Below are 121,056 nucleotides of genomic sequence, written 5' to 3'. Positions count from 1 at the left end.
GACTGCAGCGTAGTGTAAACGTAACTTTCATATGCATTAGGAAACTGAAAAATTCGTGTGACTCATTTTTTTGTACCGCCGGCTTTATTGCGGGGGTCTGGACCCTAACCTGCAGTATCTCTGCGGTTTGCCGGGATAGCGCCGGGAGAGGGTGCCGTCCGCCCGCCGTGCAGAGCGCCGGCAGGTGGCGCCCAGCGGCGAGCTCGTTCCAGCTTGGTTTGGGCCAGGTGGACTGGAAGGGGCGGAGGTAATCAGAAGCGGCCAGTGGCGGCTGCCTGCGTCCCTCCGCGCAGCGCTCGCGACACGCGTGCCAGGAGTGGGAGCGAGCGGCGGGGCCAGCTGCGTTCTGAGCCCGGGTACAGCTGCCATCTGCTCTGGGAAGCACCGGGGTGTCCCGGCCGCCCTCAGCTCGAAGTCAACCGCCATGGAGGCGCAGGCACAAGGTGAGTGGTCGCCGATCGCCCCGAGAGTCAGGTCTTGGGGTGCGCATACAGGTTCTTTTCCTGCACCACCTAACTTCGCTCTCGGACAGAACAGATTGGTGCCATGCCACGCGTCCAGAACTCCACTCCCACCCGCGCCTTCGGTATGATGCCTGCGCCCCAAACTCAAGATTTGCTGTGGGTCTGGGGATCGGTAAAGTAACAGGAGATCCGTAAGTGGAGAGGCCCCTCCGCAGGAAATGCGCCCGTGGAAAGCTCTACCCTCTTCTCAGTCAGTCGTCCCCGACCTCCCCAGCCTCGTGGGTGCCCGGAGGACCTGTTGTGCCGGGTCCGGAATGCGCGTTTCGATCCCTTTCCCTTGAGGGCTTGGGGAGGGAATGCGACTCTTTTCGCCCAGGGCCGTGGACTCGCGGCTTGTTGGCTCAAGTCAGGGCTTGAGGGGATAGCCCGCCGAGGGGGTGGCTCCGCAGCCAGCCTACGCGTGCGGCTTCCCTTGCGGTTACCCGCTTTCCGAGGCCAGGGTGAGTCTTACCGGCCCCCTGACCTCCCGCAGAGCCACACGTGAGTCCCGGTTTCCAGCGATCCGGGAGCGACCTCTCCCCGCCGTGGCGCACGGGGCCCCGGCAGCCAGGCTCCCGGCTCCCGAGGCTGCCCGCCGGAGGAGCCTGCGGTGGCTTCACGAAGGGCGGCCTCCTATCTTGGGGGTCACCCTTGGAACAGGGTTGGGGAATTCCGATGGAATCGTTCAAGAATGGGGGTAAACGGACCGTGGACGGGGCAGAGGTGGGCGGATGTGGAGCGAGAGGCAGGTGGGAAGGAAACGGACTCAGTGATCTACCTTGGGAGCGACGCGCAGAAGGGACGGGTTGCGGAGTTCAGCCTTTACGGCAATCATTGCCACCATTCTTTTACATCGTGGGAAACTCTGTGGTGGCTCTTAATATAAATAAAATCTGGTTTTAAAAAAAAAGAAGAAAAAGAAGAGGTTCATGACCCGATGCGCTCGCCCTCTAGGGGCAGAACACTCTGAATGAGAGTGGGTTGGCGAGTGCCTGGGCCGGGAGTCGCCCAACAGGTTTGCTGCCAGGATTACAATTGTCTGAACAGCAGGAACCTTACTCGTTTGTTCCATCCGCCTAGGTCCTGCCCATAAAGCTGCCGCTTCCCATATTTTTCCTCTATTATATAGATAGGAAAGGATAATTCAACCAAGGGTGCCGGTAGTTGGTCAAATTGTAAAGCAGAGATCAGATTGGAGGCCTTCACACCGGAGCTGAAGCTGATGATAGCAGCACCGGAGCTTTCCAACCTGACTTGCCAATTAGAATGATTTAGAGAGTCTTCAATACTGACCCTGGCCAACCCCATCCCAGTCAAAATGGAATCTTTGGAGCCTGAACATGGGTATATTTGAAAGCTTCTGAGGTGATTCTGTTAGTGAGGTTGAAGAAGAACTATTGCAGATAGGAAACATTTGGAGAACTTCTGAAGACATCCTAAAGTACAGACTGGTAACCGCCGGGGTCACTGGTTTACTTTACTGGTTTGGTTTACTTAAAAGATTTACTTAACAAATATTTCAGTGCTTTCCTTTGCCAAGCACTGTGCTAAGAAGAGCAAAGGCAGACTTGGTATCTGCTTCATGAATTTTACAGTAGAGGAAGAGATAAATATTAATTTGATGGCTACTTGAAAAATAACATGTAAAACCACTGCCATGTGAATGCTAAGAAAGGGCCTCAGAGTGCAGCGAGAGCCTGAAAAGCTATAACCCTAGTATGCAGTAACCAGGAGAGCAGATTGTTTATCGTGTCCTTGTGTCCGTTCTTTGTCTATGCATGTATTGATGGACTCATTTCCTGTGCACAGCAGTTCCATGAGGTAGTTCATGTTCTCATTCCCATTCTACAGAGAGGAAACAAGCATGGGAGGTACTAGGTCTGTGCAAAAGTAATTTCGATTTTTGCCATGACTTTTTAATAAATTCCTTGTTTACAGCTAGATAGGTAAGGAGTAGCAAAGTTGATGGGGTGAGGGACCCATTCTTACTCAAAGCCTGTGACTTTTGGAGGAAAGTTAAAACTTCAACCCCCACCTGACTCCAGCCACCCTGTGGTGCGCCTCTTTTCCCCTCATAACTAGATGAAAACTTTGGGAGTAAAGAGGACTAATAAAAAGGCAAATGGATATGAGAAAAGTGAACAGATTTTAGAAATACTTAAGAGGCCAGGTGCAGTGGCTTATGCCTGCAATCCCAGCATTTTAGGAGGCCAAGGTGGGAGGATCACTTAGAGCTAGGGAGTTCAAGACCAGCCTGGACTACATAGTGAGACCTCATGTCTACAAAAAAATAAACAAAATTAGTCGAGTGTGGTGGCATACACCTGTAGGCCTAGCTAGTTGGAAGGCTGGAGTGGGTGGATTGCTTGAGATCAGAAGTTTGAGACTACAGTGAGCCAAGATCCCACCACTGCATTTTAGTTTGGACAAGAGTGAGAACCTGCCAAAAAAAAAAAAAAAAAAAAGCCAGCTTCAGTGGCTCACGCCAGTAATTCCAGCACTTTTGGAAGCTAAGACAGATATATTTTTTTAGCCTAGGAGTAAAAGCCTAGCCTGGGCAACATGGTGAAACCCTGTCTCCACAAAAAATACAAAAATTAGCTGGATATAGTGGTGCCTCCCTGGAGTCCCACATATTTGGGAGATTGAGGAGTGAGGATCACCTGAGTCCAGCAGGTTGAGGCAGCAGTGAGCTGTGATTACAACACTGCACTCCAGCTTGGGCAAGAGGGCAAGACCCTATCTCAAAAACAGACAAAAAGATAACAAAAAATAAATGGTAAAATCTTAAGAAAAGTGAAAACTGGATTGAATATGAACGGGGCAATGTCAAAGATGACCCCAGCTTCCTGCTTGTACAATCGAATGGAGGCTACTTACTCTTAAATCCTTACTTGCCTAGCATTTTAAGTTTCTCATTTTCAGATGTTTTGTTATTTAGAAAGCAGACATATTGAGTTCTTTAAGAAAAAACTTTTCACAAACTGCTTATCGCATGTATTAAAGAGAAATCTTTTTTCCACTTGTACATTTTTCTGGCTAAATGAATGATTTACCTCTTAGAATCTAGCTAAGACAATCCTGTGATTTTCCAAGTGTAAGTTTCCACCTTCAGCATAGTTTATTTTATAATTATCTAGGGTGAAGATGGCTTATCTTTCTGCCTGCTAATCAAGAGACAAATAAGGATAAGTGAGGTTAAACAGGCAGGTGCTGATGAATTGTGCTTCATATTGTCCAAGAAGCCACCAGGGTGCTATGGACATTATTCACTCATATAGCTCAGTAGGTGCAGCAACTTACTGCACTAGAAACTCTCCCATAGGTGACATTATCCAAATATGTTCTTTGGCTTTGTAAAAGAATAGATTACTTCCAGCAAAACAAGAGGACTTTCAGGGAAGGTGGTAAGGCTTATGAGGGGAGCGGTTCACTGAAGAGTGGCTGGAGAACAATGTTGAGTGAGATGTCCACAGGAGAATGGCATTCCTATTTGCTTTCCACTGGTACCAGATAATATTGCTTTAAGATAATTGACATGTTAGAGAGGGAATTGTGTTAGAAATGTAGCATTTTCCTGAAACATATGGTAGTCCTTTGAAATGAAAACTTCCTGATCCTTTTAAACTATGCTTCAATATTTTATCATTCTAAATGGAAATAACTTTGTTGTTTTTGCCTCTCCCAATGTGTTCAATGTTACAAGGAACACTGTCTCCTTTTGACATTTGCATATATTCAAATTAATTACTCTGTTAGCTTCTCATGGCCACTGTAAAAATTACCACAAACTTGGTGGCTTAAAACAATAAAATTGTACTGTCTCATAGTTGGGAGGTTAGAATTCCGAAGTCGCTATCACTAGGCTGAAATCAAGGTGTTGGTGGGGCTGCTCTCCCTCTGGAGATGATAAGAAAGGCGCTGTCTTTGCCTCTTTCAGTTTCTGGTGGCTGCCGACATTCTTCGGCTAGATCACTCTCATCTCTCTGCCTCCGTGGTTACATTGCATTCTCTTCTATTTGCATCAAACCGCCCTCTGCCTCTCTTATAAGGACACTTGTGATTTCATTTAGAACCTACCTGGATAATCCAGGATAATCTCTCTCTCTCTCTCAAGACCTTTAACTTAATCACATCTGCAAAGACTTTTTCCACACAAGGTAACATTTCCAGGTTCCAGAGATTAGGATATATTTAGGAGCCATTATTCAGTTTACTGTAATAACTATTTTTTATATCCAGACATCCACTCAAGAAGATTCTTAGATGTTCATGAATGAAAGAAAGCAATAAATATCAGATTAATCCTACTGAGTGCAAAGTCCATGAAATGAACATTATACTTTGTATGATTTTATCTTGTTTCAGGAAGTACATAAGGCAGTTTATATGGATACATGAAATGCAACAAGATAATGTAAATTAAAACCAGATGAAAGAAAATAAATGAGGATAAGAAGAGACAAGGACGCAAGGGCTGAAGCTTTAGAAAAATGAAATAATCACATCGCTTTTATTGATATTGCTTGGAAAACAAATTCTTGCTTTGTAAAGGAAGTATGGCATTTTGTTATAAAATGATAAAATAACCTTGCTTCCCTCTGTCAAGTGGCAGCAGGTCCAGCCTCTCATACAGGCATACCTTGGAGATAGTGTGGGCAATTTCCAGATCACCCCAAGGAAGTGAATATTGGAATAAAGCAAGTCACACAAGTTTTTTGGTTTTCTAGTGCACATAAAATTTATGTTTATACTATACCATAGTTTATTAAATGTGCAATAGCATGATGTCTAAGAAAAGGTGCATGCCTTTATGTAAAAGACCTTTTTGTTAAAGATTGCTGACGATCATTGGTGCCTTCACCAAGCGATAATCTTTTTGCCGGTGGAGGGTCTTGCCTGGATGTCGATGACTGCTGACTGATCAGTATGGTGGTTGCTGAAGGCTGAGGTGGCAGTGGTAACTTCTTAAAGTAAGTCAACAAGAAAGTTTGCCACATAGATTGACTATTCCTTTCAGGAAGATTTATCTATTGCATGTGATGCTATTTGATAGCATTTTATCTGTGGTAGAACTTCTTTCAACATTGGAGTCAGTCCTCTCAAGCTCTGCCACTCCTTTATCAACTACGTTTATGTAATTCTATATCCTTTGTTGTCATTTCAACAATGCTGTGAACATCTTCACCAGGAGTAGATTCCATCTCAAGAAACCACTCTTTGCTCATCCATAAGAAGCAACACCACATTCAATCAAGTTTTAGAAGGAGATTAAAATGTCATAAATTTCGTTACATCTTCAGGCTCCACTTCTGGTTCTCTTGCTCTTTCTACCACATTTGCACTTCATTTCCTCCAATGATGTCTTGAACTCCTCAAATTCATTCAGAAGGGTTGGAGTCCACATCTTCCAAACTCTTGTTAATGTTGATATTTTTGATCACTTCCCATGAATTATGAATGTTCTTAATGGCATCTAGAATGGTGAATCATTTCCAGAATGTTTTCAATTTACTTTGCTTAGTTCCAACAGAAAAATCACTATCTATGGTAGCTCTATTCTTATGAGATGTATTTCTTAAATAATAAGATTGAAAGTCAAAATTATTCCCTGATCTGCAAGCTGAAGAGCGGACGCTGTATTGGCAGGTGTGAAAGCAATGTTAATCTCTTTGCACATCTCCATCAGAACTCTTGGGTAACCAGGTATGATATTGTTTAGCTGTTTCCCCACCCATATCTCATCTTGAATTGTAGCTCCCATAATTCCCACATGTCATGGGAGGGAGCTGTCGGGAGGGTGCAGGTCTTTCCCATGCTCTTCTCATAATAGTAAGTAAGTGTCATGAGAGCTGATGGTTTTATAAAGGGGAGTTCCCTGAACATGTCCTTTTGCCTGCTGCTTTGTGACAAGTGCCTTGTACCATGGTTGTGAGGCCCACCAGCCATGTGGAACTGTGAGTCCATTAAACCTCTTTTTCTTTACAAATTTTCTAGTCTCAGGTATGTCTTTATTAGCAGCATGAGAATGGACTAATACAAGTGCATTATCAACCAGAAGTAATATTTATAAAGAAATATTTTTTTCTGAGTAGTAGGACTTAATAGTGGACTTATAATATTCAATAAACCATGCTGTAAACAGTTATCCAGGCTTTGTTATTCCATTTATAGAGCATGTTTTCTAAATCTACAGATTTAGAATAATTATTTTATTTATTTGTATCTGCATTTTCATAGATGAAGGGTCTTGCTCTGTTGCCTAAGCTGAAGTGCAGTGGAATCATCATAGCTCACTGAAGCCTTGAACTCCTGGGCTCAAGTGATCCTCCTGCCTTGGCCTCACAAAGTGTTAGGATTATAGTCATGAGCCATTGTGTCTGGCTATGGTTAGAATAATTCTTAAGGGCCTTAAAATCTTGGGAATAGTAAGTGAGCATGCAACTTAAAGTCACCAGCTACATTAGCCCCTAACAAGAGAGTCAGCCTGTCCTTTGAAGCTTTGAAGCCAAGCATCAACTCCTCCTCTATAGCTATGAGAGTCCTAGCTGGAATCTTCTTCCAGTGTAGGCTGTTTCATCTATATTGAAAATGTGTTGTTTAGTGTAGCCATCAATGATCTTAGTCAGATCTTCTGGAGAGCTTGCTGCAGCTTTGGCATCAGCCTATGTTGCTTCACCTTGCACTTCTGTGTACAGAGATGACATTTTTTTTTTTTTTTTTTTTTTTTTAGATGGAGTCTCATTCTGTCACCCAGGCTGGAGTGCACTGGCATGATCTCGGCTCACTCCAACTTTTATCTCCTGGGTTCAAGCAAATTCTCCTTCCTCAGCTCCTTGAGTAGCTGGGATTACAAGTGCCTGACACCATGCCTGGCTAATGTTTGTATTTTTAGTAGAGGTGGGGTTTCAACATGTTGTCCAGACTGGTCTTGAACTTCTGACCTCAGGTGATCCACTTGCCTCAGCCTCCCAAAGTGCTGGGATTACAGGCGTGAGCCACCATGCCTGGCCTGAGAAGACTTCTTTCCTTAAATCTCATGAACACATCTCTGCCAGCTTCCAACTTTCCTTGCACAGCTTTCTCATTTCTCTCAGCCTTCATAAATTGAAGAGAGTTTGGGCCTTCTCTGGATTAGATTTTCACTTTAAGGTATATTGTGGCTGGTTTAATCTATCCAGAGCACTCAAACTTTCTCCCTATCAGCAACAGGCTATTTCACTTTCTTATCATTTTGTGCTCAATGGAATAGCATGTTACATTTCTTTTAAGAACTTTTTCTTCACATTCACAACTTCAATCAAAGTTGATCGGTCTTGGCTTTCAATGTGCCTTCCTCACTAAGTTTAATAATTTCTTGCTTTTGACTTAAGGTGAGAGACAGTGTCTCTACATTTCACTTGAATACTTAGAGACTATTATAGGGTTATTTCACTTGAATACTTAGAGACTATTATAGAGACTGTTAGCTGGATAACAGTGTTGTGAAATATTGTCTCAGAGAGTGGAAAGGTTCAGGGACAGGGAGAGAGATGGGAAAATGGCTGGCCAGTGGAACAGTCAGAACACATGCAAGATTTATTAATTAAAATCACCATCTTATATGGGCGTGGTTCATGGGTCCCCAAAACAATCACGATGTTGACATCGAAGATCACTGATCACAGATCACCATAACAGATATAATAACAATGCAAATGTTTGAAATATTGTGAGAGTTACTAAAATGTGACACAGAAACATAATGTAAGCACATGGTGTTGGAAAAATGGCACCAATGGACTTGTACGACCTGGGGGTGCCACAAACCTTCAATCTGTAAAAATAACAATGTCTGCGAAGTACAATAAAATGAAGTGCAGTGAGCTATGTCTCTAAGTATTAAATTATCCAAGGAAAAACTTATTTGCATTTTACGTTTCATAGTTAAAATTTTATATTGCAGTTCAGGCATCGTAATAATGGTCCTCAAACTATGGAAGCAAGCTGTTATATATTTTGATTTATGAGTATTATTATGATCCTTAAGAGTAGTATTATGAAGACTACTTATATTATCTTCCAAGCTACCTCCTATAGTTTTGTTTCCTCTTTAAGTAAAAGTTTTGAAATAGGTGATGTATATTTTAGATGAAGTCAGTTATTTGCAATAAATCATATACTATTGTTTTATTTTTAATTATTTAAAAATATAATTATACAAATGACAGCTATTATAGTATATTGGAACATACTTTGAATTGCCTTCTTGAGTATACACCTTATTAGTTAGCCTGGGTAGGCAGAATCTGATAATTTCTTTAAAACCTTAGAAGCAAAGGAGTCTATTTTGTGGCATATAATAAGATCTGCTTCTTAGTAAATAATAAATACTTCAGCAGATACTGATTCATTAAATATTTTAACAAATACTTATTGATTACTGTAGTAATAGCAAATATTTGACAAGCACAAGAAAAGGGCATAGTGATTAAGATCCCAGGATGAAGGTAAACTGCCAGGATTTTAACTCTACCATGTTACTTACCATTAACATGACCATGAACAAGTTAGTGATTTCTCTCCATCTTGGTTTCTACATATGTTAAGTGAAGATAGTAATTGCTCTAATATCATAGCATTGTCTTGGGGATTTAACATGTTAATACATGCAAAGTTCTTAAAGCAGGGCCCAGCACATGGCAAGTAGTATATAAACGTTTGCTGTTGCTTTCATTAGCCTATGTTGAAATCTTTGCATCCATTATTTTATTGAAACTTTATAATAACTTCATGAGGTAGATACCTTTACTTTCAACTCGTTTTATAAACAGCGAAACTAAGAGTCAGAAAAATTTAGTGAAGAAGTCAGGATTCAGCTCCAAGTTTAATTGAGTCCGGAGAATGAGCATAAGTACTATACTGTGCTGTGCCTTAATGTGTGCTGTGCCACATGTGCAAAGGGGAGGCTAAGATGAACATGACATGGGGTCGTCCTTTCAGGAGGTTAGGAAAAAAGAGTTGAGAGTCATGCCTATGGGTTAACACCTAGAACTGATGAGAGGACATACTTCCATCCTAATGGAATTTTCTGAGTGGTAAAGTGCTAAGTAGAGCTAATTCACATTGAGGGCGATAATAACAACAATATTTTAGTGTTTTTACAAATGTCAAATACCTTACTATGACTTCTTGAAACCATGTTATTTAGCCAAGTTCAGTGGCTCCTGGCTCATTGGTAGTCCAAGGCAAGAGGATCACTTGAGCCCAGGAGTTCAAGACCAGCCTGGACAACAGAGCAAAACCCTGCCTCTACAAAAAAATTGAAAAATAAACTGGGCATGGTGATGCATGCCCGTATACCCAGCTACTTGGGAGCCTGAGGTGGGAGGATTGTTTGAGTCCAGGAGTTTGAGGTTGCAATGAACTATGATTTCACCATTGCACTCTAGCCTGGGCTAGACAGAGACCCTGCCTTTACAAACAAAACCTAAAACAAAAGAGATCGAAAACAAAAATTCCGAACATGTTATTTAATAAGCACAACAGGTGAGGCATAGTGGCTCATGCCTGTAATCCCAGCACTTTGGGAGGCCGAGGCAGGTGGATTGCCTGAAGTCAGGGGTTTGAGACTAGCCTGACAAACACGGTGAAACCCCGTCTCTACTAAAAATACAAAAATTAGCTGGTGGGCGCCTGTAATTCCAGCTACTCAGGAGGCTAAAGCAGGAGAATCGCTTGAACCCATGAGGTGAAGGTTGCAGTAAGCCGAGATTGTGCCACTGCATTCTAGCCTAGGTGACAGAGCGAGCTCTGTCTCAAAATAATAATAATAATAATAATTATTATTATTATTATTATTATTATTATTCCAACAAACTCACAAGGAAAGTAACGTTTTGGTTTTACAGATGAGGAAACTGACAGGCTAGTTACACAATTTTCTCCAACTCATACAACTTTGAGATGTTGGAGTTGGTATTTGAAATCAGAAAGTTTGACTTCATACCTTGAGATTTCAATTACCATTTTACAGGTACTTTGTATGCATAAGCAGTTGTGTACAAAGTTTTAAATAATAATTTTGCTTTATTTTCTCTATGATCAAAGAGGTTTTAAAGAGGCAGAATTTAATTGTATAGTTCATTGTATATGTGAGCAAGGTCTAAGTCTGGGAATATGAATGTGTCCTGAGATCTTTAAAAATAAGCCCTGTGAGATGTCAAGTTGGGGGTGGAGGATGTTCATTTATCAACAGTTTGCTATTTTTGTACTGTTTTCAAGATGAAGAATTCTAAGAATTCTATAAAAATCATGATATGTGATTTTTAAACCAATGCAGAATTTTATCATCATCTCAAACAAAAGTCAGTTCAAATATGGGATGGTTCAAATATGTTATTCCACTTGATGTTCATCCATATTCAGTCATCTCAGGATTTTAAAATAAATAAATGCATAGGATCTGCATGCTTCTTTCCAGAAAGTAGAATCTGTATTCTCCAGATGGTGGCTGAAAGGGCTAATTTCAATAAGTACCCAAAAAAAGAAAGTGCTTTATTGCCTCGTGAACATTATAATTATTTGTTTATATGAATATGTTTTATTAATTTAACTATCTCCCAAACATATTAGCACAATACCTACTTTAAGAAAACACCTGATAAAACTATGGCGAAAAATGAGCAGTCAGTGGATTTGTCCTTAAGCTACTCTAGCCATTTCTGTGTTGAATTTTCACAGTCTGACATGGCAAGTGTAGAAAAGAGGGCACCTGCTTCTGTCATCAGTCAGGCGGCATGCTCTCCATGCAGGCAGAGGTTCACCATTACTGCTGTTGCAGAATGTCCCCAACAACACCATAAAGCCAGTCCCTTCTTCAGTTTACCGAGTTAAGCTGATCATGGTGGTGAGTGCTTGTAGTCCCAGCTAGTCAGGGTGCCAAGGCAGTGAGATCACTTGAGCCCCAGAGTTCAAACCCAGGCTAAGCAAGAACCCAATCTCTTAAAAAAAAAAAGAAAAAATATATAACTATTTATATATTTTAACTGCATATGTATGGTTTTATACATATATAAAAAAAACTAAAAGAAAAAAGTAAAAGAAAAAATTTGCTGAGTTACTATGCAGTTAAGAACACATAAAAGATGACCTCGAAATGTGGATATTTGCATCTGTCATCCTACTTTTCATTGAGTATTTTAGCAATAAAGTGTAATGATTTAACATAAATGCATTAAATTGAGAAGCATTGTTAATGTACCAGGGAAGGCAGGGGAACATTTTAATGAATTTGAAGTGGCTAAAGGGAAGCTTTGGGTCCTCAAGGAAAGATGAATTTTAAGTAGTTTCTCACAGAGTGAATCGTTTATAAGTGATGCATTTTGATGCAGAGGAAGTGAAATTCCCAGAATAAAACCACAAATCTCCAAGAATATCCTTAGTCACCAACATATTGCTTCTTTCTGAAAAGGCAAAATTCTAGCACTTTGCTTAGCCAGACCATGTACCACACACTAAAAATGCATGTATATGTTACACCTCATCTCCAAACTTACCTACAATTATTTGTATCTTATACAGATTACAGTTTCCCTGGCATATATCTAAAATATAGAAATCTCTTTAACTCCTTGGAAATACATTTCTCTTATAATCAGACATTTCTCCTGTCCATTAATAGCAAGAGTGTCTTATCAAGGATCAAGGAAGCAGAACTGATTCAAGATTAAAAAGATCTGTAAAAGTCACATGACATGTAATTCTTAGAACCAGTATAGAATTTTATCACCAGCTGCTATGAAAAGTCAGTTCAAATATGGAATGGTTCAAATATGTTATTCTACTTGGTGCTCGTCCATACCCAGTCATCTCAGGATTTTAAAATAAATAAGTCACAGGATCTGCGTGCTTGTTTCCAGAAAGTAGGATTTGTATCCTTTAGATGTTGGCTGAAAGGACTAATTTCAATGAGTACCCAAAAAAAGAAAGCTTTTTATTGCCTCATGAGTATTATAATTACTTGTTTACATGGATATGTTTTATTCATTTAACCATCTCCCAAGCATATTCACGGAAGCAGAACTGATTCATTCAAAAGAAAAAGCCAATTTGGGATGGGGGTTGTGGGAGGAGATCTCTTCAGATCTCTCAGTTTTAAAGTCTCTGATAGCTGGATATTTGTAGTTTTTCACTGATTTTTCTCGCTTAGGCATGAATGAGAAAAGAGCTAATAGCTCATTGTCTATAAATATTTTCCAACATTTTGCTTTCCAAAATGGACTCATTTCTACATAAAGACATCATGGAAAGATGGTTTTTCTTACTGAAGAGTTAGGTCAGTCCTGGAAAGAAGTATAGACTTTGGCTCCTGTTATTCCTCTTTCGCTATCCCAGAGCTCCAACAGGAAGTTACAAGATATCTGCGCTATCTGTGAAGTTTATTTGAAATGATTGGAAGGCTCTCATCAGCATTGGAGGAGAGGAAAAACTTTTTTCTACCCTCTTAGGTTAAGTGCGTAGGAGCCTGTGAATTAAACTCATGGCAGACAGATTAACAGGAGAAAAAGGTTACGAAGTTATTTATTTAAAATTTTACTTGCATGAGGGTGTCATGGAAATAAATGAATACCCCAAGGAGTGATGAGATTTGAGTTTCCATATCATTTTACTATAGGAAAGGGAGGTGGAGAAAAGGCAATATTGAGAGAACAAATGACTTATTTTTTTTTAAAGCTAAATGGGCCCTTAGGCGAATAGATGGGAGATATGACAGTTTGTGACAATGTCTAGAAGAGAAGAAAGAGTTGCTCCCGGTGGGAGGAATTTGTGACAGCTGAGTTCTTTTGGGAACCTCTGCTCTTAGTCAGATAAAGGATTTCGGGAACTCAAATGTTTTCAGATCAAAATAATTCATGGGCTGGGTATGGTGGCTCATGCGTATAATTTCAGCACTTTTGGAGGCCAAGGAAGGAGGATTGCTTGAACCCAGGAGTTTAAGACCAGCCTGGGCAACAAAGCAAGACCTCGTCTCTACTAATACTAATAATTAAAAAAAATTAGCCAGGCACAGTTCTGCAGGCCTGTAGTCCCACTACTTAAGAGGCTGGGGTGGGAGGGTCACTTGAGTTTAGGAGGTGTTCTCTAAGCTATACTCTAGCCTGGGTGACAGAGCAAGACTCTGTCTTGAAAACAAGCAAACACCTCTTGTGGCATATTTTGGGGTGGAAAATGCTGACCCTTTTAGCACTCATCATTTGCTCATATTTTACCCAACATATAAAGGGCATTACTGAAAAGGAAAATCCCTGTTTACTATTGGCCTACTGTGTATCTGGTGTGGCTCCATTCATTTATGAGATGTTTCACCAGTTTCTCATAGCCCATTCTCAGCAATAGTAGTCATCAAAGAAGGAAGTATGTTCTGAGATTAGGACTTGTAATTTTCACTGTCGCCCCTCCTCTCAGATGGTGTCCTACACCTGCCTCTGTAGAACTGGCTTCTGTCCTTCTCAGATTTGTATTTGTTCTTTTTATCCTTCTCCAAAACTGAGGGAAAATAAATGTTTTGGTTTAATGTAATAGGACCTGTTGTGTATGCTGCAGACATAATGGCCCCATATAATAGCTTTGAATTTGGATTCCATTAGATTTGGAAAAAGAGAAAGTCAGCACTTGCTTGCACATGGTGGCTTTCTTGCTCCCTCTTTCTCTCTCCCCTCCCCTTCCTCTCTCTACCCCAGCTTTCTGTGCCCTTTCTCTCTCTCTCTTTCAAAGTATCAAGTCCAGTGGCCCATTCTCAGTGCTCATCTTCATTTACCTATTAGCATATCTGGGCAGGGTTGCCACTATCTGCTCCTCGAAGCACTTTGCTCACTTGGTTTCCAGGATACTGAACAGTCCGCCCCCTTTTTCTCAGTCTCCTTTGCTAGCTGCTGGCTTGCCCCAGGGATCCGTCCTTGGCCTGCTGCTTCTTTCTATTTACACTAGCTCCGCTGGCCATCTCATGACTCATGGTTTTGAATTGGATCCATGTGCTAACAACTCCAAAATTTATTTTTCCAGCCTGAGACCTGGCTTCTCAACTTCAGACTGCCCACATGGTATAGCTGCATGACTGTCTAGTAGACATCTTGACCTCAACATGTCTAACATTGATCTCCTGAGCTCCCTCCTCCAAAATATCCCTAGTCCTCCTAAATTCATCCACATTTCCATTCACAACAACTCCATTTCAAATGCAGAAGCCCAAAACCTATCCTCCAAGGTTTAGCTTTGTTTTTCCCCCATCATACCCCATTTCCAGACTGTCATGCTAGCTCTACTTTCAAAATGTATCCAGAATGGGAAAGCTTCCTGCACTTCTGCTGGTATTTCCTTGGTCCCAGCCTTCCTCATCTCCCACGTGCATTACTGCAGGAGTTTCCTAGCAGGTCTGTCTGCCTTGGCCCTGGACTGCCTTCACTCCATTCTCTAAAGAGTCACCAGAGTGACTCTCTCAATCATGGTGTATCACAACACTCCTTCCTTTGAAATTCTCTGGTAGCTCCTCAGTTCACTCAGAACAAAGGGCAAAGACCTTACAGTGGCCTTTGCTTATTCCCCTTTTATTTCCTGGACCTCATTTCCTAATGTTCTCTCCCTTAATTCCCTTCACTGCCTTGTAGGAGCCTTTGAGTTTATTAATCCCTCCACTTCAAAGCTGTTCCTCAGATATCTTCTGGGCCAGCTTGCACACCTTCTTTATTTTTTTTGTTTTTTTTTACCCAAATGTTGCTGGTCACTACTACCCTTAGATCTGGCAACTGGACCTGGATCTGTTGGGAGACAGTTCTCCCTGCTTTGTCCAGTTTCTGCACAACACATCTTCTGAGCAAAGGCATGAACAGCTGGTTTTCCTTGGACTCTCTTTTCCAGGATCTTTGCATGTCACTCACAGCAATAGCAGTAGCCACAGTAACATCACTGTGCCAGTTCTCTGAGCCTCCGTTCCAAAAGGATATGACGAGAGCCAGGTATTGCCTATTTACACAGTCAGGTGTGTTACAGGGGAGTAACACTGAGATTAGGAAACCCCAAGTTGTATAGGGGCTATCATGCAGCCTCGAAAGATAGAAACTTTCTCTCTTAGGGGAAGATTTATTTACTGTCCAGGATAATAAAGATGATAAAGACCAGATATTGGGCAGATTTGCTAGCAGCTCTCATATAAATAGGAGTTTTGTAATCTAGGTGTTACTCTCCAGTAACATGCCAGACTGCATTAACAGGTAATAATCGGCCCTTGTCACACCATCCTTTTGGAATTAGAGCTCAGAGAACTGGTACAAGGGTGTTTTTCTGGGTACTGCTATTGCTGTCAGTAGTAAGTTGTCTTTTGTCTATGACCCAGAAGTCTTGTGTCTTCTGCCAACGTCCGTTAAACTGGCAGGTTAATGTATTGGCTTGCAAGTAGGACACAATTCTGACCCTCCACATTCCTGACACCTGTTCAAGAGCCTTTGGTTTTAGAGAGCCCCACTTTAGCCCTCTTCTGGCTGAACTGTTGCTTAGAGTGAGCAGCTCATAGGCTCACCTAGAACCTATGTCTCCTCTTCTAGACCATGCTCTGGGTACCTGAGTCTCCAGAATCCCCTATCCAAATAGCCCTGAGTGTGTTATGAAGTGTTCATGAGACTTTCATGGGAAGACTATGCTGCCAGAATGCATATTCCTTACCCCAAGAGATGACCAAGGTCTGGCTGATTTTGAGGGCGGCAGTGAGAGTAGCTTGAACATACAGGCTAGGAAACCAGTTCTTGGGTGTGATTCCTTGACCAGCATCATTAGCTTCACCTGGGAACTTGTTAGAAATGCAGATTATTAACGCCCCACTCATTTCTGTTTCTACCAAAGGAGAATCTTTGAGAATGAGCCATCTGTGTTTCAACATACACTCTAGGAGATTCTGATGCCCACTCATGTCTGATGATACGATGTACACTTAACAGACTAGGTTGTCCATATCCATGTGTATAAGGTACCTATCGGTGCTTGTGGCAGACAGACCCTAAGGTGACCCCCAGTGATTTCCAGCTTCTGTTATTGCTATTCTTGGATAATCTCCATTGCTAGAGTGTGGGCAAGATAGTAACTTGCTTCCATCCAATAGAATATGACTAACTGATGGGATGTAACTCCCATCATTACATTACATTAATAAGACTCCATTTTGCCAGACTGGAGCCAAGGCCCGTAAGTAGATAAACAGTGGATTTGGGTAAACCCACGTGGCCAGGAACTGTTGGCAGCTTCTAGAAACTGGGTGTCTTTTAGGATCTAAGGAAGGCAACAAAAACCTGGTTCCTTAGTTCTGTGCGGCCAGAAAATGAGTTCTGCCAACAGTCTGCATGAGCCTGAAACTGTTCTCCTCTGGTCCCCTCTAGATGAGAATGCAGCATGGCTCACACTTTGATTTCAGCTTTGTGAGACCCTGGACAGAGGACCCAGCTATGCTGTGCCTGGATTTCTGATTCACAGAAACTCTGCGATAATAAATATGTGTTATTTTAAGCAGCTAACTCTATGGTCATTCGTCATGCTGCATTAAAGAGCTGACACAGGGCACGGCTCTGTGCGGGAAGAGAGGATGGGATGTATATCTTTCTTTGTGCTCTCGCCTTGGGTTCCACAAATGTTGGTGATGGTCATGTCCTGGACCCTCTATATAAAATGGTATCCTTCTGCCTTGCCACATATACAGAGACACTTATTATTTCCTTTCCCTGCTCTTTTTCCTCTTTCCCTTTTCTTTTTTCTTCCTTCCTTCTCCCTTCCTTCTTTCCTTTCTTCCCTTTCCTTTCCTTTCTTTTACTTCCTTTCTTTACGTCCCTCCCTCCTTCCCTCCTTCCTTTCTTCCTTCCTTTTACTTTCTTTAATAGATAGTCTTTCTCTGTCATCCAGACTCCACACCTGGCTTGCTTTATTTTTTTTATGCACACACGCACACACACATACACACACACACACACACACACACACATATGTACAATTTATTTTGTCTGTTGTCTCTTCCCAGTCCTTCTGCAAAGCCAAGATATTTTGCAGTTGGTCACTGCTTACTCTCCAGCACCTAGAACAGGACTTGACACACAGTAAAGGTTCAATCAGAATTTATTGAATAAATAAAGTAAGCTATAATGTTTTTGAAAGTCTACTGGCTCCTGGTAAATGTTCCACTGAAATCAACAGGTTCTTCCTACTAATTTTCCTCACTATTAGGTAATTGCATGAATGATAAAAATAAATAAGAAGGAAATAATTTGAACAAGGAATAAGCAAATGAAAAAAATTTACTTCATTCCCTGCCCTTCCCCCTTTAAAAAATAATAAATCAACTCTGAGTTTGTTATTTTTACAAGACCAGAGTTTATCTACCAATATTGCAATTGAGTGTAACCCTTAATCTCTATTAGCATGTCTCTCCTCACTCCCTGGTGGTGGGGCTGCTGCGTCTTCCTGTGTGTGTGTGATCACATGCCACAGAAGGAATCCAAGAGGAAGAAAAGTCCAACTTCCTATTAATCTCTGCCCTATTTTTCTTTCTCTCTTCTCTTAATTATGAAGGTGTTCCTGGCTCAGTCATTTAAGCCAGAGAACTTTCCACTTTGAGTCAGGCACATGATCCAAGGAATGGTTTATAGAGAAGCTTGGTTGTCCTCCCTAGTGTAAATCTAAATTTTTCTCTGGGTAGTTGTTTTCTGTTTTTCTCTGCCATTTTTCTCTTGATCAAACCCCTTTGGAGATACAGCCTGATGCAGAGCATGCTCCGGCCCCAGAGCTAGGAGGTGCAGCTTCTGATCTTGGTTTCACCACCACTCTGCCACTCCCTTCTCAGAGCCTCTGTTTGCTCACCTTTTTCTTACCCGAGAGGGTTCGATTAGTTGCCCTTTGAGATCCTGCCCAGTTCATTCTTAAGAAGCCTGTTTAAACTCCTTCAATAGGTGGTGCTTATATATATATATATATATATGTGAGTACGTACATGCATACAAATATATCTATTAAGCTGTTCCTTAAACTGTTTGCTTTTTTTTTCCTGTGAGGAAAGTCTGCAGTCAAGTTAGATAGTTTCATTTTTTAAAGTCCTAAAATGCTATTCTAGATGCTAATACTTCTCCTGTAAAGAATGACTCTGCATACTCACATAAGCAGTTTCTCTCCAGTCTGAGACGACTGTGGTCATAGGAAAGGAAGTCGGGGGAAGAACACAGAAGAAAGTAAAGGGCCTGCCATATAAAGGGACCCTAGTCTAGTGACAAAGAGCCTACATGTTGTCACAAAGATTTGGATTCATTTCCCAGTGCAGTCCCTTATTAGCGATGTGACCTTTAACTTCCCAAAGTCTCAGTTTGCTCATCTACAAAATGGTGGAAATAGGGGGTCCCCAGTGGATCTTGTGATGATTGAATGACATGATGCAGTTGAATTGCTTATGACCGTGCTTGGGTACTATTGTGGCAATGAATGAGAAAAGGAAGATTCATTTATCAATTTCTCGTGAAATATGCATTTAACACCCCCTGTGCTGGGCGCCAAAGTAGGAACTAGTTGAACAGCCATGAAAGAACCAAAGTCCTCCTTTCCTTCGTGAGCTTCTTACCGCCCTGTTTTTGTTATAGCAGTTAGGTGTCAAGCAACTATTTTTAATGCAGTCTTATATCAAACAATTTGTTGGATTTTCATGTGCTACCTACAACAAAGTTAAAAATAGCTTTCTGGCGCTAAGGAAAGATGAGTAGGTTGAAGATAGAAATAAATATGTAAGTTGATGGAATTTGTCTATTTGGCCTGCATGCAAATCTGAAGCGTAAATTATACCTACTAAAAGAGACTGAAATTTTGCTAACGGGACAATAAATGTTTTAAGTGGAGGCTGCTTTTGGTCCTTCTTTATTTACTAGGATGAAAGCTTAAAGATTTGCATAGCAGACACACAAAGGAATATTCATTGTTTGTATACATTTTGAGGCAGAACAGGTTGAACGTTTTGCTTACACTTCCATTGCTTCTCTCCCAATCACTTGGTGGAGCACTGGGGGAAATGCCAACAGCACTTATCTCTTCAGTTAGCAGATCCTATTTCCGGTCTTGTGTGGCTTGGATGTTGACAATAACAAGACAGGCTTGCAGAAAGGAGCGCAAAGCGCAAAGAGAAGGGTGCATGTCCTCGATGGCAGGACTTTGACAATCCCGGTTGGTGTCTGTTACTTAACACCATGCTTGAGACCTCTAAGTGTTCTGATTTCAGCCCTTTCTATTTAAGGTGTTTCAAAAAATACATAAGGCTCAAAATGAAAGGTTTTAATATGTTTGTATATATTGACATATATACATGTATGTGTGTGTGTATCCTATCATCATCTATCACCTTTACTCTGCCTTATTTTTCTTCACGAATGATGGCATTTTATATTATGCATAATTATTTACTTTTTTTCCTGCTAGCATTTAAGCTCCTTGAGGACAGTGGCTTTGATTGTTTTCTTTATTACCATATCCTCATATCTAAAAAGACTGTTCATGGAAAGCGCTCTATAAATACATGTGGGGGAAACAATGAATGAATGAATGAATAGCATTGAGTGCATGTAGCATTATATCCAACGAGGCAGGGGAGCAGCATGGACATTTCAACTTTTATAAGAAATGTATAGTGTAAAAAGTTCTATTATAAATTCTTACAAAAGCTCCTAAAATTAAAGAAATGCTAGGGTGATCAAATTTTCAGTACTGTACCACTGGTATTAAATGTTCCCAACACTTAAATCCTGAAGACAATTTTAAGCTTAAGTGTCCAAGTGTGTCAACATAAAGATAGAATCTAGGGTAGAACCAAAGTATTCTTCTTAAGAAAGAGTGAGGAGGAGAGAGGAAGGGGAAAATATGGGAATTGGGGACGTAAGTGTTCACAAAGAATGACCTCCAGATGGAGAAAAATAAATAAGAGAGAACAATATGTCTGGAGGCTAGGGAAAGAAATGCAGGACAAGATATGCTTCTAACATTTTCCCAAGAAATGCTATAAACCAACTCTTAGCTTCCCCTGTGATATAATTAGTACATTTTGCATTGCTCGTTCAAAAATTTTTGTGGGATTAGAGTTTTGTTATGGGAGAGTTTAAAAGGAAAGAGGTCACTGGACAGCTGATATGTATTTTATAAAGAAATAGGCATTTATTTTCTCCCTGTCTCCACTAAACAATATTGAGGAAATTCTTACAGACTATCAGTATGAGCTATGTAGCTAAGCCATATGTTCTGAGTGTCCCTGTTCTTCTGCTGTCTTGATTCAGAGGTTCCAACATAGTAAAGAGGTTGGAAAGGGAGAACATAGCTGAACCCCATGGGGATGGTCTGCCCAGGGCAGCTGATTTTCAGGGCGATCTCAGACCTTGGATTGACAACACCTGTTCAAGTTATTTTAACCTGGCAAATCAAAGTCTCATTTATAAAAGTAAAAATGACAATAATTTGATGGCATTTTCTTTTATACTGAACATGTGGCCTGCTCTACTTAGCTAGTTTATAGAGATTTATGAGAAAATATGTTCATATTCTTGTTGCTTAAAAAATTATTCTGCATGTTGCATGCAAGTAGTTACTGAACTAAACTTGTAAAATGCTGATTTCCTTCCCTGGATGTTCCATCTCCCCAAGTCCCGACTTAAAGCCTGCTAAGGTTTGAAATATTGATGAGTACAAGTCCATTCATCTCCAAATTTCAGTGGCCTTTCAATGGAGAGTATTTTTAGCTTTGTTGAGAATTTAGGGTAGAGGAAATCACTTTCAGAAATAGCAGATTATTCTTTTAGTTTTATAGAACTTGAGATGGAATCTGTAAAATGAATATTTGAGTCATTGTTGGCCTTATACTAATACAGTAGTATAAGGTTATTTTTATGTAAGCAACCAAGACAGGCTGTAGTTTAAGAGCATATCCTTTTTGCAAAAATCTATTGTATCATTAAACTATCTCTGGCTGCCTGGTGCATTGGCTCACGCCTATAATCCCAGCAACTATGGGAAGCCAAGGTAGGTAGATCACTTGAGTCCAGAAGTTCAGGACCAATCTGGGTAATGTGGTGAAACCCCATTTCTACAAAAAAAAAATAAAAATAAAAATTAGCTGGGTGCAATGGTGTGTGCCTGAAGTCCTAGCTGCCTGGAAGGCTGAGGTGGAAAGATCACCTGAGCCCAGGAGAACAAGGCTACAGTGAACTGTGATCATGCCACTGCACTCCAGCCTGATTCTGTCTCAAAAATAAATAAATAAATACGTGTAAAAATGAAAAAAACAATCTGTCAACTTAATGAATACAGTAACAGCTGCTACTAGTACTGTGCTTTTTGAGTGATGAGATACATTCCCAGTACATTGGTGAAGTTCACTCCTGATCAGACTTGATGTCTAGCTCACCATCAGCCATTTTCTCAAATTTCCCATTTTCCAAACTCATTTTCTACATTCTCCAGTTTAGAGCATTTGCTCAGCTGGTTTTGTCCACCTGCACTGCTGTTACCCTCATTTCAGCTTGTCAGTTCTCATCCATATTGTTGACAGTGAACTCCTGATTTTTCCCCGGAAGTCATCCTTCTTTTTTCTCAACTCTCACAGCATTATGACCTTTGTAATGATTAAGTGCAGCTCAATGACACAGGGCCACGTCCCACTCAGCCTCCCAGTTCCAGGGAACTGCTCAAAGACTGGACTTCCTCAAGTGTGAATAGGAATTGTTAAGAATCCCTATGCGCCCAAAGCACTGTCTAAACTAAGAACCTCTATATGAATGTTAGTTTTCCTTACTATTAATGGTAGAATGCTTATTTTAAAAATCCCTTAAGCATCTCACAAGCAGAGTCCCTTTCCCTTTGTATTTAGGCTTTAGAATAATGTGAGAGGTACCACTCTTTTATTTTTACAATCCTGATCATTTTATGAATCATTATGAATCTCCTTAAAAAGCAGCATCATAATTTAGACTTGGAAAGGACTTAAATGTTCTAATACAGTCTCCACATTTTGTAGATGAAAGCACTTTCAGGATCAGAGGTTTGGCCTGAGCTAGTATCTTATAAACGGGAAAGCCAGAAAAAGGACTGCGGTTTTCTAACTACAGCCCTGTGATCCTTTCGCTGTATTATCAGCCCTTCACCTTCTGCAGCACATTGCAGTTACTCATTCATATGTCTTATTGAACAGACTTTTTGAAGGCTTATTTTTAACTTAAAAGTTAGCATTTTATTAATTAAAGTTTCAGGTTCAGACAACTTTCACTTTTAAATGGAGCTTGCCAGTCTTATACTATTTATAAAATTAACAACTGTTAACCAGTACTTTTAAAGCGACTTTGATAAATACGGTATTTCAATAGTAAGATATTAACTGATACACAAATTCAATTAATATACTCAATTTCATATTTAAGTGCTTCATCTTATAAACTTGAAACTAAATATGTAAGAAGTAAATCTAAAAATTATCTTTAAATGTTCCAATATTACTTACAAATTTAGTAAGATTTCCACTTAAAAATCCAAAATTTGTCATTAACCTAATTAAACATTTAAAAGTATAATTATAATTCTGATAGTCTCTCAATAGACCATATTCTTTCAAGCATAATATGAAATACCAAACATTCAAATGTCTTATCACAAAAGCACTAGTTCTATGATTTTGGTTTCTTTATTTTTTCATTCAATAATTATCTCAAATATATGTGTGTGCCAGGCAATACTCTAGACTAGAAAAACATTAGCAAACAAAAATGAAAACTCTGTCCTTGTGAGGCTCAAATTCTAGAGAAGTGGAAAATAGTAAGCAACATAAATGAGTAAAAGATATAATGTATTAGATTTTGTAAATGTTAAAGAAAAAAATCAATGAAGGCAGGATATGAAATGTGAGAGATGGGTGGAATGGTGGTTGCAGATGATGCTACCTTTTTCAAGGATTAATACTTTGTACAGAGACCTTATTAATTAATTGAGGCTACTTTCCAACAGAGAGAGGTTACCTTCTGAGTACCCCTGAGGTTGTACAAGGACTGGAGATTTGGCTTGTTACATTGACTGGATTCCCACTGCTGACCCTGGTGAATACTCTGAACTTGTTTGTCCACAACTCCCTGACTCCCAACGGGAAACCTCAGCCCTCACATCACTTGATTGGATTTTGTATGTCTTTGGCTCTTAAAATATATAAACATACTTCCCACCCAAGTGTAACTACCTTTGACATAGCCCTGAAGTCCTTCAGATTCTTCAGACCACTCAGTCTTAAGAGACGGATCTGTCTGAATTCTGGGCATCCCTCATGGTTTTGTCCTGAAATTTGGACACAATTTTCCCAGTCACTTTCCTGATCAGTTTTAGCTCTCTAAGAGGATAGAGAACTTCAAGGAGACAAATACTATGTCTTAGCTCTGTTTTGTTTCTAATTTATTATTGTGTCCTGCAAAACACAATGGGTTACCCAAGTAGTCCCTCACTACATGTTGTTTAAAGCAGAATAGTGCAGCTCAATGACACAGGGCCATGTCCCACTCAGCCTCCCAGTTCCAGGGAACTGCTTAAAGACTGGACTCCCTCAAGTGTGAATAGGAATTAAGAATCCCCATGCGCCCAAAGAACTGTCTAAACTAAGAAACTCTATATGAATGTTAGTTTTCCTTACTATTAATGGTAGAATGCTTATTTTAAAAATCCCTGAGGCATTTCATAAGCAGATAGTCCCTTTCCCTTTGTATTTAGGCTTTAGAATAATGTGAGAGGTACAATAAAATGTAAAATTTTATCATTTTTATGATAAAATTTTATGATCATTTTTTCATGCCTATGTATATTCAGGCATAAGTTTGTTTTCACAGGATAGCTCCAAATTTTCCAGATAAACTTTCACTTCTTTCTTTTCACTCAATAGAACTTACTTCTTTTTCTATTCATTCAGTTATCCCACTCTAAATACTAGTGTTCTCTTTATAGATGGAAACGTGAAGAAGGCAGATCTTACTTCAAGGGAGGTTTTTTTTTTTTTTTTTTTTTTTTTTTTTTTTTTTTTTTTTTTTTCTGCTCTCATGCACTATACCATTATTTGAGCATTCTAAGGAAAATTTAGAAGTGGTTTTTAAGAGGGCTGTGGTGCTCTGGGGAACAGCATCTTAAGGGCAATCTTGTTAGGGAGGGTGTTTGAAAGCCACTTCAACAAGAATGGTTGCTTTCTACCTGTAATCTAAGCGCACTTGTTTCCGTCACTGGACGGAACTCTGATACTGTTCTGACAATGCCTTTTCATAACCCTAACCTGTGGCTCTGGTTACGGCCGTTCCTCAGTTCTTGCTTTATCATGTGGGCAACTGCTGTGCTCAGAGACTTTGGGAGTACTCACATGTTTCACTTTCCCTCTGTCATTTTAAATAACTGCTGCACAAGCCCTTGTTTATTTCTGTGTAATTATTACTTTATCATATATGATGTTATATGCCAGTTTGATTCTTTTTTGGGGAGAAGGTAAAGGGGAGGGAAGATAGGAAAATAAAGGCAGGCTTGTACTATTACGTTTTTACAAATTTATTTGAAAGTGAGTCTTTCCCAGAATTACCTACCACCTCTTATGGTCAATTGAACAGAGTTAGTGCCAAGGACAGTTTATAACATTTTTAAAATGATCAAAAATTCACCCTAACTTTGAAGGTCCTGAAATTACTGACACTGACCCATATAAGAATTTGCAAATTAAATGTGGTACATAGTTTTAAAATATATATTTACCATATATATATATACATAACACTCATACACATATAGCTATATCTATTTATCTATCTAGATTATCTATCTATATCTATCTATCTATATTTCATATTTAAGTACTTAAGTACTTAAATATGAAATATAGATAGATAGATAGATAGCTATAGATAGATAATAGTACTATCTTAAGTATCTATAGATACTTAAGTACTTAAGTATCTATAGATAGATAGATAGATAGATAATCTAGATAGATAGATATAGCTATATGTGTATGAGTGTTATGTATATATAGATATATACATACATATCTAGATAGATAGATAGATAGATAGATAGATAGAAAGCTATTCAGCCGTTCCTGATAGAGGATGTAAAGGAGAGTATTAGTTACCCCATTCTGGAGAATTCAGCTTACAGTGGAAAACATGAAGGAGAACGTTTAACATCTGCGTAAAACACTCATTTCCTGGTCCTTCTAATGATGCATTCAGGTATGAAGAAATGTTTTCTATTTACTTGCTCAGAGTTCTTTTAAATAAAGGAAGAGAATCATAGCAGCTTCCGACTTTGGAGCCCACAGAGTTGCAGCCAAATGACTTGCTATTACCCTAGCTCTTTATATTTGCTGAATGCTTTTCAGTACATCTAATTGTGAGTATTCACAGCCCTTTCTGGTGGTGTGAAGAAGGGTAGTGTTGCTCTCATGCGGATTACAAAGCTAAAACCGGAAGAAGGGGAAAAAAATGATGGCTTAAGGTATTCTTAGAAGTTGAGTTCAAGCCTATAGTTTGTTTTTCTCTTTAAGATCTGGAAACGTGAAGAATCTGGTGGCAGTGAACCCAGTAATAAATATGACGTGAATATTATAATTTTTTTATTTACTTATACACTATAGTAATTAATTCGCAGTAATGAAGTAGTAAACCTGATAATATCTGATCTAAATGATCAGCATAAGGAACTGTGTCAAGATCAAAATTCAGGATGACTAAGAGGTAGAACGCAAGATACTCATTCAGAAGGATGTAAGAATAACCAAGAGAACTGAACGACCTCTCTAAGAGCACCAAGAAACATTTACGCCAGGATACACAAAGAACTGAGGCAGCTGGGGAGTTCAGCGGTGGTGTCAAGAGATGCTTGCTATTTTATATTGGGATGTATATGCTGTCCATCTTCTAGAGAGCACAGAGAGAGCAGAAACAAACCTGAGACTTAATTAGCATCATGGGATTGAAATAGCAAACTATGAACAGATAAAAAATGCGTGTTATATGAGTATTGAGGAAAGACCTAAATCGAAATGTGTTATTCTATGATAATATTTGTTTACTCACAGACATTTGTTGAACATCTTCCTTGTGCTACGCCATGCATAGATTCTGGGGATACATAGTGTTTGTCTGATGAACTATGAATGGATGCTAAACTGTGTCAGCACAGATAACTATGAATATCTAGGACTTACCAGTTTACGCTGGCATGGTACAAACCATAGATCTTTGGACACATTCTTTCTTTTCCCAGATTATCAAAGACCAAGATTTTCCAGGATAATGGGGAGCAAGTCAGTATTAGATTCTGCACTGACTCCAGGAAGTAAGGTGTCTCGGGGATATTAGGACAATTTTAGGGCAATGGAGTTTGATTTAGAAAGTTGGCTTTGCACAGACATTTCCCAGGTGACTCTTGTCTAGATCACCGCTTCGTGTCAGTTCTTATGGACAAGACTTCCCCTTGGATACCTCTGGCATTAGGGAGGCACTAATGTACTTCTCTGCAGCTGTACTTTCTAGAGACCAGGTAAGGATAATGACCAAGAGTCACTTGAAAGGCAGGTAGATATAGATGATGAGTAACTGCCTGGGGCCTTTTACAAGCTAATATTTATAAATGTATATTACTTGGCTGGGCATCAGACAAACCAGTTTAAACCTATTCTGTGCTTTCTCTGGGGCAGATGTGCAAACATTAGAAGCATGTGGAGCCCAGGGAAAGTATGCAAACACTGATCAAGTGCACAGGCTGTGTGACTTTGGCGCTTTTCATGATGTATAAGCACAGCTGCCTTTTTCAGGAGTTGTGAGCTGGAGTCGTGAGCAAAGTGTTGTAGGAGTTGCATTTTTCAGGAGAGTGAGGTGCCGATGAGTGTTACCCTCTCTGATAGTCAGGAGAGGATCATTGAGGGGGTGGTTTTTGAGAGCTGGTTTAAGGTAGAAAGGGAGGGAATCTACCATCTGGAAGTGTGATGATGTTCCAGGCATTGGGTACAGCTTCTTAAAGTAGGCTTTGCTTCTGGAGTAAATGAAAAAAGGGGACATTTAATTTACTTGACTGAGAAAAGCTGAGAGAGCAGGGCTGTTGAGAGCCCTTGGTTGGCTGTCAGATATCACTCTCTCTCTCTCTCTCTACAACTTCCTGGCCTCCCAGCTCTGAAACACTTCAGTAAATATTGCCACACAGGATTGATTCAATTCAATCTTTTTCAAAATACAACTGTGTGGTAGGTGATGGCATCATCATTTCACAGACGAGTAAACAGAAGCCCAGAGAACTTAAGCAGCTTGTGTGGCAAGGATTTAAAACTTGCTGTGTGTTTACATACCGCATATGAATTCGCACACATATAGATGGTGGGGATTACGAATGCAAGGAAAGTTATTTTTTGAGTCCTTCATGCCAGTCACAATATTATAGACTGGAAGGACAGCCAAAAGACAAATTCCCCTTTTTTGAGGAATTTTCAACATAACCAGTCTTGATACCATAAATAGGAATGCAAAGAATAAAAGCAACATTAAAAATGCATGAAGAACACTGAAGCACCCAAAAGATTTCAGGGGTGGCCAGCCTGGGACAGGGCTATTCAGGATAACTTTTTGAGGGTGAGCTTGGAGCCAGGTTTTGTAGTTAGAAATGAAGGCCGTGCATGGTGGCTCACACGTGTAATCCCAGCTCTTTGGGAGGCCAAGGCAGGTGTTCAAGACCAGCCTGACCAACGTGGCAAAACCTTGTCTCTGTTTAAAATACAAAAAATTAACTGGGATAGTGGTGCATGCCTGTTATTCCTGTTATGTGGGAGGCTGAGGCAGGAGAATCGCTTGAACCCAGGAGGAGGAGGTTGCAGGGAGCTGAGATTGTGCCACTTCACTCCAGCCTGAGCGACAGAGTAAGACTCCATCTCAAAAAAAAAAAAAAAAATTAAAAAAACTGTAGGCTGTATGTATTCAGAAGAAGCATAGGTAGATGAAGAATGCCCAATCAGTGAAGGGCCTTGAGTAGAAGCACAATTTAGTTGATATTTCTCTTTAGGACTCCCCAAGATCTTAAGGGAAGTATTTTTAATGAAAATGATAAACAAAGCATCACTGGATTACATGAGATTAGAATTTGAAAACATAAAATCTGTGAAGGTGATTAACATAGAACAATAGAAAGAGATTGACTTTCAGCAGCCTTTTTTTTTTTTTTTTTTTTTTTTTTGCAAAGTGTAATTCCTGGCAACGTGGTTGACACTGAAATGTTGGATAAACATAAATGGAATAAATGGATTATGATAGTAACTGGGAATGTAAAAGATATGAGGTAAATATAGATTTTTCATACAGAAGAGACATATTGAAAGAAAAACTTTGTCCAAAATTAAAAATATTAAATTATTATTATCTCAGTAAAATCTGGAGATTCTATGGGGATAGGGAGAGGATCTATCATTCAGGGTCCAGTTGCAGAGGACAGAATCCACCCTTCTGTTTTAAACAAGAAGGAATTTGTTATGGAGCCATGGTGAGTGAGCCTCAGAATCATTGTACAGCTGAAGTAGTGGACTCTAAACTAAGCTTTCATGAACAACTCTCGAACTCAAAGCTGCTCCCAAAACTGGGACCCCACATTGCTGCTGCCATAGCAACTTACTAAGAAGCTGTTAGGATCAGGAAGGCACTGCCATCAGGACCTGCCTCGGCACCAAGCAGTGGCTCCTCTCATCGGCTCCATGACTGCTCCTGTCTGCACTAGCAAATGGATGTTTTTTTTTGACACCACATAGTTAGGGGCAGAAAATGGGGAACTCAGCCACAGAAAACTGATGCCTCCAAGACTGAACTTGACTACAGAAACAGCAGAAGTGGCTGCTCTCTCACAAATCTCTTAGGAAGGCATTTCACTAACTAAACCAGAGTTACCTTTCAGCCTCTGGCTCTGAAGAGGCCAGCTTCCAGCACTTTGCAGCAAAGGCAGTTATGTCCACACAGAGAGGGAGAGGCAATGTAGCAGCAAGTATCTGGAAGGAAGAAATAGTTGGTATTTGTTTGCATATGATAACAAACATTTGGTTTCGTTTGATTCCTAGTATTAGGAATTTTGTTTTTAGAAGATTTTAATATAGTTTTTTGTGACGGGGAGGTAACAACTTACAGAATCAAAAACAATGATAGAACTTTTACATTAACAAGAGAAAAAAGGTAATAAGCTGAAACTCTAGCAAGCCAGCAAACAGTAGAAGAGGAGAAACCAACAATGTAAACGAAATTGTAAACAGAAAATAAGAAAAAAGAAGGAAAAAAATCAAGTCCATTTATTGCTACATTAAAATGTAAAAGGACTAAATACCCATATGTAAAGAAAGATCAGGATTATATTGGATAAAAATAAAAACACACAAATCGCTTACAAAAACTATACTTTAAGCACTATTTAGGGAAGTGAAAAGGTGAACAGAAATATATAACACAAAGAGCAAACAAAATAAAAACACTAAGAGCACTTTGTACTGGAAAGAAAGCATAAAATAGTAGAAAGAGGAACAATTTGTGAAGTCATAAACTTGCATGTCCAAATAACATAGCAACTATAAATGCATTTTTAAAACTGTCGCAATGCAGGAAGAATTGATTAATACTTTGGTTTTGTAGTGGTATATTTTAATGAGTAGATAGTAGGTAACAGGTTAGGGCAGAGAGACTTTGATGATCCAATTTAGCAACTGACTTACTAGGTATATATCATAGAATTTCATATCCTTTCTCTAGTTTCCTAGTGCCATGAAACACTTAGAAAAATTAGTCAAGTACTTGGCCCAGAAAAATAGCTTGAAAAACTCAAAAGAGCTTTTATAGACCACATTCTTTCAGTATTGCCCAATAAAACTAGAAATAAGTACTGAAATACAACCAAAAATTTTAACAACTTGGAAATTAAGAAACACACTTGGGACAAAGATAAAATCAGGGTTAAATTCTGAACTATCTGTAAAACAATGAAAAGGAGAACACTTCAAAATCTATGCAACACAGAGACACTGCCAATAATAGAGGTTAATGCATAAGAAACTAGAAAAAAAATACACCAAAAGAAAAGAGAATTTAAAAAGATGAAAGCAGAGATTAGTGAAATGGAAAATAGCAACAACTAAAATAGAGAATGGAGAAATAATTTCAAAAGTTAATTTGGGGTAAGATACAAATCCCCTCTGGAACCTTTCTCTAGACAAAAGTTAGAAATGTTAAAACAAACATAACTAAAATGTTGAAGAAATTCTAGAAGATAGAATATATCATGCGTAACTTTTTAGAAACTGGATTTTTTAAAATCATACTTTAAGTTCTGGAGTACATGTGCAGAACATGCAGGTTTGTTACATAGGTATACCTGTGCCATGGTGGTTTGCTGCATCCATCACCCCGTCATCTACATTAGGTATTTCTCCTAATGCTATCCCTCCTCTTTCCCCTCACCCGCTGCTATGCCTCTCTTAGCCCCCCACCTACCGACAGGCCCTGGTGTGTGATGTTCCCTTCCCTGTGTCCAGGTGTTCTCATTGTTCAACACCCACTTATGAGTGAGAACATGAGGTGTTTGGTTTTCTGTTCTTGTGTCAGTTTGCTGAGAATGATGGTTTCCAGCTTTATCTGTGTCCCTGCAAAGGATATGAACTCATCGTTGTTGTTTTTTTTTTATGGCTACATAATATTCCATGGTGCATATGTGCCACATTTTCTTTATCCAGTCTATCATTGATGGGTGTTTGGGTTGGTTCCAAGTCTTTGCTATTGTGAACAATGCCACAATAAACATATGTGTGCATGTGTCTTTATAGTAGAATGATTTATAATCCTTTGGGTATATACCCAGTAATGGGATTGCTGCGTCATATGGTATTTCTGGTTCTAGATCCTTAAGGAATTGCCACACTGTCTTCCACAATGGTTGAACTAATTTATACTCCCATGAACAGTGTAAAAGCATTTCTGTTTCTCCACATCCTCTCCAACATCTGTTGTCAGACTGATGCTCCATCAGAGTGATGGAGTCTCACTCCGTCGCCCATGCTGAAGTACAATGGCGTGATCTCAGCTCACTGCAACCTCTGCCTCCTGGGTTCAAGGAATTCTCCTGCTTCAGCCTTCCGAGCAGCTGAGATTACAGATGCATGGCACCACACCCGGCGAATTTTTGTATTTTTAGTAGAGATGGAGTTTCACTATGTTGGTCAAGCTGGTCTCGAACTACCAACCTCAGATTGTCCACCTGCCTTGGCCTCCCAAAATGTTGGAATTACAGGTGTGAGCCACCATGCCCAGCCTTGAAACTAGATTTTTAAACCTAGAGCAGGGATCTTCATACTTTCTCTGTAAAGATCAGAGAGTAAATATTTTAGGCTTTTTAGACCATACCACCTCTGTCACAACCACTCAACTCTGTCACTATAGCACAAAAGGAGCCTTAGATATCATAATATCAAATGGGTATGACTGTGATCCAACAAACTTTATTTACAAAAATAGGCCATGGGTGGATTTTGCCTGCAGGTCATAGTTTGTTAAGCCCTAAACCAGAGGAACCCAGTATAGCAAAATATAAACTACCAAAATTGCGCCAAGGAAAATTTAAAACTTGAGTAGATGAATTAATATTATATTTAGTGTAATTTCATTTAAAGTCCCAACAAAGATATTTTGAAATTAGATTAAGTGTGCTTAGAGCATCTATTGAAAAATAAATTGTGAGACTTGACAAAGCATTATGATAACTATAAGCAGAAGAAATTGTCTTATGTGCCGTTAATATATACCATAAAGCCACCTTCATCAAAACAGTGTGACATTGACACCATAGCTAAGCACCAGAGAATAGATAACAGATGGATCTTAGAATTTTCTGGAATTTAATATTTGTGATTCAGTGGGAAATAGGCTATATTTAGTAATAACTGACCATCCATTTTTTTAAAAAGTGACTTTTATTGCATGACTTATAAAGTTAATTTTATATAGATTAAAATCTTCACCAAAAATTTTAAAACAATGCAAATATTCACAGAAAAATGAGATGACCAAGTACAATGTAGTAATTGGGGTGACTCATTCAGCCAATGGGGAAATGCAAAGGTACAAAAAAAAATAGGCATTTTATCCTTTATGAAAATGTTAAATATTTGCATGGAAAAAAATCATCATATTCAAAAGACAAACAATAGATGAGAGAAAGATGTTCATTACATATAGCAGTTAATTAATTTCAATACAATAGGAAACAATCTAATAATCTGATAGAGCAATAGAAAAATAGTCAGATAATTTGAATGAGCAGTTTACAGAAGAGCAAAAATAACTGGCCCGCCATGGACGAAAAGATTGTTCACTATGCTAAGGAAATGCAGATTTAAGTAACAATATGATATTATGTTATATCCTTTGGACAGGCAAAAAAATTAAAATATGATAATTCCAATTGCTGACAAGGATAGAGAAAGAGTAGTTTCATGTGTTGCTCATAGAAATGTGAATTACTACACTCTTTTTGGAAAATAATCAGGTAACAGCTATTAAAATTTAAATTCTTCTCCTGGAACTTTCCAGAACTAAAACTACCTTAACTAATGATATATGTACAAAACCGACGTGTTGCAGCACTGATTATAGTAGGCAGACCTCTCTCCAGAAAAAAGCAAAATAAAATAAATATCCATCAAAAGGCCAATGTTTGAAGCAAATGCAGTATTTGCTTACCATGAAATATTCAGCAGTCTTTCAAAAGAATGAGTTGTAACTCCAACACTTGGCACTTACACTTAGTATGAATTGTGAAGATTAACAAGATGGAGAGGAGTTTATAAAATATGAAATCATTTTTGTCAAACAGTGGCAAAGACTGGTGTTTGTGTGTTTAATTATATATACTGTAGTGTGTATGTATAATTATACTATAAACGTGTATGTACACACATATACACACACATTGCCAAAGAATAAATGAAATCTTGTTTTATTTTAAATCCAGAAAGTGTTGGATGCACTTTTAGTTGTAATCCCCCCTCAATCCCCCCTCAAAGAGAAGATATTAGTTAAACTACCCTCTCAAACACTGGGAAATTAAACAGAGATTTTTTTTTTTAATGATGTTCATTAGCAGGAGTATGGTGGAGAGTCAGAGAGCATTTACTTTTAAGATTAATTAATAAAGATCTTGTTTTAAAAGTTTCTGTTGAGAAAAGGTCCTGGTTTTACGGCATCACCCATTGAGAGTATCCCTTAGTTAGCCAAGCATATATGAATTAGTACATTCCACCAAAGCCTTCAGCTTCTTAGGTTTTGGAACTAGTTACCATATCTGGAAAAAACCAGTGACTCAAATGGAAACTTTACAGTGTTTCTCTCCTCCGTTAAGATATCCACGTCATCAGCTTGTTATCCAAGTGGAAAGGCACATTTTTATCCTTCAGTGGATCTGTGTTCTTCACCTAGTAAGAGTTGATTCTTCCTCCCACAGCTGCATTCTTAGTGTAGCTAAAAGTGGGTGCACTCATTTTGTTTACTCCCACCCTTACCTTCTTGAAAAGAGGGAATTAGATTGGTAGTATGTGGAAATTTAGATATTATGTGAAACAACAAAATTAAATATCCTTCTTAGAAGCGGTTTTCATACTTCTCAAAAATTGACACGGTAATAAATACATTTTATATCACGTTGAGTTGTGTTGGTGTGTGCATGCCTGTGTGTGTGTGTATAAAATAATGAATGCAATTTTGTGAAATATTACTTGTTCTTATTATATGCATTCCAAACAATTTCTACTCTATTCTAGTCTACTTTATTTCATTTCATTTAAAATGTACTGATCACAGCACACTAAGTTGACTTAGTGACCCGCTAAATGTGGTAGTGACCTGCAGTTTGAAAACATACTGCATCAAAGGACTCCTATCAAAGCAGCATGCATGGCATTCCACGGTCAGAAGATTTTCACTGAACTGTAGAGATAGTTTATTCAGTGAGGTCAAATACAGACCTAGGCATCTTTCACTTCATTTCACATATGCCAACAAAGTCAGCTTATGTGGAAGACCTTCTGATAGCAGGTTCCTTGAGGCTTTTTAAGTTTACCTTAGGCAACAGCATTGCAATACTTCTAGAGAATTAGCTTAAACTAGAGGCAAATAAGTTTTAACTGCTGTGGCAGATCCCTTAGCTAATGATTTTTCTCCTACAGTTGGGACTGTCATTAGAAGCCTGGCCATCCTGGCATAAATAGAAGCCATCTCAGTTGATTTCAACTCTGCCCTAAGTTTTCTTGGATTCTTCTTCCATTTAGGCTTTAAAATAATATGCTAAAGTTGGAAAAAGAATTTCCATATGAAACTAAGCAACACTTAAATATGTTCTTTTATAATAATAACCCCAGTTGGGCATATTGCCAAATTAATTATTCATAGAGTCAGTAGAGATCAGTTGTACACTGTTTCAAATGCAGGATTTGTGTGGGTCATCAGAACAGAGGTGACTTATGTGCAGGCATTTAAAGTGGAAGTGTTTGAAAATCTGACTCATACTTTGACTGCAAAGTGAAATGATGTGTGTTCTATCTAACTAGATTTGGGAGCAAAGAATTTCGAAAAGCTGGTGGAATTTTGACTCTGCCTATGGCCTCTTTTACAGTATACCTAATTCAAGATGTGTATAAAAAACATTTTAAGATAGTCGCTAGGAAAACAAAGATCTTTTCTATCCTGCCATTTACTTAATTTTTTTAACCTAACTTGTTTTTCCTAATGATTAACATTGATGCCTTTGATTGTGTGGGTGCTGTCAAAAGACAGTTCATCATGTGGGGAAAGGTTGGCAACCTCTCTCTGCTTGGTACATTTCCATGAGCCTTCTTTCACTACTCTCATTGTTATTTCCTTTTCACTCTGAAGTAGTTCCAAACCTGATATTGAAGGAACTCGATTTTATTTTTATGTATTTGAAGTAAATTGAGCCATTTTTGTTTTTAGGTTTGTTTAATATGCTCCACACAGAGAAGAATGTAAAGTAAAAGCAATAGCAATAATAACTTATGTTTGACAAAACACATAACAAAAAAAGGGTATTTTGAGACATAGAAAGTCAAATTATAGTTACCCCTAAAATTCGCCCTTCCATTTTCTTTACTAGAATTCTCTATCAACATTGGAGTGTTGGTGGTTAGGACAGAAGGAAGTATACATATAGCTATCTGCGTCTAAGACATCCGCCATGTCTTTCTATAGCTGAAGAAACTTCAAAGTAACTAAAAGTGCCACTGGAAATAGTTTCTGCAAACTATATTAGCTATAATTTGAAGAATTTCTACCAACTGTGACTTTGTGAATGGCAGGAATTAATATTCCTTTCTTAGTTTGTAGGACTGTCAAAATATGATCCCAATTTTGTGACCAGCCCCAAATGAAGCCGACTGTTGTCCCTGGTGCTCCATTTTCTGCATAGGTTCTAGGTCATTTTTTCTGAAAATAGTACTGAAGTTGGTGGCATGTGGGAGTCACTGCAACATCCAAACTGCTGACAGGAACCTGTGAGACTGAGAGCCATGTAGAGTGTCTCAGCGTGCTTGACAGCAGCAGTCCTCAGACTTTTTGGCACCAGGATCCCATTTCATGGAAGACAGTTTTTCCACAGATCAAGGTAAGGGGATGGTTTTGGGGTGATTCAGGCACATTACATTTATCATGCACTTTATCTTATTATTATATTGTAATATCTAATGGAATAATTCTACAACTCACCATAATGTAGAATCAGTGGAAGCCCTGAACTTGTTTTTCTGCACCTAGATGGTTTCATCTGAGGGTGACGGAATACAGTGACATCATCAGGCATTAGATTTTCATTAGGAGCACTCAGCCTAGATCCCTCAATGTGTAGTTTATGATAGGATTCATGCTCCTTTGAGAATCAAATGCTCTGCCACTGATCTCACAAGAGGCAGAGCTCAGGCTGTAATGTAAGCAATGGGGAGCCACTGCCAATGCAGATGAAGCCTTGCTGGCTCATGCCACTCACCTCCTTCTGTGCTGCCTGGGTCCTAACGTCTGTGGCCCAGGGGTTGGGGCCCCTGCTTTAGAGGATGTTGTACTGAATATATTATTCTCTGTTGCTACATCAAGGAAACAATGGCACTATCTACTCTTGCCTTCACTCTACGTATTGACTGTAGTGATTTGTATATCATATTACATTATGTGGAATCTTAATATGATTTTAAATTCATTTGTCCTCACAACTATAGTTAACATTTTTCTCTTAAACGGAATCATTCCTTGCTGACCCTGGGTTTTCTTTTCTTGTTGTGGAGTTGTGTTGTTGTTTATTTTGTTCCAACTGCATTTTCTTGATTCTCATCAAGAAAACGCTGAGAATCTTAGCCTTATTTCCTTGTGGATGATTTTGCAGAACAAACTGTCCTTTGGCGTTTGCACCTGCATGTCGCTCATTGTACACTTGCTTGATGTGTTTCTGTGAAAGGGAGCAGCTTTTCTTTCTCAAAATGAAGAAGAGAGAGGCCAAATGTCTTTTTCCAGCTCCCATGAAAATATGGATTTCATTCCTTTTCTTTGATTTTGAAAGGAAACGGTGAAGGGATAATGATGTGTTTAAAATTAGGTGAATTGTGTTCTTTCTTCTAACCGAAACAGTGCAGAGGAAACGACCCACTGTGAAATGTTACCTGTGCAGCATTGTAGATGTGTAAGAACAGCAGTGTTTTCTACTTGGCTGGCTATCCTGGCATGTAGTTCATCAAAATAGAGAAACAGGATGCAGACGTTCTGAGTGTAAGACCAAATGAACTCTAAGCATGTTTACCTCCCTATCATCTGAGGAGAGAGAGAGCTGTGAGCAAAGAAGGAAGTGAAAAACTGTGGAGTGTCTGGCTGTCCTCAGTGGCCTTCAGATACTCTGTTTTTTCTCCCCCTCCCTTCTGTTCATTGGACATTAACATACCTTGTCATTACAAGGTATTATTATTTTTTAACAAGGTAAGTTCAAGAAGAAAATATAAAAGAGCCAATATTCATAATGTGTAATAGCATTTGGACCTTGCTATTCGAAAGCGGAATCCAGGTAGAATCAAAAGATTTGAAGAAAATTATGAATGAAGGACCCTGACATATCTACTACCTAGCCACCAGCTTTCATGATGGCTTCTGTAGCATGCTAGGGGAGAAGAAAGCCATGTTCTCTCAACATTGTTCCCTGACGGCCTTTGTTGTAGGAGAATAGTGGGGGGGACTGAGGTTGGCTTTGACTACAAGTGGAAATTTTTGTTTTCCCGATGAGCCTGGCACTCAGGACACTGGACATTTCACTGTAGGTTTATGACTATCACCCCGTTGTAGTTCACCTGCTTTTAATGCCAAGAGTTTCAGAACCCAGCCGACCTGAGCGAAATAAAGTTCTTTGGGTTCGATCTGCAGCAATCGGAATGTTGAGAACAACAAAAAATTCCACTTTTCTTTACCTGGTGGTGCCTCAGCAGGATCCCGGAATGTACTTGCTGGTCTATAAGGAGAAGAGAACATTGCAGCTGTGATGTGACTCATTCACACTTTGTTCTTTTAATGGAGAAAAACCTGCAGTGACATCACCTGGCCACCAGGGGATGTGCTGTTGCCGGAAAGCCCTGGATTTTTTACCTGCCGGCACCTCCAGCGGCAGGAAGAAAGGCTTGCTTGTTTTTTGATGCAGTAGTACCTTAACAGAGAACCCCATCTTCATTCCTAAGGAAATCAGCATCAGTTTTGTGTTCCCTTTGTTGACCTTCCAACTAAGGCTAAGCCCGCTTTTCTGAGTTAATAAGAACCCAGAAAGAAAAGGGAACATTAGTCGTGGCTCCAAACAGCAACCAAGCACTTTGCTGCATACGATCTGCTTTGGTGGGTGGCCTGAGTCTGCACTGACCCACACAGACTCACCTCTCTCGTGGTCTGCACCTGACTTGCACATATACCTTGTTAATGAAGCCCAGTGAGAACTGGATCTATCACAAGTGTCCCACCTGATTTCTTGGAAGCTTTTATTAGCATCCATGTCCTCCATGGCAAACAGCTCTGTTTGGCTGCTTGTTGATAATAATCATTGCCAACATCTATTTATTATCCTTGTGTGTTAGACATTGTGCCCAACACTTCACACAATTTAGTCTCATTTAATTCCCCAAGTAGCTGTTGGAGATGGTTATCATTATCTTCTCTATTTTGCAGATGAGGAAAGTGAAGCATAGAGAAGCTAAATGTGATGACCAGGATCACTCTGCTGATAATTATGTTGCTAGGACGAGATTCAGGCCCCTCTAACTCTGAAGGCCATCCACTTAAATGATAATTTTCAAGTTCGGGGGATGGGGGCTGTGGCTAAGATCTGTCCTTGGTGGGGTATAGCAGAAGGACTTAGGAACTGTTCTGTTGTCTGTTGCCGTCACTCTGAGTCACGGTTCCTGATGGGTGTGCCATAGCCCTCAGGAGTATTGGGATGGAAAAATAGCTCAGAACCAGTGGACCAAAGGACGGTATAAAAGTCCTAAGCAGCTTTTCTGTGAATTATTGCCTGAGGCGTTCTCTCTGTGAGGGAAGAACTTCACAGGCCGCCACACTGCTGCGAGTGCTGAGGAAAGATGGAAAATAGCCATATATATATGGAAAATATATGACTGTTACAAATATGAAAACATATACATGAAAAACATACATATGCAAAACACATATACATGAAAAAATATATGAAAAATGCACATAAGTTCATGTGTGTATATATATCTTCCTCTTCCAATTCCAGCATCAGTGTTAGTAAGTGTGCAAGCTGTTATACATTATTATGCAATCATTTTTCATTGAGCAGCTGCTAGGAGCCTTGCAGAGTGAGCTGAGGCCTTGGTGGTCACGAAGGCCTGGCCCAGGTCTTCAAGGAACTCACAGCCCAATGGGTTTTTGCTTTTCTTGAGGCTAACACTGACAGCTCAACTTATAGATCAAGTCTCTTAAATCATGACTCAGACAGAGAATTTTGTGTAAAAGTCTTCTGAATTTTTTTTTTTTTTTTTTTCAAAAAAAACCAGAAGGCTGAAAAAAGGACAAAGCCTCATGCTTTTGTTTCTGATAGTGGTGGACTGGAACTACTTGTGGACTTTAATTGTTTGTTTTTGTTTCTGTTTTACTTAATTATAGGATTAGTAATAGGTGTGACTTTTTCCATTTCCTTTGGATGCTTCTAGTTTGCAATAAATTAGAAATGCTGACTGACAGCAGGCTAAGTAAGATCCAGAATAACCATTAACTCTACAGTCTCAGCATTACTGAGCTGTTTATTTAAAGGTTAAGGCCATTTATAACTCAACAGCCCCTCAGGTCATGCATGAAATACATCATAGCACCAGGAAAGTAGTGTTTACTTCTTAAACACATCTCTTATCCTATCATTCTCCTGCTCAAAAATCTGTGCTTCTCCACTGCTTCCAGACTCTTTACCATGGAATTCAACGTCCTCTATGATACAGAACAAATGTCCTTTTTGGCGTATTTCCTGCTAACCTTAGGTTCCCCTAGAACCCTGACCCTAGATAATCAAGCAGCTCTTGGTTCTTGTAATATACCTGATACTTTGCTAACGATCTTCCATACAAAATGCCCTCCCCACCTCTATCTGTCAAAATCTTATTTTAATACATGTGTTTCCTACTTGTTAAGACCAAAGTCAGGCAATGTTACCTCTGTAAAGATCTTTAGTATCAGCCATTGGAATTAAACATTCCTTATTTTTGCTAATAGCCCATAGTTTAGATCTTGGCTGAAGTATTTAATGTATTCTTTTTTATTTACAGTGAGTACGTATCAACCTAAAATAATCAAAAAGGTCAGAATCTGACTTAAAGAGAGTTTATTGAAGGGCAAAGTTTGAGGATAGCCTGGAAACACCTGGAAACACCAACTCCAAAGGAATAGAGTTGGCATTCTGAAGTAGGGAAGTTAAGGTTTCATTTATATATAGTCAGAGATGGGAGTTTTTAGCAGGATTACAGCATTTTTCAGACAAAGTTGGCACACAGTTGCAGCAATTTGATTGGTAATAGGCTGTGTTTCTTTTGGGGAGGATACATTTAACATTTGTTACAGAGGGTATAGTAGTTATGGGTTTTCTGTCATCTGGCCCAAGCAAAGCAGGACAAGAAAGGAGAAGTTAATCTAACAAGGGTCATTAAGATGACAGCAGGTTTTTGTTCCTGTTGTTATTGAAGGCTCTCTAGTCACTGTACAGAGCAAGAGCAATAAGAAACAAGTTGTTCTATAATCCGACAAACAGAAGTCGCAACCCTGTGTGGCTCGGCTCACAATCACGTCTCTCTCAAGGCTTAAAGTATCTTCAGGGTTCCAACAACTTTTAAATCATATTTATTTTTACATCGGGTACATTGAGAACCTCTAAGTCCTTTGGGGGTAAGAAGCATATCTTATGCATTTTGTGTCACCCATCCATGAGAGAAAGACTTGATATACAATGAGTAAATTTTTAAGTGGCATAAGATTAAGTAAACTTTAAATCTATGGAAAAGGCACGTAGGTGAAATTGTCTGATGAAACAACAAATTGCATTGTCGTCTTGCTCCAGTCAACAGGCATCTTTTTGATCTTTTGATGTATCAAGCAGGATTTTTTTTACCCCTAGGGCATCTGGCTTAGCTGTTACCTCTCCCTGGAAATTTCTTTTATTCTGGGGTGTCACATAGCAACCCCTTCTTAAGGCAAAGCACGCTGACCCATCTTAGGCTTTCTCTGACTTCTCAGACCATTGCTGGTCTTGCATGGGGACAAAGCCTGTCTGCAGTCACTCAGTGCTATCACAGCCAGGTCAGTTGTGGCTCATCTGCTCATCATGTGTCTCTTAAACTTCAGGAGAGCAGAGGCCCTGTCTGCTCTGATAATCGTTGTATCTCCTGGACCTAGAATAAGTGCCCCTTACATCATATTATATTATTTAAAATCAGTGGGTTTTGACATTGGCTGCCCATCAGTGTCATCGGTGGCGCTTAACAAAACACAGATGTGCAAAGTTGACCTCAAAGATTGTAATTCAGCAGGACTGGAGTGATGCCTTTAAATTTGGCTCCAAATGTATCAATCATCAAAGACTCAGGAAAACAAGGGAAGGTAAACTTTCTGTAGCTTCCGAAGTTGTGGCTGTTTTTAAAACTGTTTATATTTTCTTTTAAATCCTTATCCTATATCCTTAAGCCTTGTGACTGCTGCAGAGAGAAAACAAGATCAAACACGAGCTTACATTAGCCACAGAAACACCTGGGGCAGTTCCAAAGTTTTAATTACTGCTTCATTAATGTAAAAGCTTAATTATAGTTTGAATGTATAAACAACTTTGGTCATGTGCCCTGCAAATACGAAGTAGTCAAAATAATTATTATCACGGCTCCTATCTCAACGCAAGACCAATGATCACCGAATTATTTTTAAGACATGGACTACATTTAAATGTTTATTGAATTATATTTTCTGTTAGCTTATATAGAGCACATGACATTTAATAACTTAAATGTATATACTTCGGTGCTTGTTAGATTCTATTCAAATTGTATAGCAAATGTCCTTGAAAATAGAACTTTGATTTTTCCTTACATTCCTGTATTTGATAGCAGACTATTCTTAGACTCTCCACCTCACTTACCACCATGGTGTCTATGGATTTATAAATATGACATGCTGTCAGCCTTACTTACACATGAGGCATGGAGGTGAGAGTGAATAAGAATCTTGCTCTGAGCCAATTAGTTGCAGACCCTGCATTGGAATTCCTCTCCCATAGTATCAAAAGTGTAGTCATATTCCTAGATCATTAGGCAGGAAAAAAAAAAAGAAAAGAAAAACTACTCAGAGACATCTGGCCGGATCTGTGCCTTTCATCAGAATAATCATGTCCTAAATCTTCCACTGGGGTTGTCAGAAAAGCTTTTTCCCAACTTTTTCTAGACCATGGAAAGCTACATTTAATTTATAACCTGAAAATATTCCCTAAAACAGACTCATAATCATGCTTTCTGAAATTTTAGCCCAGTCTTCTTGCTTGCTGAGAAAAGAGCTGGCTGTCCTTCCCCTTTGAATAAGCCTCCTTGTATGAACACTCTCTAGAGATATCCCTTTTCCAGATGAAAATCTGTTTTATTTGTTAGCATGTTGAACCCCAGCCACTTGAATCATTTTGCTTTTTCATCTTGGTAGGTCTGTTCTCTCTATACTCTAATTTAATAGCTCTAAACTGCACATATCCACCACGTGATCTAGTTCAATATCAAGCAGGTATCCAGTGAGTTCACAAACTCAGAAGTGCAAGAAATGTAACTTTTCTTATTTTTCTGAAACTCATTTTCACTTCCATTTCGAATTCTTTTTCTGCCAGGAGAATTTTAGGAAAATGTTTGTCCCCAGATCAAGAGACATTCCCCTTTTTCTGCTTGCCAGGCTCAAAAGTATAGACTCTTTTGAAAAGTGTAGAATTTAAAACTCTAAGAGGAAGAATAATCAGGAGTTTTTTAAACAAAGTCTATTTTCCACCCAAGGTGGAATATAATATAAAGTACTAATCAGTTATACAAACATATTATTTATAAAATAACATATAATTTGACAGTTTTCTAAGCTTAGGCCACACTTCAGAAGCAAGAGTGCCTTTTCAATGATTCTGTCAACTAAGGTATACCCTCAAAAGATTATAATCACATGGCTAGTTGCTTTTCCTTACATTTTAGTACGAAGGATTCAAATTATCCGTGGGGAGCAGGAACTAAGCAAACAGAGTGTACATAATTGCTGAAGCAGTGATGACAGTCAAAAGAGAATGGGAAGCCCACTAAGCCTCAGAGGGGAGGGGTTGCCCCATCCAATTTTCAGAGTCTAAAAGAAGGATTTGGGTGTCTAGTACCTGAAACAACAGAGGCACTAGTGTCTCCAGAGAAAAGGAAATAGAAGAGGGAGGGAAGGAATGTTACAACAGGGTGTGATTAATGGCAGCTCACTGCTGGAGGTCACTCCGGAGAGGTTGGGTAAATGCTGCAGTTCAAGGTCAGTGTGGGGCAGGCCAAGGGATCCGTTAACTCTGGAACTTCTGAGTGAGTCCTTGGCTCCAGTTAAATTATAAGCAGCCAGGATCTGGGAAGGTCACCACAGTCAAAGCCCTACCAGGAACTGGGATTGTACCCTGGGCTGCAAGCCAAGACCAAGGCACTCTGGCTGCTCTGAGTGTGATCTTGAACTCTGCTTTGCCCTCCAGGAGAAGAAGCCAAAGCTCTGTCTGCCTTCAGGGACAGAGGTTTGCTGTTAGTTTCCTGATTAAAACAGGAACAAACCAAGAGGCCATCAGACATTGGGAAGTTCTTACAGTGCTCTAAACCCTTTCAGGCAGTTAGAGTCTTCTGTGTCTATTGTCTTCACAGCCATCTTGTATAGTGTTCTAAACCTATAGTAAAAAGTGATTTTCAGCTATTTACTAGAGATAGGAGAATTTCAAAGTCTTTCCTTCATTGTCCATCTCTACTCGCTTGGGTAGAGTTATAATCAGTTCTATCTCTGCATACATACTTGCATGCATGGGGTAATAGAGATATATTTCCAAACACATGACCACAAACACATGACTGGCTTCCAAAGCTGAAAGTGCCAGGGGCACATGGGGATTATTGGTCACCTGAGTATAGAAAAAGCAGAGAAACCCAGCTCAACCACTCTCTGTCTGTGAACATCAGTTTTCCTCTTTGTAAATGAGGGATGCATATGAAATAATGTGCATAAAGTCTTCCGCACAGTGCCTAACACATTGCGAACACAAGTGTCAGCCAAAATTATGGCATGCAGCTGTCTTTGTGTCTGATGAGCAGAGTTTCCTCAATGCGTTCTCAATGGCTCAGTTTTGGAGACGAGCAATGTCTCGAGACAGTGCTGATTGCCACACTGGGGGAATGAGTACTACTCATATCTAGTTGGCAGAGGCCACATTATACACTGCTGAACATCCTACAGTGAACAGGTCACTTCCCCACAACCATAACAAGGAATTCCCCTCCCAAAATTCCGTAGTGCTGGGGCTAAGAAACCCAGCTAAATGGTCATAGCAAGATGAGATGAGGGTAGCTGATTTTCCTTCATCCTTAGGAATATGAACATGTTAACATATTAACGTTACTGACCTCTACCAGCACTTAAAAAGACAAAGAGCCTGTGGAATCTAAACCCAGCTATGAAACAAAATCGGATTCTGGTGAGAGAAAAGTCTTCCTTAATCCTCAAGAGAAAATAAAGGGGTTTTGTGGTTTTGACTTAAATAATTCCAATGACTCGATTTGTTCATTGGACTACAGATTGAAGAACCTAAGGCTGGATTTTGTTGGTTTTAATTTTTACCAAAAATATAGTATAAAAAATGTTTTGTTAGACTTGTATGATTTACTAAATAATTATTGATATTTGCATGGCATGTAGGATCAAGAAAAAGTCACGTGTTAAATTCTATGTATAGAAATAATTATTTTCAGTCAAATGAAAGTAAAGGAGGCCAGGCGTGGTGCCTCATACCTGTAATTCCAACACTTTGGGAGGCCGAAGTGGGCAGAATCACCTGAGGTCAAGAGTTCAAAACCAATTTGACCAACATGGTGAAACCCCATCTCTGCTAAAAGTAGCTTGGATTACAGACCTGCACTTTGGGAGGCTGAGGCAGGAGAATCACTTGAACCTGGGAGGCAGAGATTGCAGTGAGCCACAATTGAGCCATTGCACTCCAGCCTGGGCAACAAGAGCAAAACCCTGACTCAAAAAAACAAAAAACAAAAAAACAACAAAATAAAAGTAAAGGAGATATTAAGTTTAGTTTGCCTGTGATATACAAATTAAATGTGCTAGAATTGAGCACTTACAGCACAAATTATAGGAAATAAGATGGTAAAAAATTACAAATTATTTAAGTTATAAAAATGTATAAAATACATAAAAATGCTTTGGAGTCTCAGAGTACGTTTTAAAGCTTGACTTTCATAGTATTTCCATGTTGTTCCATTACGTTAAGGGAAGCCTCCTTAGTCAGTGGCTCATCACCTCACTGTCTAGATTGGATTAGCAGGGACACAGGGTGATTTCTACCTTTCACAGTTGCTTGACTGTGCTAAACTTCTGAAGCACCACCTTTTAAAAGGGAGCATGTGTTTTCAAAGCCACTGATTGTTAAGCCCTTCTTTCAGTCATCTTAACTGCAGGCTTTCATTTTTGAGCTTTGTTTGCCATCTGGGAAGGATTTTTAAAGAAAACATAGGCCTCTTTCTACTTTTATGTTCAGCATGCCATAAATTCCATTAATGAATTCTTAAGATCATTTGATCTATTTAAAGAAATAGCTCTATATTCAGTCAGTTGTTAAAAAAATGTGTTCAAGATTATCTGTAATTGTACTAGCTGCAAACAGATTTACGTAGGTATTTTATTTGTAAAAAAATATATTTGAAATATTGGAAATGATTTCAGAAACTAGAGACAAAAGATATGCATGGTTTTTGAATAATTTAGCGTGTCCTAATTTTTAAATGTTCCTCAGTAGTCATTTATCTCCAGAGTGAGTAAATACAATTTTTTAAAAAAAATTAACAGTTAAATATGTGCTTATTGTAATCAGTCAAGTAATACAGAGAAATATAACAGGCTGAATCATCTTCTCACTGTTCAGCCTCACCCTTTTGCAGCAGCCAACATTAACAATTTGGTGTGTATCCTTTCTCACCTTTCTCAATGCTCATACAAATGCATGGACATTTATGTTCACATAAAAATAGTATTTTATTCCTCTCCCAAATGGTGCAGATGCAAACATAACTCATCAACCTTATTTTTGAATTCAACAATATGCAATGAAACTTCCTCTTAGTTAATAATGTCAATCTAATTCATTATTTTGTCAACTTATAGTAGTCAGAAGGGTCGGAATCCAATTTGAGGAGAGGTTATTTAAGTGCATATTGTGAGGATAGCCAACTCAAACACGCCAACCCCAAAGAAATGGAGTCAGCGTTCTGAAGTAGGGAAATTAAGGTTTCATTTATATAGTCAGAGACAGGGAAGTTTTTAGTAGGATTTCATTTTCAGACAAAGTTGGCACATACTTACAGCAATTTGATTGGTTTATAGGCAGTGTTTATTTTTGGAAAGGGTGCATTTTACATTCATTACAGAGGGTATAGTAGTCATGGGTTTTCTGTCATGTGGTCTTAGCAAAGCAAGGTACCAAAGAGGAAGTCAATCTATAGCAAGGGTCATTAAGAAGGCAGGAGATTTTTGTCCTGGACACTTAATTCTCTCTAGCCATTGTAGAGAACAAGAAAAATAAGAAAGTGAGTTAATGTATAATCTGAGAAACAGATATTATAACCATGTGTGACTCAGATCACAGTCACATCTTTCTCTAGGCTTAAAGTGCTTTGGGGTTCCAACAGCTTCTGCATTATATTTATTTTCACAAATTTTGATAACTGAAAAATAGTATACAGTGTGGACATATTATATTCGAATACTAGTGCCCTACTGACAGATGTTTAGGTTTTTGTCGTTTTTTACCACTACCAATAATGATTTAAACTCTCTCCTTAGGTTTGCACCTTTTTTTCTGTGAGGTTGATTCTCAGAAGTGGAATCGCGGTGTCAAAGGCTGTCACAATCAGGTGACACAGTGCAAAAGCCAACAGTGTGTGGTTAGAGGATCCATTTTTTCACAACCTTACCAGCACAGGCTCTTAGGCCATTTTGGCTTCTATGCACAGATCTCAGATAAAAAGCAGTATCTCTGTGATTTTAATTTGTGCTTTCCCTATGACTAGTGAGGATAAGTGTCTTTTCATATTTCATCTTGCTGCTGTATTTTCTTGTCTGTGACTTAAATGAAACTTTTCTAATTCTTGTATATTTTATTCTTGCTAAACATGTCGCAACTCAGAAATATGTATTTCTATCTCCTTTAGCATTTATTTTGCTGCCCAGATTTCAGGAGGAAAAGGGATTTTTTTTTTTTCCTGAACATTTTCAGTAGCAGCTATTTGGAATGCTAAAGAGTTGATGAGAGACATTGAAGAAATGGGAATGTTACTGAACCGATTTGCTTAAAGTAAAGGGAAGACTGTCTATAACTCTGAAAAATGCTTTTCAAATGAATTGGTTGGATCATGGCATCATTCCCTAACCCTCACCATAGCTTTGAAGTTGTGCAAGATTAAAGAAAAAGCTCAGGCCTGTCTGAGGAAGTCTTTCTATCTATCCCTTTATTAAAACATGCCTTGCAAAAAAAGCTACCTTTTGTCCTGCTTTGTGTTCATAGAGAATATCTCTCATTGCCAAGGGAATTTTTTTCCTAAACTAGCTCTAAAAGATGACTCAGCATTTATAAAATCAGTGAGCATTTAAGGAATGAACTAAAATGGAATGTGACCCGTCCAGGGAAGCTCAAGGCACGCCCAGTTGTGTTCATCTCACTCCATCAGGAGTTGAAGGAGATGAGAAACTGGTCCCAGATCCCTCAGCTGTAGCTTGGGTTGTAGGTTGGGTTCAACAATCAGTTCTCTGCTCTATTTTTGATGGTGAGAGGAGAAGAAGGATGAGGAGGAGGAGAAGAAGAGATTACGTCTCATTTTAATTCAAAAGAGTGACTTTTTATTAATGAGTTTGAATTCAGAATAATTTATTACCCTGCATTTTTCTTATAATATAAGAAGTGAGACTGTTTCCCTTTTTGCTTAGGGTGAAAATATAAGGCTGGGTGTTAAATTTGGAGGTTTATCTTTTTTTTTTTTTTTTTTTTTTTTTTTTTTTTTTGAGACAGAGTCTTACTCTTGTCACCCAGGCTGGAGTCCAGTGGTGCTATCTCAGCTCACTGAGACTTCTGCCTTCCAGGTTCAAGTGATTTTCCTGCCTCAGCCTCCTGAGTAGCTGGGATTACAGGCGCCCGCCATCACACCTGGCTAATTTTTGTACTTTTAGTAGAGACGGGGTTTTGCCATGTTGGCCAGGCTGGTCTTGAACTCCTGAACTCAGGTGATCCACCTGCCTTGGCCTCTCAATGGAGGTTTATCTTTTGTCAGGTTTGGTTTCCTTTTTCCAGTTCCATGACATGTGAATTTGAATATGTGTTTGTGTGGTCAGGGATAGTGTTGGGAAATGAGGGTGGGATACAGGAAAAAGGATGATTTATAGGTTGAGATGGTCTGGTTATTTTTAGTTTGTCTATAACCATTTCTGCAATAGTTTTTATTTTTCCTCATACACTATGGGAGTTTGTTCACAGAAGGAAGTTTTGGAGTCTATCCATCAGGAACGTTAACTATTTTTTGTTTGTTTTTCTTTTTGCATAACTATTTGTTTAGGTGTTTTTCTTCACAAATTTGAGGCTGTTGTGTTCTTGTGACTTTTTGGGGGGTTGTATGGTTCTGACTTGCAGTGTTACCCACAATGCATCTATTTTGTGTGTATTAAACAGTCCCTTTCAAGAGTAGCAAATAATGGTTTGAAATCGGAAGAGTATTCTAAATGCTTTAATCTATATTTGCAATGTAAGAGATCAGAGGAGCTGAAGTGATTTATGATACATAGTTTACATCTTTTCATTGAAAACAGAGCTGTTGTTTGTCTGCATGGTTTTGAGCATGGTCACTGAAATGCTAATACACAGCAGAAGCCATTGGTGTGTGTGTAAGACCATGTGACCTCAGGTCAGGAATAAAAACTCGAAGCTGAGCAGCTCACTCTTTGGTTGCGAATCAAGTTGCCCCTCTGGAGTGAAGTTCTACACAGACTGTGGAGGAACCACAAGTTTCTGTAAGGAACCTAAGTTTCTGTATTTCTGGCTTTCATTTCAGAAAACCTGATGTCTTCTATACTTGTTCCTTTGACCTACTTCTAAAACAGTTTTTAAACAATTTCAACAATATTCAGTCAAGTAGAGCTGTCTTTTACCGATATATTCTAAATACCATAAATTAAGATGGAGCTTAGAAAATATAACATAACTATGTCCTCATGACATGAAGAGACACCTTTCTCCTGCAAATAGTACCAGATATACATCAGTTTTCAACTTGTCAGGATGGTGGATAAGATTCTGCTCTGCGTGTCTTTAATTACCAAGTGGAACTAACATTCTAGTATTACCTGCAATGTAACGAAAAGCCTGATTCATCTTGATCTTTTTCACTTTACTTATTGTTTTTCTGAGAAACTGTGGATTTAGCATTTGTTTTACTTGAGCATACGAAGACATGAACTCAAGCAGAACATTGATAGAATGAAAGCTAGACTCTGGATTAATGTAGTCTTTGAAGGAGAAAAATGCAACAAAAATGGAGGGATGGTTCCAGTAGAGCTGGTGTACTGATGTGTGCTGAGTGTTACTTCTCTATCACATGTTATTAGCTTCCTTTGTTAATGACCATTACATTGGCTATAAGCCTTGGTTATTTTATCTTCAACACTTCAAGAAGAAACATGCTTCCCTGGCTAGTTATCAGATATAATTTATAGGCATTTGAATAGTACAAATCTAAGGCCATGATGGCTAATTAAATTACTCAACAAATATTTACTGAACACCTGGTATAAACAGGAGAGCAGTGATACAAAGAATGGGGCATCTCACAATCTAGAGGAAGAAATCTAGAGAAAAAAAGACAATGAATTGTGCAATTAAAAGACAGCATAGTAAGTACTGCAATATTAAGTCATTGAATTATTTTTATGCTCCACAGAGTTTAACAAATAATCTTTTACTGTTCATTTGGTTTTTCAAATAGATATTAATCTGAGGAAGAAAAGACAGTGCAGAATTTACCTTAATATATTTGGTCTACTACTAGTCAAATCAATCTCCCAGGAGATTTGTTAGTAGAAATTGTCATCCAAGAGGCTAATCACCATTGTGTAAACTGGTGGAATACAATTTCTGGACCTAAGAAAGCACAGGTGAAGATTTGGAGTGTGATAACTCTCAAATATGCAGCTGACTTGGTGACCCCAGCCTGAAAGTTTGACTGATCTTGTACAGTAATGACAGTAATGAAAGCTGGGTCTTGATGGGGTGCAGTGGCTCACGCCTGTAATGCCAGCACTTTGGGAGGCTGAGGCAGATGGATCACAAGGTCAAGAGATCAAGACCATCCTGGCCAACATGATGGAACCCCGTCTCTACTAAAAATGCAAAAATTAGCTGGGCGTGGTGGTGTGTGCCTGTAGTCCTGGCTACTTGGGAGGCTGAGGCAGGAGAATCGCTTGAACCTGGGAGGTGGAAGTTGCAGTGAGCCGAGTTTGCACCATTGCACTCCATCCTGGGCGACAGAGTGAGACTTGGTCTCAAAAAAAAAAAAGAAAGAAAGAAAGAAAGAAAACTGGGTCTTAATGCAGGGACATTTTCTGTAGTTAGCCCAGTGAAATGATGTCCAAATCACCAGCCACTCCCATGCCTCTGAGCAATGTCACCTCAGGTGGTCCTTCCCATCACTCCAAATTTCCACAGCTTCCAGTGCCTTCAACAGCATTCTGTATACTCACACAAGCTAGGGATGGGACTAGGGAGGACTTAGGTAAAAGCAGCCAGTTCAGTCTCTCTGAGATTCTTAACCATGGAGGTGTGTAGGAGTCCTGGTCAGGTCTTGGCCACAGAAATAATAACTTAGGTTTATGTATATACCTGAAACCTTTCATTGGTTTGAGCTCCTGGGAGACTGTCCACCCTTCAGGACCATATGGTACATGGTTAACTGTTGGGTACAATATACTTTCTACAGTTTTTAGTATTTCATTGAATTTTGGTGACTTCAGTAATACACAGTTAACCTGAGATTGTTATATCAACGGTATATTTTTCCTAGCAGTCAGAAGATGGCCACCTTATACATATGGATGAATGAGAAAGGGAAGGAGAGAGTTCCATATATTTGTTGATATCTATATGTAATAACACATCACTTCCACTTTTAGCTAATTTAGGTTTTGGACAACCCACATCTTTCTTTCGAGACTAGATTCAATTTTAATCAGCATCTGACTATTTGGATTGTCACCTAAGCAACATTTTTTTTTTTAAAAAAAGGGAAAAGATGTGTAATTTAATCTGCTGCAACTTCAGAACTTTATTCTTCAAATAAAATTCTTATTCTTCAAATAAAATCCTTGGTGAAAAGCATAAACTCCTTCTATAGTCAACTGATTAGTACATTCTCAGGCTGAGAATTACAGACATAATTTCTTTTTTTAGCCATGTTATTAAATGAAACCAAAGCTTTAGGAAACAGTACTATTAATAGTGGTGACTCATGTGTTCTTATATTTTCAGAAGGACAATAAATGTTTGTAGGACAGTGTCTGAAATATTTTCCTCATAAAGTGTTTATAATTATAGTAAAAGGTAATATTTTGTGTCTTAGTACAACTTATAATGCAATTTGTAATGTAGTTTATACTATATTTACAGTGGTAAGATATTTAGTAATGTGTATAATTTTATATGTATATACATATGAGATGAAAAAATATTTTAGATCAAATTAAAGCACAGAATGTGACACTCATTATTCTAGTGCTGTTGGCAATTTGGTAGGATTCTTAGAAAAGAAACAAAGGAAAAGGAGGTTTCTTTGTTTGTTTGTTTGAGACAGAATCTCACTCTGTTGCCAGGCTGGAGTGCAGTGGCATGATCTCGGCTCACTGCGACCTCCGCCTTCTGGGTTCAAGCGATTCTTCTGCCTCAGCCTCCCAAGTAGCTGGGACTATAGGCACGTGCCACCACGCCCAACTAATTTCTGTATTTTTAGTAGAGATGGGGTTTCACCGTGTTAGCCAGGATGGTCTCAATCTCTTGACCTCAGGCTCCGCCCACTTTGGCCTCCCAAAGTGCTGGGATTACAGGCATGAGTCACCAGGCCTGGCCAAAAAAAGAGGTTTTCTGGAGTGACAGATGGCATTAAAAGCTAGGACTGAATGGAACATGACTGAAGTGACAGCCCAGCTGGCTTAGAGGCTTTGGTAGGGACATCACAGGCAGTCCAGGTGGAATCACCTATGGAAGGCTTTGAATGATTGTATAAGAATTTTCAAATCTAGACCAGAAGCAATGGAGAATCCATCCACTGAATGTTTTTTGAACTGGGTTTTGGCATGATGAAAGCAATGTGTTCAAAATATTGAATGTTGTGTAGACTGGGTGGTGGGGAAGGAGAATACAAGCAGGAAGGTGAAATTTGGCTAAGACTGCAGTAGTCTGAGTATATAGTGATGCAAGCCTACATCACCATCATATAGCAATGAAAACTAAAGGGTTATTTTATTCTTCCTTATGCAGTCTGGGAGTTTGTTCAGAGAAGGAAGTTCCTGGAGTTGATGCATCAAGAGCATTAACTATTTTTTGTTATTGAAAAACAGACATGACAGATATTATGAGAAGGGTATAAAGAAGACTTGATTTTGTTTTGTTTTTGTGTGGGTTTTTTTTTTTTTGTTTTTTTGGTTTTTTTTTTTTTTGGTCTTAGGGGATTAATTCAACAAACATTGGTTGAGTGAGGCCTATTAGAAAGAGTTTGGGAGACATAAGCCACCCTGGTTCCTTCCCAGTGGTCAAAGTGGGGAGATGGCAGCTATTAAAGCTCTAGGCCTACGCCTTCAGTCAGCCCAGATTGTTTGATGGGGGTCTTGGGTGGGATAGGGAGACATTTCAGTTTCTGTCTAATTTTTGCATGAGGTATTGTGGTCTAGTCAAAATAGCATGAATTCTGTAACCTAACAGATTTGCATTAAAATCTCAAGTTCACCACTCATCAGCTGTGTAAGTTTGGGCAATGTATTTAACTTTCTGAACCATCATTTCCTTTTTGGAACATGAGAAAATACCACCTATGGAAGATGATTCTCCATAGATCTCTTGTGTTTCTACACACTTTGTAAGCAGAGACACTGATGGTCTTTTTTCTGGACTATCCATTCAAATATGTTTATAGTGAACAACTTTGGAAGACAGAGACAGTGTCTCTTTCTAGAGCAGAAGTCAGTTTTGCTTCTTCCTCCAGAGCAAAGGGCCAGCAGGCTTGCTTACTGACTATTAGAAAAGACTCAGATTCACTGAGCCCAGGGTTCTTCAGCTGAGATGCAAACCCATTGCGTGTGCAGTATCCATCTAGGTCCCTCCATTTTGCCCCCCACGGGACTTGGCAGCAAGGGGAACCCCTAGAACATGATGTTTATGCTATTTGCTGTGCTATGAGTCTCTGATCTAGGAGTCTGGAAATTTCTGACAGCATATGACACTGTTGTTGACTAACTCGTTAGCTCGCAAGTTGAGTAAAATCTCAGACCCTTTATAGTGCTTGATGGCACCTGCCTAATGTGTTTCTGGGGAAAATGAGGCAAGATATGATATGTAACACACATGGAGCATAGCATGTGGTTAAAGATAAACATACATTTATTCTACTTCTTTCCTTAAGTGAGTAACTGAGCAGCTGCTTCGAGCAAGTTCCCACAGTGGTAGCAGCAGTTATCCCCTGTTCGAAATGGTTTCAGTCAGGGCAGATCCTTTGTCTGAGTTTCAGGATACATTTTGGCATGAATCACAGAGAATAACTCAACAAAGTTTAAGAACAGTAGATTATTATGCTGCTTAGTTGCAACTGAAGGTCTTGGGTCCCTCATTAATGTCTCTCAAGGCCAAGATGTATCATTAGAGAGCGACAAAGAGCAGCCTGATGGCAATTCTTTATCTGTATCACTAGGATTTAGCTGGGGATAAGGAGGAATAAACATAGTCTTCTAAGATGGTTTCCTAGGATAGAGGAAAAAGGATTAGGATCTGGGGAAGAGGAGGGAAACTGCTCTCTTTCGGAGGATATCAGTCTGAAGGAGAAGATGCAAGCAATGGTTCCTCTAAGAAGGATGGATAGTTCCCAGAAAGGACTGGTAGAGGAGGGAGCATCACCCTTTCAGTCTCTTGACATCTGTTATCAACTAATGCCTTTTTTTGCACACTTTAGTCTAACAGTCAGGTGGCTGATCCTGGGTCACTATTTTTAGAGACATTTTCTTGTTGGTGGCTCTAGGCACATTTGCCCTTAGCTGTGGTCTGCCCTTATACCCTCATGCTAGGACATGTGGAGGTTCCAAGTGAACAAAACTGATTTTCTATCATTTAGTCACTTACATTGTAGTAAGGGAGTTAAGACTCATAATCAAATAGACATAACACAGGAGAGAAAGTCACGAATGCCTGAGGGTGGGCCAGGTGCTGAGAGAGTGCTGTGCGATGACAGTACCCCCAGGGAGAGTCTGGGTCCTAAGCCCTCACACCAGTGAAGAGAGCCTTTCAATATCAAAAGCAGGAATGAGCCAGCAGGCCCAAGGTGCAGCTCAAAGCTCTAGAAGCCATGCAGAGCTGTTGAGGCAAGCAATGCTAAGCGCTGTCTTCAGAGTCTCAAAATCTTTTTTCTCCACCGTGTGCCTCTGACACAGCTTTATTTATTTCTGAGACACGGCCTTGTGTCTGGCAGCCCAACTTGTTTTAGATCCTTGACTTCAGGGTTAATCCCTAGTGACTCCGATCATCAACTTGGAGACATATAACCCTTGGTTGCCATATGGCCATATGACTCAAATGGAACCATGGGTTCCAGCTTGGCCTATGCTCTCAGAAGGCTCTAGCCATGAAGGGTCAGGAGGCACATTGAACTCAGCCTCAAACATTGGAGTAGAGAATGCCCATCTGGCATTTCTCAGGGCAGATGAAGAAGAATGTAGCTTAAAAACAAACCCACAGTCATGGGATCTACACCAAGCTTCAGGAGACTCCAGGAAACCAGTTCTGTATCCTTACTTCCAGGAAATTCCTTGTTGGCCTCTCCAGGGATATTCACTATAGTCCCAGAAGGGTCTTCGGCTCTCATGGTTGAGCCAGCATCCCTGAACTTCTCTCTAGGCATGTAGAGAATGTTTCCAGGTAAACTACTGAAAGTCCACACCTTAATTACCAGACCTATCTTCAGAATCCAAATAGAGACCACAGACCAACAACTGGTAGCTATAGTACCATCTGTCTCAGAGAATCCAAATGCCTTAACAATGCCATGGTGTTGAAGTGTGCTGGGGGCACTGTGTGGCCTGGTCACTAGGGCCCCACACCTGGCCCTCTTCAGAGTGAAGGCGGCTGGGCTCAGGGAAAGCAAAGAAGGAAATTGTCATATTCTTCAGGTATGATTTAGACTCCTAGACCATTTATTGCAGACAAGGTCTTGAAAACTGTACAGAGGACACAGTGACCTCTGCAGGGTTAGAGGAAGGCTGATTGGGGCAACAAGTAATTTATTGAATTTCTAATTAATTTAATTTGAGTTCATGGCAAGTCATTGAAGTCACAGAGATGAAACTTGGTAGAGAGTTCATAATGATCTCTTTTTCACCTGAATTCTATGATATTATTAGTCTCTGTTTAACTCAGAGCTCTTCTTGAAAAAAAGAACATGACATTCAGACTAGTGCCAATGAAAAATGAGGCTTATTTTAAGGATCAAGAGAAAACTCAAGGAAGTTCAGGAGAATTCAAATAATCAGGCCTCAGGCCAGGCCAAATTATAAATTCCGATGAGCTCAGAGACCTTCACAGTACTTAATAGATTCTTAAGAAATGTTTGTTGAATGAATAAATGAAAAAATGAACTTAAAAATGACCTAAGGGAGCTCAGAGGAACAGTGAGGCCTACACTGCTGTCGTACCAATACGTCACTTAATCTTACTGCCTTAATTGTCCTGTGTCTCTTAGCTCAAAATCCCAAGAGAGGAATCCAGAGAACACCCCTGGGTCAGATGCCCATCTCAGTCCATTAAGCAGTAGCCAGAGAAGGTAATGTCAAATAAACATTGGGCTCCCTTCTAAGGACTGGACAGATTAAACTAGAATAAGAAGCTAAGCATGGGCCTGTGGGTTTGTATTTCTCTAAGGCATTCATTTTGTATGTAATTGCGGACTACCATATACTGATGTTACTTAAGATATATATATATATATATATATATATATATATATATATATATATGAGTGGCACCACAGTGAAATATTTTTGTTTCTTGAGGACAAAATAATAACTTCTGTTTTTCTTCTATAGGGATTCAATTTTATAAATAATTCTGATCAAGGAAGAATGTTACTCATTTATGACCAGACTGGGAGCTAATGTGCTAACTGATTATTATACGCCAGACACTGTGCTGGGCATTTTGCAAAACTGTAATCACTCATAATTTATTCTTGTGGGTAGGCATTATTATCCCCATTTTACAGGTGAAAAGACTGACATTTCAACTATCACAATTACAAAGTTGAAAAGGGTTGGAGCTGGAATTCTTCCTGAGATTGCTTTGTTCCCAAAAGTTATACCCTTTGCAATATCGCTATACTATCCTGCAATCACCTGATGGATCATTAAGAAAAATCTCGGGATGAATTTTGCAAGACAGAGCCAGGTCTCTTCCATGAGTCATTAGTCAGGTAAAGATATGTAAGCTACAAAACTAGGCAAGTATGTAGTTTTGGAGTGGATACTGGTTTGGGCAAACTAGCTCTAAATAAATGATGGGACAATTGGGAACTTTTGATATGGTCGTGTTTTAGATGAGATGAGAAAGATAACAGGAGAAGGTTTTTGGAAAACAAAATCAAGTTACAAAATACTATGATCTCTTTTTAGATATATAGATCTATCTATCTATCTATCATGTAATATATATGTTAAAGATGTAAAATGCCCATTGTTTTATATGTCACTAAGAAAGAAAAAATGCTGTTAATTAATCACAAGACATAATTGATTATGAAAGCTATCCTGATTTAATTTATCTTATTTATTTATTTATTTATTTGAGACAGAGTTTCACTCTTGTTGCCCAGGCTAGAGTGCAATGGCACAATCTCAGCTTACCGCAACCTCTGCCTCCCAAGTTAAAGCAATTCTTCTGCCTCAGCCTCCCAAATAGCTGGGATTACAGGCATGCGCCACCACACCCAAATAATTTTGTATTTTGAGTAGAGACAGGGTTTCTCCATGTTGGTCAGGTGGTCTTGAAATCCCGACCTCAGGTGATCTGCCCACCTTGGCCTCCCAAAGTGCTGGGATTACAGGAGTGAGCCATCACGCCTGGCTTGCCATCCTGATTTCAAAGATGTTAAATGTGAGAAAAAAAATTTGGTGTGCTGCAATATGTAGGAAGAGATCCAGAGAAATGTACATGGGTATTGCAGTGGTGATCTCTGGGAGGTAAGAGTGTGACTTGTGTTTTATGATTGCTCATCTGTGTATGCAGATTTCCCTGCTCAACTCTCATCCACTCTCAAAGGTTCAGTAGGTGATCCCCAGGCCAGGAGAACCACTTTTAAACTGTTTCAGCATGTCACGAATTAGGGTTCACCCATTAGATTTCAAGCATTGGATTTAGGATGTGGGGATATACATCTCCTGTGGTATTGATCTTGGCATTTGAAGCCTCTGTCAAAACTTCAGGGCAACAGGAAAAAAACACACTTAAAGACCTTTATACTACACACCTGATTCAATCATGGGTGAGATATGAGTTGTTAGCAAATGAAGGAAAAGCATGCTGTTTAATGTTGGAAATTCTTAAGAAATAATATCTAGGTTAATGTGGTAAGTTTAGTAAATTCACAGAAAGTACGATTCTAAAAAATAAACTTGTTTTATATCTTTAATTTCCATCTAGAATTGACTTGTGTTGGATTTTTTGTGCACTTAAAGATAGTCATAAATCCAACCGTAATACGATTAGCTCAATAATTTTTCCCCTGGGGAATAAATTTAGATAGTTTGAAGTTTTATGTTAAGGAATGCCTGAGGTTATTTTTACCAAACATCATGAAGAAAATATAATTAAGCAATAAACATTACAGTCTTAAATCTATTATTTAAAACATGGAAAATTTTCATGTGAGCTACTTTATTGCATTCTTTCTTTTATTAAGTCCTAGGGTAATTTTGTATTCTTTCTGAAAGTGTATGCTTTTCTCCCTTTGTTTGGTTACACAGTTGAATTTATTTAATTATCTAATGTAGTGAAAGATTGTTTTACTATTTAAAAGCAATTCTGTAACTTTTACATATTTGCCAACAGTGCAGGATATGGCCACTGATACAAAATCATAGTTTGTAATCATTTTAGCTCCCAGCCCTCTGTATTATTTCAGTCATGGCTGTGAACCCATCACCTGCTCCACAGGAGTGCTTGCCAGCATGCGTTGTAAGTGTGTGGATGCCAATGAGTGACTTCATTGCAAGGTTGAAGGAGGCACTTTAATCTAAAGCTCATCTCTTGATTCATACTTGCCAACATTTTGCCTACATCCTTCAAATGATTTAAGACAGGGAAGGACAGCATAGGCTTTGGAGCCAGACCAGCTTAAGTTAAAGCCCAGCAACTTGGGACGGAGCCCCAGGTCCCATGAATGCAGGTCTTCATCAGCAAGGCTGGGAGCAGAGCACAGTGACCATTTTGGCCTCTCAGCTGGAGCTGGTTCAATTCATGTTGTTGTTCAGCTCTGCATGGATTACTTAAATGGAGTCATCACTGACTGGCTAATTGCAGGTATAGTGAAAATAGGCACGTGGTAACATTTGACAAATATTTTAAGACCTACTTTTCCACAGACCTCACCTGGCCAAGGGAGAAGTGCAATTACTGCATTCTAATCAGATCTATGATTATTTGTTATCGTTATTAAAATAATTCCATATATTTTATTACATGTGAAAGAGTAAAATGGCCGTCTTTAAGTGCCAAATACTCCAGTAGTGAGGGGCAGCATTTATTGACTCTACAGCTTGGTATATGTATATGTGCTCAATTTTTTTAAACCTATACTTGGTGTGGGTGTGAGCACCGAGGCTTTGAGTAGTGGGAAAAAATATTAGGCCTAGTCCATTCCAATGCAATTGTTTTAAAAGCCTCTTTAAATATTATTCATTTCCCCAGTAAAGTTATCTTCTAGTTTGGATTTCTCCTTTTTCAGATCCCCTTTTCCTTTGTCCTAGCTAAGGAGGCATCTGGCATGTCTGGTGTATGGAAGCCTGAAGGACCTTGCAGTGCTGGTATTCTGCTTGTATGGCTCTTCAGGCATCTGGGAATATGATGGCCTCTGGTCCTGAAGTGTTTTGCAGATACTACTCATGATCTTGTCTCCCTCAGCTGAGTTTGGGTTCAGTAGCTCCTCAGAGCTGATTCAGCTTTGCCTTGACTCTCACTGGTGGGAGATTCTTTCTACTTCCTCCATTTGACCCCTGGTCACCCCAGCCCCTGATGCAGGGACGCCAGCCTCTTGCCAAGGTGGTGAATTTCTCCCTAAGTACTGTGAGAAGTTCTGAATCCTATCCATGGTTAACTGACTGCAGAAGAGAGAGTTGGAGAATTAAACACCAGGGGCCTCTCTACCCAGCACCCCTGGACCTGCCAAGTTTACAGCCATGTGGCTGTGCACCAGGTCAGTGTGGGATAGCCTGAAGGATATTCCTTCCTAGAGTTCAGAAGGAAATTGGGGCAGGCTTCTGTATCAGTCAGGGAGCCAGAAAGCAGAAGGTGGGTGACGTGCTTAAAAGGGATGCCTGATTCCAGAAAGCTTCATGAATGGGCCATCAGAAAAATGACAAGAGTTAAGGGCAATCAACAGTGTTGTTGAATCACCTTGAAACAGCTGCAATAAGAAGTCAATAGAGTCCTTAGGTCAGAGGAGGGTTCTTGGAACCAGGCAATGGCTGAGCTGTAGAAGGGAGCTACCTAATGGGAGCTTTGGCCTGTGGTAATTGAAAGCTGCAACTGTAAGATGCAGCCTGGCAGGGAGGGAGTCAGACAGGACTAGACATTTGCTAACCACTGGTTTTTGCCCTCCAGTCTCTTGCAGGGGCTCCCCATTGGCCAAGGGTAAGGGAATCACATTGATGTAACCCTTAGATCGTCTCCTGGGCACAGGGAAGGGAGGAGGAGGGTAGAGAGTGGGTTGGAAGGAGTGAACAGAATCTCCAGCAGATTCCTCTATAAATGTGACACATTTCATACTTTCTGGGCCAATGCCCAAAGAGAAAGATTGGATATACACATATCAGGGCTTTTCCCTTCTCATTCTCTCTCCCTTTCCTCTTCCCACCATCTATCAGGTACAGAGCCAGAGGCACATACCTCCTTGGTAAATCCTAGATATTTTAGGGGTATCTAAGGGGAACGGCTTGGGCTGGATGTCCTGGGCTTGGTTTTTGCTATGCCAAGAGAGAAATAATGATAGGTGGAGCATTGCTTCCAAAACCAAAAATCACCAGTTTTGCAAAGCTGATTTCTTGCTGGTAAGTACAATTTCAAATGCCAGAATCCTAAATATTAATCTTTTCTTTGTGCTTCTTTTACTTCTCTGTCCTGCCACCAGCAGGAGGATGGCTTAGACCAGTTAGGAAAATACTAGATTTTGGGAGAGGCAAAGAGAATACAGCACATAAATACTTTAAAAAATTACTACTCCCCAGTTTCATACTGCTATAGTTTGTATGAAAATTTTACAATTTTATAGCATTTTCATGTGTATCATCTGATTTAGCATCATCTCACCTTAGCAACAATCCTACAAGGTATCCATCTTACAGATGAGATGATTGAGGTCAAATGTACTCTGTTAGTTAATTGCAAACGCACAACTAGAATTCCAGGTCTCCTGACTCCCATTAGAGTGCTCTTTCTTCTATGCCAGAGAGGGGGCCACAGCTTGCATATTTGGAAAACAGAACCACGTCCATGAAATTGGTTCAGAATACACTGGTACTTGCTAGAAACTGTGGCTCTTGAGCCTTTGCCCACGGGTAAGTGCTTTCATTGAAAAATACATCTTAGATTTTTCTGATATCTGCTTCCATGGCAACCAGGTAATTTTATACTTATTTTCTTGCCCTTCTCACATTGTCATCTGTCACTTGATATCTTTTACCATTTTTTTTTCTCACTCCTGGTTTTGACTTCATTTCACTGGTTAATTACCTTTTTGATCGAACTCCTCTTTTCACCTACTCCTTGATTCTGGAATTAACCTTTGACCTCCTCGCTTGATTGCTGCTTTCCTAACTCAGTGAGTTGAACATATTCTGCTGAAAAAAGCAGGTCTTGTTTTCATTTTTTCTGTGTTTATGTGGCACCCTGTGTATAACTCAGAGAGCACTCACTGGGACAAGGTGCAACAGGGAATTATGTGCCTAAGTAGAGAAAGGTTGAGGGGAACTTAGACCAAGACTAACTAGCAACCTGGTCTCTGGGCAGATTTCTTGAATGGGTGGTTTCTGGCAGAGAGACTTTGAAGGATTCATTCTGTTTCTGAGGAGTGGGATGTTTGGCCTATCAGAGCTGAAAGCCAGTTCAGTTTCCCACTTTATAAGGCTTACACGCCTCGCCCTCTGAAAAGTGGAAGCTACCGGCTGGGTGCTGGGTCTGCCTTTCCCTAGATTCACGTGAAGTTTCCCAATTCATGTATTACCAGTTAAACAGCATTTTGAATTTTCTTTTCTTCCTAGAATATAGAAGTACTAAAGACGTTTGATGTCTTGAGAAGTCTAAGGACCTGGAACTATTGTTTATACTGGACCATATCTTCTCACACTGTGGAGATAGGGGAAAGCTCAAACCAGCTAAGTTTAAGCAGTATCTGTAAGTCCTTGGGCCAGGCTGCAGGGAGCCGTCCACAGTGTGCTGCAGTACCCCACAGGACTGTCTCTTGACCCCTAATGTGGAGGGGGCGGAGCTTACCTTCTGGGTATATCTCTCATAGCTGTGCTTGGAATTGCTGCTGATTCCTGGTTTGGATAGTTATCCTAGAGCATTGACTAAAACTTTAAATGACTTGTAAATCACACTGTTGTACCAAGAGTCTGTTCTTTACATTCTTTTGAGTCTATAGTCTCGTAGGTTGCTGATGTAGCATAAAACTGATATAGCATTTCCGGGTGGTAATTTGTCAGTAGGTTTCAAAATGTCCATGCCCTTTGACTGAGTAATACAATGTATAGGAAGTCATCATGAGGTACCTAATGACTTAGCTAGGAGGTGTTCACTGCAGCTTCCCAGCAAACAGGGTAAATTATTAATCATCCATAAAACAAAATAATGCACAACCATTGAAAATATATACATGTACATATATGTTTTTAGACATGAAAAGATATTCATGATATTCTGTTAAATAAATAAAGTTTGCAACAGTAAATTCCATACATACATATAAGAAAATATTAATACACTTATGCTCAGAAGAAATGCTGGAAAGGAAGGATCAAAATACTAATATCTGGGTGATATGATTAATATTGATTGTAATTAATAATTGATAATTTTATCTTACTATCTTCTATGATGACCAGACATTACTTATGAAAAAGGAAATTACTTAGCACTGAAACTGGCTTCTGGCATAGAGAGAAGGAACGAGGAGATGATGAACGTGAATCAGCAATACGCCATGTTTACTACTGTGTGTTAGGGTGTTGGCAGTGACGTCAGGGTGCCAATGGCACACTATTGATCCAAACAAAAGGATGTGAATACCAGGGATTCAAGAGAAGGGCCAACTTCAGAGCTATACACACTGGAGCCATATTTTTCTTCTCTTAATCTAAAACATTCTGATTTTGTAGGATAATTATTTACCTTTCTCTTTTGACTTCAGACAAAATCCATTTTCATTTGTTTATTAATAATTATAAGTACACAAAAGAATATTTACAATATAAAGGTAAAGTGGAGAAAATACTCATGAACAGAAATTCAGTGTCTAGAAATGGAGTATGACCATTGACCCTGAAAAGAGTCCCCCTAAGGCAGCAGTCCCCAACCTTTCTGGCACCAGGAACTGGTTTTATGGAAGATAACTTTTGCATGGACACAGGGTGCTGGTGATGGTTTTGGGATGATTCAAGTGCATTACATCTATTGTGCACTTTATTTCTATTATTATTACATTGTAATAATGAAATAATTACACAACTCACCATAATGTAGAATCAGTGGGAGCCCTGAGCTTGTTTTCCTGTCCCACCTGGGGGAAACGGGAGACAGTGACAGATCATCAGGCATTAGATGTTCATAAGGAGCATGCAACCTAGATCCCTCCCAGGCACAGTTCCCAATAGGGTTCGCTCTCCTCTGAGAATCTAATGCCACCACTGATCTGACGGGAGGCAGAGATCAGGTGGAAACGCAAACAGTGGGGAGTGGCCATAAATATGGATGAAGCTTTGCCAGCTCACACACCTCTCACCTCCCATGGTGTGGTCTGGCTCCTAACAGGTAACAGAATGATACTGGTCAGTGGCCCATGGTTTGGGATCTTACCCTATGGTAAGATCCTCCATTCCTTTCTCCTTTTCTCCCTTCCTTGAGAAAACCACAGTCCTGAATTTTTTATTATTGCCTCTTTTCTTTTCTTTTCTTTTCTTTTCTTTTTTTTTTTTTTTTTGAGACAGAGTCTCACTCTGTCGCCAGGCTGGAGTGCAGTGGCACTATCTCGGCTCACTGCAACTTCCGCCTCCCAAGTTCAAGCAATTCTCCTGCCCCACCCAGCCTCCCAATGGTTTTGGGATGATTCAAGTGCATCTGTAGCTGTGACTATAGGTGGGTGCCACCATGCCCAGCTAATTTTTGTATTTTTAGTAGAGACAGGGTTTCACCATGTTAGCCAGAATGGTCTCGATCTCTTGACCTTGCAATCCTCCCACCTTGTTCTCCCAAAATGCTGGGATTACAGGCCTAAGCCACCACACCCAGCCCTTGCTTCTCTTTATAATTTAATTCCTAAGTAATATTTCAGTTTTGTATGCTTTTGTACTTCATTTACATGAAATTATACTTACTCTTTTGCAACTTGAGTTTTTCACTCAATATCTTATTTCCAAGTTTTATCCATGTAATATGTATTGTCATTGTCCACTCATTTTGCTATTATCAAGTCTTCATCGTGGAAATGCACCACAGTATACTTATATATTGCCTTGTTTATGAACCTTTGGGTAACTTACAGTTTGTTGCTACTGTGAAAGCTTTCATTAATGGCCTCTGATATGCGTGTATAATATCTAATACTCATGCAGATTGTCTCAGGTCTATACATAGTGGAATTGCTGAGTTGTGGGGTGTGTGGATGTTTAATTTTAGTAGATAAAATTTTAATAGATAAAAATAGATTTTTTAAATCAAAAAGTAGATAATACTAAATCATTTTCAAATTATTTTTAACTATTTGTATTCTTGCCAGCAGTATGTAAGAGTTTCTGTCCTTTGCATAGTCACCAACGATAGCAACATATTGTTGTTATTTCTATCTCTGGATCTTGAGAGTTATTAGTAATGTCAGACTTGTAACTTTTTGGTAATCTACTGAGCTTGAAATAATTTAATTTGTATTTTCCTGAGCATCAGTGACATCAAGCATGTTTTCTTGGGTTTATTAACATTTGTGATTTCTGCCTATAAATCATCTGTTCAGGTCTTTTGGCCTGTATTTCTATTGGATTACTTCTGGTTTTAAAGTGGGTCTGTAAGAAGTCTGTATATGTTGGGAACAAATCTTTTTAGTTATATATGTGAGAAATATTGTCTTCCAATTAGTGGCTTGTCTTTTCATTTTCCATGTAGTGTATTTGCTAAAGAGACATTCTTAATCTTATTCATCATTTCTTTCATGGTTTGCCTTCTCATGCCTTGTTTAAGAAGTCCCTTCCCATCCAGAGGTTTAGAAACAAACTCCTAGATTGTCTTCCAAACTGTTTATGGTTTTGTCCCTGTGAATAGTTTAAAGGTGTCCAATGTGTTTTTTTCTATAGGGATAACTGTTCTAGGACAATTTATTAAAAACCCTCTGTTGTAGGGCATTCTCCTTAGTTCAGCTAAAAACGGGGTTCTTGTCACACGACCATGAAAGATTAGGCTTGCAGACACTTCGAAGGGTGAGAAAAATGGAATTCATTGGGCAAAGAGGGAAAGAAAAACTCAGTAAAGCAAGAGATGTTCCTGTTAACAAGCCCCCATCTCACAGATGGCATTCTCAGTTACCACCCCGGAACAAGGAAGGCCAGGCTCCCACCCCCTGCAAATGGCATGAACTTCTGGCAGGAACTTCCATGGCTCAACCTGTTCTCCTAGTGGGCAGGCCAGTGGGAATTTCTCCAGGAACCCCTTTGTACTTGGCTGTCTCATTTCCTTTCCCTGCAGAGGTGTAAATGCCAGCTCTGACTTGAATCACATCATAGATGAAGTTTCCTAGGAGTGTGAGCCTGTTTCCTGGGTTCCCTGGAGAACACAGGCATTTAAGTCAGCCAGATGTTGAGGGGCCCTATCAAGAAATTTGTTCATATTTTAAACGATAAGTCATTTGTCTCACATAACAAGTTAGAAGCTATTCTGGGTTATCCTGGGCCACAATAATGGCACTGAGAACCCCAACTCTTCCCATATTATCCTCTGCCAGAGTCAGTTTATCAGTAATGGTTCCTCACAGCCCCAGCTACTTCGAGCCACATCTGCAGTGGAAAACAAAGGCCTTCATATTTTAAATTCTAACCTTGAGATTGTTTTGGACCACCCAGGGAGCGTGCATTAAGTTGCAAGCTGCTTTCCCATGCAGTCCCACTCAGGGTCATGAGTTCTCAGGGGGAGGATTTTTTTTCTGTCCATTCAGTGCTGAGTTTCAAGATGGGCAACTTGCCTTGCAGATCCCTGTGTGAAGAATTAAGTTATTTATTTCTAGTCCACCTGACTCGCAGGATGCAGCCCCGTGGGGCCTCCAATTTACACAGGAGTGGCACATTAAACTCGTCTCCATGGGTGGGCCTTAGGCTTTGTCCTCTGCCCCTGCACCCCGTGAGACAGTGAAGAGCTGAGCTGGAATTCACCAAGGTGGTGAATGTAGACCTCCCTGAAAGATTGTCCTGTTTACCTTCCCATTTTCTCTTAATTTTTTTGGCTTCTTGGTATTTTTTACTTTCTTGGAGCTCATCACACATTTAGGAGGATTTTTGTCTTTTCTGGAATTTTTAGTTGTTTTTCCGTGGGAGGGTCTGTCAGTGCATCTAGTCCTCCACACTATGGAAGCAAAAGTTGGTTTAAATTCACTTTAAAAATTGCATTCTGTTTTATCGATTTTGCCTAAAGGTTTGCTGGAGACTGAACCATTGCAAGGAAGAGATGAAGACACAGTAGCCAGTGCTGACTACTCTAGCATGCTCTCTGAGGAGGAAAAGGAAGAGTTAAAGGCAGAGTTAGTGCAGGTATGTTTAGTAATCCTATTGTTGCAATTTCTATCTCTGGATCCTGAGAGTTATTAGTTTGATACAAGTCCCATATTGGAATTGTGTTGTCTTTCATTTAATAAAATTTATAAATGAATACATTGCAAGATGATGCCTTTTTCAGAGCATTTTTCTAATGTTGTCTATTACCTGTTGGTTACAGTTGTAGAACGAATCGTTGTGCTGCTTAAGCAACAATCATAAATAGTTTTAAATTTGCACTTCTTATTTTTTTAACTATCAGAATACTATGGGAATAATAAATCACTTAAAAACCTGATGGAATTCATTCCAGACCATGTTATAGGAGCAAGATCCTTTTGAAGATTGGTTCTGGTTTTAGGTCAGCAACTTAGCTCAACAATTATTTTGAAATGATTTTTTAAATGAAAAAGTCAATCATAGAAGCAGCCAAATTTATAAGTTGCATACTTTTTGGCAGAAAAATAAAGCTCTAGGGGGAGAGAGGAAAGCTATGTTTCATGGAGGCCTCATTAGATCTTGTGTAGCTGCTGTGGGCATCTGGACCTAGAAAGGAGGAGGGTGGCGGGCTTATTATGAATACAACTCTTTGTTCAAGCCTTTTGTTTGCAATACCCACTTTAGACACTTTGCTGAGAAGCCTTTACTTTCTAGGAGGAGAATGTTGTAGAAAGGGCTCCTTTCTACAAGTAGGATGAAGCAGCAGAGCCAGAGGAGCCAAGGCCAACATTCCCTTCCCGTTCTGTGTCCTGGCTCATAGGCCAGGAAGATCCTGTTCCCTCAGAAACAAGGTTGCCTTCCTGCTTTGGCCTCTCCACAGGCTGAGAACAGAGCTCTGAGCTCCGTCTTACCCTCTTCCTGCTTTGTCCACTCTGAACTCAGTTCTAACCTCCAGAGAATGTTTGTCTATGACAGCTCAGAATAATGTTAAAGACTTTCAAGTGCTCTTACAAGACACACTCCCAAATTAATTTCATTTCAAAATAAAAAAGCAGCACATTCCTCTGGTTTCAGTAAGCACAGTGCCTCACATCTTGAGCTGGGTCTGTCTGTGGCCGCTGAATGGCTACACATACCGCAGTGCACAGACCAAAGTTAGCATCAACAGAGAATGAACTGACTCCACATGTTCTTATGGCCTGAAATTCTGAATCATGACTAGTTCACGTCAACCGCAGGGTCCAAATGTCATGCTCTGCAGACTAGGGTAAGCCAACTGAGTCTCAGCTAAAACTTCACTCCATTGCGGTGATGCTAGTTTAAGTTCAGGCACAACATCTATAACAGAACAATTGCTATAAAACGCCTTGATTTTTATTTTTCTGGGCTTTAGGATTACTGGAGTATGCATACATACATGCTAATGTATGTTGATTTTTGTACATTCTCTATTTTCTAAATGTCAACAGTGAGCATGATATTACTTTTACAATCAAGAAAAAAGCACTGGTTTTAAATGGATGCCCCATGAATATAAAAAGCTAGAAGTGTTTTCAGAAATTCCTGTCTCATTTGGTCATAGTAATATACTTCCAGCACATTTCATTCCTAAGGGATTTTGAGCCTGACTTTGGGAAATAACACCAGACTCTGTTACTGTGTTCAGGTTACCGGGATTCATGCTTTGCACTAGCCTCCATGCTTCCTGGCTCTTATTTTTGGGTTCTTCAGAGATGAAGAAGTACCTCATGTTGCCAAAGGTAGCATCGTGACTTCCAGAGGCACACGAGCACAGCTGTCTGCCCCAGGCCCAGTGAAAAGCAGAGGAGGTGGATCTTTGCAAATTTTTTTCTTCGCAGTTCTCTTTCCCCTCCTCCATGTCAGGCCACCTCTGCTTTATGCTCATTCTGTTTTTAAAACTGCTTTCCTTGCCCTTTTACAAGTGTGCCTGCAGATGTGTGGACACAGGAACTCAAGTTCTTTAGTATCCCATATGCATTCAGATTTTACCTTCAATGCTAGGAGTTAATTTTAACAACGACACACAGAAAGGCATCTCTGCAGTCTCACTGCTGGCCCTATGAAGAACTGAGGCATTCTACAGGGAGTCTGCTCCTCTGTCCCAAATCTCCACAGAGATTCTTTATGGGACCCTGGTCACAAGCAACTTTTCTCTCTGTCTGAGGGAAGATCCTACTGGGTCTGTTAGCTTCTTGGGTACCAAAGATACCTCGGAGAACAACCTATTAGATGATGGCCTTGGAGTCAGGCACTCAACTGTGGTCATGATCCAAAGCAAGATCTGTGTGTACGGGGACTTCTGACCCCTGGCTGCTTTGTTGAAAAGAGTTCCTGAGTGTGCCAGGTGTCCAGACTCCTCTTTGTTTCTTACCTCTCTCTTCTTCATCTCCTCTGCGAAATAAATAATTCAAAATCAAAGCTGTTGGAAATTTAAATTATTTTGAGCCTTAAAGGAATGTAATTACGGGACCTGAGTCACATAACAAGCAGCTGTAACCCAGGCAGCTGTAACCTGTTTCTCTGATTGTAGAGTAGCCTTTTAGTTACCTACATTGTTCTCTAAAATGTTATGAGACTGAAGGGCACCAGAGAAGACCTCTTTATTATAGATTAACTTCTTCTTTCTTCTTTTACACAAACACCTTAGATTGTCTAAGATGGAATGTTAAACATATATTTCTAAATTGGAAAAGAAAAAGAAAACAAGCTATAACAAATCAAATTGCTGTAACTCATAAACCAGCCGTATATGGAATGTACTGTAATCCTATTAAATTTTGCTGTTTTCTGCCTGTGTAAATAAGACCTTAACTTTTCAGTTTCAGAGCACTTACCCCATTCCTTTAGAGTCTGTATTTCCCAAATGTCTATAGTTAGCTTTTCACTTGGATTAACTCTTAAATTGGATTCTGATCCATTTTATTATTTCAGGTTGACACCTCCTACTGCTTTCTGGCTATGCTGGATTCCTTCCTCCTAGCTTTCCTTCTCTTCCCTCCCCTCTGTCTTATCCTGCATTATCTTGTCGATAATATTCCCATGAGGTTGCCCTTAGACTTCAACCAATCTCATAACGCCATTCTCCCACACAACCAACATATTTTTGTGTGCTTACCAATGCCGGCAAGAGGAAGACTTCTTTTGGTTGATGTAAAATAAGCCATTAGTGTCCAAAAGGCTTACATCTTGGACAGATTCAGCGTTTTGAAAGAAGAATCTCTTGGCCAGGCATGGTGGCTCATGCCTGTAATTCCAGCACTTTGGGAGGCTGAGGTGGGGAGATCGTCAGAGGTCAGGATTTCAAGACCAGCCTGGCCAACATGGCAAAACCCTGTCTCTACTAAAAGTACAAAAATTAGTCAGGCCTGGTGGTACGCGCCTGTAATCACAGCTACTCGGGAGGCTAAGACATGAGAATTGCTTAAACTCAGGAGGCAGATGTTGGCAGTGAGCCAAATCGGGCCATTGCACTCCAGCCTGGGAGACAGTAAGACTCCATCACAAAAAAACAAACCAAACAGCAACAACAACAATAAAAAAAAAGAACTCTCTTTTAACATAACGTTATCTTTAATTTATTGTTGTGGTCATGCAGTATGTGTCTTTTTTAAGGTTCATCAAGTGTGAGGCCAATATTACCTGTGATCTGGTGCAGTGGTTCATTCACAGAAGGTGTGTAGTTAATATTTATAATTAGCTTCAACTACTTTATATTTTAAATGAACATTCATATTTGTAAACACCAAAAGTAGAATATGCTTTTTTTAAAAAAACAAACCTTGTCAATAAATAGAATATTCTTTTGTTTCAGATATTTATTCTCATTAGTCTTACTACCAGAGAGCTTTTCTGAGGTCTTTACCCATCTGGGTTTTCTTCTCTCTCTGTTTTTAAATACACTTGCCCAATAATTCTGTGCCACTATCATCCCACTCCCACTTTAATTTCACTAAGCTGCATTTTATGTTTAGTATTTCATAATGTGGCTTGCCTTTTGAAAAGGATAAAGTTTTGGCATTAGTACTGTAAATGTGTGATTATATAACAATCGAATACTGCCAACGTCCCTGAGATAAGATGGTTTAAGAAAAAATAGGCATTAATAGGAATAGGAAAAATACCAGACAGCATTATTAAGTAGGTAAAGCCTATTTTCATGCTCCATCGATCTCTCCTTTGGCTCTTTCCTCTTCCTTTTCTGTGTGTGGGTCCGAGACACACAGTGCCCTCAATCTAACTGTGTCTTACACTTGCAAAGAAGTGCCTTAGGCTCTGGTCCCCTCTCTCTCTCAGCTCCCTCCTCAAGACCTTAACTCTTTCTAGACCCAGCTAGTGGATGGCTAATGTGTTCATAACCATAACATCTTATTGTTACGCCCCTCCCAGGCAGTATCTGCAGTTTAATCTTGGGTCTCTTAGCCAAAGGCAGGAAGAGTAGCCCAGAGAGGCATACCTGAAGCCATGTGCACATGAGAACAAATGTGGTTACTCCTCAGCAACATACTGATGATTCCTAGTTTATGGAAGTATTTTTTCTTCTGGGTTGCAGTTAGAAACTTTATGTAATCTAGCAGATAAAATAGAAAATTTTTTTTAGAAATTTCATACTAAAGTAATTCATTAGCTAATTCAGACTAGTTAGTTCACTTTTTTTTGCATTTTTCTTGAGATATATATATGTAACATAAAAGTATCCATTTTCAAGTGACCCATGCAGTGGCAGTTAGTACACTCACAATGTTATGTTGTGTAACCACCTCATCCGCCTGGTTCCAAAATATTTCCTCCATCCTGAAGGAAACTTGCACCCATTAAGGAGTTGCTTCCATTTTCCACTTCCCAGGCTCTGGCAGCCATCAGGCTTATTCTGTCTCTATGGGCTTACCTATTCTTGATACTTCATGTAAATGGAATCATGCAGTATGTGACCTTTTGTGTGTGGCTTCTTTCACGTAGCCTGATGTTTTGAGCATGATTTAGTACTTCATTGTTTTTATGGCTGAATCATATTCCATTTTATTTATCTACTATTATTTATCCATCCATCTCTTGATGGACATTCGGGTTGTAGTCACCTTTAATCTATTGTGAATAGTGCTGCTATGAACATTTGCGTCCATGTATTTGTTTCATACACCTCAGTGTGGAATTGCTGGGTCCAGAATTAACTTTCTGAGAAACTGCCCAACTGTTTTCCACAGTAGAGGAACTATTTTACGGTCCTACCAGTAATGAACAAAGGTTCCAATTCCTCCACATCTTTGTCAATACTTGTTATTTTCCTGTTAATTCATATTTAAATAATGAAGTTTAAATATCTAATCTTGGGCATAAATATTTTCTCCTAGGGAGTCCAGAAACCAAAGAACTTGACCATTAACTTCTAATGAAGAAATAACTATTTTAAATTAAAAGGAAAAGATATATTAAATACTTTAATTCATTAATGTGATTTACTTCCACTTCATCTCATTCCAAATTTGATGTGGCTTACAGAAGTACTCACAATATAGAGTCTCCATACTTCTTGCATTAGAATATCTGAGGGTGCTTGCTAAATAACATAAGTAGTCTGCCTCCAACAAAACTAAGGCATTGAACCCTCAGGGCCTTAAAAGGCAGCAGGTGCCTAGGAATCTGAATTTTAAATATGCTATCTTATTTAAAGTGAAGTTGAGAACCACTGAGATAACTAGACCAAATGATCTTGGTCAAATAAAGGACTGAAGTTCAGCAGCAGCAGCCTTTAAGGTATTTGTAATTAAATACCTCATTGTGGTAGGACTCTTGGCTCTGTACAGTGAGAAGTGGTTGACCCTTTGGAACCCTACAAGTTAATGTAATTAAAGATTGCCTGTTTTTCCAACTTTGGGTATTTGCTTAATAGAGTTTTTGGCATATATTTAGATGTCTGATAAATATTCTGAATGTTTTGAGAAGTGTGAGTCTTTATATTGCATTGAAATGGTTAGGATATTATTTAGAATGTGAGAATACACCCAACTTAAATAGCTGACTCCATGTCTTCATTATTATTAGAGCCCTCTTCCCCACAAACACCTTTTAAAGTATGCCTGAATTTTTAAATTATTAAGTATGGGACTTTATATTTCTTTTTTTAGAATGATGTTTGGTAAGTTGGTCACTTTATGTTTCTCTCTATCACTTTTTGGGGATCAAGATTTTATTAAAAATTTAATAGTAACTTTGAATCCTTTACTCACTCCCCACCTCCAGATAACAAATGAATAATCCACAGCCCCCTGTGATTTTTAATACACTTATGGGACTCTATGGCTGTGAGGTTGAGACTATTAAGATATTCAAGCTTCTTTCTCCTTGTGTACATCTGTAATTTATTTCAGCAAGTTAAATTTTTTCCCATTATATTTTTACACAGCGGAAAATACAGTAATACTCAATATGCCAAAAAACAAACAAACAGAAACAAACAAAACAACAACAACAAAAAAAAAAAACAGACTCACAGTAATTTCAGTCACTCTAAATGAAAGAAAGCAGAGAAGGACTTTTTAATAGAGAATAAAAGGCTGACATGAACCCCAAGGATTTTCTGTGGCAAAAGAGCAAGAGATACAACCATGAGAAATATTGAGCAGCAGATTAAATGGAGGAGGACACATTGATAAAGATGAAAAAGAAATATGCCACGTTAACAAAAGAATGGAGGGGTTTAATTTTACAATAATAGTGTATTCTCATTTAATGGAGAAACTAAAAGCATTCTTCTCTTTGGAGGTCCCTGAATATACTCCTTTTGCAGTAATCAGTGCACACTGAAGACTCTTGCTTGATCAAGGAAAGAGAAGGTTCTATTGATGATACTATGTTTGTAGAATGTGTAATTCATTTTAGAAAGATTTCTGTGTACATATAAAAAACGTTCCATGAACATAAAGAAATGTATAATGTTAAGTTGCCAAGACATTTTGCTGATATTAAAAACCCCAAGATGTTGTTACTTCTTACTGTGGTATTTAAGATGCTTGTGATTCAGTATTTCTGCTTGTTTTGCTTGCATCACTATTTGTGTATGTAAAGTTTCACAGAACCATTCCTGCCTGTTCACTACTGGGGCTAGTAAAAGACTGTGGTGGGTTTTTTTTTTTTTTTTTTTTTTTTTTTACATGTTTTGTTTTTGCAGAGGCGAGTGCCTTTCTTGAGCTGCTTTCCTGGGAGCTATGTTTCTGGTGATCCGAGGAGCGCATTTGCACGATGACTGACAGGCCAACAGGGTTGGTGTGAAGCAGCTTGTGGTCCAAAGTAGAGTGACACTTTACATGTAAATGAGCCGCAGTTACTCCTTTTAAAAAAGTTTTAGTAAGAAATCTACTAAAATGACAGACTTTTATTATCTCCATGCATATGGAATCCTAAGGTAGTTCTAATGATTCTTTTCTGCATTAGCAAGAAAAAGTCACAAGCATTTATACTTTTCAAAAAAAAAAAAAAGATGTAAATGTAAGCACTGTTACCAGAGCAATAAGTTATAGAGTATAACAAATAATTAAAATCAAAGACTTTGTGGTTTATTCAGATTTATCTTCACAGGATAAAACAGCACTTTTCAAAATCTGAGTACTTTACAGAGCCCCTTTGTTAGAGATTACATTTGCAAGAGCAATTTTACAGTGCTGAAGAGATCTGCTTTTCCGTAGCACAGGGGAAAGAGGAAATAAGCCCATAGGAAGCCTTATACATGAACGTTCATAGCAGCTTTATTTGCGTTAGCCAAACCTAAATGTCCTTCAGTAGGTAAAGAAACAACACACCGGGTATATCTGTTCAGTGCAATACTACTCTGTGAAAAAAGGGGAAGAACCATTGATAATGCAGCGACATAGATGAATGTAAAATAACCATGCTGCAAAGCCAAGCAAAAATGAGTATATACTCTATGATTCAATTTATATAAAGTTCTAGGAAATATCTGCAAACTAAACTCTAGGGAAAGAAAGTAAGTGAGTGGCTGTCTGGTGAGGGTGGATTTGGGGAGAGGATAGAAGAGGGAGGAAGGAATGACAACAAGCAACTAAAAGGTGATGAATATGTTCACTACCTTGGTTGTGATAATGGCTTCACTGGTAGATACATATATGAAAACTTACAAATTATACATATACACTTTACATGTCTGCAGCTTATTGTAGTCCATTATAGGACAATAAAACTGTTAAAAAGAAAATCATCACAAATCATTCCTTTACATACATCCTCTACTCCCTTTTCCTCCCTTTCTTAAGGCATTAGATTGGCAAAACCCCATTGTCTGCCAATTTTATTCCTGCACCAAAGCAACTGCGTGTGGTTGGCAAAAAATAAACTACACTGAGGCCAGGCGCAGTGGCTCACACCCGTAATCCCAACACTTTGGGGGATCAAAACAGGAGAATCCCTTGAGACCAAGAGTTCAAGGCCAGCCTGGTCAATTTAGTGAAACACTGTCTCTTTAAAACAAATAAATAAATAAATATAAAATAAAAATAAACCCTGACTAGTGACACTTGAGAAGAAGTTATATAAAATAAGAGCACAGTGGAAAACCAATTTTTGTTTAAAAATTATGTCTATATACAACTTATATAAATAACATTTGGAAGTTTAGGAACCAAAAAATAAGCAGTGGCTATTTCCTAGTAGGTTACTGGTGATTTTTATTTTCTTGTTTACGTTTCTCTGTACAATCTGACTTCTTTTTAACAAGCAGCATTGATTACTTCTATAATGATTAAAATGAAAAATCCTGTTTCTACTTTGAGACATTAAGACTATCACCTGTATGGGATTTGTTTGGCAAAGCCACATGTGGGATTGTAGAACTAGGAGGGTCAGAGGCTGGTTGGGAACACCCAGAGCTTCTGTAAGTGTCCTTTTTTGCTGGTCTGACATTTTTCCCCACCATTTCCATTCCTCCTTGTAGCTAGAAGACGAGATTACAACACTACGACAAGTTTTGTCAGCGAAAGAAAGGCATCTGGTTGAGATAAAACAAAAACTCGGCATGAACCTGATGAATGAATTAAAACAGAACTTCAGCAAAAGCTGGCATGACATGCAGACTACCACTGCGTAAGTATGATATGAACAGTGTTTTATTAACTCAGCCTGCTGGTTCCTCACTCTGTTGTGTTGCGTTTTTCATACAAGGCTCATTTGGTGCATGCCGCTAGGAAAAAAATACTTTCTCTAGAAGCAAAGCAAAGAAATGTGAATAATCATTAGGTATGTCGCATGTGAAGTAGACTATAAAGTAGCTTCATGAGATAAAACTTCATTCACTGAAACCCTATTTTCAGTCAGACTACTTTCACTAGGTTGTATTGTTTAAATGTTTTTCTCTTTATTTTTTAAACATTTGTTAAATATACTTTTTAAAAAACTTTTTCTTATAAAAACTATAAATGGGAAGGTGTTTTCTCCTCAGCACACTTGACACTCATTATGTATGTCTTCCAAAACTGGTTGGAAGTTTCAATACTGACTTGCTGGCAATCAATTTACAAAGAAAACCTTGTACCTCTGATCTTTTGTTTTTGCATTTTTTCATTCTCACTATTCTAGGGAATATTTAAAGCTGGGTTTAGACCGATAGAAATGGTTTTGGCTTTGCCATTATCATCTTGTCTGTGTTAGGCAAGGTACAGAACAATCTTGATTCAATCACACCTCTTTATTAGATTATTCTTAAGTTGCATGAAATATTTAATGATGATGGTACTTTTCTAATGTTGTAAAATATTTTACCTGCCAGGGAGTCTTGTACCAAAGGGGAGTACTTCACATATGTGATGTGATTTTTCTTCTTTTTGTGTGTTGGGGTTTAGGGGCTGGTAAGGAAACCACAGAGGTTTTATCCCTAGCCCTAACTTTAATCCCAAATTTCGCCATCAAGAAATTGTCTTGGGTTATGCATTTTCTTCTCTACTATCACACTTTGGAAGGTAAAGATATTGCTTTCCTAATACCTAAGTAGGAGTCAGTTTTTCTGTCTTTCTCCTAGACATAGAGAGACTTGATAGTAGGAAAAGGTACCAATGATTGACAGCAATTATTTCAGTTTAGCCAGCAGCCAACTTTGCCTGCTGGTTCCTAAGAACTAAGGTGTAAGACTTTTTGCTCTTATGTGAAAATGTCCTTGGTATGAGGAGTTGGGTCTAAAATGAGCATGATATCTCCCCAACTTTCTTAGTTTCTGTAAGAATGAGAATGTTTCTCTCCCCCTATATATGGCCTAGCAGTCCTATTGGGTTATATGCCTGTGCACCCTAAGAACTGAACCAGATAGGTTCAGAGCACAGCCAGGAGTCAGGCAGGACGGAGCCAGGGAGCTTGTCAGTTTATCTCCACAAGCTAATCAACCTTCCCCAACCTAATGATGACAGTTACAGAAAAGAAAAAAGAAACCACAAACTGATGTGCAGCAATTTAAAAAATAAATTGCAACACCATATGAACAATGTCCTGAAAGGATAACTGGATTTTAGGCATTAAATTAAATAAGCGTATCTGTTCGTAGTTTTGGCCACTGTCTTTCCACTTTGGTGGCCAATGCCAACCAAAGGCCCTGACAGTGGAAGGCTGAACAATCTTTAATTCTCTGGGTCTGGTCACCTCTGTTTTTAATCCAGGCCTGAGGGCTTCATATTACACTGGTCTGAACTTCCCTGTGAGGTATAAGAACCAGGAAGACCTTCCTACTTGGCCTTCCTAATCACATTGCACAGGTAAACTAATCAAATGAAAGGTGGGGCAATGCTGGCAATTCTGTTGCTGAAGGAGAGAGGTCCCTGGCAGGGAAGTGGGAATGTCTAGCAGAGGGAGTGTCAAGTTTGTGCAAGGTCTGATTGGGGCAGGGAGGGGAGAGATTCATATTCCTCCTGGGACTGGAAATAGAACTGGCAAGTTCAAGGAAGATTTCTAGGCTCTTCCACAGGGGATAATGTCTAATTTGTGTTTTTCCATGTTTGAAAAACATTTTTTTTTTTTTTGAGATGGAGTCTCACTCTATGGTCCAGGCTGGAATGCAGTGGCACCGTGTTGGCTCCCTGCAACCTCTGTCTCCCGGGTTCAGGCAATTCTCCTGCCTCAGCCTCCCAAGTAGCTGGGATTACTGGTTCCCACCACCATGCCTGGCTAATTTTTGTATTTTTTAGTAGAGACAGGGTTTCACTATGTTGACCAGGCTGGTTTTGAGCTCCTGACCTCAGGTGATCCACCCACCTCACTCTCCCAAGTGCTGGGATTACAGGCATGAGCCACGGCGCCCGGCCACAGGTTGGTTTTATAGCCAGGTGGTCTACTTAATGTAAAGCATTTTGCTGGATGAGTAGCCCAGATTTATTTTCTGGCGTTGTGGAGTTTAGAGTCTAGTTAGGAAGACAGAGTTTGAGTTTTATTGTTGTTGTTTTTCTGTTTGACAAAATCCTGGACAAGGAGGATGGAAAGGATTTGGAGAACAGACCAACAGTGGTTTCCAGGTGGATGATGAAGGAAATAGTAGGATCCAGTGTGATGTCTAGGTCTTTGACTTGGGCTAGACCTGGACATGAGTGAGCGTTGGAACTGTTTACTAGCATTGTGGTTAGGCTCATGGTTGCTTGGATTGAAATCTAGGCCTTGCTGCATTCATGAAGGCAGATCATCTTAATACCAGTCTCATAGGTAGTGAAGATTCATTCAGTAAGTTAACGTTTGTAAAGCCTGCAGGACAGCCTCTGACACTCTGTAGGCATCAAGTGATTATTTGCTGCTGTGAGGAAGATTCAGAAACAAGCCTGGAGGAGAAGCCCAATAATTTGTTTTGGCTCTATAATGTCTGAAATGCCCAGTATATAAACAAATTTATAGACTAAGAGGACAACTCAGTGGAAAAGTTTAAGGCAGAAATGGACATTTGGGATTCATCGAGCGCTAAATGACTAGATCAGATTACTTGGAGATTACTTAATAAATATAAATGGTCACAAACTCACTAACCTTTCACACTGAAGTGAACTTTTCTTTTTAGGGGAGAACCAATCCCTCTCTTTAAGAGTAGACGTAAGTCTATCAACCATATAATTTTGGGAAAGGGTCTGTCTCCAACTCTTTCTTCTTAGTTGCTGGGGGAAGGTAGAGGGCCTTAATTATATGTTTGGAGGAGAGATAACAAAATCTGTATCCCTCTGAATTAATTAAACCCCTGCTTTTAGTGTTGTTCATGATACCCATTCCAGGACAAAATCTACACCTCATACAATGAAAAATTTGATGTGAAGAAATGATGAGCTGTTGATCGGGTTAGGTTGGGTAGAATTAGATTTCGAAGCTTTAAAAAAAAATTGTAGCTGTCAGAGTATGTGTGTGATTCCCAGAGGCAATACTTTGCATACTGATTAAGCAATCATGACCTATTTAGTTTGATTTATAATGAAAAGAAAATCTATGGTATGTTAATGAAAGATCTTGGCATATTTCAGTCTGCAGTAGGATTCAAATTGAAATAGGCTTCGATAAGTAGGAATAATTACACAGCAGACTGAAATTATCTCCTTTACAGAAAGATTCCAGGAATATAGGAGCAGGTCAAGAGATCATCAGTATCCATGGTTTCTTGTTGCTGTTGTTCTTGTCACAGTTTTTTACTTGCCTGGATTTGTATCTAAGAACATTCAAAAAGTCCTCCCCCTCTTTTGGTTTTCTGCTGCCTTTTTATGTTGTCATTAGACTTCAGGGACACATGGGAGAGGTGGGTGACTTTGGGGTGAAGAAGGAGGAGAAGTCAAATCTCTTGTGTAGGCAGCGGTAGAATCAGGAAGTGCAACTTCATGGTGGACTGTTCAAAGCAGTGGGCTTCATTTATTCAACAAGTATTATGCTTTGCTAACCCATAAAATATCCCCACTAATAAACTCCTCTGAATTGTGCCACAGTGTAAGTGGTAAGTTGACAGAGGGCAGAGGTTTTAGAAAGGAGTTTAAACTATTCCATATTTTTGAAAAGCTGAATAACTTTATCCTATATAAAGAAGACTAAAAGCCTCATATTCAGCATTTTAAAAATGCACAGTGCTCAAAAGTTGAAGTTTAGTTTATGATTTATTTACTCTTTGATTTTGTGCTTCTAAGACTTCCAGGACATTATGATAAGGAATTCTTATTATCTCTTTTTATGAAGGAGCCTGGTTGTAGCACTACTGAGTTCAGAAGTGCCAGTGAAGATTAAAGACCTAATTCTGAAAGATGTACATACCCAATCCCTCACATGGTTGTTCATTCTTTTTACCTTCAAGCTTTCATCTTATTACATAAGGCAGGAAATAGATTCTTTTTTTCTAGATTCAAGTGGTAAATTTATGTTCTGATAATATATTTAGGGAGCCTTTGGAATAAAATAATCCTAAATGATTTTTTGCATCTTTGGTGAAATGCTGTGTATTCAACCATTAAAGGAATACTTGCTTTTAAATCTCATAAGAGGAAACATATTCATGCTATAAAATATCTTCTTATAAAAAGATGAATTTTTTATTTCTTCTAGTTGTATGTAGAAAAAATGCTTTAAGTGAAAACAATTTAAAAGACAACATGCTTTGTCCTTTTGATTATTAATACTGATTTTCAAATTAGTAAAACAAGTCAAGTGGACTTTGCATGAAAAGTGAACAGCAGGCGACCTGTCCCCAAACTACAGCTCGCGGGCCACATGCGGCCCCCTGAGGCCATTTATCTGGCCCTGTCCACCCTCCCCCTGCCCCGCACCCGCCGCACTTCAGGAAGGGGCACCTCTTTCATTGGTGGTCAGTGAGAGGAGCACAGTATGTTGCGGCCCTCCAACAGTCTGAGGGACAGTGAACTGGCCCCCTGTGTAAAAAGTTTGGGGACGCCTGGTCAACAGAATGCCTTTTATTTGGCTTGCAGAGACCCTTACCTACACTACTGAAGACCCACCTAAGTTAGCGTGCTGGCCAAACAGCTGAGTCTGTCCTTGCCAATAAACACTCTCCATTCCAGCCAAACTGAGTCTGAAAAGTAAAGCCCACTTTCCTGTTGACTTTCACTGAAAAACAGGAAGTTTACATGTACTCAAAACCAAACATCTCTCAGTGAAGTCTTAATGCATGTGACATGCTCTATGAACATTAGCTGCCATTGCTTTAAAAAACACTAGCTGCCATTGCCATTGCTGCCAAAGAAAGGCAAATGTTTAACTATGAAAGTAATGGCAGCTAATGTTCAGCCCTAGGCCAGGTTTGAGCCTTATTGGGAAGTACAGGTCCCTACAGGGGTGTTGTTTGCTAGAATGGCTTTAGAACACACAAGGGCAGATTTCTCTTTTTTCACCTGAAAGCTTCAATTGTTCTCCTGAGGCAGGAGTTTCACATTGGAAACTCCTGATTCTGCTCCTGTAGCTGAAGTGAGGACAGGCACAGAACATAGACTTGAAGCATATACTTTCAACGTTTCTGCCACCTAATGCACAACTGACAGCAACTTGAAGATACCTTATACATTCCTACTTTTACTTAAGGAAAATGTACTGTTCCTGTGCTTTATCAATTATGTAAGTCAGCAATGGTGAACCTATATTTAGCTTAAAGTAAGAGAACTAGCAATCTGAAATGCTAAATACTATTTCCATTTAAGTTACAAGATTGTCAAGTCAATCAGAATATTAGTATTTAAGTTGTTTTTCATTACTTGAATAGTATAGCACATAGTTTTATAGGATAGGATTGAAAAACAATTTTAAGTATTAAGAATGTGCCAAATTCCATGGCGTAATAAAGGGAGTAAAATGCAATATAGCATCGAGTGCTGTGACTCACATTTATAATCCTAGCCCTTTGAGAGGCCAAGGTGAAAGAATTGCTTGAGCTCACGAGTTCGAGATCAGCCTGGGCAGCATGGTGAAACCCCATCTTTTTTTGCATTAAAAAAAAACACAAACTTTTTTTTTTGCATTAAAAAAATGCAAAAAATTAGCCAGGCATGATGGCGTGTTCCTGTAGTCCCAGCTACTTGGGGGACTAAGGCGGGAGGATTGATTGAGCCCAGGAAATGGAGGCTGCAGTGAGCTGTGTTCACCCTACTGTACTCCAGCCTGGGTGATCAAGTGATACACTCTGTACAAAACACACACACACACACACACACACACACACACCCCAACTTCTTTGGCCTGATAAAAGTGCTTTTTTTCCAAGACACAGGCTCCTAGCTTCTGGATAGGGATCTATATTACTCATGCAATTTTAAGATCAAGTTCAATTAGGATGCAGCACAAGCAATATATAATTCCTGAGGCAGGTACCATTTGCTTAGACCAGGCATGTCCACTATCTGGGTTTCTCTGGGCCACATTGGAAGAATTGTCTTAGGCCATACACAAAATATACTAAAACTACGGATAGCTGATGAGCTAAAAAAATAATAATAATTTTAAAAACTAAGAAAAAATCGTAAAAAGAATCTCATAATGATTTAAGAAAGTTTATGAATTTGTGTTGGGCTGCATGCAAAGCTGTCCCGGGCCACACGCAACCCACAGGCCGCGGGTTGGATGAACTTGGCTTAGACGATGGTGTGAGTGCTGCTCCTTATGTTTTTAAGTACTTGGAGCCCAGTGGCCTATTTCTCATGGGGCCTCTGGTTACTTTGTTCCTGGAAATCATTTCCATATATATAACCCTTTCTCACTGTTTACCCTTTGGAAATCTCTTTCAATTGTTGATTTCCAAGTCATAAAATAGCAACTAGCTGTTTTCAAGAAATGTGATGGTTAGCTGGGCTCAGTGGTGCTTTCCTATAATCCCAGCTGCTTGGGAGGCTGAGGCAAACGGATTGCCAGAGTATAGGAATTCAAGGCCAGCTTGGAAAACATAGTGAAACCCCATGTCTGTCTGTCTGTCTGTCTGTCTGTCTGTCTGTCTCTCTCCCTCTCTCTCTCTCTCTATATATATATGTGTGTGTGTGTGTGTATATATATATATATATATATATATATATATGAAAGGAATATGATGGTTAGCCCAGAGAAGAGGTGTAAAAATGTGGGAAAAATGAACATCTTAGCATTCTTGAAATACAGTATATTTTCTCTTCCTGAACACTGACGGTATAGAAAGCTGACCCAACTCACCTCAAATGTCTATTATCTTCAAGACAACAAGACATTTTAATGGAAGGCAGGCACACTGGACTAGGCTCTAGACTTACCTGTGTCACCGAAGAGTCACATAACTCTATTGGGCCTCAGTTTTATCATTTATAATCTGAAGGGATTCAGCTCCAATGCCCTTCAGATTTAACATTAAATAATTCTCAGAAATAAGGAATCCTAAAATCTTTAACACTGCATTAAACTACCCATATAGCTGAATTTTAACTTTAAAATTTCATATAGAAATAGAGTTGTATTTTTCATGGTGGGCATTATTTATTAAAATTAATTATTAATATTAGAAAATATTAATGTTATTTATTATTAGTGAATATTACTATCACATTAAAATCAGATTACTGTATATACTCATGTCCCATTTTGCTATAGAAATGTGTTTAAAACACAACATAGCTACCACCTATTTTTTATATATACTTCTCTGTAGCTAGCTATATTTAAATTATGCATTAAATTCAGAATGTCACACACACAGAAACAAGTGTTTAAAAAACCAACTCTTAATTCAAAACATTCTCAAATATATAGAGTTAAACTATATGGAACAGCTTACAAGAAAAGTAAATATTGGTTCTCATTGTAAGAATTCTTGAAGAAATGTGGAACCAACACAAGAATGAATTCTCTAACTGGTAGCCAGTCCCAGCTTCATGCAAAGGCCACAGAAATTGCAGATTATTTATTTACTTTTCTCCTGAGTCACCTTTCAGGCCACACAGAGTCAGTGGCAGGCGGATGCGCAATAGACTTTCTTCCTTTCCTCCACCCTTCCCTGGTTTCCTTTTTCCCCTTACCATCCCCTTCTCCCTAGGGCTCAGTCCATTCTGCAGGCACCAAGTGGTCAAAGCCCCAGGGACCTCTGGCCTTGATTGGATAGAAAAAGTTTGCTTCTACAGTCTTCCAAGGGTACAGGTTTCAGTCTTTTGAATTCTTCAAAATGGGACATTTAAAATACAGCACAACCCTTTTCTTGCCAAATTTGATGGCATCACAAAGCAGAACAGCTAGAGCAGAGGCCCTAAGGTAGGAGGGGGCATGGTATGTTCCAGGAACAGTGAGAAGGCCACAGGGGCTGGAGCAGAGTGAAGGAGTAAGAAAAGATGAGAGGGTACCAGGCTGTGTAGGGCCATCAGAAGGCCCACCAGGTGGACTCTGACTTTTCACTGTGAGTGATATGAGGAGCCAGTGCAAGATTTTGAGCAGAGACCCACTCCAATTTTATGCTTTAATGAGTCCCTCTTGGTGCAGTGTTGAAAAAGGACTGTAGAGAGGTAAGGTCGAAGTATGGAGTTTAGTTAGGAAGTGATTGCAAGAGCCACAGTGAGTGATGATGGTGGGTTGAACTAAGCTGGAGAGTAGTGTAAGCAGAGAAGAGACTTCACATCTATTTGCGGTTTCCTGACTAGTTTGATCTGGAGAATGAAGGAAATAGATAGGTCAAAGATGGTGCTAGTCCCCTATTAGGGCATTCAATAGATTGTTCTGTTTCCTTACCAAAACACATGATAAGGTTTTAAGCACAGGAAAAAAAAAACAGTTTTTCTTGATGTTTTTCAGAATTATGATGTCAGTAAAGCTCTGGATTGAGCCTAATTCTGAATCATAGTCCATAGTGTAAGAATATTTCATCAGCATATAATACTATACTTTCCTCACTTCCAACATGTATGAACTCCATTATTTAGTTATTTAGAGACAGAGTATTGCTCTATTGCCAAGGCTAGTGTACCGTGGTGCAATTTCAGCTCACTGCAGCCTCTGCCTCCTGGGTTCAAGCGATTCTCCTCCCTCAGCCTCCCAAGTTGTTGGAATCAAAGGTGTGTGCCTTCCAGACCAGCTAGTTTTTTTAAAATTTTTTTAGTAGAGATGGGGTTTCACCATGTTGGCCAGGCTGATCTCTAACTCCTGACCTCAGGTGATCCACCTTCCTCAGCCTCCCAAAGTGCTGGAATTACAGGTGTGAGCCACCACACCTGGCCTTGAACTCCATTTTTAATGCCCGTTTCACAGATCTGATTGCATTACCAGTTAATACTTACTAAAACCTTTGTCAGCATCCTAAAAATATAACTGTGGCAGGAAGTCCAGATTTTTCTTTATTTATTTGAAAATAGTCCTCTAGTTTTTAAGGCTAGTGCTGCCACTTTTAAGTCTTGCTTTCTGAGTCTAGTGAATCCAAGTGTTCAAGACACTGCTTTAGTAGCAGACTTCTGAAGAATTTGTAGCACATGCCATTTCAAGATCACACCTCACTAAAATCTTTTAATGATGATTGATGTTATTTCTAGTCTTTCGCAATTTAGTACCGTTTTAACTGTCTTATCACTAATGACAATTTAGGTAACTTTTTATCTTTTTAAACTGTATTTCAATAGTTTTTGGGGAAAAGTTGGCTTTTGGTTCCAGCGATAAGTTTTTCAGTGGTGATTTCTGAAATTCTGATGCATCCATCACCCCAGCACTGTACACTGCACCCAAGGGGTAGTCTTTGATCCCTCACCCCACTCACACCCTTCCCCATAAGTCTCCAAAGTCCATTATATCATTCTGATGCCTGCATCCTCACAGCTTAGTAGTTCCCACTAGTGAGAACATACAATGTTTGATTTTCCAGCCCTGAGTTACTTCACTTAGAATAATCGTCTCCAACTCCATCCAGGTTGCTGCAAATGCCATTATTTCATTCCTTTTCATGGCTGAGTAATATTCCACAGTAGGTATGTGCATATATATCTATATAGATAGACATGTATAGATATATTAAGATTTTCTTTATCCACGCATCAATTGATGGGCATTTAAGCTGGTTCCATAGTTTTCCAATTGCAAATTGTGCTGCTATAAACACGCATATATACCTATATAGATAGACAGATACAGATACATTAACATTTTCTTTATCCACGCATCAATTGTTAGGCATTTAAGCTGGTTCCATAGTTTTGCAATTGCAAATTGTGCTGCTATAAACATGCATGTGTAAGTGTCTTTTTCATATAATGACTTCTTTCCCTTTGGGTAGATACCCAGTAGTGGGATTGCTGGATTGAATAGCAGTTACACTTTTCGTACTTAAAGAATCTTCACACTGTTTTCTATAGTGGTTGTAGTAGTTTACATTCCCACCAACGGTGTAAAAGTATTCCCTTTTTACCACATCAATGCTGATGTCTATTATTTTTTGATTTTCAAATTATGGTCATTTTTGCAGGAGTAAGGTGGTACCTCATTGTAGTTTTAATTCACATTTTTTAGTGATCTTGAGCATTTTTTCACATTTGTTGGCTATCTGTATATCTTCTTTTGAGAACTGTCTGTTCATGTCTGTATTAGTTTGTTATCATGCTGCTGAGAAAGACATACCCAAGACTGGGTAATTTATGAAGAAAAAGAGGTTTAATGGAGTCACAGTTCCACATGACTGAGAAGGCCTCACAATCATGGCATTAGGTGAAAGGTATATCTTACATGGAAAGAGGAGGAAGGAGAGGCAGGAAAGAGAGAATGAAAGCCAAGTGAAAAGGAAACCCCTTATGAAACCATCAGAATTCATAAGACTTATTTACCACCACAAAAACAGTATGGGGGAACCACCCCCATGATTCAATTCTGTCCCACCAGGTGCCTCCCACAACACATGGGAATTATGGGAGATAAAATTCAAGATGAGATTTGGGTGGGGACACAGGGAAACCATATCAATGTCCTTTACCCACTTTTTTTTTTTTTTTCTGATTTGTTTGCATTTCTTATAGATTCTGGATATTAGTCCTTTGTTGGATGCATAGTTTGTGAAGATTTTCTCCCACTCTATGGTTCGTCTGTTTACTCTGTTTATTATTTCTTTTGCTGTACAGAAATGTTTTAGTTTAATTAGGTCTCATATATTTATTCTTGTTGTATTTGTTTTTGTATTCTTGGTTATAAACTCTTTACCCAAGCCAATGTTTAGAAGAGTTTTTCCTTCTTTCTTTTTTAATTGAGAAGAGTTTTTCTGATGTTATCTTCTAGAATTTTTATAGTTTCAGGTCTTATATTTAAGTCTTAAATTCATCTTTAATTGATTTTTGCATAAGAAGAGAGATGAGGATCCAATTTCATTCTTCTGCATGTGGCTTTCCAATTATCCCAACACCATTTGTTGAATAGGGTGTCCTTTCCCCATTTTATGTTTTGTTTGCTTTGTCAAAGTTCAGTTTACTGTAAATATTGGATTTATTTCTGTGTTCTCTATTCTGTTCCATTGTTCTACATGCCTATTTTTATACCAGTACCATGTTATTTTGGTAACTACAGCCTTATAGTATAGTTTGAAGTCTGGTAATGTAATGCCTCCAGATTTGTTCTTTTGGCTTAGTATTGTTTTGGCCATGTAGGCTTTTTTGGGGGGTTCCATATGAATTTCAGAATTTTTTTCTAGTTCTGTGAAAAATGATAATGATATTTTGATGGGAATTGCATTGAATCTGTAGATTGCTATTGGCAGTATGGTCATTTTCACAATACTTACTCTACCTATTCATGAGCATGGGTTTTCATTTGTGCTTCCATTTGTTTGTGTCATCTATGGTTTCTTTCAGCAGTGTTTTCTAGTTTTCCTTGTAGATATCTTTCACCTACTTGGTTACATATATTCCTAAGTATTTTAGTTTTTATTTTTTACAGCTATTGTAAAAGGGATTGAATTCTTTATTTGATTCTCAGTTTGGTCATTGTTGGTGTACAGCAGTGTTACTGATTTTTGTGCATTGATTTTGTATCCTGAAACTTTACTGAATTCATTAGTCAGATCTAGGAGCTTTTTGGATGAATCTTTAGGGTTTTTTAGGTATACAGTCATATCATAGGTGAACAGCAACAGCTTGACCTCCTCTTTTCCAATTTGGATGGCTTTTATTTCACTCTCTTGTCTGATTGCTCTGGCTAGGACTTCCAGTACTATGTTAAATAGAAGTGGTGGAAGTGGGCATCCTTATCTTGTTCCAGTTCTTGAGGGAATGCTTTCAACTTTTACCTGTTTAGTATGAGTCTGGCTGTGGATTTGTCATAGATGGCTTTTATTACTTGAAGTATGTCCCTTCAATGCTGATTTTACTGAGAGCTTTAATCATAAAGTGATGCTGCATTTTGTCAAATAATTTTTCTGTGTCTATTGAGACGATCATATGATCCACTTGATCATGGTGGATTATCTTTTTGATACGCTTTTGGATTTAGTTAGTTAGTATTTTGTTGAGGATTTTTGCACCTATGTTCATCAGGGATATGTTTTCTTTTCTTGTTATTTACTTTCCTGGTTTGGGCATTACATTTCGTGATACTGGCTTCATAGAATGATCTGGGAGGATTTTCCTCTTTCTCTGTCTTTTGGAATAGTTTCAGTAGGATTGGCACCAATACTTCTTTAAATGTCTGATAGAATTAAGATGTGAATGCATTTGGCCCTGGGCTTTTTTTAATTGGCATTTTTTTTATTACTGTTTCAATCTTGCCACATATGATTGGCCTATTTGGCGTTTCTATTTCTTCCTGATTTCATTTAGGGGGTTGCATTAATATATTTCCAGGAATTTATCCATCTCCTCTAGATTTTCTAGTTTGTGTGCATGAAGGTATTTGTAGTATCCTTGAATGTTTACATTTCTATGATATCAGTTGTAATATCTCCCATTTCATTTCCAGTTGAGCTTATTTGGATTCTCTCTCTTGTTTTCTTGGTTAATCTTGCTAATGGTCTATTAATTTGGTTTATCTTTTTGAAGAACCAGCTTTTTGTTTCATTTAACTTTTATATCTTTTTTTTTTGTTTCAATTTCATTTCATTCTTCTCTGATCTTTGTTATTGGTTTTCTTATGTTGGGTTTGGGTTTGGTTTGCTTCTGTTTCTCTAGTTCTTTGAGATGCGACATTAGGTTGTCTGTGCTCTTTCAGACTTTTTGATGTAGGCATTTAATGCTATGAACTTTTTTCTTAGCATTGCTTTTGTCGTATCCCAGAGGTTTTGATAAGTTGTGTCACTATTATCATTCAGTTCAAAGAATTTTTCAATTTCCATCTTGATTTCATTGTTGACTCAAAGATTATTCAAGAGCAGATTATTTTATATCCACATATTTGTCTAGTTTTGAGGCTTCCTTTTGGAGTTAATTTCCAGTTTTATTCCACTGTGCTCTGAGATGATACTTGATATAATTTCAGTTTTCTTAAATGTATTGAGACTTGTTTTGTGGCTTATAATATGGTCAATCTTAAAGAATGTTTCATATGCTGATGAAAAGAATGTATACTGGACTTGTTGGATAGAATGTTCTGTAAATATATGTTAAGTCCATTAGTTCTAGGGCATAGTTTAAGTCTGTTGTTTCATTGTTGGTTTTCTGTCTTGATAACATGTCTGGTGCTGTCAGCAGAGTATTGAGGTCTCCCACTATTATTTTGTTGCCATCTATCTCATTTCTTAGGTCTGGTAGTAATTGTTTTATGAATTTTGGAGCTCCAGTATTAGATGCATATATATTTAGGATTGTGATATTTTCTTATTGGACTAATCCTTTTATAATTACATAATGTCACTCTTTGTCTTTTTTTTTTTTTTTTAACTGTTGTTGCTTTAAAGGCTGTTTTGTCTGATGTAAGAACAGCTACTCCTGCCCACTTTTAGGTATATCTTTTTCCACCCCTTTACCTTAAGTTGATGTGATTCCTTATGTGTTAGGTGAGTCTCTTAAAGACAGCAGATACTTGGTTGGTGGATTTTTATCCATTTTGCCATTCTTTATATTTTAAGTGGATCATTGAGGCCATTTACATTCCAAGTTATTATTGAGATGTGAGGTACTGTTCTATTCATTTTGCTAGTTGTTGCCTAAATACTGGTTATTTTTTTCATTGTATTCTTGTTTTATAAGTCCTATGAGATTTATGCTTTGAGGAAGTTCTGGTTTTGGGTATTTCAAAGTTTTGTTTCAACATTTAGAATTCCCTTGAGCATTTCTTGTCAGGGTACTTGGTAGTGGCAAATTCTCTCAGCACCTATTTGTCTGCAAAAGACTTTATCTCACTTTCATTTATGAAGCTTAGTTTTGCTGGATACAAAATTCTTGGCTAATTGTCTGCCAATTATTTTGTTTAAGGAGGATAAAAATAGGACCCCTCTCCTTTCTGGCTTGTAAGGTTTCTGCTGAGAAACCAGCTTTTAGTCTGATACGTTTTTCTTTATAGGTTACCTGATTTTTTTTTTTTTTTTTTTTGCCCCACTGCTCTTAAGATTCTTTTCTTTGTCTTGATTTTAGATAACCTGATGACTGTGTGCCTAGGTGATGATCTTTTTGTAAAGAATTTCACAGGAGTTCTTTGAGCTTCTTGTATTTGGTTGTCTAGATCTCTAGCAAGCCCAGGGAAGTTTTCTCCAATAATTTCCTCAAAAAAGTTTTCCAAACTAAATTTTTTCTTCTTCCTCAGGAACACCAATTATTCTTAGGTTTGGCCATTTAACATAATCCCAAATTTCTTAAAGACTTTGTTCATTTAATTTTTCTTTTTTCTTTGTCTTTGTTGGATTATGTTAATTTGAAAGCCTTGTCTTTGAGCTCTGAAGCTTTTTCTTTTACTTTTTCTAGACTATTGTTAAAACTTTCCACTGTATTTTTTGTATTTTTTATTTCCCTAAGCATGTCTTTCATTTCCAGAAGTTATGATTGTTTTTTCCTTATGCTATATATTTCTCTGGAAAATGTTTTAGTGATGTCTTTTTTTTTTTTTAAGTTTCTTTAAGTTAGTTTTCAATCAACTCACCTTTCTCTGATATCTCCTTGAGTAGCCTAATAATCTTCTGAATTCTTTATATGGCAATTAGGAGATTTCTTCTTGGTTTGGATCTATTGCTGAGGAGCTAGTGTGAACTTTTGTGGGTGTTATAGTGCCCCAGTTTGTTATATTACAAGAATTACTTTTCTGATTTCTTCTCATTTAAATGGGCTATTTCTTAAAATTGTTCTTGAATTTATTTTTAATTGGACTTTTTTTTAAACTTAAATTTATTTTTTCCCTCTTGAGGATTAGACTTTAATGTTTATTTTAGCCCAATTTAATGCTTGGTGCTTATAGAGGTGAAGACTCATTGTATGAGATCCTTAGTTATAGAAAGTTTTTTTGTGTGTGCTGGCTTTCCATGATGCTGGTTGTAGTAGTTATATTCTTGGTATGTGAGCAAGTTCACTGTCTCCTGAGGAGTTGGAATGGCATGGATCTCCTGAAGCTTACCTTGTTCTCTCATGGTGTACCCTTATTTAATTTTTTCCCACTGTTTTATTTACTGAGTTGATGATTTAGTCTGCAGGCCATTAGGAGAGGAGGGCAGGCATTGGTTGTGGCTAAGGCAGATGGGTAGATGTAGTACCCGATGGTGGGCTAAGGTCCAAGCCTTGATGAAGGTGGTTGGAGGAGCTCTCAATTAGATGTCCTGAGGTTTTATCAGGGTGAATAGTCAGAGCTACCTCAGCTACCTTAAAAGGTCAGCAGGAAAGCTACTCACCTCACAGCCTCCTTCCTGTCCCAGTGTCCTGGCTATTCAGATCAGACAGGCACCTCTTTTCATCTATGGAAATGTTGATGCTCCAAATAGGGAGGAATTGTGACTTTGCCTCTCATGCAAGCTGGAATCAGGAGTGTGTTCCTCCTGTGGGGCTGCACTTACCTCAGATTTTTTCAAAAAGGCTGTCTCTAGGTGCCTCCATTCCTCTGGGGGAAGCCCAACTGTGTCTGCAGTGGAGTACCAGGGGGAACAAGGACCCTTTCTCCAAGGCCCTACACAATCACAGAGGCTGCCTGCAATTTGGGATAGAGGTACAGACTTACCCTACTGTGCTCAGCACTGCAATTGTGTCTCTGCTATGAGAAACTTCCCACCAGTAGAAAGATCTGGAATTCAAGGCCTGCTATTCACACTTTTGTCCCACAGGATGATCCTTTGATGTAATGCTCTCCCCTTCCCTTAGAAATTGGACTTCCTGAGAACTGAACTGCAGTGACTGTTATTTCTCTTCATGGCCTAACCACCCAGCAGTACTACCAGGCTCTGGGCTGGTGCTGGCCAATGTCTGCAAAGACTCCTGTGATATGACCAGTCTTCAGGTCTCCCAGCTATGGATACCAGCACTTGGTCTGGTGGAAGTGGCAGAGGAGTGAAGTAGACTGTGAGAATCCTTGGTTGTAGGTAGGTTTAATGTGCTGGCTTTCTCAAATGCTGGTTATACTAGCAGTGAAGTTGTCATGTGGACAGACTCAGGACCTCTGGTTGGCCAGGAGGTTACAGGCAGCAGTATTAGCTGTTCTTTTCTTCTTCCTGGAATCAGGGTTACTCTATCGTGAGTTGAAGTAATGGTCTGAGTTGATCAACCTCCAGCCAGGAGGTGGTGCTTTCAAGAGGGCACCAGCTGACATTGTCACAGTGGGATTTAAGCTTGCCCTAAATTGTCCAAGGGAGGTATTCTGGTTTCTCAGGTGATGGGTGGGTCCATAAAGCTCTCAAGAGTTTATGTCATCTGTGTTCTGCTACCAGGGAAGGTAGAGAAATGCCGTCAGGTGGGGGCAGGGATAGGTGTATCTGAGCTCAGACTTGCCCACTTTATTAACCAACTCAGAAATTTCTCAGCCCTTTAGGTAGCACCACTGTCCTTCCTGTCACGATGCTCACATCCTCAGGGCAATCTTCTGTCTTGCTCTTGTCACTTACCATCTCCTGTTGAGTCTATCTATTCTATCCCTGTAATCTATCATACTCTTTCTTTTCCTAGTGCCACTATTCCCAGTTCAGTCACAGAAGGTTGTCTCTTTTGATATCATCTACTCGTTCATCTACTATTTATTGAGTTTCGCCTTTATCCCCTTCTCAGTGACTAGGGACACAAAGATGAATGGCTTCCTTGCCCTCAAGTAGTCAGGTCTAGTATGACATAGGCTTATCAACAAATATTCACACTACTATATTCTTAAAACTGTTTTGAAAAAAAAAAAGTCACTATATTATCTTCAGATGATGTGCTTTTATTATTTCCAGCTATATATGTATTAGAAAAATAAGCTAAAGAACTAGCTTTATTTTGTCTTTTTCTGGGTTATTTTACCCAAATTCACAGTATAAGCTTAGATTTTCCTTCAAAACCTAAACCTGCCATTTCTAATTTCTGGGTCAGCCTGGATGACTAGAGCTTTCATTGACAAGTGTCTTTTTTAGAACTAATACACTTCAAGAACAACATTCTACTCTCTGAGCAGCTCTATTATTTGTCATGAAGATCTGTACATTCAGATCTGTATTTATATTCCTGAATTCAGATTTAATGGTCTGACTTCCCTTCTGATGAACAGCAGCCAACCCCTCATCTCCAGACAATGAATGGAAACAGTTGCTTTTGTAGTTCTTCTTCCTAAATCTGTTGTTTGGAGAGGTCATGGCATGTGAAATGAAAGGACATTTTCAGAGTAAGGAATGAGAAGGAATATTAATTTTTATGGGCGTTCATGATATAAAAACTGTGTTGTGTTTTACTTCTAGCTACAAGAAAACACATGAAACCCTGAGTCATGCAGGGCAGAAGGCAACTGCAGCTTTCAGCAACGTTGGGACGGCCATCAGCAAGAAGTTCGGAGACATGAGGTACTGTGGGAAAATACCATGGGAAGGGTGCTGAGCCCTTGGCTTTCCAATTGAAGGGAGCACTAGCCATTAGCTGCTCATCTCAACATATGTACTTTATTTTAATGGATAAAAATGTTATATGGCTGGTATTATTGATGACTAAGATACATTTTTACATTGGGACACTTTTGCCTGAAGGTCAGGCTTAGGTGACCTGGTCCCAGAGTTGCTATTTCTACTAGGACCCGATATGGTAAAAATAGAAGATAAAGGGTAGTGAGACAGATTTCAAAAGAACTCAGCAAACTCTTACTAGCTGTAATATAAATGATAAATTTAAAAATGCATTCAGTGGAATGTTCTTCCATAAACTATTCTAGGTTATATATTTGTATACATCCATCTAGTATATTCTTCTGTATTAAGTATATATGTATTTATCTTTTTATTCCATAAAGGCACCATAAATATATACTTCTGTAGTTTTCTTTCTTCATTTAAAAAATATTTTGTAAGTATGTTAATAAATATTTATTGCACCTTCCTTTTTAATGAATTTATTATCTCCTATGAGTGTATAGCTATAGCAGCACTTTTAGATAAGTACCCTTGCACATTTTGGTTATTTTCAATATTTCACTGTTATATAAAATAAGGATGACCATCAAGGTTAATTTTGACTTGGTAACCAAAAGTTCTCACTGGAGGCAAGGAATTTATCACATATAGAGTTACTGCTCTTTTAGTTTTTGCTTATGTAAATACCAGTCATACTTTATTTTGCATTTGGCTGATATGCCTTGGAGGATTTTTCTTTAGAATCAGTTTCATTTTTCTCTCTATTCTTTAAAAACTTTTTGAGTACATTTTAAATTTCTTCTTTAGAAAAAAATCTGTGTGTATTTACTTTACTGGATTCTTAAACTATTACTTTTTTATTAAAAAGAAAAAGCTTTGGGCTGGGCACAGTGCCTTATGCCTGTAAGCCCAGCACTTTAGGAGGCTGAGGCAGGCAGATCACTTGAGGTCAGGAGTTCAAGGCCACCCTGGCTAACATGGTGAAACCCTGTCTCCATTAAAAAAAATATACAAGAATTAGCCAGGCATGGTGGTATGTGCCCGTAGTCCCAGCCGCTTGGGAGGCTGCAGCAGGAGAGTTGACTGAACCCGGGAAGTAGGGGTTGCAGTGAGTCCAGATCATACCACTGCACTCCAGCCTGGGCGACAGAGTGAGATTCTGTCTCCAAAAAAAAAAAAAAAAGAAAGAAAGAAAAAAAGAAAAGAAAAGAAAAGAAAAAGCTTTGACACTGAGAGACAAATATTTATATATTTCTATCTTTGCATTTATAGATATATCTTTATGTATTATATTATTAAATTTTTTACTTCAAAAATTGCTAGACTGTACAACATTCACTATTTTAACAACTAGGCATTCACAGGACACATGCATGAACCTGAATACATTGTTTTATCTTCATTTTTACTAATATCACAATAATAAAAAGCAATTGAACTTCTTCAGAGGCAGGTGTGATAAACATGTAAACCTCTGGATTATTAATTACCCCTAATTTTATTACAAATAAAATTTTAATGGCATTATAACATTTATCAAAACTAATAATCCTGTAAAACAGGAAATGCTATAACCTGTTATACCCAAGAAAACATATTTTGCCGTGTTTGTAAAATTGGTTCTCTACATACTGAGCTCACTTGAACCTTGGGAACCCTGCGTGATACTGCTAACTAGAATAGTGCTTCTGCATCTTTAGGTGATTTTACAAACACCTCTGAAGCTTATTTAAAATACTTATTCTTAGGTTGCACCTTTCAGAGGTTGTGCCTCAGTAACAACCTCTGGGTTGGGGTCTAGGAATCTGCCTTTATAAAAAGCTTCCAGATTATTTGGCTTCAGAGGGTCAATTTATGAGGAAGGCAGACATAAGTTAGCTCACTTGTACCTGGGGTTCTCACTAATAAAATGGAGATAAGAGCAGCAGTATCATTGTACTATTATAAAGTAGCAGAAGAAAGCTTGGCATGTATTATACACTAAAAAAATAGCAGTTTTTTCTCTTTAAGTGACCAGCTTAGGTACAAGATAGCCCCACATGATAGAAAGTAGAGAGAGTACATTAACAGGAGCCCACTGTATTTTGTATAGCCCCTGTTCATTGTTTTTTCTCAATAGTGAAGAATGAAGACTGTGATTCATATATGTAATATGTTGACATTCAGGTTTAAACATTAATTGGGTACAATGTCAAGGTTGTATTTACCGCCTTTCCTCCTGTTTCAATGTGGCTTTGTTTAGTCTAGTGGATGGCCTATTTGCCAGGACTTCTAAACTTTCCACTAATTATTACTCCATGTAAAGGATACAACATTTTCATTATAAACTGCGGCTAAAATATTGGAAAATACAGTCTATGTTACTAGAGACTCAAATAAAATCCTGAAATATTTTGAAGAGTTTGAAAATTTCAGAGCTATTTTTATATAATATTTTATGTATATATTTCTCTCAAACTATATCTAACATTTGTATATAAATGAGAATAACTGTAAAAGCACCAATTTTTACAAAGATTTTTAGTTTAAAATTATGCTAAAACAAGTAATATACATAAAAGTCATTTTAAAAGTGTTTGAGCTCAATTTAATAAAAGCCCTTAAATGAGAAAAATTCATAACTTTGATTTTCTGTTCAAAAATGAATGTGCCAATTTGTAAATATGAGGAATATGTTAAAATTTCATCATAGACCTTTTATTTTAGACTTCTTTTTTGGTTAAAAGTATCATGCTACTCTACATTTTTATCACTTATGCTAGAAATTTTTTGTGCATTCTGGTAATAAATTTCTGGATTTATTCAAAAACATTACCAGCAAAATTTAGATATCTTGGAAGAAAAAACAGTACCTCTCAGTTCTTCTTTAAAATAACTCCAAATTAATATTTACAGATTTTGGGCCTTTTAATAGCTGGAAAAAGGCATTATGTTAGGATTTAATTTGTATGGTTTGTAAAAATAAGTTACGTTTTTCTGAGCTAAGTAAGATTCTCATTTTAACCTGATTGTCATGGAATTACCCACTCTCTTTCTCCATCCATAAAATAAATTGTTAATACCCCTTTAACCAAAATGTTTCCTGTGAAGTTAAAATGAGGTCGCACCTAGGAAAGTACTCCGAAGAAATACAAGTAGTTGGAATCATTTTTCTAACAGCATTGGCATCTTCTGGGAACTTCACAGTTAATTTGTTCAAACTGTGATCCAGTGGGGACAGAATGTTTGGAGAGGGCATGACGTTTTATTAGAGGCCAATTATTGTTATATACTCCTAGGAATAACAGTTAGAAGAAAAACCTAAGTTGGTAAAATGATTTGACAGAGACATTAAAAAGTCAGTGTAATGAAAAGTGGTAAAAAAGCTACCCTGTCTCTGCTCTGGGGCCCTTGAAAGGGGACCCCCAAGAGCAGTGTGGTGTTTCTCTGCATCCCCGTTTGCTAACTCTGCTCCTGCTCTTCTCTCCTGTGCTGCCTGGCTGCAGATCTCACTCCATCGGGTAAGCACCACGGGGCTGCATGTGGGACTCTGCCCACTCCCTTGCTGCCCCCTTGCTTCCCAGGACTTTCTGTTTCTTTCACACTGTTCCTGAACCAACAAAACTACACTCTATGTTCCGGAGAGTGTCCGTGACCAGGAGGATAGTTTACAGGGCACCTAATGCATTTGAACTTATTGAAGTACATCTCTATCTCATTTCTGAATCATTTATACCATGACACTTGCTAAGGAATCTCTTTCTCGGCACCATTTCTTCCCATGTTGACAGAGGTCCTTAGAATTGAAAGAAGAATAAAAAAAACAAGTGGAGATTGAAAGTTATGTATGATTTTGGCTGGGAGCAGTGACTCAAGCCTGTAATCCTAGCACCTTGGGAGGCCAAGGCGGGCGGATCATGAGGTCAGGAGTTCAAGACCAGTCTGGCCAAGATGGTGAAACCCTGTCTCTACTAAGGCATAGTGGTCAGAGCCTGTAATCTCAGCTACTCAGGAGGCTGAGGCAGGAGAATTGCTTGAACCCAGGAGGCTGAGGTTGCAGTGAGCCAAGATCGCACCACTGCACTCTAGCCTGGGTGACAGAGCAAGACTCCATGTCAAAACAACAAAAACAAAAAAAGAAAGAAAGAAAGTTATATATTTTGTAAATCTTCTAGAAAGTAAAGTTGAGAAACAAAAACTGATTTTCTCTAGATGGTCATGTTTCTCTGAATTTCTTACCCGTTAATTTGTGTTGATGTTTCACCTTCAACTTTCTGTATCGTCTGAAGTTGGAGGAAGAAAGGTTACTGGAAATGCGCATGTTAAGAAGTTTGCAATTGTTAGTCCCGAGCCCCTGAATTAAGCCTTCTTTTAGCTGCAATCTTATTATATACTTTTATTTTTTAAATGTTTTCCTAAGAAAGCAGTCTGTATTTAGACATACACCAATTAGTAATGCAGATGAGTTTCTTTTAGTGATGCTTTTAAAGTATAATTTCTGAGGAAATATCTGCCTAATAGTTTCTAAATGGAGTGTCTAGGGTAAGACTGTAAGTATCCCTGAATTCCTTTGTCCTTTTCTTTCTGTGTTCTAGCAAAGTGCTATCCATACCAATGCCCTCAGTGGATTTTGTCAGGGAAGGGTGACAGAGTTAGTCCTGAACTATTAGCTTCTTGAGAGAAAAGAAAGAAGGGATGCTGTTGAAAAGTGTGAGGTGGTAGCCAGCACTAGGCCAGGAAAACGGACCCATTGTGCTCCTCCCCCTGCCCAGTCTGGTATCTGAGTGAGACTCAGCAGAAAGTAACAGGCAATCAACCAGAGGAAAGATGAATCAGCTACTAGGATTAATAGGATGAGAAAGCTAAATCTCTTACAATTCTCAGGAATGTTTGTATTTGTACCAGACGTCCTTGACAATCAAACCCGAATGGATGCAGATGTCCCCGCCCCCATATTGGCCTATGAGAATTGTGTTTCCCTGGCATGTGATTCCTTGAAAGTCTTATGTAAGCTTCTTGCATTCCTCTGGCCAGTTTCTCTACCATGGAGTGATTAGCTCCTACCCGCCTGGCTCTATTTCCTGAATACTGCCTTTTGCTCCTTACTGTCTTCCTGAACAGAAGGGAGTAGAGACCCAGGTTGGGCCTGTAGAAGATGCCCATGGGCTACTGGGCTCACCTAGGAGAAACCAGACATTCGCAGATTTCCTAGCAAAAGGAGGCTGTAGAAAGTAAAATAATATGCAACCGTGGCTCCACCATCTACTTCTCATTTATACTCTTGAAAGCTGACAATGCCCCATTATACCCAACAAAACAAATATCATCTTGGTTGCATGGGCCGGCAATATTTCAGATATTTGGAATTGCTGTTTTAGAACTACGAATAGGGAGGTTTTTGTGTACTTATGTTGTGCTCTCTTCTTTTTTCTTTTTTTCCCCCTTTAATCTGCTTTTGCTTTGAAGCTACTCCATTCGCCATTCCATAAGTATGCCTGCTATGAGGTAATGTGTATAAAATATTTTATATAGTATGACTATAGAATGGGTTTAAGATGTTATTTTATTTATATTTACTTATGGGGTTCCCCTGTTTTATGTGAAAGGAAATTGCTGATGTTATTCAGAAGAAAAGACTGACAATTCTGCAGAAGAATTGTGTAGTTTGGGCCTTTGACCAGACATCCTGTCTTAAATCCAGGCTTTCCTGTGTGACCCAAGACAAGTGACTTAACCTCAATTCTTTTATCCATATATTGCAAGAAATAAGACCTACTTCATATGGTGTTTGAGAAATATAAACAAAAGAACCTACATAAAGCATTTAGCACAGCGTCTGAACATGCCAACCAATCTTGCAAAGGTACACTTGGGTTTTTGATTTCAGCAAAATTAAATGCCAGCCTGGGGGAAAGTTTAAATGAAAGGATAGGAGATTAAGAAGGCTAAGAGTCTAGAAAGGATATCATTAGGATTCTTAAGGTAGATATTAAGTTGAGATGTTTGTTAAACAATAAAATGTCAGCACAATTACTGTCCAGATAATAACCAGTGAGAAGGATATTCCTAACTTCAAGTTTCCATGGCATAGTGATGCAATCCAATAAAATTTAAGTTAATAGTAAGACAGGAATGAGTGTTAAATTGAAAATCAGAAAATGCAGGCTCTGGCTACGATTAACTTTCCACTCTTGGGAAAATCACCTCAATGTTATCAGCTTCATCATCTTTAAAATAAGAGGCTAGAACCAGATTAGCTGCTTGTGAAAAGTGCTTCCCCCACCCACTGAGCCCTAAGGCTGCCTAGAGATGAAGCCTCTGGGAGCTTCTCCCACTTCAGTCAGAGCTATGCTTCTTCTACCTGCTTTATGTTAATATTGTGGTTTGAATAGTTCACAGAGGGGGTTCAGTTAGTTTCAATAATTTGAGACAACTGAAGCCAAATTCTTTATAATCTTTTCCTGTGTTTTGTGTTTTTTAATTGTCATGAAGCCAAATTCCTCCTAGGGTCATTTGCAGCGCTAAAAGTTTGTACATCTGATTAAATCTGATTAAAGTTGTACATCTGATTAAATCTGATTAAAGAGTTTCTCCCTGTTCCAGCATGTATTCTAGTATAATTTAATTAGACAAATGTCTGTTCTATTACATCTTATGAAGGAAGGCTCTTTTACACTGGGGTTACGTGGTTAATTGGTTGATTTGGAAATTTAACCACAGTATTTAGTTCTCTGTATTTGGTGGTAAACAGGGAGTACAGATTCAAGATTGCTTAGTTCATCTTTGAATGGCTTGCTCCCCCTAGCTTAAGAACATCTAAGTTGGGTAGTGGAGCCTAAGGCTCTATTTTCCTTTACTTGTCAAATTTTAGATCTGGGTGTCAGAAGAAGGCTTGCAAAAATTAACATGGTTTAGCCCTGTGAAACAGGAATTCATCTGGTAGTAGCTTTGGGTCAAATGCAGTCTGCATGAGCTTGCCTGAAACTAAATTGAAAAAAAAATTATTTTGCTTGTCTAACATATACCCATGAACCGTTTCCTCACTGTGGGCCTTCGTAACTGACAGATGACAGGCAGTCATGTGCGAAGGCTTGGTCAAATAAAACCTGCAATGGAAATGAAGTGCCAATAACTATTTAACTTTTGAGTCACACAGGTGTAATTTTACTAATATTTCATCATGAAACAGGATTGTGGAGGATTACTTATAGGAATTTAACTCATGTTTGAGTCATATATAAGGTGCGATACCATGTCAGGGTCCTCTGACTCACCAGTGTTGATCTGTGCAACCTGAAGGCAGATACATTTCTGACCATGTGGAGCATCAAAGACTCAGGAGACAATCCCCAAATTCACTCATAAACATCTATGTTCATTGCCTTTTAGTAGCATAATAAGAGTGATGCTTCATTCTTCATCATACAATGAAACCTGTATTCTATAGCCATTCTCCTTTATAGTTTTTCTAGGCCATTCTTCTTATTTTACTTTTTTTTTTTTTTTTTTTTTTTTGCACTCGAGAGAATGACAAGTACCTTATTAATTCAACATTTAGTTGAATTATTTGATCTGCAAATGATGGCAGTTGTTGCTGCTGAAAGCCGACATGGATACAAGATTTAAAATACATTTAGTTTAGTTTCTGTTTCTTTAGTAGGAGTTGTTGATATTTTTAATGGTAGTGATGTCATTAAATTATAATATCATGGGGCCGAATCCAATATAGGAAACTAGAAAGCACCAAATGAAGTTTTTAACACGTAAAGCAACAAGATGATGTACAGATTATTTAACACAATGAATGTGTCACAAATAAAATGGCATCAGGGCCAGGCACAGTGGCTCACGCCTGCAATCCCAGCACTTTGGGAGGCCGAGGCAGGCATATCACCTGAGGTCAGAGTTTGAGTCCAGCCTGGCCAACGTGATAAAACCCCATCTCTACTAAAAAGACAAAAATGAGCTGGGTGTGTTGGTGGGCGCCTGTAGTCCCAGCTACTCTGGAGGCTGAGGCAGGAGAATCACTTGAACCCAGGAGGTGGAGGTTGCTGTGAGTTGACACTGCCACTGCACTCCAGTCTGGGTAACAAAGCAAGAGTCTTTATCAAAAAACAAAACAAAACAAAACAAAAAACCTGTTTAGTAAGAGAACTATAAATAGATATATCCTATGTGGGAGGAAAAATAACACATGCTAATAATGCCATTTAGATAAGGCATTAGGTAGGCAATGGGTATGTTTTATCTTAAAATAATGAAAGCATTAACTTTCCAAAACACTACTTCATGGAAGCCGTCAAAATGATTATTTTTTTTAAGGCATGGAAAAGAAAAAAAATATGAACATTTTTTTCCTTGTGCTATTTCTGTCTTGTCTCACATTTGCTGAAATAAAACTTCAAAAAATGCCAAGTGGCAAAACTCAAACATGACATTCTTCATACGATTTTCCATTGCTTACTAAAAACCTGAGTCGGGAAGAGGAGTGTTGTGATAGAAACAATAAATGCTAAATGAAAACTTAAGCTATCTATTGCTCCACTGGCTCACTGCAAATGATTTACAGTATACCATGGAATTATTGTAGTTGTGTCATTGCCAAATACCACATTATTTATTGTACAGTTGAGTATCTGACCATTTTACTTAGAAAAAAATCCATGTCAGGTTATGGTTTGTGAACCTAACCTATCAGAAGTGACATACATTTTAAAACATGGTTGGTGTAGATGGCAAGCTGACAGGTAGCTCTGTTGCAGAGGCCAGGTTTACAAATTTGAGCAGAAAACCAAACAGCATCGTTGCTAAGACAGCTAGGTCTTTGGAGCTGACCTCTCTTTTTTTGTTATTTTAGGAATTCTCCTACTTTCAAATCATTTGAGGAGAGGGTTGAGACAACTGTCACAAGCCTCAAGGTACAGATGAAGTGAATTCTGTGTGAGTGGGTCCATGGACTCAGGACAGCTTAGCCATCGCTGCGGTTAGTTCAAAGTCAAGGCAGGGCCAAGAAGGCAGGCTTGCATCAAGTCAGACCTTTTCCTTCACATATACATCTATGAATAAAACCACGACTGAACAGTGTTGCTGTATCCTTAGAGTTGTTTGTATAAACCATTCAGGGGTGAATTGTTCATTAAAGTGAATTGGAGTATGTGTTTACCATTTAATGTCTTAATTTTATCCCCTCTAAAGTAGATAAGTGAGTGACAACTGTGGATAGGATAAAGGCTATATGAAGTCTGACTTTAGAGTATGAGTGGAAGTCCAATAACAGCTCAGAGCTGCTCTGGTTTGGACATAGTCCAGTAAAAACAAACTTGGGACTATGTATCCACTACCCATTCAGCTACTTAGTTTATAAATTCAGGTATTGAGCATGGTACAGTATGGCCATCATAGAGGAAAAATTTAACTGAGTCACAAAATGCATTTTATAATAATGTAATAATGCATTTCATCCCTGGGTATAAACCGAAAATGTGCCTATTAAAAAATTCATTGGACTTATTGTTTGAGCATAGGTAAGTCTGAATAAAAAGAGTAAAAATGAAATCAGTCTACTCTTTAAATGTATTGAACTTTTGAAACAAGAAAAATCACTAAAACTACGAAGATGATTTTTAAAGGTATCATTTAATGACTTAATTACATCTTGCTATCATCGTCCCTATTTTGTATACAATCCATTTCTGTATTTCACCATAACTGGGAAAATTAAGAATACATGTGATCTTTAACCAGATCTGAAACCTTTATATCCCATGCCGATTACTCAGCTGCCTCTGAATCCTGCGTCTCCACGCTGCTGTCACATGCGCTGCCTGATAAGTGTATGTGAGGTTAGAAGTTATTCCTTACTTCTGGTCCCAGGAGCTCTTACGGATTTTGACCCGGAGAGTCTTTTTCTTAGGGCAGGGTCTTTGACATAGTCTTCTACTTCTGCTTTGCTAGGCCCATAATCAGGTGTTTAAGGCCAATAATGAAATTATTATTCAGCATTTACCATGCCTTCATCAGTTTCATTCACCAGCAGTTTCCAGTTGTGCAGTTTCAACACTCTGCATGCCAACATCATCACTTACTGAGCGTACAGGGACCAGTGGGAGCTGTTAAAGTGCCCCATAGGTAGGAAAATGTTTATAAGGGAGGAGCATCCAATGTTGTACACATTTCTCTTGCTAGAATATCAAAACAAAAGGCTCAAAAATCCCAGGAGTCAGTTTCTAAACATTTGGTTGTCAGCCTCCTTAGACAACACAATGAGGTGGGATTCCATTGCTTGTTAGATATAGGAGAAGTTTTGATATAGGGGAAGTTGTACTTTTTAGGTTTTCTTTAGAAGAAGGAGATACGAAGAAGCAAAAGAAGATTACAGAACAACGCATTTTCATTTGCTTTTAGGAAATTCTGGTAAGCTCACGGCTCACATAGGATTTAAGTGTTTGATCCACACGCTCAGCTTCTCACCTTTCTCACCTTATTGGGATAAAAGGTATAGCCTGCCGCCTCCTTCAGAGAGGCACATAACTAACCCAGCCCACCAGATTCTAGCCTTCAAAAGGTGAAGACCTCCTGAAAGTGATTCTGTTTGTATGACTGTTCATGGTTTAACAAGACTCACATCCCATCCACCTCCTATCTCACAGCCAAAGCCTAACCCCTTTTTTTCTGTCCACCCAGGCAATGGAGAATAGCTGATAATCACACTTTGTGTCAAACCTACCACTTCCTCAATAATTACAAATTTCTCAGTCCGTTTCCCCCCACTAGAGTAAATAATAGATATATGTATAAGTCTTCTTTATATAGCTCATTTTCTGCAGTTTACTTCTGTGTTCTACATCTTCTCCAAAATGTCTATATTGTTCTTTAATTAAGGATCCTTAGATTGTTTTCTGCTGAGGGAATGACTCATGAATCAGTAAAGATTAGTAGAATTTCTTCTAGGTCTACGTGCTGCATTTCCATTCACATGCCCTGCTCTATATTTGATTTTTGAAAATACTGCTGATAAGGTATCATCATATTTATATTCTGTGAGAAATACGGTTCTGCTGTAAAGGTCCACTCCTGCCATCTTCCCACACAACCTGTCATGTTCCATGTGGCACTTGTACCAAATCCATTGTTCTTTCATTATACCCAATTCTGTAGTTTGTTTTTCCATGAATCAGTTTTCCAATCCTATAAAATTCACTTCTGCCTACACAAGGTGTATGACTTGACACTTTAGCTGGTGTCACCTATATAGTCACTGAGCACGCTTTCTGTTTCATCCAAAACAAACAAGCAAATGTGGAACTGACTCCTGTGAAACCACCCTTGGTATCTTCTACATGTTCCAATGAGTCATGAGTAACTACATCTCTTCCAACCATTTTGTATCATGTCAAGCTGACCATATTTTTAGTGTGCTTACTTTTTAAATAATAAATACATTACATGGCCTGGACCAAAACCTTAAAAAAACAAAGGGCAAGTTTACATGTTTTGTTTCTTTTTGTCCTCTCAGTTATTTTGTTATGAGAGATGAGGAAGCCCAACTCAGCAATTCAGACGAAATTCTATGCAAAGAACAATTATAATTTTGGGGACAAAGTGACAAATACCTGGATGAAAAATGATTATAAAGAGAAGGTTCCAGGAGAATTTTATCATTCACATCTTTGCTTAAGCAGGTCCTTACCTAAGGTATTGCAGTAGGCAGTCATTAAACCTATGTGGTTAGGAAACTCTCTTATTCCATTCCTTCTTTGCCAAATTGATTTCTTACAAAGTCATTTCTTCCTTCTTTACTACTCTGTTTTGAGAAAATCAAGAAACAGGAGAGAAGAATGAAACAAAGAACAGAAGAACACATCAGTAATTGGTATTCACTGAATTCAATATTGTGTGTTACTTCTATTGCAAAAGAGAATGTGAATGGAAGAAAAAAAGGAGAGAGGCAACTATTAATAGACTAGATTACATTGAATTAATCTTATTTGTTTCTCTCAGGGAAGAAAGAAGCATAAAGAAAAATCACATAGTGGAAACCATCCCTTCCCCCTACCTATTCCCAGTGTTAAGATGAGGGGAGGAAGAATCACTGCTCTGCCAGAGGTCCACAAACTAAGCTAGCCATTTTCTTTTGAATGATACATATGCTGAGAATGGCTTTATGCTTTTTAATGGTTAAAAAAAAAATAAAAATAATATTTTGTGACATGTGAAAATTAAATTATATGAAATTCACCTTTCAGTGTCCATACATTAAGTCTTACTGAAACACAGCCTTGGCCTGGCATGGTGGCCTGTAATCCTAGCACTTTGGGAGGCTGAGGTGGGTGGATCACCTGAGGTCAGGAGATTGAGACCAGCCTGGCCAACATGGTAACAACCCTGTCTCTACTAAAAATACAAAAATTAGCTGGGCATAGTGGCAGGTGCCTATAATCTCAGCTACTTGGGAGGTTGAGACAGGGAGAACTGCAGAGGTTGCAGTAAGCTGAGATTGCACCACTGCACTCCAGCCTGGGCGAAGAGTAAGACTCTTTCTCAAAAAGAAAGAAGGAAAGGAAAGGAAGGGAAGGGAAGAGAAGGGGAGGGGAGGGGAAGGGAGAAACGGAAGGGAAGGCAGAGAGAGGGAAGGGAAAGGTAAGGAAGGGAGAGAAAGGGAAGGGACGGGAGAAAGGGAAGGAAGAGGAATGGAAGGGAAAGGGAAAAGGAAAGGGAGAAGGAAGGAAGGAAGGAAAAGAAAGCCACGCTAATTCATTTAGGTATTGGCTGTGCCTACTTCCTACCAGAACTCATTTGAGTATCTGTGAGAGCAACAATATGGTTTCCAAGTCTAAAGTATTTACTGTCTGGCCCTTTACAGGTAGAGTTTTCTGACACCAAGCAGAGTGGAAAGTTTAATTTAATAAAAAAGTTATTAAAGAGGCAGAGAGAGACTTTAGTGACAATCGGAGAAAAGTATGTTTTGTAATGATGGAACTGCTTTTGAACCCTGGTTATGTTTTTAAAAGGGCAGGCCAGGCAGCATGAACACACTCCTCAGTGTTGTTGATGTCTGTGAGTGATCACTTTGGTGACAGTGAGGCATCAATAGCAACATTATCTAGTCGATATCTCTTTTTCCTGCTTCGAAGTGTTTTTTCTACGTTATGAAAAACAATGGGAGGGAAGGCCAATGTGACTATTAATAAGACTTGTACTAAGCATTTTGGACCATTAAATATATAGCATTTTTAGTAAGAATTTTTCAAAATAGCCATATTTTTAAACTGTAAGTTAATTCCTTTGTGTTTATTCTTAGTCAATAGCAAGTATAGACGAAAAAGGCCTCATAAAGCATCATCTCTGCATTGTAAGGAATAGTCCTACTATAAGGGTGTATTAGTTCCATTTCATGCTGCTATGAAGAAATAACCGAGACTGGGTAATTTATAAAGGAGAGAGGTTTAACTGACTCACAGTTCCACAAGGCTGAGAAGGCCTCAGGAAACTTACAATCATGGTAGAAGGGGAAGTAAACATGTCCCTCTTCACATGGTGGCAGGAAGGAGAGGTGCTGAACAAAAGGGATGAAAGCCCCTTAAAACCATCAGATCTTGTGAGAACTCACTCACTATCATGAGAATAGCTTGGAGGTCACCACCCCCATTATTCAATTACCTCCTACCAGGTTCCTCCCTGGCAGGCTTATGAGGACTACAGGAACTACAATTTGAGATGAGATTTGGGTGAGGACACAGCCAAACCATATCAAAAGGCCATTAGCTAAGATGATGTGAAATCACCAGTGATTAAGGCTTGATCCATCTCCAACTTTCAGAGCAGAAACGAGAAATCATTTTCCATTGACCACTCTGTCTTTTCAAAAGGCATTTGCCAGAAATCCAGATTGTCCTGCTAACTGCCCCAAAAAATCTTAAGTTTATGTCTTGTAAGGATGCTTATACATTTGTAAAATTGGAGGAATTAATTAAAAAATATAATTGCCTTTTGATTAGATCAGTTCTCTGGGTGAGTGAGGATAGAAGTTCCAAGTCCATGGATCGGATTATGCTCTTGAAGGGATTGAAATCTTAGGAGAAGAGATAAAGAGAGAGTTGCTAAAATTGTGCAAAATTCAAGTTTGGAATCCTATCCCAGAACCCAAGTATGAATAACATTCTAGCACTCTGCTAAAGGAAACAAACTTCTCTACATTCTTTTGTCTCTAAAGAAAGAAAGTATTTCTGAATTTGAAAGTAATCCAGCTTTTGGCATTCTTATAAAAACATTACAAAAATGATAGTAACAACTAACTGCATTTTTGTGGATCTGCTCATTTCAGACGAAAGTAGGTGGGATGAACCCTAATGGAGGCAGTTTTGAGGAGGTCCTCAGCTCCACGGCCCAGGCCAGTGCCCAGAGCGTGGCAGGAGGCTCCCGACGGACCAAGGAGGAGGAGCTGCAGTGCTAAGTCCAGTCAGTGTGGCTGCATCCAGAAACCAGCCGCTGCCCAGCCCATCTCTGCCTGTGCTTATCCAGATAAGAAGAACAAAAGCCCGCTGGGAAAACCCAGGCCTTGACATTGTTATTCAAATGGCCCCTCTAGAAAGTTTAATGATTTCCATTTGTATCTGTGTTGATGATGGACCACTTGACCATCACATTTCAGTATTCATAGATGATTGTCATCTTTTGAAATGTTCCCACTTGAGCAGGTATACAACTGGTCATAACTCTTGTCTGTGTAATTTGATGTCTATTTTCCAAACATGTAGCTATTGTTTCCTTTGATTTTTGCTTGGCCTCCTTTATGATGTGCATGTCCTTGAAGGCTGAGTGACAGTCCCGTTCAGTTCAGCAGATCAACAGGATGGAGCTCTTCATGACTGTCTCCAGCAATAGGATGATTTACTATAAATTTCATCCAATTACTTGTGATCTCTCTCACCTACATCGATTATGTATGTTAATTTCAGCAATTAAAATAATTGATTTTAATGATGACTTTGAATTCTTAATTTCTTTGTCTTAAAAGTTGCTAGTTATAATTCTACAGATGCAATTTTAAATCAACTTTTAGCCAAGTGCAGTGGCTCATGCCTGTAATCCCAGATCTTTTCAATGCCAAAGTGAAAGGATTGCTTGAGGCCAGGAGTTCAAGACCAGCCTGGACAATGCAGACCCTGTCTCTATGAAAAAGAAAAAACTTAGCCAGGCACAGTGTTGCTCGCCTGTAGTACCAGCTACTCTAGAGGCTGAACCAGGAGGATTGCTTGAGCTCAGGAGTTTGAAACTGCAGTGAGCTATAATTGCACCACTGTACTACTCCAGCCTGAGTGACGGAGTGAGACATTGTCTCCAAAAATAATAAGTAGTCAACTTTTACTGCTAATTTGGTGAACGTGAGGATATGAAAATAAGTATAACCTCAGTTATCCTAGGATGTCAAAATAATCTCCAATTTAAAAATTCTCTCCACTCTACACAGAGTAGTAGTTATTCAGGTAAAGGACATCTGAAAAAGAGATAGCTAGAAAATGGGAGAAGCAGAGTTCTGCAACCCCTTTCATCTTGTGAATTGTTCACATGTATGAAATAACTGGTATTTATCAATCGACTTAGGTTTCTGCATTTTTACCTTCCATATCATATGTATCTCTTTTCTTTTTCTAAATGAGAACATACATTTGTTATTAGGTAGCAGGGATATAGCCTTAAGATATATTTGTAAAATGCAAACTGAATAGACATCTAAAAAAAAATCCCTATTTAACTCCAGATGGATTAAAGATCTAAACATAAGATCTAACACCATAAAAACCCTAGAAGAAAACCTAGGCAAAACCATTCAGGACAGAGGCATAGGCAAAGACTTTATGGCTAAAACACCAAAAGCAATGGCAACAAAATCCAAAATAGACAAAGGGAATCTAATTAAATTCCAGAGCTTCTGTATAGCAAGGGAAACAATCATTAGAGTGAACTGGCAACCAACAGAATGGGAAAAAATTTTTGCAATCTACCCATCTTACAAAGGGCTAATATCCAGAATCCACAAAGAACTAGAAATGATTACAAGAAAAAAACCCATTCAAAAGTGGGCAAAGGATAGGAACAGACACTTTATAAAAGAAGACATCCATGAGGCCAAGAAACATAAAAAAATGCTCATCATCACTGGTCATTAGAGAAATGCAAATCAAAATCACATTGAGATACCATCTCACTCCAGTTAGAATGGCGATCATTAAAAAATCTGGAGACAAAAGATGCTGGAGAGGATGTGAAGAAATATGAACACTTTTACTCTATTGGTGGGAGTATAAATTAGTTCAACCATTGTGGAAGACAGTGTGGTGATTCCTCAAGGACCTAGAAATAGAAATACCATTTGACCCAGCAATTCCATTACTGGTTATATACTCAAAGAATTATAAAGACATATGCACACATATGTTCATTGCAGCACTGTTTACAATAGCAAAGACCTGGAACCAACCCAAATATCCATCATCTATAGACTGAATAAAGAAAATGTGGCACATGTATACCATGGAATACTACAAAGCTGTAAAAAATTATGAGTTCGTGTCCTTCATAGGGACATGGGTAAATCTGGAAACCGTAATTCTCAGCAAACTGACCCAAGAACAGAAAACCAAACACTGTGTGTTATCATTCATAGGTGGGTGTTGAACAATTAGAACACGTGGACACAGGGAGGGGAGCATCACACACTGTGGTCAGTGGGGGGAATAGGGGAGGGATAGCTGGGTGGGGAGGGTGGGGAGGGAAAATGAGGGGAGAAATACCAGATATAGGTGATGGGGGGATGAAGGCTGCAAACCACCTTCCCATGTATGTACTTATGCAACAATCCTGCACGATCTGCACATGTACCCCAGAACCTAAATTATAATTTTAAAAAAAACCTAAGAGGACTGGGTTGGGAGCTTCCCAATAGTTGAACACAGGGAGGTTCCTGGAGGGTAGTACACCCATGTAGGACAGGGAAGCTCAGAGCCCTTCCCCCATACCTCACCCTACACATCTCTTCACTTGGATTCTTTGTAGTATCCTTTACAATAAACCAGTAAACCTCAAAAAAAAAAAAAAAAAAAAAGCCCATATAATCTATTCATATTTGTTAGCATGCTAATTGTTTTTTTATTAAATAGAAGTAGATAAATATGACACTATGAAGTAAAGCACATCTGAAAAATTCTACTCAGCTTAAAGGAGTGTGACAGTCTATACAATCTGTACACCTAACTGAAAATCAAGGTGGTTCAGGGCAGTATCATCTCTGAGGCCCAGAATCTTAGCAGAGGGAATGGGGTTATAAACTTGAACTGGAGTGAACAAATGTAGACAAAGAAGTCTCACTAGCAGGGATGCTGGCATTCTCTCTTACTTGTGCTTCCAGCCCGCTGTTTGAAGTAGAGGCAGGAAGCCAACCCTGCCCAGCTGGCTCGCAGGCTGTGCTGGCTCGCCCACCACAGCGCGCAGGTACTCAGTCTTTGTGCCCAATGTGCAGTTGCCTGGTGAGTGTGAAGTGACCAACTTGTGAAAACTCCCACTTTTTTTTTTTTTTAACCATATTCAGCACACCGCTTTGTATTAGATAAAGTTATGGTACTTTAAACAAATATCTCTGTTCACCAACCAATTTCAGCACACAGTAGTCTCAGCCTTACAATCTGAAAACTCAGTATTAGAATTAGATAGAAAAACAATCAAGAAGCTTTAAGATAGTGGTAATATCTTAAAGCTTCCAATATATTTTACCTATTTATTTTATTCCGTTCATCAAAATTCTGATTTTGTTAGTTTCATAAGAATCTTATTCACACCCTTGGTATTCATCTAAAAGCTTTACATTATTCACTCTGACCTGCGAGTGATATTCGTATGGCCACAACATAAGTAGCATTTTTTTCTTTTCGTCACAAGATGTCTGTGAATAGCTCAGATTAGATTAATCAAATCGCTTGTTGGTAGGTGGGCAGTCTTTTTTTTTTTTTATTGCATTTTAGGTTTGGGGGTACATGTGAAGAACATGCAAGATTGTTGCATAGGTACACACATGGCAGTGTGGTTTGCTGCCTTCCTTCCCCTCACCTGTATCTGTCATTTCTCCCCATGCTATCTCTTCCCACCTCCCCACCTCCCTGTCCCTCCCCCATTTCCCCCCAACGGACCCTAGCATGTAGTGCTCCCCTCCCTGTGTCCATGTGTTCTCATTGTTCAACACCCGCCTAGGAGTGAGAACATGTGGTGTTTGATTTTCTGCTCTTGTGTCAGTTTGCTGAGAATGATGGTTTCCAGATTCATCCATGTCCCTAGTCTTATCTAAGTTAGGCAGGGAGCCTAGTCTCAGCCTCAGGGACATCCCTGAGAGCTGCCTGGTTCTCCCTCACCATGGCTGTGCAGGCTCATCCTGACGCGACTGATTGGGGAGCTTCTCAATTACATCTAGTGGGGCTCAGTTCACAAGCAGTAGTTTAAAGTGTTTCACAAGTGCTGAAAAGTAACTGTACACAATGGACATAACCTTTTACTAACAAACCTAAATGACTTCAGGTCAACACCATATGTGTATGAAAGGATACCTCCACACCAAAAAATGTACAGTTGACCTTTGAACAACAGGAGTTTGAACTGTGAGGGTCCACTTACGTGGATTTTCTTCTGCCTCAGCCAGCGCTGAGACAGTGAAATGAACCTCTCCTCTTCTGCAGCTTACTCAACATGAAGATGAGGATAAATACATTTATGGTGATCTGCTTCCACTTAATGAAATAGTACATATATTATCCCTTCACTGTTTTTTTTAAACATTTTCTTTTCTATAGCCTACTTTATAGTAAGAATACCCTATATAATGCAAATAGCATAAAAAATGTGTTAATTATTTATGTTATCAGTTAAAGCTTATGGTCAACAGTAAGCTGTTGGTAGTTAAGTTTGAGGGGAGTCAAAAGTTAGAATCAGATTTTTGACTGTGCAGGCCCTAAACCCCAAATTGTTCAAGGGTCAACTCTTTCAACTATCAAAAATTCTGATGTAATTATGATTATAAAACAAACTAGCTTTTTTTTTAAAAAGTAAGCCATTCTGGAATTCAACCATTTACCACATTTTAAATACTGTTGCTATGATGAACATATTTATGAATTTATAATGCAACTTTATCTCACAACTCACATCACATAAAGATTACAACTAATGGCTGGGCATGGTGCCTCATGCCTGTAATCCCAGAACTTTGGAAGGCTGAGGTGAGTGGATCACCTGAGGTCAGGAATTCACAACCAGCCAGGCCAACATGGTGAAACCCCATCTCTACTAAAAATGCAAAAATTAGCTGGGTGTGGTGGTACACCCCTGTAATCCCAGGTATTTGGGAGACTGAGGTGGGAAAATCACTTGAACCCGGAAGGTGGAGGCTGCAGTGAGCCACGATCATACCATGGCATTTCAGCCTGGGAAACAAAGCAATAAGACCCTGTCAAAAAAAAAAAAAAAAATTACAAGTATTGGCAGGTCGTTTTAGTGAAGCAATCTGTATCTTACTCTAAATTACAGATTTTGTTAGAAATCTGCTCTTGAACCATAGCAAACACAACAAACTGCATGCTTTAGGATGGAACGTCATGATATTCCAAGCTATCCACAGTGGCCAATGTGGAGGGAACACAGGGATCTTCACTGCTCTTCTGTCACTGTTCACTGTTCCAAAATTACATGTAAGCTTGAAAGTTGTTGAACATCAACCCCATCACCCTACTCTCAGTTAGTATTCAATTTGAGTGGAAGTGAGTGTGATAAAGGAATGAGACATTGATCACTATCTGCAGAGTTCTGTCCTGCAGACCCTGACTTAAGGACAAATGAATAAATCCACTCTCGCACCTATTTCAGTGACTCAAGTAGACTAGGGATGGCCATTGGCTGCTTTCAGAGGGCAACTGACACCGGTTGACCAAGACTCCCTGTACATCCACACATTTATTTAGTAAAAATTTTATAAGAGGGTTTAAGTTAACATGCTTGTGGGTAATTAACATGGTTAAAAGAGTGGTTTCATGAATGATGAAAGCTTTGGGTTCCGAAGCCCAGAGTAAACACCATTAACAGGTAATTCCCCTTTACCTCCCTGTGAGAGGACCATACAGCACAGAGTTTACATGAGTAAACAGAGTAGAGACAAAGGGATGTGGGGTAAACAGACTTACACTGGGAAAGCCTCTTATAGTCCCTATCTTTTTCCTAATGTAATGGACCAGCCGCCTTTGGCCTGTTCCAATAAAACCTATCAGTCTTCCAAAAAGTTTGAGACTATAATTTATAACTTTCCCCAATATTTCCCTAATATTTTGCTAGCCACCCCAAGTGAATCCCAACAAAAGAAGATGAGGGTAAAGTTGAAAAGTGACTTAATATGAGGTGTGAAACAAATTCTTCAAATCTGGCATTCAAATGTAATTACAAACTATAATATTTGGCAAAATCTTATAGCTACTTTCAATAACCTCTAAGCATGGTAAAATTCTTTAGGCTATATTTAAACTTGACTTTCAGTTTATACCAGAGGGTATACTCATGTAACCACAAATTATATATATATATATATATATAGTATGGGTATTATGCATATATCTATCCATCATATATATATAAATTAAAGCAAACCAAAAATAACGTAATCATCTTTCACAGAAATCATCCCATTTCACCTTTGAATGTGAATACTGACAAACTGCTTAAATGAAAATGCTGAGTACAGAGATGCTTTTTCACAAAGTGCTTCATCAGTCATTTACCACAGAGCATGTATCACCACCATAAGGCTTTGAAATGGATCAACATATTTCTTTTTTTTTTTTTTTTTTTGAGACAGAGTTTCGCTCTTGTTACCCAGGCTGGAGTGCAATGGCGCGATCTCGGCTCACCGCAACCTCCGCCTCCCGGGTTCAGGCAATTCTCCTGCCTCAGCCTCCCGAGTAGCTGGGATTACAGGCACGTGCCACCATGCCCAGCTAATTTTTTGTATTTTTAGTAGAGACGGGGTTTCACTATGTTGACCGGGATGGTCTCGATCTCTCGACCTCGTGATCCACCCGCCTCGGCCTCCCAAAGTGCTGGGATTACAGGCTTGAGCCACCGCGCCTGGCGGATCAACATATTTCAAATACAAGGGCATTGAGAATTATGTAACAGCTGGTAAAATGCCAATTCATAAGGGAAAAAAAGTGTAAGGAAAATGGCTGCACTTTAGTCAGGAGTAAGCTGAAGTGGTGTTGCAAAACTGAATGGCCTTAGACATGGTAACTGCTGCACAAGGAGGCACCTGTGCCCTTTTAGGAACACAATGTTGTACCTTTATCCCTGACAATTGACAAAACATAAACACAGCTTTGCAAGGGGTCTCACGGGAGATTAAGGTGGTCAACAGCCTTACTGATGGCCCTCTGCAGAGATGGTAGACATCCCTGGCCTATGCTGGGTCCTAAAAGTCGTAAGTAGTATAGCTGGTATTCTAGTACTAATCTGTTGCTCTTTGTATTGTTGTGGGTTATGAATTCAGGGTTCTGCCCTATGGGCATGTACCCCTACCTGAAAGACTTTCTCATGCCCAGACAGAGAAAGTACAGCCATGTTGAAACTGCCTATGATTCCTTGAGTGTTCTTCCAGCTACCTGTCACCTGCCCACCAACTCCTCTCGGACCTCAGTTCGGGACAGAACCTGACAATTGGCACTTTGAGCAGGATCCCGAGGTGAGTGAACCTTTGGCCCCTGCTGAGTCCAGGTTGGACATATGACCACATGGGTTGTGGTACCCAGTGGCAGCTGTACTGCTCAGATGGGCTCTGGTAGAAACCTGGGCAGTGGTAGATGGGTCCCTTTTAAGCATGGAGAAGGCACTAAAGCAGCTGGAAGCACAGCACCGAGAAGGAGCGAGCCTTTGCCAGCAGAGATGGATGGGTGTTTTTGACTGTGCCATGAAAAGTACACACCCAGTCCCTGAGGGATGCGGCATAGATAAGGGACCTCTAGGTGGAGGCAGGGCACATGGAGGCCTGGCTACACAGCTCAGCAAAGGAATTAGAGGCTGCCATGAATGGGGACCTCCAGGTACAGGCAGAGTGCCTGAAGGCCTCACTTCAGAGCTTGGAAAAAGAGATTGCCATGAATGCAGGCCTGGGTCCATTGTCTAGGTCGGAGATCCCCACTTGGTCTGATACCAAGACACCTGTTGTAGGCTTGCTCAATGGTCAGTCAAAAGGCAGATCATGAACAGCCACTGGGGCCCCAAGGGTGGTCTCAGGGACCCCTTCCCAGCTGTAATGCAACACAATTCATATATTGCCTATACCCCAACGGAGTTGCAGGAATTAGGAAAGCAGCATCCAGGGGAGCCCCTGCCTACCTGGACGCTTCATTTGCAGGATGAGGGAGCAGACAATATTTCCTGTTCCCCCTCTGGGATAGAAAAGCTAGCCTCTATCATGACTCCCCTCCCTTCTTCAGTGGCTGCAAGTGAGCAGGTGGTTAGTGGCAGAGCGAGGTGACCACATCTGATTGAGTGGCTACGGACAGCCATATGGACTGTGTGGAACGACACTGGTGAAATATCTGAAACTGAGTAAATGGCAGTCATATGCCGATTTGGTGCAAGTCACCCAGAAGACGGTTATACGTCAGGCTATGACCTGACTACCTGGGGGCCAGATGAGGAACATTTACCTCTGCACCCCTAAGCACCTTTGGCTTCCTAGCTGCTGTCTTCACTCTGAACTTATGGCACTGAATACATGAAGTGACCACTGCTATGGTGGCTCTCGGGGAAGCAGAAGGCCATTGGTGGGGTCCGTGCCATAAAGAAGAGGAAGGTGCCCCGCCCACAGGGGGCTCCCTTGTGGGCACAAAGGGGGCTCCAGTGACTGACATGCTCACAGATGTGGGTAGATTTGATTTTGGCCAGGGCTGACTGAGAGAAAATCAATAAGCTACCCAATGAAGTACTCTTAACTTTGTGGAGACAGCTGTCTCTGGAGAAGCAATTCTGGAAAACGCCAACGGGGAAGAACAATGCTGCGTGATCCAGTCCCACTTGGGTGCTCCAGCTCAAGGACTACTTGCTACAGCCAAGCTGAAATGTAGAGGCTTTTCTGTTTGATTAGGGAACTGGCCAAGGTGCCCAGCTTGGGGCATACCACACGACCGGAGGCCACATGTGGAATTAGCAATTCACTGCTCCCGCACTATTGTACACTGTGTGCTGGTACTGGTAGACACTGGCGCAGACTGTAGCCTTGTTTATGGGAATCAGATAAGTTACAAGGCAAGGCTGTATTCATTGAGGATTATGGAGGTTGGTCAGTGGAGTGAAACTTGTATCTCTGTACCTTGGCATTGGCCGCTTGGCTCGCTGTTTATATGCTGGTGTGTCTCCCCCATACCTGAATACATTCTGGGAGTGGACATTTTACATGGCCTGGCATTACATGGCCAGGGAATTCAGACTCTGAGTGCATCGGGTGAAGCTGGTGCTTCATGGACATAAGCATCACCAGCCTCAGGTCCTGCCGCAGCCTCAATGGGTTACTTCCACCCATCAATACCATTTGCTGGGTGGGCATACGAAGATAACTGGGACAATTAAAAAGCTGGAGGAGGTGCAGATAGTGTGTGGCATCCACAGCTCCTAAAATTCTTCAGTGTGGCCAGTTAGAAAGCCTGATGGAACTTGGCAGATGACAGTGGACTATCAGGAACTGAATAAAGTAACACCTGCTTTGCATGCAGCTGTACTGTCAATCATGGATTTGATGGACTGTTTGACAATGGAACTTGGATAGTACCACTATATAGCAGACTTGGCCAATGCATTTCTCTCCATTGACATTGCTCCAGAGAGCCAGGACAGTTCACCTTCACGTGGGAAGAACAGAGGATGTTTACAGTGTTGCTGCAGCACTGTATGTACAGCCCCACCATATGTCATCGTCTTGTTGCCACAGATTTAGCCACTTGGCAATGTCCAGAAGGGGTCCCCATATTCCACTATATTGATGATATGATGTCAATCTCTGATTCTCTTGTAGATTTAGAAGTGGCAGTACCCCTCTTGTGGCAACATTTGGCAGTATGCAGTTGGGCCATCAATGAATCCAAAGTCCAAGGACCTGGATTATCTGCCATATTCTTGGGAGTTATGTAGTTGGGTAAGATGAGACCATATGAGAGGCCATCATTACCTCTGGCCCACCACAGTGAAGCAGCTTCAAACTTTTGTGAGCCTCCTGGGATACTGGCTGGCATTTCTGCCCCATTTAGCTCTAATGATAAACCATTGCATGGTTAACAGAGAAGGGAGCTACCTGCAATTGGGATGATGTGGTTAAGACTGCTTTAAAGCAGGCTATTAAGCAGGCACAAGCCCTACGAGTAGTTGACCAGGGGCCCCTGTTTGAGCTGGATGTGCGTGTGGCCACAGATGGTTTTGGTTGTGGCCTATGGCGACACACAGAGTGCCTGAGAATGCTAGCAGGCTTTTGGTCCCAACTATGGAAAGAAGCTGAGCTCCGATATTCCTTGATAGACAGCTAGTAGCTATATATGCTGCCCTTAGTCTTGTGAAAGTGTAACAAGATGGGCTACAGTCATCACGTGGATGGCTTACCCAATAACGGGATGGGTGAATTCATGGATAATGACTCTTGCACTGGGACAGCACAGGCATCCACTATGGCGAAGTGGGGCGACTACGTAAAGCAGCGAAGTTTGCTGAGTACAAGCCCCTTAGCAGCAGAGTTGCAAGAATTCTTGGGATCTGTAATCCTAATGTAAGAAAAGGCCATGGGGCCTGAGGTGCCCCTAGACCTCATTTAAGGAAGGGCACTCCCTACTATTCCCGATGGGGCATGGTACACCAATGTGTCTAGCCAAGGTGCTAGTGCTGCCTGGACCGCTGTTGCAGTCCAACCCAGTACTGACACTATATGGTTTGAAACCAGGTTTGGGCAAAGTAGCCAATTGGCTGAACTTAGAGCAGTATGGATGGTGATCACCAAGGAGGAGACACCTAAGTTAATCTGTAATGACAGCTGCACAGTCTATCGAGGCTTACCCTTGTGGATAACTACTTGGAAAATACAGAATTGGCTAGTCGGCCACTGACCCATGTGGGGCAAAGCCATATGGCAAGACCTCTGGGAAACAGGTCATCAGAAAGATGTAGCTATTTATCACATTGGCCATATGCCTCTGGCCACCCCAGCAATGATAAGGCAGATGTCTTGGCCAAGGTCCAATGGTTAGTTGGCACCTACATGATATGTGGCCTTGTGGCTACACCAGAAACTGGAACATGCGGGGGATAAACTAATGTTAACAGGACAATAAGCATTGGGGTCTGTCCCCGAGCTTGTCAGAAATGCCCAGCATGTGCTCAGTCATACCCTAAATGGAGGCAGCTGCCCAATGTTACACAACAAGTGACAACAGGGTAAGTGACCTTGACCAGGTGATAAGTAGACTACATTGGGCCACTAAACAAAGTCACAAGGTGCTAACAGCTGTGGACACTGCCACAGGCCTGTTGTCCATCCACCCTTGCAGGGTGGCCAACCAACAGCACACCATCCGAGTCCTGCAACACTTATGTGCCCTGTATAGTTGCCCTCTGGCCGCTGAGAGTGATAGGGGAACCCATTTCACTGGACAAGTACAACAATGGGCACAACAAATGGACATAAAGTAGGGACTCCATGTGCCATACAACCCATACTGTGGATATGATGAAGCTCTTCAAGAATTGAGTTATGCTTGCATGTCACACCCCTGTCTTTGCAGGGCTGGAGTTCCAAGCTGGACCTGGTGGTTCAAACCTTAAATGGCCACGGAAAGGAGGTCCGACTCTGGTGGAGGCTTGGTTACGCCAGGCCACCACCCCTATTCAGTTGCAAATACACACTAAGGATGACCTCCTCTGACCAGAAATGGGGACGAACAGTAACCTGTTGGTGCCTGTCCCAATCCACTTGAAGGCAGGGGATCAGAAAACCTGGGTGTGGCCATGGACCCTCCAGGCTCCCCACTGCTGGTGGTTGGCCACTCTAGCTCCCTGTGGGGTGGGCCTACAGTATGACTTGGATGTCGCCCCTTGGGCATTCAATACATGGCTCCTGTGGTGGACTGTTCTGAGGGGAATAACCAGGGAAAAAAAAATCTCCTCCGGGGGGATATATGCACTGTCTGTGTGGCCAATTATGAGCTCCCCCTGGACTTTGGCACGGATATAGGACTCATAGGAACCATGGGGAGCTCAGGAGGTGTGGTAACATCGGCCAGGGCAGAAGCTCTTGGCAGCTGCATTGTTTTGCATGGATGAAAAGTTGGCCTGCATTTTGCCTGAGGGACATAATTTACCTCTGTTGGTAGCTGTGTCTGCTCTGTCATTTCGACTGTAGGTTAACATGCTCCAGCTGCATTGTAAACTGGGCCCACACCTACACTGAGGTGACCAATGTTTCCAACTGTTGGCTCTTCACTGCCCTTCCAGTGGCAGCTGCAGATGGCTTGCCTTGGCATATACATTCAGTGTCTGCAGAGAAGTGGACACGGCTGGAGACTTGGGGTCCATGGTCGATGCCTGGAACACAATACAGAAAGCTTTGGACAAAGGACGCTCTAAGACCCATGGCACTCCTGCCACCTGGCTGGTCCATAGCACTTATGATAGGTGGGGCTGGTTAGTGGGGGAACATACAGTACCCTCAGTTCAGGTGTCACAGTGCGTAGAGCAACGTTGGGATAATACCACTGTGGGATGGGTACCTGTCACAGCCTGCGTAAACATAATGCACGTCACCATACCAAAATTATGATAGAACAAGCAGCCCCACCAAGGTTGGGTCCCAATGGACTTTGTGCCTCCTGGGAATTTATGGGTCTGTGGGGACAAGGGCTAGTGTTACTTACCAGTGAAGTGGACTGGATGTTGGACCTGGGGATGGTCTTATGTACCTGCCACTGTTCTCTCCACACTGCCCAGACACCTGCATTATTGGGAGGTGCTACACTCAGTTTTTGCAAGTGTAACAAGCCCCCTGGCGGTTCTACTCCTTGACAGTGACTATCCCTGGAGCAGGTGTCACAACTGTAGAAGCACAAGTTACTGCTCTTGCAGAGCATGCTTCTCAGGCTCTGAATTATACTCCAGTGGCCCTCCTCCTATTAACGGATGAGGCTGATCAGATGAGAAAGATGGGTGTTGCAAAACCAAATGGCCT

The 121,056-nt window shown here is 39.5% G+C and overlaps 1 protein-coding gene across 5 annotated transcripts; it reads left to right on the top strand.

Annotated features, from left to right (window-relative positions):
- Positions 1-232: 232 nt before the first annotated feature.
- TPD52L1 (TPD52 like 1) lies at positions 233-108,752 on the top strand. Of its 5 annotated transcripts, none has more exons than XM_003932381.3 (8): positions 233-443; positions 66,816-66,931; positions 75,837-75,985; positions 93,633-93,734; positions 97,280-97,294; positions 99,240-99,278; positions 102,631-102,691; positions 108,097-108,752. In XM_003932381.3, the coding sequence occupies exons 1-8, from the start codon at positions 425-427 to the stop codon at positions 108,223-108,225; spliced, it is 630 nt and encodes a 209-aa protein (XP_003932430.1). In that variant the 5' UTR covers positions 233-424; the 3' UTR covers positions 108,226-108,752. The 5 variants fall into 5 exon arrangements, with proteins under 5 accessions (XP_003932430.1, XP_074253614.1, XP_074253615.1 ...); XM_074397513.1 differs by lacking the exon at positions 233-443 and adding an exon at positions 34,071-36,218; XM_074397515.1 differs by lacking the exons at positions 233-443; positions 102,631-102,691 and adding an exon at positions 34,248-36,218 and having other exon boundaries at positions 108,097-108,190.
- The last annotated feature ends 12,304 nt before the right edge of the window (positions 108,753-121,056 follow it).

This window comes from Saimiri boliviensis, chromosome 4 (assembly GCF_048565385.1).
Source record: "Saimiri boliviensis isolate mSaiBol1 chromosome 4, mSaiBol1.pri, whole genome shotgun sequence".
In the NCBI taxonomy this organism is placed as follows: Eukaryota; Metazoa; Chordata; class Mammalia; order Primates; family Cebidae; genus Saimiri; species Saimiri boliviensis.
Note: the sequence above shows the minus strand (reverse complement) of the source record. Positions and strands in the feature narration are given on the sequence as shown.

Bases quoted from the DNA above. Each gene is read 5' to 3' on its own strand.
- TPD52L1 (XM_074397513.1), top strand. From the start codon at position 36,191: ATGGAAGACAGTTTTTCCACAGATCAAG. The intron at 66,932-75,836 runs GTATGTTTAGTA...TCCTCCTTGTAG, and splicing joins TAAAGGCAGAGTTAGTGCAG to CTAGAAGACGAGATTACAAC. The intron at 102,692-108,096 runs GTACAGATGAAG...TGCTCATTTCAG, and splicing joins CAACTGTCACAAGCCTCAAG to ACGAAAGTAGGTGGGATGAA.